Source organism: Xiphias gladius, chromosome 19, assembly GCF_016859285.1.
Source record: "Xiphias gladius isolate SHS-SW01 ecotype Sanya breed wild chromosome 19, ASM1685928v1, whole genome shotgun sequence".
In the NCBI taxonomy this organism is placed as follows: domain Eukaryota; kingdom Metazoa; phylum Chordata; class Actinopteri; order Istiophoriformes; family Xiphiidae; genus Xiphias; species Xiphias gladius.
In genome coordinates, this window is record NC_053418.1 from 5,120,522 (window position 1) to 5,225,821 (window position 105,300).

The following is a 105,300-nucleotide window of genomic DNA, read 5'->3' on the forward strand; positions in this document are numbered from 1 at the left end:
GCTATTAGAACACAAATATGTAAGAAAAAACAGGTTAGTCGAATCTTATGACTATTTTTTCTTTTGATGCTTTACAAATGTGAGGCTGAAATAATCATGTATTTTTATTCTTTAATGAATAAAATCCCAGACGTCCTATATAGTTCCTAGTGACGCTGAAGATTTTCGAAAAGTTAAAAAAAAAAAAAAACCTGAACCGGAAAACTACACCGTCGCCTGTAAATGACGACAGACGGACGCGTAATTGTATAATCGGTCAACATGGCCGCGTCTATGAGACCGCTGGTCCGGAGGGTGATCCGTCTCTCCCACGGAAACATGAACGTTGCCGCTGCTGGAGCTTCGGGTCGGTCGCGTTGCTGCCGGGGGACGTCGCCTTGTCGTTGTTTTAGCGACGACAGAAGTACGCACTTCGGCTTCGAAACGGTGCCGGAGGCCGAGAAGGCGAAGAGAGGTGAGTGACAGCGGAGCAACCCTCGGACGCGCTCTGCTTATGCCGCGGGCACAGAACAGCAGAACGAACTCCATTCGGAAATCCTGCTATTTCGGACTGCGTCGCCTCTCGGTAAATCTACACGCACCGAGAGACGGGATTTTGGGTGGTTTTTGGGATCGTGAGGATCTGTTTGACTATTCGGCATACAGTTGATCCATGAAGTGACACCTCTGTTCAATAACACCTCGAAACGTTTTAGAGGTGATTCCCTCCGCTTCCTAATATTTAAGTGAGAATTTTCCCAAAATGAGTTGTGTTTGGTGCTTTCTATTAATGCCGAATTGAAAAGTGTTAGGCAGTTATTAGCATAACGTTTTGAGCCATATTGTACCATCCAGTTTGTTTTCCCGGATTATCAGGGCACAGTAATTTGCCATTTTTTTTAATGGAGTCTGTGAGAACTGAAAACGGGGCGTGTTCTTATCAGACTGATGCTTTCTGGGATTTTAAATCACGTGTTGTTTACTTTACGTGTGATGGTTACCATTCACTGAATGTGTAGCGTTTTGTTATGGTCGTGAACATGCAGACACATTCCTTAGTGGAGTGGTTTTTACTTTCAAAGTGGTGCAAGTCAGAACAGGAAGGTAATCGTATATTTCCTATACTTACCTCTATAAACCATGCACCAGTGAAAATTTATACTTAGTTTATGTTCATCAAAAGCATGAACATAAACTTGAACCAAGGTGGTGAATTTTTTTTTTTTTTTTGGTCAGGTAGGGATACAGATCCTGTTGAGGGAAAAGAGTGAGCGGTGTTGTGCTTGACCCCAATTAGGACGCTGCAAAGTCCAGTGAGGGATGCAGTTATTGTGTCTGAACACATTTTATTGACATAAGTTCAAGTTTATTTCTCAGCTCTTGTAAAAAAAATAAATAAATAAAACTGCATAAAATATATAGTCCATATAACAGAGTAAAAAGAGAGAGACGCTGTAAACAGCTTCCAGTGAGACGGATGCTTTCCTTCTCTCTGCTTTTTCAGTGTATAAGGTGTTCGAGAATGTGGCCCAGAAGTATGACGTTATGAATGACGCCATGAGTCTCGGGATTCATCGACTGTGGAAGGACGCGCTGCTGCACGTCATGCACCCACAGCCCGGTGCACGACTCCTGGATGTGGCGGGCGGAACGGGTAAAGCAGTTCGTGTGCACCTCCTGCAAAACCTCGAACCCCGAACCCTCCCGGGCGTCACACTTCTGGTTTGTTTTTGTTTTTTTGACTGTCCGCCCTCGCAGGTGACATTGCCTTCCGTTTCCTGGAGTACGTTCGATCTCAGCGGGAGCGGCAAAGGCGGCGGGCGGCGCGGTCCGCGCAGACGCCGTCGTGGCAGGACATTTCCAACAGCTACTCCGCAGAGGACGACGACAGGCCCCACGAGTCCAGGGCCGTGGTCTGCGACATAAACAAGGAGATGCTGAAAGTGGGCAAGCAGAAAGCCGACAGCATGGGCATCGGTGCTGGTACGTTTTTGGCTGTAAAACGGCTTCAGGAGTCCTTGAGCAAGACGTCCAATCCCAGGTTTTTTTTTTAATCTCCTCAACTAGTAGGTTTTAGTGAGAATGTTTACATGTGCACAGACCAGGGTTTTTCTTCCACTCATTTCACGGTTCTGCGCATGTAAAGATCGTAATGCTCACAGCAGCCTTGATAAGTGATTATCTGGGCTTGGAGGTGGTCTGGAAGAAAGCTAGCAAGTAAACGCCACATCCAGGTTTCTGATCATTGTATGCAGGGCTTGTTTAGTTACTCTTTGATCAGATACATTCAGATTGAAATCATAGTTTTGACCGTTTTTAGTTTATTGTTTGGGCAAAGTTCTTGTGTGACTGTGTTTGTGACAGTGTAACACTGATGCTGATCTCAGAAGTTTGGCTTATTTTGTGTATACTTTTTTAAAGTAAGGTTTGAATCTTGAAAATATTGAAAAGCATAATTGTCAATGACCTAGAAAGGATTATTTGACTCGGTTGATGAGGTCAGTTAGTCAGAAAAAACAAACTCTGGGATTGTAAACATGAATCATTTTGGTAAGCGTGACGACCGGGCACCAGTCCGGATGGAGGAGATGTCGCTGCTCTGGTCTTCACCCACTGGCGCTAAGCTGGGGGAGGCTGAGCCCGCAACATTTCCTGCAACAGTGCACGACCGGAACCGAGTACATAGAACCTACTACAGGATTACGAATCCGAGCTGTTGGTATAAAGACTGTCGCAAGTCTGAAAGGCTGGCGTTGCAGCGACACGTGCATCGAAACCGAGATTGAGCACAGAGCCAAGGTGGCCTCTGACGTGAAGGTACCAGCAGACGGCTTTGACTCGAGTGTCTGTGCTTCTGTGTGTGTGTTCATGTGTATCAGGTCTGTCGTGGGTGGTGGGGGACGCAGAGGAGCTGCCCTTTGATGACGATCAGTTTGATATTTACACCATCGCCTTTGGCATTCGCAACGTCACTCATATAGATCAGGTAACGGACTACGCACCAATGACCCCGAAAAGGACAGGGCGATACTGGCAGCTCTGCGCTTAGCGACATCGGCCTGAAAGTACAGCAAGCCGGAATATTCTTAACATCCGGTTGTTCATCTCAGAAGCAGAAGCGTCATTAAGCCTCGCAGTTACACTTGCTTCTGTCATTTCATCGCTTCATTATGTTGACAGCTTACAACCTATCGATCAATCTGCCAGTATCTCTTCAGTTTATCTTTCAGTGCACGTAAAGCTCAGAAATTGGTCAAAAGTTTTGCGAGCCTAAGCTGATCTCTACAAATTGTCCAAATTGCTTAATAGATAACTGGAGTGATTATTAGAACTGTTGTTGATGCTTGGTTTTACATTGCTGGACTAATCTGTTGATTGACGAATCGCTGAAGCACCAATTCCTTTTTCAGGCACTTCAAGAGGCTCTGCGGGTCTTGAAGCCCGGTGGCAGGTTCATGTGTTTGGAGTTCAGCAAAGTGACGAATCCCGTACTGGCAAGGTGAGGAGGAGTGTGGACTCACGATGGATGTCCCGGCGTAAAATATCGGTCCACGCGGCAACTCACAGGCAGTCTCTGTGGATTTATGGCTGCCGTCACCTGAATCCAGAACCACATTACATAACGGCTGCAATGCGTTTTTTGCTCCCGGGAGGGGGGGTTGTTGTTTTCGCTTGGAGGCGAGCTGTTGTAGGAGCTGTGGGAAACCTGTGGGGAAAATCATACAGGAGCAAATTTGAGTTTTTCAGTCTCGACCATGTTCAGCGAGCACTAGTTATTACTGAGTCTTGATACCTTTGTTTGATGTGGTACACGTTGATCTAAGTGTGACTCATCCTGAAAAGATGTTTCTTAATCTTCCTACAGTATCGAGACGTTTCCCATGAATCCTCAGTTTCCTCCGAGGCCTTAATGAACTCACATTTGAGGATATTTACACTCAGTTGCCCCTTTTTATTAGGTACACCTACTGTAGCCAAAACTAATTGCAGTCTAATACAACAGCCCTGCAGGGATGCAGTCCTCCCCTGGTGAAGGTTGTAATGTTCAGCCTTTTGTTGAGAGAGTTTGAGCGAGGTGTCGACTCAACCATCATTGGTTGCAGTCATTCTGGAGGCTGCACCCGGTGGGGCTGTTGAGTTGTACTGCGTTATCGTGACGGGTGTTTCTGTCGCTTTGTCCGCCCCGTGTTCTATCAGTGAGGCCCGGCTAACTCACAGAAACACCTCTGAAGGGAGGATTTATTGCAGGGCGATTGCCTTCGAGGTGTCCCTGATAAACTGGCAGCTGATTATGTTTTTTGTATACAGTGTTGTTGTTTTTGTTGGACTGGCTTCGTGTCATTCCACAGTCTGCAAATGTGAAGAAACTTAACAAGCGTTTGGTTTTTTTTTTTTTTTTTTTTTTTTTGTGGTTTGGATGAGCACTGCCCTCTTCTGGTTTTGCTCCATATAGTTATTCGGTAGACTGCCTGTTCAATGTGAGCTGACTGCACAGCGCTATAGAGAAGGGGTGGCCAACCGTGTGCCCCCCCCCCCCAGGCCAAAGACTCCACCCACCGGTTATCTCTCCGTCAAGTGAAGGTTGAGATGAACGGTGTGAGTCAAAACCGTCAGACTGCTGGCACACGGTCAAACACCTCTCCTGTGTAAGATTGATGAGGCTGCCTTTTAGGTGATTATTAAAAAATTCTACTTAAGTCTAGAAAACAGCATGTTAAGGATTTACATGTGAAAAAATGCCACATGTAGTGGCTTCAAAGACCCAAGCAGTAATTCCTAACTAAATAAACTAAAGTTGTATTTCCATATGCAATTTAAGAGTCGATTTGGGGGGGGCATTAGATTGGTCCATGAACTGTGTGTAAGATGTGGGATATTTTGAAGATTGGCAGCAGGTTCCAGCTCCGGGAAAAGCAGCTCTTGGCTCTGCTGGTAACTTGCGTCTCGTTCCATTTTTCAGGCTTTATGATGCGTACAGTTTCCAGATGATCCCGGTTTTGGGAGAGGTGATTGCTGGAGACTGGAAGTCCTACCAGTATCTGGTGGAGAGTATCCGTAACTTCCCTGACCAGGTGAGAAACAATTCTGTCTCTGCGCACACTTTGGATACGGTTTTATTTCTGCATGATGATTATTTTACTTTATTTTTATTCGCCTTTTTATTCCTCTTATAAACGTAAAGATCTTCTTTTATGTCGCTTAAGTTTGTTGTTTTGCTGGTCATATGGTTTTTTTCCCCGCACTTTCATTTACAGATATTTAATGCTTTATTTTGCCACCAGGATTGCAACTAATGACTTTTTTCATTATTGATTAATCATTTGTTTAGTCTATAAAATTTGAAGAAATTTTCATTATCAATTGATTTATGATTTTTTTTATGTTTATAAAAAGTTTAACTTGATAAATACTTTATTGCTTATCAAGACTTTTGCTGATTTTCAATGACGATTAATCGACAAATAGGTTGATTGTTGTAATTGTATATACTTAAGCTAAGTTTACTTTTCTTCAAGCTAATTAGATTTTCATCAGTTTTAATTATTTGATGCCAAATACCAAGCTATGTGCAGCCGTGTCACTCAGTAGATTCAGTGTTGGAGAGACAGTTCATATGCCGTTTTCCTTCTGCAGGAGGAGTTCAAACGTATGATTGAGGACACGGGCTTCTACAGCGTGCAGTACTACAACTTCACCGGCGGAGTCGTGGCTCTTCACTCCGGTTTCAAGCTGTGAGATGCACTCCAAACGCCTCCTAGAAAAGGCAAATGCGTAAAGAGACCTGCTCTGTGTTTCAGGCTTTTCTGCCCGTGGGACGGACTATCCCGCTGAGTTCTCAGACATAAAGCGCGGAGCGTGAAGCCCCAGAGATCCTCTCTGCAGGTGCCTCTGCACAGCGACAGAAAAATCAGAGGTCAGGTGACATATTTATTATATAGTATTTTTTTCCGTTTCCGAAAACTGTACTTAATATCGCTATTAGTACAAGAACTGGCAGAGTAAAAACCAGGTTTTCGCTGTATCTGGGGTATCGGCGTCGAGACGACTGGCGAGTGAGTTAAACCCATTTGAGTACAGCTAGCTTTGAATGTTTGTTTTGTAACATCTATGTTTGGGCAATGGATAATAAAACCTGCAAAAACTGATCTCAGTATTTGAATACATTTTTCCCAAAGCTGCGAAAGGCAAACTAATTATTCCTACTACTGATAAAACTACTAACTTTTTGAAAGAAATGAGCGAACACCTCAATGTGGAGGTGGAATAATGGAAAGGAGAACACCACAACATGAGTTACTTGAATAAAACTGTATATTTTACAGATCTTTGTACACTTTAATTACAAAACTGTATGGTACTAAAGTTTTAAAATCAGTTTTTTGGTCAGAGAAGATTTAATCGTCTTTTGTGCAATTACCATGTATATACAAAGTCTCATGTTAGTGATTTTTCTCAATAAAAAGCAACCAAATAACTCCAACGTTCATACACTCTGAACATAAGACATGGCTTAAAGATAAATATATTAGTAAATAAATATTCAGAGAACATATTTCCATTTATGAAATGTGTTTGCTATACAGGTACAGAAATATACACAGATTGATTTCTAGCCTTTAAACATTTGTAATGGTAATGACAGAAAATAATTATATTCTTAAAAAATTAAAAAATATTAATTTTTGTACACATTTTAATCTTCTTAAGTGCTAGAAACAGTAACAAAAAAAATTAAATAGTGACTCAAGTACCCCAAAAATGTTATATTTGCAGTAGGTACATATCTCTATGCAAAAGGCAAGATTAGATTCTCACTTGATTACAGCACTGGGTTAACTTATAAATAGGGTTATTTCAGAAGGTTTTCCTCTGTGTAGAGAATGTGTATATTTCATAGAAACAGTATAAAAACAGTCTGCAGGACAAACAGAAAGGCATGAATGACAAGCATTGATATCACGAGTATGTATTATGCACGGCACGATATGATTCAAACGGATACACTGTGGTATGTATAACTGCATTGTTTAAAAAAAAAAAAAAAAAAAAAAAAGTCACAGTACAATAAGGAACCCTTATGAAATCTGAGTCTCTTCCAGCTACTTTCCTTTGGCCTTTGAATACATGCTGGAACCTTTTTTTCTTTTTTTTTCTGTTTTTCTTTAATAGACATTTATTAGCCTCATTGAGGAAATCGGGTAAGTGACAGCAAATAATACACTTTTAAGGGCTTCCAAACGAGAGGCAGAGTGCTACACTCTGCCTCCGAAGAAATCCGTTTACCCCGAGACACTGTCCCCCTTTTGGTCTGGAGTTCAGCCAAAAGCGGTGCAGTGGCCGCAGATATTGCTACAAATAGCTTGCCAGCGTAAGGCTTTCATGTTGCTCTGGCACATCTCGTACAGGTAGGCCACGACTGGACAGAAATGCAATGCATAAAACAAATTCTGTATCATACTGAAATAGAGACCAGTGTCAGCCTTGCATTCACATTTCTATGCATTTTCTGTAATGTGTGTGTGTGTGTCTATATATATATAGAGCTTCTTCTCCTCAGAGAAATATGTGGGTCACAGACACCCATTTCCCTGCTCTTGAAAAAAAGTTTAAAAAACAAAAAACAACAACAATCATGACTTTCTGTTTTGGTATAGCTATGTCCATACAACCTATTTGAGTTGGTGGTTGAAGCTTTATAGGCAGTCAGTGTTCATGTGCGCACATATACAAGATGTATACATGTAGATGCAGATGTTTGTGAATTAAGAATGTACTTTTTTTTTCTTTTTTCTTTTTTTTATGTAGAGAAAAATCTCAGATTCATAGATCTTGCACAAAAGATGGAGTCGACATATCTTGTCCCTTGACAAAATCTGAAGAAATCTCACAAGAAATGGGCCCGCATTACTTAGCGCTGAGGGGGCCTAACCCCCTGACGGCTGCAGACAGTCTCCAAATAGATGCCAATACCAACCTACCTCGAGTTTCAGTTAACGACCTCCAGCCTTACTTGTATTATCACTCTGTCTCAGTGCTATGGCAGCAGAGTTTGGTGCTGAGACGTTTGTGGCCACAGGAATGAACGTGATGCACTGTCAGTCTAGAAGTGACAGGCCATTTCAGTAGAAATCCACACAATCTAAGATGATAACATTCAGTGCTCAGAGAGCAAGGTTAGAACAAGGCAACTGAGGGTTTCAATGATTGACTGACTGTTATGGTACCAAATACATACGTTCGATTGAGTCCCTTCTCTCCGGGGCTCAAGTTCATATACCCAGACCTCCCTCATTTGTCGAAGTACTGCTTCTCCCCGCGGTGGGGCTCGCAGAGAGCTGAGGGTGAAACAGAGCCCTGGTCTCCTCCTCCTGAGGGTATGGCTGACCTCTAAACTGTCCTGAGGTGAAGTACCCCTCCCTGGGTTCGTGTCGCTCCCCTGTCCGCACCTCTGCCTCCACTGTGACACTGGTGGGCAGTAAACTGCTCTGGGTCTCCGCCCCCGTGCCCAATTCACAATCTGTGTCCTCGGGGATTATGGGTATTCTCTGGTTGAGTTCACAGCAGCCCTGTCCAGCGCAGGCCTCCGAGTCTGCATGCGCATACTGCACATTAACAGCGTAGTCCTCTGTGAAGCGCCCTGCTGTGGCCCTGTGGACCTTCATCTCTTTGTAGAAACAGCAGGGCAGCCCTTCATAGCCCACCTGCTCTGAGGAAGGGCACATGTGCTCAGGGGCAAAGTAGTTCTTGGAGGGGGCGCTCTGAAATTCCACCCCCTTGTGACATCGTCCCGAGGCCCGAGGCCCAGCCTGGTCCGAGTCCTGCCCTTTGCACTCCACATTCGGAGGAAGCACCTCAAAGCAGCAGCTACAGGCCGCAGCCCCAAGCTCCCCTGACTCCTCTTGCGCCCCTTTTCCCCTGTCTGCCCCGGTGGCCTCGGGAGCCCCGGCTGAGGTAGTGCTAGTGTTGCTGTTCTCCCTGGGTTCCAGTGATGAGCGACTGCTGAAGTTGGGCTCCAAGCTGTAGTTGGAGAGGTGGTCCCCCGAGTTATATCCTGAAGCCCCAGGAGGGAGCTGGAGGCAGTCGTGTCCCAAGGGAGCGGGGGATGCTGAGTCCTCGGCCGGAACTGCGGTGCAAGCCGCAGCCCCCGCTTCCCCTGCGGAGCCCCTACACGGGCTCTTGCTCCGGTACACGTACGGATCGTAGTCACTGCTCAGCGAGCTGCGGAAGGTGGAGCAGCTACCGTACACCCCCTGGTTGCTGACCTCCGTGCAGTCCAGCATGGAGTCGCTGGAGGAACAGTGGCACTGGCCCGAGCTGCTGCTGCTGCTGTCACTGCCGGGGCAGTCAGCGAGGTAACCACTGCACACTGAGCGGTGGCCATGGTAACAGCTCAGACCAGAAGTGCTGCCGGTGTCACCTATCCGTGAAGAGGAGGCAGGTGCCATGTGTACCACTGTGGGGTATAACAGCCCCTGCTGAAAGGCCCTGCTGTGGTGGCCCTTGTGGGCCCCTCCTCCGCCAAGCTGCCCTGCCACCACAGGCCCTTGGCCCCCCTCAGGCTGCTGAGGGAAAGTCAACCCCTGAAAATAATAGTGCTGGTACATAGTCTCGTACTGCGAGAAGCAGGCCGCGCGGGAAAAGTTGCGGCCGTGGAACTTGGGTCGTTTGAAAGCAGCATGATGGGTCTGTGCCGGGTAGGCAGGGGGTCCGCGGTGCTCTAATCCACAGTGGTGGGGGTTGAGCGAGTGGTCCAGATGGAGGGCCGGGTGGTAGCTCCGGAGAAAGGCGGACGTTGATTGGGGTGGATACAGACCTTGAGGATCTGGGTGCTGGTCCACGGTGAGCACGGTGATGGGGTTGCCGTGGGGGTCCATGCTGGTTCGGGTCGGGTAGGCAGTCACCTGACCAGCTCGGTGCACCCGGCCAGGGTAATGGACCGGCAGCACCACCCGCTGCCGGCTGTGAACTGGGTTACCGGGGTCCATGCAGGCCGCTCCTGGATTTCCCTTCTTTTGCTCTGTGAAAAGAAATAAAAAAACTAGCATGAGGAGTGTCTCCTTCACAACCGGGGAACGTGTTTGTCCTCCACCGAAACCAGCGTCTCATCTAAACACCCGAGCAACGTACTCAGGCGGCTGTCGGACCAACTCACCGATGATGTTGTGCCTACAGTGGGGACAGGTGTGGTGCTGGAGCAGCCAGGGGTCGACACACTTCTTATGAAATCTGTGAGCACAGGGGATAACCCGCAGCTCCTGGAGGGGAAAACGCAACAGAGTTCACGAGTCAGATTTCACACACTGCTATCTATAAAGTAGAACTAGCAGAAATGCAGTAGCGACAAATAGAAACGGGATGATTGGGCTTCACGTCAAATTATTGTGCCTTGTTTTTTTTAATTACATTGATTATCATATTAGAACTTTTAACTGTCAAATGTTAAAGTATTTCCAGTCAATATTTGTAATTTGCATGCTAAGTAACCTCCTCCCCCAAAAATTAAAACGTGAAAAAAAGGTTCACAATGTCTCTTAACAGCAGGTGGACAGAAACAAAAAACTTTCAATATGCAAACAAAAGTTTCCTTGTAGCATTTTTCTTATTAAATTAAATTAATGGCAGCAGTCCAGAATACTCACACACACTAAGGTGTGAGTTAAATGTCCAAGAGAAATCTTATTTATTTAGGAATTAAATTAAATTCTTTAAATAGAGAAAAAAAATTGATTACCTCATTCATTTGTTAATTTGAGGACTTTTAAAGTTTGAATATAAAGGTAATGATTAGAGCGTCTCTGGAAATTTCGTGAAACCATTTGGTTATTTTTCCAGGAGCTGCAGCAACAATTCAGGCACCCAGCTACTGTAAATAACAATTAAGAGGCAGCTGCACATTACGTAGGTGAATTAGTGGAGTAGGTCAACTTAAATAAGCGGTCTAAAGTCGTTTTTATGAATACTCCTTCAAGGTATCAAAAGACAACTCTCAAAGTTTCCACTTAAATCATGCAGATGACAAACTGCTACGGGGTTTAATTTCTCAGAGGGTGAATACAATGTGCGGTAGAGAGCGACTGGATGTCCAGAAGGTGGCAGCAAAGCAGGAGAGAACCGTCCCACGTGGTCGTGAGTCTAATCAGGGTTTTAACTGTGAGGAGCCAACTTCACATCATGCCACAAAGAAAAAATCTTCGCTAGATGCCGCTCCACAGTGAAAAAAAACACAACGCTGGCGCTCAGTGCCGCCGCTTTCCGGAACAAAACAAAAACAACGGGCCTACACTTGAGGGGTTGCTATGAAAAGCGCGCAACACTTTGCATTCGGATGGAGAGCTGGCATGGAGGAATTCCAAAACACAAAAGCAGGAGCATTACGAATAGGAATAATAATATTCTTTTCCAGTGAGAACTCTATCACTGCCATAAACCCTTTACTCTGTGGCTTAATGTGACTCATCTTTGGGCTGTTTTCCACCCAAGCTTTTGTTGCTTGGTTCACTGCTCAAAAACCGCTTTGATGCCATTCAGCCTTTTATATCGCCACTTCCTCTGTGCAATCCTGGCGCCATGCTTTGTTGTCTTTTCTTCTCCTCCTTACCGAAGAGACACATAACCGCAAAAAAACAACAAAAAAAAAAAGAAAAAAGAAAACCCCCACAGACACACCAGCTATGTCCCGCTGGGCACCCGGATTTGTCCCTCCACTGTCCATGAATGAGGATGAGCAAAGCTGTTACAGTAAATCCTCAAAGTCCAAGATTAGGATGCATATTTTGACAATGACTCCTTTAAAAAAAAAAAAAAAAAAATTACAGAAGGCCACACTGGGAAAACAGGAAGCATAATCACAACCCAGTGCACTCTGGGTACCGTTATCTCTCCAGGTGCTCTGAAAGACTGAACTAAACATCTAAAAAGGCGCCGGAAAGAGCGTTGCAGAACCGCAGTCCCCGAGCACATCGGGGGAACTTCCATTCTATTGTCCGCGTAACTGCATTATGTTTCATGTCCGCAGAATATGGAATGAAAAAAAAAAAAAAAACACAAGCTCAGTGGGTAGATGACTAGACTAGCACTGCCGGGGGTACGAGGGTTGGCTCCCGCGTGGTCCTCTTGTGTGTGTAGGACACTGTGTGGTGGAGGCTTCTGGATAAAAGCAGATGGTTTACGTGACTCCTGTGCAGATTGTTACTCCACTCGTCCTGCCTTACTATCATTTTTACAAGGATCAGGTTTGTTTTTGGTTTTTTTTCCTCAAAACTTTCACGAAAATTAAAATTCAATTTTAAAACAAATTTTCATCAGATTTTATATCCTCACACATCAAAAAAAAAAAAAGTGCTTCCTGCGGAAAGAAGACACTTTTTAAAACTCATTCTAGTTTACAATGAATGAGTCTCTTGTGGCTTATGTCAACTGCTGATTATGCCAATAAATATTAAACATAATAATAATAATATGAATAATTTAAAAACAAAGTAATTGGTATGCAGATGGTATTTTTTTTAACTTTCATCTCAATTTTTGCATTATTGATTTTTTTTTTTTTTAAATCATTACCTGGCTAAATGCCGATACATTACTTTGTACTTATAAAATCGCAATGAGCCCGATGAGCAATGATACTCGGAACTGTATTTTTGACGCTGTGTTTGTCACCAAGTCAAGGTGTCAAGAACTGCAGGGGGGAAAAAAAAAACAAAAAAACAAACTGTTTTGTTTATACATATTGACTTACTTCAAGGTTGATTTTAAAATGGTATACAGAATAAAAACGTGTATAAAAAGGCAATATAACAAATTTCCAACCTTGCATTTGAATAAAAACTTAATATAGAAGTTATCTTCTTCTAAATGTTTGAGTGATAAAGCAAAGCCGATAAAGTGGTAAGTTCAAGAAGAGGTAGGTGCCTTTTCTTACCTCCCCATCTATGTACTTCTCCAGGCAGATGGCGCAGTCGGAGGTGGAGCTGCTGCTCAGTGAATCAGAGGCTCCACAGCTGCTCTCGCGCTGGCCCTTTCCTTTGGCCTTGAACTTTCGCGTCTCCATCTTTTCCAGGGCCTGGATGGCCATTCTGTTCATCGAGCTCTGCGGGGAGGGGCGGAGGAAGGTGGGAGAGGGTCAGCGGGAACCGCTCTGCGACATTTAACTTTTAAAAAGACCCTTGTAAAAGCTCTGTAGAATCGGACCTGAACGCCCACCGACCCCGGACCCAGAGTAAGACATGAAAATGAGCAGAAGTGTCAGGATGCTTGCTTTAAGTCAGCTCAGTGACGTTATTCTTAAGCAAACATCCCATTAAGTGTCTGCACCTCATTGCCGGCAAGTGTTTACTTTTGAACTTTGTTCCTCTTTGCTGATGTTAACGTGACAGGGCTGATGTTGTCATGGTTTGAGACTTTTCCCTTTGATATAGTACATCATTTTGCAATATTTGACTCATGCATTGTGCAGCTCTCTCTGGCTCTAATTCTCTGGCCTCTTTTCATCTCTAATTTACTTTGTGCGGCCGTAAAGATTTTACTTGTTAAAAAAATGGCAACCCGTGCGTTGACACATACAGGACCGCTTACTGGGATTAATCGTGACGACGTGTGGCGGCGCTTGTGATTTGAAGCAGCCCCCCCCCCCGCCTGAACTGCTATAGTGCATCACTGGCGTACAAGGCAGGGTTATTTATACTCAGGCTTAACTACACGAGGCTTTCCGGAGGGTGTTTCTTCCTTTTCTGCTGCCACACAACGAGGTAATTGTTACTACGCTTTAAGGACATGTGGATATCCTGGTCAGCGAGAGAGCGATGAACTTCGGCATTAAGGTCATTCCCATCACGGGGTTGACAAACATGAAACGAGGACTTTAAAACCAGTGTTTTCAGCCTGTCACTAACTGTGGTCTTGTGCGAGCGGACCCTTGAGGAATCCTTCCATAAACCCAAAAGTAATATAATCAACTTCTCTGAGATGACGTTTGGAACTTTTGTTCACTGTTTACGGCTAAATTGGATAAAGAATGTTAAAACTGTGTAAACACACAAGCAGTTAATTAATTTTTCACACTCCGGGAAAAAGGTTGCTCTGTGTGACAAATGTGCCCCTGGTGTGAGCTGTTCCATTAATTAACCACCAAAGTAAGTCACGACCAAGTCATCCGCTGCCGTGACACACACACACACCCATTATAGGCCCACACACCCTGGGCAAAATGTGTACAGTCAACACACACACACACACAGACACACACACACATTTTCTGGCAGGATTACACCTGTCTTAAAGGATTGCCGCTACAGGTTTTCTGCTCCGTCATGACACCTCGGTGCTTTTAGCTCTGGCAGCCGCCGTCTCATCAGCGTTAATTAAATGCTAATCCTGACTCAGGCGCCCGACGAAAGCCTCCGCCGACGGGCTTTTTGCCAACACACGAGGGGAATCAAATCGGCGGCAGAGCTACTGTCGTCTGACTCAGCGCCTGCGACCCACGGTGGAGTCGTGCCGGACCGGAAAAACGGGGCACGGCGTTGTGCGTTTGGCCGCGTTTTGTGCACGAGGGGGGCACGCACAAGTTCGGCCCTGTGTGCGTGACTCAGACTGGGGCGATGAGTCACGTTTCTCAAGTTGTCGCTTGTCCACACTTCTGTCAACCACGCGACAAACGGCGAGCGTGCATTGAGACACTGACCTGGCTTCTCCTTTGTTTGAGTTTAATCTTGATGAGCAGGATGAGGCAAACCAGCGATACAACCACAAAGAAAGCCAGGAAGATGCCCATGTCGAAATATTCCGTGGGCTGCTGTGGAAAGGGAGGGCAAGAGAAACACAAATTTGTCAAATAATCTTCACATGCAGCTGGTTAAAAGGGTCATTGAAAGGGGTCGTTTTGCCTGAAAACAGTTGCATTTTTCATTTCCATTCATGGAGCAGGATATTTGATTATAAATTTTGCTCTGCAGACCTTAGCCTTCGGTGGTGGTATTCATTTCCTCCCCATTATGCAAATAAAAGGGAAAATGTGACTGTCACACGTAATTTGGTGGTGCTCTCTAGAACAGACACACGGCTGATTGCTCGTGCGAGTCAACTCGTTTCCATCCCAGAGTCATTTTTCTTCTCGCTGTCTCGATTTATGACTTTCAGTAGTTTACTCGGGTGAGCGCTGAGTGTCTTACACAATTGAGACCTTCTCTGAGTAGGGCGGAGACGACCAGTCAAATAATCAATCATTCAATAAGGAATTAATTGCCGATTATTTTGATTGTTTGAGTCATTTTTCAGGCACACATGCTGAACATTGTGTGGTTGCGGTTTTCTCAAATGTGAGGATTTAGTGTTTTCCCCCAGTTTTTATGACATTGTAAATTCAGTATCCTTGGTTTCTGGGAAATTGTGGTGAGCCTCTTTTTCAATACTTTTTGACATTTCACACACTAAATGATTCATTGATAAAGAGAATGATCATTAGTTGCAGCCTCGCTGCACAGTTCAAGGCAAGATTTTGACACCCTCTCTCTTTATCTTGAGCAGCGAGACGCAGAGTGAGAACTCTCTGTCAGAAACTTTTATCCGAGCAGTCCTTTCTGTCAGGCTTTCATTATGTCAAATAATTCGACCTCAAAGTGTGTTGGTCTCTTATCAAATATTCCAAGCAAACAAACAGCTCTTTGAGTGGCTGATATTAATCTCCCACAGTGCTGCGAAAACGTCCTCAGCCTCGGGGCAGCGGAGAGGAGAGAAGAAAGGAAAGGGGTCAGATTTCACAGCGGGAATTTTTCGCTTGTCTTCACATTCGAAAACTTGTTTGGTGCGTGGGCCTCACAAACACGCTCCTCACATGTGCTCAAGAGCTGTCCCGGGCGCGCACGCCATCTGTTGCGAGCGGTCTCGGGTTTTCGGCGTGAGCTCTTACCCTCGGTGGTCTGTGCTGTATCCGAGCGCGAGCCACCTTCTGCTTGTTGACGATGTTCATCAGCTTCACGGCGTCGTTGCCCTTCACGTACACCACCGGCCGCTTCAGAGGATCCTCGGCAACCTGGTTGAGCTGAGGAGAGACGGGAGGGGAACGCGTCAAACACAGATGTTCCAATGCATAACAAAATTAAACTCATTCATCTGGTCAATGAAAACATATTAAGTTCAATTTACTACTTGTCATGAGGAGTCAGCCTATAAAAACTGTTCTATTATGTCCTCCGTGGCACTGTGGGAAATGTAGGATCTATTGTTTTTGGAGCTTGACCCTTACTAGAGATGCACAGCGACAATATCTGTGCCTCTGCTGCTTTGATTCTTGAGCGTTCTTTTTGGGGGGGAGAAAAAAAAAAAAAAAAAGAATCTCTTGAGTCCCCCAACCTTATGGAAGTACAATACCAAATCACTGGAGTGTCCCTTTTAAATTTAGATGCGGCCATGTTTGTTAAACATGCTGTAGAGTTCTGATTATACTCAAAACATAAAAATGACCTAAACCTGCAAAGACCATTTATTTTTTTATTACATTTTTATAAATGTTTCACAATTCTTCATTTAATGCGGTGATGAACTGCAGGGTTTTTACGTTTGAACAGGGGTGTGTGTGTGTGTGTGTGTGTGTGTGTGTGTGCGTGTGCGTGTGATTCTGACTTTAGAAAAAAAAAATCTCTGTCAATAATCAATTTAAATTTTTTTTCAGGTTTTTTCCATTTCCAATTAAATAAATTCTGGAGAAAAAACACACTGTATGTTTGTTTTCCCCCAAAAGCCAGTTGCCCGTGACAACGTATACAGCTAAACTGTGGGTGTCAGGATCAGCTTTCCGAAAAACATTTATACCAGTTGAATCCTTACATGTTATAGTCAAAATCACACCCTCGTGCAGTGGTGCCCAACCTCACAAGATAAACTTGAGATGACTGGAAGGATAAGAAACACGGACAAACATATTTCTGCTACTCTAAAGTATGTTGGTTTTCCTGATTTCTGTATTTTGCTGTTTTTTCTTGTAAAATAGTTTTACCTCTTAAGGCCTCTTAGATTATTCATATGTACCATAAATAGGAAAAAAATCGGGGAAAAAAAAGCTGGAGTGAATATTTGTTTTATAAACAGTTTATACGTTTGTTTTTTTTTCGGTCATGCTCAATGAACAAATCTTCAAATATTTGTAGTCAAAGGTCACTACAAATGCAAACTAGAAAGAAAAACCCAAAGCACTTTTACATCTGTGTATAATAAAATAAAAAAAAATAATGATATTGCATAGCTGACACAAACATGTTCCCAGTAAAAGCCTTCATCGGGGCGTCAAAGACTGACGAAGGCCCTCAGCCGAAATACGTTTGTGTCATCCATAAACTTTTAAAGACTGTAAAAATCTGAAAATCACTCTTTGTTGGAGCGGCTCCCAGCTGACTGACATATGTCCCGTGTAGCGGGGTATCACAAGTGGACACTGCTGAATTTTTAGGGGCCATAAGGCAGAAAGTGTAGGAACCACTGACCCAATGGGTGTGAATCTAAAAAAAGGCCACGGGCATAAACTCTTCTTTTACAAACTGGGGCAGAGGACCTATAGGCTCAAGACATGGAAACTGTGGTCACAGTTTGTCGGAGGAAGCAGGAGGAAATAGTCAATGAATAGTATGTTCTGGCGTTCGAGTCAGTTGACACACTCCTTTACTCCTCCTCTCCCTCCCCGCTCTGCCCTCGCGTCTGCTGGTTGGAATCTGTAATTTGAAAAGCCCAAGGGATATACCGGGGATATTCGCATTTCTATTTCTTCTGCTGTCGTCATGTTCCCCAGTGAAATACTGTATGTTCTGGTTTAAAAAGTATAGACGCTGAGACCTCTGATCTCCCGCTCGATTCTGGCGTGCTCCCACTTTGATAAATGACTCAGATGAGACTTTAGCCCGGCCTTTGATAAACAACACACAGTTAAAATGTATACCTATAAATGCATAAACATGTGTACCGCTGTTTGAAGAAAATCACAAACTTAACTTTTCCCTTAACAAAACCCCAAACTGTCTGAGCCAGTAGCTGCACTTGGCCTCACATTAAAAAGGAGGTCAAGTACATTAACTCTCTCCTAATTTTGGCCCCGGGACCTTAATTCTCGCTAAGCTCCTCCTCCCTGCCCCTCGGCCTTGTGGGTCCTGCCTCTGCTGATCGGGCCGCTCTGACTGGAAAAGCCTCTCGGGGGAATTTAACACAGCCGCCCAGCGCTGCCTTTCATGTGGTCTCCGCGCAATCCCTTTTATCTCTCAGCTACGCGCTTTACGACCCAGCGGCAGAGAAGAAGAGGCGAGGCGGGAGGGGAAAAAAAAAAAGAAAGAAAGAAAGAAAGAGAGAAAGAAAAAAAACCTGCAAGTCCAGGCCTGGCATGGCGAGGATGAATACCACAGGAGAATTCTTGCGACAAAGGCGCTCAGAGGAGCAACTCGTGTATTATACCTCTTAACAGCAAAGACACAGGAGTCAGAAAGACTGGAAGGAGGAGGAATGTGAGTATCTGGGTGTGTGTGTGTGTGTGTGTGTGTGTCAAGGAATACACTTTGTTCTTACTGTAGCCCGTGTGTGCTTCCCCAAATGTGCACTCAAAGACAGATCCACAGTCTCGGGGGGGATGAGGTAATGTGCGCTACCTGTGCAATTATGAGCTCAACAGAGTTTGGTCATGGTCTAGTGAAAGCCGAACCTGGATATTCGTTTTCAGTCCTCTCAGAGCGCGGCGCGCTCTTCCAATCACAAGTTAGAACTCAAAAGGCCCAGAATGGTTGAATGAGCAAGGCTGATCCACATGCTTTTGAACAGAACTAAAGATAGAAAGATCATTGTCTGCACAAACAGCGCGCGCGCACACACACACACACACACACAGCCAGTCAGAAGGGCAGGGCATGCTGCTGAGCTTTATTCAGAAGTGAAAAGCAGAGCGTCTCTCACAGACAGACCGAGACAGATTAGAGCGTTTCAGTGTTGTTGAGAGCAAGAATGCCCGGGTAATCTCAGGTGAGCACGAACCTGGTCGATGGCATCTGGATTCTCGGACACGTCGAAGATGACGGCTGTGGCTCCCCGCTGCACCGCCCTCTTTGCCTGCAAACACAGAACAAAGTGATCATTAGACATGCCCCGACGGCGGCGAAAAGGAAGAGCCGCAGAGCGGACGGTCACGTTTGTCAACCGCGCTCTCGGCCTCCCCCGAGGAGCGCTCCCATTCAAATCCAGGCCACTAGAGGGAGTGCTCTGCCTGAGTGTGACCCTCACGCCGCTCATCTGGAACGTGCAAATAAGAAAGGAAGGAGACAGAAAACCAACAGGCGAGAAGTGAGGGAGCCACTGATAACATTCGCTAGGACGCATGTGGTCTATCTTTCCGTGTCTTTTAGGTCTCCGTGATGTCATTCTAAGTAAGACGGCGCCACGTTAAGCTAATACAGTCTGACAGGCACTAAAACAGTTGCATTCCTGTATCGAGCACGAAAGCATGCGCAGCTTCATGTGATGCAACCCTGCATGACACAGTACTGAGTCTGAATTGATTTCTGCCGCGCACACCCGGCCGGGGAAAGTTGAACAAAGCTACCGCGGATTTTCCCAACTGCTAAAGAGATGTGAGCCCTCTTTCATCCGAGAGCCCGAAAAGTCGCAGCGCAGAGGTCTTTTTAAGACGTCTGCTAATGGCAAAAGATAAAGGAAATGCTTGGATCTGCAGAACCCAAAGTATCTCTTCGCAGAATCCAAATTGGCTTCCCCTTGCAATAAAAAAAAAAACAGTTCCTTTATCTTAACTCCTGCCTTCCTCTACAACCCGCTCTCACCCCACTCGATTCACGGTGCCCTATTTAGACAACGTTTTGATGTCTGCACTACATGATCTAAAAGAGCGCGGCCGGGATCATATCCTGGTATTATCAAGTGCCCTTGGGTTCCTGCCAGCGCTCTTCATTACTGGAGGGAGGGGGGGGGGGGAGTGAAGATCAAAGTGACAGAGTACAGTGCTGTGACTCTGCTGCCGAGTGGCTGGAGAGTGTCACTGCCCCTAGTCTGCAGGCACTCGCAGAGGACGGAGAGAGGAGATGGGAGGGGGGGGGGTGGTACGTGCGGGGGAGGCGCCGTTGCTCTTTTCTCAACACATCGTGATGATTTCTGAAGTAACAACACTCGACAATAGGATGTTGAGCAAGTTTTTTTTTTTTTAATCATCTTTCGTTCAAAGATGAAGGAATGTGGAACCACAACGAGCTTCGAGGACAGCTTCAGCGGCTCCTTCTGACCCCACCGGGGGGGTGGACGCCGTTCTTCCAGAAGATATTCCTTCAGAGGAGTGAGCGGTGCTGTAGAGTGACATCTGACATATTTAAAAAACAAACAAAAACAAAAAAAACGCCGCAGAGGTTCAGATGGGCTGAAATCCTTATCACACTCTTCAAAACCCCCCAGTGACTACCCGTGCCCTGCATGAGAGAATCCGCACTCCCTGCGTTTCCCTACATCTTCTTCAGGCTTTGTCACCCGTCCGGGCGTCTGACGCAACCTCAAGCTAACGTGGCGAGAGATGGCCGACGCCAGTGCTGCCAGGCCCAAAGCGAGGTCTTCGAAGTTGCTCATTTTGACTGACCACAAGTCCGAAACACAAAACCAGTCGATTTATTTTTCATTTCAAGTTCTGTTTATTTTCATATAAAGCAGCAATATTTGCTTTTAGAAAAAGGGACCTTAATTGCTGTCAGTTGCCTCTGTGTCAGTTTACTAATCATTCCAGTACTACCTGAAGTATTAAATACGTTTTATTTCGAAGGTTCTTAAAGATGATTTCAAAAGATGGTTTTGCCACCCGGCAGCTCTGTTAGTTTATTTCCTGCTACTTTAAACCTCAGGTCAAAACGCAGATTTCCCAAACTCTCGCGTAGCTGGTGGATGCTAAGTGGCGTCATCAGCTACAGTTTTGAAACCGTAATTGTGACATTATCTGAGATTTCCTTTCCCACAGGGTGCTTGCATTATTTCCCCTACTTCCTGTTTGTATTATGACTCTCAGAAAGAGGTTAATGATTAAATATAGCTTTCCAGGAACCAGCATGTGTAGCTAAAGCAAGTTTGGATTCAAGTAGAGCACCGTTTCTTCTCGACAGCCTTCGTTTGGTCAAAGCAGTCTACTTCTGTCCCTTCCAGAGCACGAAAGAGAACCAGAGGTATCCGCATGCTCCAGAGTCAACAACTGTCAATAACAGAGTCAATAATGAAGCTAAATATAGAATCTATTTGATTTCGTAGAACAAGCAACACACAAGCGTTGGCCAGCCTGGCTCTTCTTCACTGCGGGTGCCTTTGGCGGGGGCGACTGCTGCACGGACAAGTTACAGCAGGAGGGAAATCGAACCAAGGGCCCTTTGATATTAGGGGGTGGCACATGTTCCACGTTCAGCTTTCGAGTGTAAATCGGCTTCGGGAAAATGTAGCGCGGGCTATATCTCAGTTAGATTTCCCCTTTGGCTTAATCTACAGACGAGATGTTTATGAGCCTGGCTTTCATAGCTCATTAAAGGCTAATTAACCCTGCAAACTAATCGATCCTTCCCAGCAGTCAATAAAAGCCTTATCAAAACACCGAAACTTTAAAACAGCGACGCGCCACGGACTATACAAGCTTTTCCAACTTTCTCTTTCGTCCTGCCTCCGTTACATAAACTAACATCGCTCTTTTCTTTTCTCTTTTCACCCCCCTTTTTTTTAAACTTGGAAAGTTCAAAAGCGAGCGAGAGCCAAATCGCGCTCGGCTTTTCCCTCTCACCCAGTTTTTCTCTCAGCTCCACTCCGCCAGGCTCCAGCCCCCATTTAATTCAGCGCAAGTCTGCTCCTTTGATGTTAGCTCTCCCAGTTAATAATTAATAGCTCTCGGTAAGACGCTTTGAGAAGAAAGAGATCTTCCTCCTAAAGAATCTCCACTCGGGCAGGCCTGCGCTGCAGTGCAGGGACTTGCCTGACGACGGCAAAAAATGCACCCACAGGCAAAGTGGATCTCTTCAAAAACATGACACATCTCCTTCCCGACGCTATATAAAAAGAAACACCACAACCTCGGACACCAAAGGATGGATATCATGACATGTTTTTTTTTTTTTTTTTCCCCCTCAGGACTTTGTCATGTTGATAAAAACTAAACACCTCGGTGGGGAAATACTTCACTGAGTCAAACTGGCTATAGAATTTCAAGTGGCAGAGACCCTGTGTAAGGAGATACCGCGAAAGCAACCTGAGACCACTGCAAGCTCTTCAAAAAGACGAGAAACGCCGGAAACGTAAGCTTTCATTCGTACATGTTTCACTGAGACTGAACAGGGATTTCAAGGTCCGTTCATTAAGCTCAGCTTGGGGGGGGGGGGAGTCGATGCAAGATCACGTTTTGATGCTCTCTCTACAGACGAGATCAAGACACGCAGACTTCATCTAGTAAGAAGCCAATGATTCATGGAGAAAAACGCTTTCACCGAGCTTCACTGAATTCAAACGTTGTTCCCTTTTTCCAGCCGTCAGAGTGCAAGGACGAGTTTGGCAGGTAGCAGTTTGTAAGATTATGAGCTTTACACAATACACCAGTACCTACCAATACAGGTACAGTCTTTAAGGCAAAGTGGAGGCAAACAGTGGTTGAAAGTAACTAAGTACTGGACTTTTCCTTTACTTGATTATTGCCGTTTGGTGCTCTTAATACTCCACTACATTCAGAAGAAGATGTTTTTCTTTTCACTCCACTACATTTATGCAGCTACAGTTACTAGTTACTTGTTAAAAATCAAACCAGGGATCCCCGACCTCTTTGGCCTGTGACCCCTTCCAAAAAAAAACAGCGTCAGTGTCAAGGGTCTGACGTCATGTTTCAGACCAGCAGTTCCACCAAGGAGGCATTTCCCCGAGAAACTTTTCAGATGGTTTCATTCAAGTCACATTCTTGGACCCCAAAAGTTAACGTGATCACACAGTTCACTAGCAAGCAAAGACTCACAGGTACAGGTACTTCACAACACTGCTGGCTCAACAAACCTCCCGCTGGCTCAGAGGCATGAGAATTAGGGTACAATCTTCCCTGAGTGAACAAAAACCGCAGCAGAAAGCACTGCGAACCCAGTCTAGACACAGAGGAAAATGAAAGCTATGTTTAGCATCCCTAAGTAAGCCTGCCAGCTTGTAAGATCTGAGGGAGAGAAATTTTCACTCGTCTGGAGAGAGACTTTTCTCGGCGGAGCGCTCGCCGCCGCCATTCACTTATACGGAGGATTCTCGAATCAACACACATTTACAAAACAACGCATGGGGGAAATATGTGCAGATATTTATGAATACACGTGTACAACAGAACGCTATGTGCTCACATGCAAACAAGACACACACACACACACACACCTGCAACATCTGGCTCATGCACTGGTTCCTCAATCACATCCTTCCCTCTCTCTCTCTCTCCCCTACTTTCTCCTCCTCCACTTCCCTCCTTTCTCTTTCCTCCTCCTCGTCCTCGTGCTTTTCTTTCCCTCTCTCTTTCTGTCGCTCTCTCTTTCCGCACCGCTATAATTAAGGCAATTAAGTCTTCAGAAGACTCTCCACTGCTATTATGCTGTAATTTCATGTTGCCTCCTGGCTTTACGGTTTATTAAAAGATAAAGGCATAGTTTTCTCCTATTGATTTCCTTATATGTGGTTGCCCCCTTTTTTTTTTCTCCCTCTCCCTCCTCTTTCTCTCTCAGAGGAGGCATGTGTTCCAAAACATTATTTACATTCACCAAAATAAAATCAAACTTTTCAACGTGGCTATGTGTCATCTGATTAGAAGCCTGTGCAGCCTGGAGAGAGAAATGAAAACTATTTTTGAAGCACCTCTTCCCCATTTGTTCTCCTGTACATAATGTACTTTTTGCACATGAAGTCATCTGTATTATCCTGACATTTTAATTCTAACAGGATTTAATCATTTCCTCAGCTCATCAAGCACATTACTCAACGTCTTCCTGAGCTCCTACTGTTTGATGTTAACACTTCACTGACACACTGTTAACCTGTCACGACATGTTATTCTGTTTACAGACACCTGACATATTCATATTGGCCGTGTGACATGTAATCAACTGGTCGGAAATTCTCGCCATGCTGGGTTTTTCTATCTGGTGTGTCACGAAAAACGGCCAAATAAGAGCTTTCCTGTTCCCACAGGCACAAATATACGATCCTGAAACCATTTACAAGGGCACAATGTGTACTCAAATAACCTCGTTGAGCTTAATCCTGCCAACAACATCTTTTCATGAAACCCCTTACACTCATATTTAAGGTTTTGACTCACAGCCATGAAATTTCACTCCCACATTACAGATTAAAAAGAGCTAAAGAATGAGTAAAACATTCTCTGGTGACTGTGGAGTTTTAAACAAGTCATTGCCATCTTCCCAAACTTTTGACCTCTCCCCTATTCCTGTTTAATATTCATTCGAATGGGCGTTTAGCCCCTGGCTGGATCACTTTACAGGACTCCCGGGACGTCTGAGGCACCATTTCTCGAGCTGCATTAAAAAAAAAAAAAATGTTTACGAAGCACATAAAAATCCACTTGTGTGTCACGCTGGAGGGGAGGAAAGGGGCCGGCAAACCTCCTCGAGCACCTCTCCATTTTACCGCCTTCATATAAACGGGCAGTTTACTCAACGTAAACACACAGGGGGAAGAATCACTTGAAGCACTCAGTGAGCTCAGCAACCGCCATTAATATCAAACTGCAGATAAGAGGTTAGGTCAGGAAGTGAAGGCGGACCTGTTTATCGTGTCTCTCCAACTCGGAGGGGGCTGATCTCAGATCGGTTTAACAGATTAAATGTGTCGTATCGGATGGCCATCTTAAGCTTAAAGCTGCGTGAATAAACTTCTGGCCACATGAGGGCAGAAAAAGATCCAAACAAGCTAATGTCTAGTCAGCCCTTACGTGATGCCAGGTATGTGTACAGTGGGTTTATCAGATTTTTTTTTTTTTTGGCTGGAAACAGCCTATGAAAGGCTGATACAGTAGAGACTGAAACATACAGTAAATGTGTGGGCTGATGTCTTTATTCTTTTCTGATAACAACCGCTGGATCCACAATGCAGGCGACAGAAATATGGTTCTTTTCTCCAATTCAGTTTTACTGCTGCTCCTGTCAAAACTAATCTTTCTACATAAATATCCTAATACTCTGCTATTACACTGGCCATCATGCATTTCAATTCACTTTATTTTCCCTCTTTTTCTTTTTTTATCTGTTTGCAAAAGTTAGTTTTGGTATCAGGGCTAAATCTCAGGTATCGTCGTGGTCACTGTGTCGAAAAAGTGCAGCGGTGCGTTCACATATAGGCCCTTAGGTTAGGTTCGGGCACAGTGTCTCAATATGGAGACTGCAGACCGGTACGAGAGAGAGAGAGATGTGGAGTGGATGTAATGGCCTCACACTCAGACAAAGACAAGGTACGCCCCAGGTACCGTGACCCCTGACCCCGCCACTGGGCTGTACATCACGTACATGACCAGCCAGCACGCACATGCACACACAAACGCACACTGATACAGTCTGCAATGAGCATCTGTCCCGCTGTGTCACCTTCCCCGAGGGGAAAAAAATCAGTTCCCATGGGTAGGGTCCCTTCTTTCCACTGGTTTAAATCCCCGAGTGGGAGACAAGAGATGTGGAACAAACCTGAGACAAAAAACAAGAAGCTTCTATGTTGAGACCCTCTGAATCTATTTCCTTTAGCTAGGAGATGTGCTTCGCCATAGGCCATCTTCTGGATTCGTGTGAAAAGCCTCTTCTAAGGTGGTAAAGTCAGCTGCGTCGAAAAAAATCGGAGCTCTGGGGGACAAAAACGACCTCAGAGCAGAGGCCTGGGGTTTTCCACGATGATGCTTCGACCATTATCTAGTTAAGTTCTCTTTAAAGCTAAAATTCAAGCCATGGAATCTCTTCAAGTGTTTCTGACAAATCTGCCTTCTTCATTTCCCTCCCTGATTGTTCTCTTCCTCCTCTTCACCTCATCTTTCCCAACAAGTAACCCCCCCATCCCCCCACCCACACATTTCTGTCTCTGCCTCAGTGCACATAATGGGGTGCCCATTCACTCACCATTGCATAACCGGAATTATACAAGTGAATTGTGCTATCAAAATGTGTGTGTGGGTGGGTGTGAGGGGGTACCTCTGAGGAGGCCTGCCAGTGGAACTTGGCATTGCGCCGGCCCCATTAAAGAGTCGCGAGAAACGGAGAGCGAGCGCTCGCTCTCCCTCATTGTGAGACCCATACATAGTGTCTCCCATTAGCACACACACACACACACTTTTACCTACTTCCTGTACTGTACTAATTCCTGACCCTGATATTTACTTAAGTACATATCATCTACTTTTCTTAAACTGCAAACTCACGGCACACACAGTCTATCATCCAACAATGACAACCAAATGTCTTTAGGACCATGTCCTTAAGCACTGAGTATCAAAAACTGTCGCGTACCGAAACTCGGCGGTCAACCTCTTGCTCTTCTTGACCTGTTACCTGACCGACGGTGCCCAGTAGCAGCCGGAAAAATGGAGCTGTTCTGATACTTTTTGACCGGTAGTTTAGCATCAGGGAAAAGGCACCGCACGCTGAACTGGTGCTCTCAAAGGAGATTTTTACTGAGTACAGCTAAGGTGTTTGGACGTCGGCGCTTCATCGGGTAGTACCCGGCATGCCATCAAGAGCCCTGCTGCCAATTCAAATCGACACGAACACATCAAGTCACTTAGGATGTTTACAACACAAAAGACTTTAAGACGTCAGTTAATATAGGATGCTGGAGGCACAATAACTTAAATTTAGTGATATGATAAATAATAGGAACATCAGTTTGGTGTGCAGGTGCCTTCTTCCTGTTCCTGTCTTCCTGCCAGTGAACCTGGTACAATATTGGGCTGTGCATACACTACTACCACTTTTTTTTAAATTTTTTTATTAATTTTTTTTTAACACAGCAAAACATTTTTTGGCATCAGTACTGAAAATAAAAAACTATTCAAACAATACCGACACAATTTTGGATGTTGTTTGAGTGGAAAGATTGAGATGTGGAAGGAAAACAGTAAAAGGATTTAGAAACGCATTCGGCTACCTGCGATTTCTAAATTTTGTTTAACCAACAGTCTGTGTTTAAAATACCTTATTATCTTACACTTATCTCTAATTATGCTAAAAAAAAAAAACAAAAACAAATGTTTTGGCAGAAAGCCTTCATCAGGGTAACATAACAAAGAGATAATTGTTCTGAAAATTTAAGTGCTTATCATCACATGGCCACGAAGAAGGACTTCTAAGGAAACACTCCGACACACTTCATGAACTAAGACTGTTTTAAAACTTTTAGCAAACTCTTGAGTTGAATTTGTTGATCTTCTTTCCCTTTTTCCGGTGCATGTATTGTGGTGGGAAAGCAAAGCAGCACGACGTTAGTTTTTCTTGTGTGTGTTACGAAGACCTGGCAACTAATAAATGACAGATGAGGCTCATGCGCTGGACTCCAAATTCTTGTGAAATACTGAGCATTTTGACTCTGTTCTCTCGTAACATACGTGTTTGTCTTACTTGTTTTGCACCACGGGCAGCATTTCCCGTCTCTCTCCGCGGTTTGATGTCCTGTGACGTCAGGCGCACACACTTAACACAAACATGAACACAGATGCAGACGCATTGAGTCAGACCGCCTCTAATCAAGGAGCCTTTTAGTCTTCTCTCCTCCTCCTGCCTAGCGCTCTGCCCTGCCGAGACCAAACGCTGGGGCCAGAGGAATGGACAACTGCTAATTAAATTTCCTCCACTTTTCCTCTCTGTCCCTCCCATGTTGTTTTCTTACCGGTTTCGGGCTCCGGCCCTTTGTAATTCACAGGAAAATAAACAAGCTTTCCGGCGAGGGGCAAGAATACTACTTTTTAAGTGCTTCTTCTCCATCTAGTTTCTGAACAGGATTTGTTTGGATGAAAGTGATGGAAAGTCTTGGTTAGGGAAAAGATTTATAATTAACACACCTGTGTTTTTATCCATGGCAAACTTTGAAGGAGCAAAATACTAATAGTAATTACTTAATTAACAATTTGATTATTTGTAATGTTTAGACCTACTGTCAGTCAAAAAGACCTCGATGTTTTCTCTGTGAATATTCAACTTTTAAATCAAAGCGCTCAGTCAAGAAATACCAATGCATGCTTGTCTTATTGCTTTTGATATATGAGGTAGGAAATAACCTGGGATTAAAAAAACAAACTCTGAAATGTTGTTATTAGTTTTTTTTGCTTCGAGGCTCTCCAAGGAACACCTCGATGTGGAAGAAACTTTTGCCGATATTGAAAACTTTGAATTTCCATATTTTTCTCGAGATGAGAGCTGTCTGACAAAGGGAGGGCAGGCAATAAAGCTGGGAGCAAGTTAAGACAAGCGAAACACCAGATTTGTGCTTGCCTGCTGCAAGTCTCATCTCATGGCACATAATAGATCAAATGAGTGTTTTTTTTTTTTTTTCTTTCTTCGACTTCTGAGCAGTCTAGGATATGAAAACAGGACGTACGACGGATCACCGCACACACAATCACCGGAGTTGTGCTCGTGAAATGGAAGAGAGTAGACCTGACGCTTTCAAAATATGCTTCGGGTAGCGGTTCCGCGTGTACAGCGTGAATGAAGTGCGAGCCGCTCAGACAGCCGTATGGATTAAAACCGGAGTGTAGGTGAGAAACGCAGCGCAAGTGCCTCCCGTGTAGAAAAGCCGTCAACAGTCTCTTTTCGGCCCAAAAACACCTGCGCCAGCCCTTGACAGTCGACACCACTGACAGACTGAATCAATCCCCGGCTGCAGACGCGCTGATTAACATTCAGTAGCTCACAGCCAACACCACCCAGCGTCTGGCTCAGGGCATGTGCGGTGAGACGTGCAGTGAACGCGGCAGAATGAACTTTCTGCAACAGTAAAGTAAGAGTTTAACCCTAATTAAGGTTTCTGAATTGAGTGCTACAAAACAAAACAAAACAGCAGTATTTGTGGTTCCCTTAACCCCAGGTCTTATAGTGTGAGCAGGCGCTATAATCCAAATATAGTGATCTGAGTGGAGCTGAGGTGTCTCACTGAACGGCCACCTCTCTCCTTCCCTTAATTCGTCTGCGGTCACACAGTTTTTCCTCTAATCTCTGTCTGCCTTGAAGCTCCTATAGCAGACCGTGTCCCTGCTTGCATGAAAGAGAAGTTGCTGTTCTCTCTTTCTTGTACTATTCTATCCTGCTAGCGGTGGAGGGGTGTTGCTGCTGCCTTCCGTCTTCTTTCCCTGGGCAAACACGGCAGAGCAGGTCAGGACTCGGCCCCGTAACCCCCATAATGCCTCCCTTCTCACCGTACATCTTGTCTCCCGCTGCGCGGCCTTCCTAGCAGCGGGCCGGCAGAGGAGACGGACTTAACCTTTTGGTTGTTTTCTTTGACATGTTTGTCTGCTGAAATGAAGTAAAGTGCTGGAAAAGATGATGACTGGGTCCAGCATTTCTTGAGGAGGAGGAGGGACTTTTTTTTCAGACTCCCTGTCACTTTTTTGATGATATCCAATAAGGTCAAAGTTGAAAGACAGACAGCGAATGCTTTGCCTTTTGATCAGAGAATGAAAGTGGATTCGTGATGGATAGAAGGATCAAAAATTTATGCAGCAGAACAACCTTTGTTATTCCGCTTTTCTTCTTCCTTGTCAAAACCTGGCGCCTAACATTACCCACAATGCAGCTCGGCCACTGACAGAGGTGAGGAGTGGGCTACAGAGGTCTGGGAAGCTCGCTTCTTTCCAACCCCAAGATTTTTTTTTTTCCATTTTCAAACCCCAATCGATGTTGCCTCAAGGGACCTTACTTGAGGTCATTGATGAGACTTCACACACCTTCCCTCACACACACACACCAAGCTTCGTGGCCCCAACTTTTTCTACATATGCAGTAGGTAAAGGACGATGCTTCCAAACCTCAACACACGAGTCTGAGGAGGTCACGAGATGGTTGACAGGACAGGAAAGCAGAAAAAAAAAAAAAAACCCAATATACTGTATTTTTTCTTCACAAAATCAGTTTTCTCTCCCAGACTTTCTTCTAATCTTTGCTCTTTTCTCGTGACCTTTGCAGGCCTCTAAAAAGTGTTCAAATTGAACAGTCGGTGAAGGAATAATCACATATTTTATTTAGGTTGAATTTGACACGTCACAAAAAAAAAAAAAAGCAAAGCAAAGCTGGCCTATAAAAGGCAGGAAAACCACAGCTTTACGAAACGGTGAGCTGCCGGCTGAGTCCATCTCTTCAAGCACAACACGCACCTTTTCCTTTTGTTGTGTCCCAATAAAGATAACATCAAGCAGGAAATGTCTGTGGCTGTAAATAGGATCCAAACAAAGCATGGCAGCAAGATGGTGCAATATCCAGGTATGTTTAGTCATTTCAGCCTCAAGTCCAATATAGCAACTCACTGTTGTCTTATCTCAGCAAGTCATCCATGTCAGCAAGTCATCTATCTGACCATACAGGGGTAATAAAGTAATATCCTTAAGTACAGTTTTGAAGACCTTTAATACATCTGAGAGGGAAATATTGCACTTTACACTCCCCTGCATTTATCTGACCGTATCCAAAGAATTAAAAAAACTTCTTTTAAGTACCATTTAAGCATGACGACTGCCATCCAGGTGTCTCATCTAAATTTTATTGTTAATTTGGTCTCCATAAACAATGCCAAAGTCTCCCCCGGTTTCTGCCAGGTGCATTCCCATTCTTCACCCCCGTCTTATCTCCGTGTTTCTCTTTCTCTTCTTCCATTACCTCACTGTCTCAGAGCATGGGCAGCTCCAGTATCGCCTTCATACACACAACCGCCCACACACACACACACACACACACACACACACACACACACACACACACACACTTCTCCATCTACTTGTGCTGGGGCTCCCTGGCAGAGCATAAAAGAGAGTTTAAACCGAAAGAGCAGGATGCCATTTTCACCCCCACTAACCCTCCAGCAGAGGAATCGTCTGTAACAGGGAGAGGCATCAGATTAGTTGTGCGGGGACCAGGGGGCTTCAGTTTCCAGCTTCCGTGCCAGGCCATGGGCCTGAGCCTTAAAGACAACATGGTGCTGACATACACAGCGGGGCGCAGGACACAAGGATTTCTCACGCACACAAGCACATTCCCCTACAAAGCAACTGGCTTAGACGGAGATGAAGAGAGAAAAGACAGGGCTTTGGTTGACGGGAGTGGATGTCTGGTCCTATCTTTTCTAAGATTTACTCTTTCCACAGCTCATCTTTTGATCCAGCGCCGCCGCCGTCTTAACTGGATGCTGTTTGACAGACAGGAGAGCTTTAGCTGAGGTTGGTGTCTGACTTTCAAATAACAACTGTGATTAAGAACAAAAATTAATGTACGGGTGGGGAAAAATAAAAAGAAGCAACTCCTCAGTGGTGCTAACTGCACTTTCTTCTCATTCCTCTCATTTCTCCTCCTTTCTTCCTCTCCCTCTGCTCTCTCCCCTCGTCTTCTCTCTCTCCCTCCATCTCTCTCTCTCATCTTAAGTCCCCGGGGCTCCTTTCTTCTCTCTTTAAATAGGGGCCTGAGCTGTGAAGTCTAATAATGGTCATTTGGCCTCCCATTGAAAGCTGGGTAATTCGGCCCAGGGACGGCTCACTTTGAGCCACATGACACAAGGAGCTTCCCAGTGACCATGGAAACGAGCGCAGTAGGATCCCAGGCGCCTCCCAGCGCCGTGAAACTTGGTGAAGCGGTGATTTAGGAGACGGACTATTTTCTTGGAGGGGGGTGGCAGGAGAAGTAGAAAGGTGGGTGAGGGTTCCAACACAGTCTCAGTGAAGGGGGTGAGAGAGGGAGAGACACATACAGAAACAGAGAGGCCCCTGCCTGGTCACAGTGGAAACCTCTCCCGACACCCCGCCAGGAAGAGCGGCCAAGATAATATCAGCAAGTTGAGGCGTATACAAACATGAAAGGAGAGCCCAAAAGGCAGGCCCCCGAGTGCCCCGCACTTCACAAGCTTTTCTCTCCCTTTTTTTCTTCTCTCCTTGCTGCTCCTCCTCCTCTCTTTTTCAATTTCTCTTTCCATCCCTCCCTCCATGCTGAGGTGTTTGAAAGTGTTTTATGCAGTGTGTTTGGGGCAAGGCGCAGGTGGAGAGGACCCTAAAGCTTGAGCGTTTTACCCCGGCACACTGTGGGGGCGAAGCTAGACAGCTCTTCGGCTAAGTTTGTTTTTAGTCCTGTAGCTTTTTTTCCTTTTTTGACTGCTTGATTTAATCCAAGGGCTAATATGGCACCAAAAAAAGTTGTGAATGCGACGGATGTTTGTTTGTGCGTTAAAAATGTTCAGGATATATTTCATTTTGAAAGCCCCTTGAAATGTAGTATTTTCTAGAACCACATCTTTTAATGGCAGAAAAGCACATCCCTAGAGGAGGGAACTCGAAAAATACCTCGCTGTATCTGAGAAAAGCAGAGACCTTTATGAAGTTACAACGAGATTAGCCTCCATCATGCTTCTGCTACAGCGGCCAGTGTTAGCTTTCTTGATTTTAACAACCATAAACTGACTTTCAATTTGCCACACTCAACTGAAAAGGATGTAAGCCCTATCATTTTTAGTACAACTTGTACGACTTGTCTTATCAATATCCTGCATCTTTATGGCTCCGCTATGAAAAGATTTCTTTTAGAAACTTTGAGGGAAGAAAAAAAAAAAAAAGGAAGCTTCATCTGTATCGAACAAAAGCCACTGTTGTAAATCATTCACTATTGTGGCTTCACTGCAATTTAACAAAACAGTCTGGAGACTGCCGAGTGTAAAACTACAGCAATTTTCTTTCTCTCTGTTATCAAGGCTCTCGGCTTCAATAAGGTCTCTGCAGAAAGAGAAGGGAAAAGCAGGAAAAAAAAAGGAAAAGTGTGAGAGGAGAGTGATGAGAGCGACGCAGTGAGTCATTCAGCTGTCTGCATAGAAACACAAGCTCATCTGCCAGCCTTCTACTTCTTCTTAAATCACACCGATAAACAGTGGATGGGCTAATCAATGCACAAATGCGCGCACCAACAAACAGACCCACTAAGTATCCGTGAAGGCCGGCGTGCTCTATTAGAAGTGGTCTGAAAATGCAGCAACTTCAATCCAGCGTTGGAGCTTCTTTACAACAAGCCCTGCCGCATGACACCTTACTGGCATTGCCGTGGCCCCGGGACGAACTCTAGCACACACCTGAGTGTGCAGGACAGCTAACCTGGCCGCAGGCGAGGAGCCAGTCGCCCGCAATATCACACTCGTCTGTCTGTTGCCATTTCTTTCTCTTTAAAGCTGATCTTTCGCTTCTTCAGACGCACACACACGCGTGCACAGGCACACACACTGTCCTCGTAGCCCTCGTGTACTTCATATATCCCTATCATTCCTCTCTCTCTCCCTCTCTCTCCCTCCCTCTCACACACACACACACACACACACACACACACACACACACACAAACACTACACCCTCTCTGCAGCTCTGGCTGGGATGCCAGACACAGTTAGAGTCCAAAAGCCACTTAGCACTAAGACGCAGCAGCTGTTTGCTCTGGCCTGCTGTCCTATAGTGCCAACTTGAGGGCCACGGTAGAGAAAGACACAGAGACACACTACTGTGCCCGCTCACATTGTTCCATGGCAACTGTGGTTTTAGGACTGTGTTTGTATGTGTGTCAAAGACAGAGCTTCCCACACAGGATACACTTTTTATGGTTGTGTGCCTCTGGCAAAAACTTTAAAGTAGCTAGCTTTAATTCTGGGAGGATATGTCAATAAAGATCTTGAAAATTTTCTTGTTGCTTTAGTTATTTTTAAGTGCTTTGTAGCAGCCGGTCTCGGGCCAGTTACACTCCACTGCGATGAAATGTTGTCTTTGGCTGGTGTTTAAGGTGGAACTGATCGTGGTTCAGAGACGAGCTGGTCAAGGGCAGCGCCAGGCCACACACAACAAGCGCATACCAGGGAGTTTTACATGCTATGCCAGCCAAGAGACTTGCTTTACACAAGCTGCAGGGCTGAGTGGGAGGATGGGTGGCATTTTTTCTGCTTATGTGCATACAAAAAAAAAAAAAAAAAGTTGTACCAAGCAAGAAACAAATCCCAGCCACCCACTTACCGAACCAGACACATTCGCCTTCATCATCTCCTCGAAAAGCCAAGCCCCCAACCCATTTCTCCCTCTAACTGCCACTCCTCTTGCTATCCGCCGCCACTCCGCTCCTCTGCCGCTCCTCCCCTGGTTGCCCGGGTTAGAGGCTGATGTCATAAGACCCCGGGTAGGATGAAAAGGGGTAAAGTTGGCGTGCCAAGGCCCCGTGCTGCCATTAGGACTGACACTCTGGTACTTGAAAGAAGAGATATCTCGCTGGCCTCAGCGACAAAGACCCCGACCAGCCTGAAAGCCAGTGCCATGATTTCATGTTCCAGAGAAGCTGCCAAAGATCGCAGTGTATGTATGTGGAAGACAGTGTGGAGGAGAAGGGAGGGAGGCCAGTTCTGAGAAAGTCAAGCGGCAGGGAGGAAATGACAACCGGCAACGTTACTGACTGCAATAAATAGTTCGACTCGAGAACGGATAAATGTGCGCAGAGGTGTGAGCATGATTTACAGCATTTACAAACACCTCGGAGAAAGCAGAGACTTGATAAACCGTAACTTAAGAGAGGCGACTACTTGCAACTGTGTTCCGCTAGCACCAGGGTGCCTCGCAGAGTCATCCTTATATGACACCATAACTCAGACAACCAAACCACTTCAAAGCATGTCTCAAGCACAGTTGGCTACAGTAGGAACCAATTTGCTCTTGGTTTTCCTGCTGTTGGGGGAGGGGCCACTGCTGTGGCACACAAAGGTCAGAGGTTTAACAGCCCTGCAGCTCTCACAGGAACCAGAGAGGAAGTGCAGGAAAAAACTGTGTACATATATATGACATGCCAGCACTTTGGTGAGGTTTGCACGTGGACTTCAGAGGCCGGCACGGCCGACCTCCTTTCCTCCTCTTCCTCTACTGCCAATATTTGCTGATGTCAGAGCATCTCTCTGCGTCAGTGAGAGCAGCCTGATATCCTTGAGTCACTCAGCTGAATAATTTAGCACAAATTAAAATAACACGTAGCACAAAAACAGTATACAGGGACAACGTCCTGTGTAGAATTTCTTCAAATATCAAACCAAAAAGCTCCAAGTCAAGTAAGGAAATATTTCAAAACGACAAATATCAATACCAAAAAAGAAACTACACAGCACCAAGAGTCTGTATTAGCAGCTGGGAGCTCAGCATAGCTCTAGCATGATCAATATGGTCAGCAGCTGTGAAATTATGGTAAGAGTTGCAGAAACCTGGATAAAGAATCTGCACCATCCTCCCACTGCTGAGAGTCTAGCTCCTGGGAGGTGACAGCTCATCTTTTTTCGGGTAGAGATGCTTTCTCAATCATTTTTGCTTTAAAAAAAACTGCACGACCATATGCGCCGGCCAATTCGGACTGGACACTTAAAATAAAGGCAAGCCTCTTCCTAGTATTCAGCCAACTCTAAATAGAGGAAGGAATGCCCATTGCTACGTGTTGACCAGCTCATAAGTACAGCTGGGGTCCTTGTGTTCCCAGACACTTTATATTTAGATGTGGATTAGAGTAAACAGCATTTTTTTTCTCTTACAACTCTGTTCTTTGCATTCACTGGGATTCTGTAATTGAATGGAATCTAAATTGACCAGACAAGACCCTAACACTGTTGGTGGCAAAGTGGCAGCAAAGTGGAGTAGGCTCTTGGGTTCAGTCAGGGGCCAGTCGGGTAAGGCGGGGGGGGGGGGGGGCTGCCGAGCATGAGGCCAGACCAGGCGGGGTGAGTGTGTAAGAGTGGGCATAGTATCCGGACTAGGGCTGGGCATGGTGACCTGGCTGCCTGAGCAGAGTAAGCAGACTGGCAGGGGGTAAACACTGCACTGTCTGGCCTGGCAGAAGCGGCAGTGCCAACACAAAGCACCCAGCTGCGTTCGGGCCACGGGCGAGGGTCTGTCAAGATGCAACAATGGGCTTTCCCTTCTCTAATTATAGTTCTGGCTGAATAAACACAGGGGAAACAGAGTGGTCTAGGGTTTAGGGAGGCTGGCTGGAGGCCAAAAGGTCACAGGCCAAGGTTCCTGCCATCCTCACTACAGTGTCCCTTAGCAAAGCATCAAACCCAGAGTGTATAAAAAATGGCCAGCTCATCAGCGCTCTGCTTGGACTGGTTCCACTGACGGAAGGTGTGGGTCTCTGGTAATCGGGGTGTCCTCGTGGCTCAGTTGGCTAAGGCACATGCCATGGAGCCACAACATTCTGGATCTGAATGTGGCCCGATCACATATCACCCGTCCATTCCATCTCTCCCATCTTTCCTGCGTCGGTAATCTCATAACAATAACAACAACTGAGCTGAACTGGTACTCTGCTGTCCTGACTTGACATCCTATCAAAGGCATGTGCTGACATTAACTGCCCGACGGGTTCATGGGTCATACTGGTATTCTTGCTTGAAGAGTACTCCACCGATTTAGCATTGCACTCCTGTAACTTTGTCAAACTCATGATGGACAGTTTAAAAAAAAAAAAAAAAAGGATCAAAATGAAGATAGTCTAGGTTTTTTATTCCAGACATTCTTTGTTGTCAAAACCTGGCGCCCACATTACCCACAATGCAATCGCCACCAACCCACCAACAGTTCAGTCTGAGATTCGGTTGAGCAACGCTAGGAGCGGACTTGTAGTCCTTTAGCCCTTTAGGGCCATCACGTGTGGGAATTACATCCGGCTCCCTCTAGAGCCACAACAGGCTTTACACAACTTTTTTCACATTCGCAGCCATACTCTGCTAGAGTGGTAATCCAACTTTGATGTGTAAAATCAGTGGAGTCCCCCTTTAAACATTCAGCGTCTACCATTAAAAATCATGTACTACATGTTCGCTTACAGACTGAAATCATGTCGGCCTTACTGTCCTACCGGTATACTGTTCCCCTGACAACAGTGGTAAGCGGTAAACAACAAGTTAAACCTTTTATAGTTTCCTTGGGTTCCCTCTGGATCTGTTAGCTCCTCCTCAAACAGGGACGCGTCACCTCAGTGAAGACCATTTACTAATGAGGGAAGCCACCCATTGTTTTCAGGTCTCGGCGTAAGTATGCGTCAGCCAGGCAGCAGCAACCATCCCCGAAGAAAGTGCACCATTAGCATGTCTATACAGTACGAGGGCTCCTTAAATTATGAATGGCTGCTCTCTTTCTGTCGCCAGGCGTGCACAGGATAAATGAGACTATAGCCAGCCCCCCCCCCAATCCTCCGGGGAATGTTGGTACATTCCATTAAGAGGAACACTTAATTAAAGCATGATAAAATACCACTCAGAGACTCCAGAGGGGTCTGGGCACTGGAGGAAGGAGGGAGGATGGAGACATGGGAGTGGTGAGAGACAATGGGAAATGAGGAACAAAATAAAACAAAATCATCCTTCCGTGAATTGTCTCTGTCACTACAAGAGATCAAAGACAAATTCTTAATGGGGATTTAATTAAGTAAAACGGAAAGAATTTTCCCTAACTTGTGTGTAGTAAAGGGGACTGTCTATATAGACAACACCGCGCTGTCTGCACATTTCTCTATCACAATATCACGCCCAAACATTCAATCGACCTAATAACGTTGTTTGACCTGTACCCTTAAGATTTTAAAAGATTGTGTTTACGGGCAAACAATAATCTAATTATTATTCTTGTGGTGTATTCATGTCCCAAGAAATGAAAAAACAAACAAACAAAAAAAAAACCCTGGGTGTTGTGGGTCTTGAAAACCATTACTTTCTCTAGCCTGAATTTGCCCAGAAAATAGGCATACGCAATGAATGAAGCAGTAATCTACACCAGAGTTTAAATACCACAAACATGGTCTCAACTTTAACAATTCATGACTTTAAGATGTCGAAATTACTCACGTCCTAACTGGTTTTGCATTTCAGTGCATGACTCAACTCACCTACAGTGGCACCCCAACGCATGCCATGCTGCACGCACATGGAGTAGTTTTTTATGTGACTGCAAAGTAATAAGTGTAGTCTAGAGCGTGGTGCTTTTTCGGTCGCTCGCCTCTTGCGAAAGGTGTAAGCTGCTGTTTAATCTGTACAGAGCCCCAGTGTGTTTGTTTTCCGATGATTAACCAATGTGCATCAGCGGTGAATAAAATGACCTGTGCGAGTCATGTGGGAAAATGTAGTTATTGATCAACTGGCACTACACAGTAACTTGAAAGAGTAAACAGCCAGTTCTTTACCTTTCCCAGCACGGTGAGACAACTGGGGTCCAGCTCTGGTTGCTCCAGCTTCACCACTCCAACCCAGCCATACTCATATAGGTCCTCCTCATCATTATTATTACATAGTCCCAAAGGATGCATCTGGAAAGAAGACAAGTGATATGTATTAATATCAAAAGGTGACCATGGGAAAGCTTGTCATGTACCCCTTTCAGTGTAAAACTCCAACCCAAAGCATGGGCAGTCTTTCAAGAAAATATGAAAAGCTACCCCACGCGATGCACCAAGTGTGTGGGTCCTGGCATCGCCGGCTTACGGAGTTGCTCCAGGCATTGTGTAAACCACTGGCTTAAAAAACTGAACTAATCTCTCCTGGATACCACCACCACCACCACCCGCCCACCTCTGAGGGAGTATGACAATTTATAATCCATTTGTCACCTCTTTTCCGTAATCAAACATAGGAGCGTAAATGCATTAGACGTCTCTGAAGTATTTGCTGAGTGCGGCAAAAAATCCCGCCGGATCTAAACATACAGTACAGCATCCCACCTGACTTCTCAAAGAAAAGCAGCAGATTAGCAGAACTGGAACTTGTGTACTTTCATGGATCCGCCAGCAAGGCAGATTTTCACTGAATTTCTACCCAAACAAAGGTGCACTAAGTCTACTTCCGTTCCTACTGCTGAGAATGATTAATGTTGCTGTCATTTCTATTGTGTTTGAGCATACATACACGATGACTGGATTCATTTTATCTTCAGTTCTTAAATTTAAAAAGCGGATGCTGACGTTTCACCAGTGCACACACACACACGTCTGATTAGAGTCTATCAGACTATCTCGAGTTGTCCTCTCATTACACTTAAGACCACTAAATTCGCCCAGTTCTCTGTGCCAAAAAAAATCGCTGCAGACCCAGCGGCTAGACAATGTCTTTAAAGAAGATTAAAGCTAAAGGACTGCAGACATCACAAACAGTGACTCACTCAATGGGGCCCAAAAAAGAAAGTCTCTGCATTTACTTCTTAAGGCAGTCTCCTTACTTGCAAACTAACAAAAACATTTATCTTGAAGCATTTATCTCAAAATCACTTCCGTTACTTAGCTTCAGTTGTCTTCACTGTGGCAGGGTGGCGAAGAAGTCTAGAAAATAGCTAACTGTAAGACAGGTTGTCACAGAGAATTTAAAAAAAACCCATATTTTTGCATTCCGCATTTTGACATCAAGAAACTGTTATCTAATAATTAGTGTTGCATATGTGCTAGAATGCGCTCCAAAGCGGGGTCTGTATCATGAGGGAAGTTAACAGATAACCCTCACAATCACAGCACGCAATCACTTGAGCTGAATGGTGCAATAAAAGACGTGCACCATACAAACACAAACTGAGAAACAAAATGAAAGCAAAAGGTAAAGGACAACTGCAGCTGTCAGCAGTTCACTCAGATTAAATAACGATCTGCTCAAACAAGGCTGGGTTAACCAGAAGTAACCAAGTGGACTTCCAAAATCCTGGATCCAGTCCCCACCCTGGCAACAGTGCAAAGACGAGCTCCAGTATTAGCATAAGAACTGGGCCACACTGACCTGCGGGCCACTTATCCTATTAACCCAATGACCACAACACCCCAATCGGCCAGAACTGTGGCGCCGAGCCCTTGGCCACTCTGGCCCCTGGGCCACTGCTGATGACCCAAGATACCCTTCTCCCTCCGGTGACCCCTGACCTTTGAACCCCACTTCATCACGTTGGGAGCAGGTTAGTCGTGCAGCAAGCCAATTGAACAGATATTCAGAAGGCGCCTAGTCACTTCAGTGCCACAAGGCCGAGGGGTCAAGCCCCTGACCTGAAGGGTTTTTTTGGGGAGGACTTTGCTGGGACTGAAGGGGTCAAATGCAAATCAGGCGGACTATGGAAGAATCATAGGGAAGGAATGTGGACAACGTGTGCCATTCTGCAACTTTTCTTTCTGCCTTAGGGATGAAATCTGACGACGAGACCGGCAATAGTGTTAATAGTGGAGAGGCAGGCATGAGCATTGGATGCTGAAGTGGAGAAATCAGACGCCTTTAAGGGATCTAAGATGGAAGAACATTTAAGCGCAATGACGCACACACATACGCACACTCGCAGACATACACTTTTGAAATATATTTTCTCTTAGATTCTGAATTGCACCTTTACAGAAAAGGAGGCTCATCCTTGAATCCTCCTCCTCCTCCTCAGGCCTCCCACACACAGACAAAAGTGAGTATGATGAAACGATTTTCCGATTTTCAATCACTAGGTCCTTCAAAAGAAAATGGATCGCTCTCACAACAGCCTGAGGAAAACCCATGAGGAGGTCAAAAATGAAGCAAGACTATTCTGACTCAAAACACCTGTTCCAAAAAAAACACAGGTTGCAGTCACCTTGTCTCCCTGCATTTCACAGATTCACTGCGCATTTTCTCATAGCTGCTTTTTCTCTCGTAAACATAGGTGAGCAGAGAGTCACGGTGCTCTGGATGACTGTTTGGAAGATAGATATTAGCCTAGGGCTGACAGGAACAGGGAGGGCAACACAGGTATACATTACATACACATTTGGTATGATAATTTCAGAGCGCATGCTCCCTCTCAGCCTTTGGAGGTCGCCAAAATTGAAGGGAGAGACAAAGATGAAAGAGCGTAGCCTAGTCGGGTTTCTATTCAACCTGCATATCCCGACCTGCCCCTCCCACATATCATCATTCTATAAACCATAACAACTCTCCAGTGCATACCAGCAAATCCCAGTCAACTAAGGTAACATTTTGTGTTTCGTGTCAGATACCCTGCGAGCATGCTGTCGGGGAGATAGCAAAGAAAGAGTGTAGGAGTATCTAAAGAGAGGCTGACTCTGTCCCCGTGTCTCAGTCGATCTAAAGGAGGACCAGGAAGTGGAGTGCCGCTTGCTGTGTTGATTGTGACCTCTCTCTCCGGCTTGTCTAACAGCTTGGATGGCAGCGGGGAGCCCCTCCTGCGCCCCGGGTTCTGAACACTGGGCCATTGTGCAGGGGCTCTTGCACTCCAAATGGGGCAGTGTTGTTGTTGTGGACCATGTTGTTATTTTAGAGGCTGGCAATTGCACCATTATCTCCACCACAGGGAATTTTCTTTTTTGTCAGATGTTGACGTAGGCGTTGATGGATGTGGGGATGGGGAGCGAAAAGGAAAAGGAGCTTGGTATGGGAGAGAGACGGTGATCTAGTGAAGTGGGTCACAGCCACTCGCTGCACACACAAAATAGTAATGAGCACATATGCAAACGTGCCTTCACACACACACACACACACACACACACACACACACACACACACACACACACACACACACACACACACAAAGTCACACACACACACACACACACACACACACACACACACACACACACACACACACACACAAAACTACAGAGAATGTCCCCTCTTGCGTTCCAACTGTAGGTTTCCCTGCCATGCCCCAAATGACACAAGCTCAGCCCACTGGAAACACTCGGTTGCTCCCCTTTGCTCCCCTTTGCTCCACTTAGCTCTGCTCCTCCATACCCAGGGATTTGGGTGAAGGGCATCTGGTGCCCCCGAAGTGCCACAAGGGGGCGGCTTTTGTTCTGCCCTGCCCGTCTTGCCCCTGGGGGAGGCAGCCTTTCACATGAATATCCCATTACACAGGCCACACTCTCAATGAAATCCTGGCAGGGATTCGAACTCCACCTGTCACTCAAGCTGGACACACCCCCTGGCAACCACCAACCCTCTCTGCAAAACCACATGTAGAGGAAGTATTTGCTCACATTGGATGCTTTTTAATTTGATACCATCTTCCTAGCACTATGACATCCATTACAATATGAAGACAGATTCCTACTTTGGTTTTTTATTTTTGTTATTAGCCTTAAAATAGTGACGTCTTCTGTTTCATCGTAATTCTGAAGTTGAGTTCATGATATTTTTCTCTCCGCTATTGCTATGACTATCAGGTTAGCATGACACTTTATTTCATATTTTTGTCAAAAATGTTTATACGCCTTCCTATGTACAAAATGCGGACGGTAAAGCAAACCCAAACTTTGTAAAAACTTGACAGACAAAACACACCGAAATTAAGTTTCTGTCACTTCCATTCCTTGACAGTTGTCTCCCTCACAAACAAGTGACCTGATAACAGTTGGTAATGGGATCAAGACAGGGGCCCTACTAATAAAAACTCCCATCACCCCCCCCACACACACACACACACACCCCTCCCCCACCCCCAACCCATTCCACCCCGGCTCTCAAAGGAAATCAAAATGCAAGTCACACCATCCAACGCCATTCTTCTCCGTCTGTCTGTGACACAATTCGCTGAGCCTTTGATCATACAACAACCACTTCTTCTGCCCCTCCTCCGCTCGCCGCACCCCCTTTTTTCCTCTCTCCCTCTAAATTATTGGTGGCCCTGGTTACAGCCCCGATTGCCCCTCATCCCTCCAAAAACAGTCACCCTCCCCTGCCCTCACCGTGCTATATCGCCCTCGCATGAAAGAGCCTCCCTTTTTCCCCCGCACAACCGCTTATGTGTGTGCGTTTTACAAATTCTATCCTCACTTGCACTTCCACTTCAACATTATAAGTAGTAATAGTCGCCATAAAAAGTAATAATCAGCAGGTTTGCTTTCTCGCTTTACATAACTTTTTAAAAATTCTTCCGAACACCTTTGAAATCTCTATAACTACTCCAAACGTCTGTATTTGCACATGAAACAGCCCCGAGGTTCTTTGTGATGAAGCAGAAGATTTCAAAAAGACTATGCTCCTCTCTTGCTTTTAGCACCACCGGCCAGGGAAGCCTTGTGAACTCGATGGCGCTCATAGGGTACCGGAGATCTAAAATTCTAAAAGAAGTTGCTGAATTGCATGTCTAATTAAAAGTTATGCACTTGCCGAAACGGGGCACTTAATGTTCTGTGCATTACGACAAGACATCGTTGCTACAACGCACCAGGAGCTGGAAACATCAAAGGCGAGTAGGCGGACTGGAAAGGAGAATAATCCCTGAGCTAAACTGACCTATACGGGATGCAGACAGAATTGCATACACAGTATATCTTTGAACAATCCACTCTAAAAAAAAAAAAAAAAATCTTTTTAGAAATCTCAAGCACCGGTACTTTACCCAGAACCGAGGTCCAACACGCCTTGTGTGATGGCATTTGGGTCACGCCGAGGACCACTCTCTGTCACAACAATCAAAGCTGCCTTGTTGTCTGAAGCAAGTGCCAGCCAAAGACAGTTTTTACAAGCCGTTCTTTGTGAAGCTGGCTAAATGATTAACCGGACAGATCTGTTGTTCATTGGTTGCTTTCATGAATTTTGGAGGAAGAGCTGGCACCTATTTCACATGCACACAAAATCTAGAAGAAGGAAAAACCTGGGCATGGCGCCAGTCCTCACACCCATCTGCTTCCCCAGCACCATGCGTGTGTTTACGTATCTCGCTATTTGAGCACAGGCGTGTGTAGAGGGTAGTCTGTAGTCTGAAACACATCATGGGTGACCAAGGGGTAACCCAGTGGCATCTCTCACATCGCTCACCGTGAACCCATTCACCCCGGCGAAGAAGCATCGCGCCCACCTACCCGGGCCTTTAATTCGGCCGACCCCTCCGACCTCCTCCGGCGCCCCTCCCCACCGCCACCTCCACCAACACTTTCCCCTCCCCAGCACTGTGCTTCAACCTCCCTCGCTGTGGGGGGAGCATTGTCAACTTCCTGGAATAACACACCAGTTTTGCCAACAGAGGTGGCGGGTGGCTGTGTTCAGGGGTTGTGGGGATGGGATGGCTAGGTGGGTATGTCTGATCACAGCCCACAGACCGAGTCGCCCCAGGGACCTGTGGGGTGTCTCTCAGAGTCTCATAACACAATCACAACTCTCAGAGCTGTTTTCTTCAGGCCAGGACAGAGCACAGTATGTAACAGGATGTTCAGGAGTAGACATTAACATGTACACACACACACACACACACACACACACACACACACACACACACACACACACACACACACACACACACACACGCACGCGCACACGACACCCACAGCTCCACAAACTTGAACAACCTTGAGCCTCATAGTCCACCTGCAGATATTCACACCATCTGCCAGTGCATATATTAAAAAATACACATACACACACACACACATATATATACACACACACATACATATATACACACACACACACACACACACACACACACACACACACAGCAGTATAGTCCACTAAAGAAATGTTGGTATATTATAACTAGTAGTGACACACGCAGTTAACAGTCTATTGTGAGTGCTGTGAGATAACTTAATCTGTTCCCCTTTCAATCAATACTAATTTAATATGGCCAATAACATGACTGCAACTGTCGCAAGTACAGTTTAAGTATTAATCTGGCATTTTCATATAGGTAGCAGAACATTTTGCAGCTCTCTGTCACTGCTTGAAGTTGTACAATAGTGTCCATCACAAGCTCCCGGAGCACTTCTTCTTTCCAAAAAACCTTCAATTTAAAGCGATAAAAACACAAAAAGAAGCAGAAAACATTGGTGATTGTTTAATACATGACTGAAACAATGCATCTATTATCAAATTGTTGTTTCAGAACTACAGTAAATTTGTTAGTGGTGGCCGGTAGATCTTTCCAGGAAAACAAGCGATGCCCAAAACCACATCAGCAAATATCATTAGCACCAAAATTTCACCAAAAACAATAAAACCACAAGACTATCAAGTCGAAAATACTGCATGTATTCACTGTAAAGCATTGTATGCAAAGCAGCACATAACATGGATGCTACATTATGTAACATCCAGCAAACAAGCATGAAACTGTTGGCCAAAACACACAAGCTAGCAAAATGTCAACAACATGTTAGCACTAGCTCCTCCACCCCCGCCACCCTGCTGCTTCCTCCCTGACAACAAACTGTGGCGCGGTCAGGACACAGTCAACTTCACCCAACCTGTGCCCTGCAGCGCAGACATGGGAGCCTGCTTCGACCAACTGCAACCCTGCCGGTGCTTAACCCCCAAGCCCCTCTCCTGCCAATGTGCGCGCACGCACAAACACGCCAGTTCTCAGTGATAAGGACACAAGTGACCTCCCTCCACTGGTGCACTCTCTCACATATGGAAGGTCAGACAAATGAGGCGAGGGTGTTTGCTGGACGATTATATGAGCTGCAGTTCTCGTGGGCGAAAGTGGGCATCCTAATTTAAAGTATGTGAGAAAAGCACTCTCTCTCTCTCTCACACACACACACACACACACACACTAATGAATGCCTGGCTGTCTAGTCTACAAGAGAGTCTCACCAGCTGCCACATACATACAGTGATATCTCATCTAAAGATCTGGTAACTTGCTCCAAGTAATAAAATGGCTGCACACGGAAACTGATCAGATTTACACACTACAAAAACAAGAAACTAAAACACACTAACAGTCTCCACGAGGAGTGATTTTCATTCATAACTGCAAGTTTGCTATTGTGATAAGTACATATTTTTGCGAGAAGTATGTGCAAGTTACAATTGATTGACAGTCACAAGTCAAAGGTCGAATTTTCCCAAAGTCTTGTCACCATCTGTTCATGCGGAATGCCTCTTCTAGCTTTCATCCCTCCACATCTCCTCTGTTTCATTATCGCACCTTCCCCACTGGCCCACAGGCAAACTGTCTGAACCCTGGAGAGCTCAGACATGATGTTGGAAGGCCAGAGGAAAGAAATCAAGTTCTGACACTCAGCCTCAATCCGAAAGCTGACCCCCCCCCAAAAAAAAAAAAAAAAACCCTCACCGAACCAGGCAAGGACGGGGAGTCATTTTAGTATAGTTGAGGCTCTGTGAGGTTAAGCTTTCGGGTGCAGATTGGGATTTGTGCTTTTAACACACACACACACACACACACACACACACACACACACACACACACACACACACACACACACACACACACACACACACACACACACACAGAGTAAACCAGGCGGATTCACGCTGAGTGCCCTCAGCTTAAAACAGGTTAGGGTTACTGCCAGTCTTAAGAAGGACAAGTCGGTCAGGCTTTTATTTTGTTTTTGACTTAAAACTTTTCTTGAAAAAACTTTAAAGTGTCCTCAGAAAAAAAAAAACTGTTGCCCAATACTGAACTTTCACTTACATCCAACTCAAAAAATACACCTAGTTTACAGAATTCAACTTTTTTGGAGGCAAGAAATGTGGGAAATATGAAATATTCTCTTATTTCTACAGAGAAATCTGTGAGAAAGAAAATGATTTACACATCAAAACTCTTACTTTGGAAATGCAGCCATCCAACAGATTTATCGGATGGCTGCATCTTCACATTTCACTGTCCTCTGTTCTATTTTCCAACTGAAAAACTGTCAATCAAGGTACTGTGTGGGTGGTTTTTTTTTAAGCCAATGAAATGTCTTCAGGGCTTATTAAGAGGTTGATTCACTTACATGTCAAGCAATTTCTTAACAAAACTATGAATTGTCTTGGAGTTTTCTTATCCACGTATAGAGGTTCAGGGTCAGACTGCATTGGGGGGGGGGCAAGCACAAGAAATGAGCAAGTTTTGAATTGCACTCTTCTATGTATAGCATGCACAAACTTAAATGCATGCACTAACACATTACACACACACACACACTAATGAATGCCTGGCTGTCTAGTCTACAAGAGAGTCTCACCAGCTGCCACATACATACAGTGATATCTCATCTAAAGATCTGGTAACTTGCTCCAAGTAATAAAATGGCTGCACACGGAAACTGATCAGATTTACACACTACAAAAACAAGAAACTAAAAACACACTAACAGTCTCCACGAGGAGTGATTTTCATTCATAACTGCAAGTTTGCTATTGTGATAAGTACATATTTTTGCGAGAAGTATGTGCAAGTTACAATTGATTGACAGTCACAAGTCAAAGGTCGAATTTTCCCAAAGTCTTGTCACCATCTGTTCATGCGGAATGCCTCTTCTAGCTTTCATCCCTCCACATCTCCTCTGTTTCATTATCGCACCTTCCCCACTGGCCCACAGGCAAACTGTCTGAACCCTGGAGAGCTCAGACATGATGTTGGAAGGCCAGAGGAAAGAAATCAAGTTCTGACACTCAGCCTCAATCCGAAAGCTGACCCCCCCCCAAAAAAAAAAAAAAAAACCCTCACCGAACCAGGCAAGGACGGGGAGTCATTTTAGTATAGTTGAGGCTCTGTGAGGTTAAGCTTTCGGGTGCAGATTGGGATTTGTGCTTTTAACACACACACACACACACACACACACACACACACACACACACACACACACACACACACACACACACACACACACACACACACACACACAGAGTAAACCAGGCGGATTCACGCTGAGTGCCCTCAGCTTAAAACAGGTTAGGGTTACTGCCAGTCTTAAGAAGGACAAGTCGGTCAGGCTTTTATTTTGTCTTATTTAGTTTCTTGACAAAACTTTGACCAAGTAAGCTTTAAAGTGTCCTCAGAAAAAAAAAACTGTTGCCCAATACTGAACTTTCACTTACATCCAACTCAAAAAATACACCTAGATTACAGAATTCAACTTTTTTGGAGGCAAGAAATGTGGGAAATATGAAATATTCTCTTATTTCTACAGAGAAATCTGTGAGAAAGAAAATGATTTACACATCAAAACTCTTACTTTGGAAATGCAGCCATCCAACAGATTTATCGGATGGCTGCATCTTCACATTTCACTGTCCTCTGTTCCATTTTCCAACTGAAAAACTGTCAATCAAGGTACTGTGTGGGTGGTTTTTTGTTTTTTTTAAGCCAATGAAATGTCTTCAGGGCTTATTAAGAGGTTGATTCACTTACATGTCAAGCAATTTCTAAACAAAACTATGAATTGTCTTGGAGTTTTCTTATCCACGTATAGAGGTTCAGGGTCAGACTGCATTGGGGGGGGGGGCAAGCACAAGAAATGAGCAAGTTTTGAATTGCACTCTTCTATGTATAGCATGCACAAACTTAAATGCATGCACTAACACATTACACACACACACACCTCCCCTCTCAGTCTCTCAGTCACTCTTTGCCCCTCTCGGTCACTCTCTGCCCCTCTTTCCCAGCACTAGAAATAACTTCAAAGAGGGCTGGTAGCCTTGAGGAGAGAGGGAGCGGGATCCAGTTACAGTGGAGCAGCTGGGAGGGCCCTACAGGTGGGGCCGACACTCCTCCTCCTGTAACATTATCACCGTAAAGGGATCCCTCTGCTTCTCCTTTCAAATAATGAAGACTTCCTCCCCTTTGTCTCCTCCACTGGGACTAAAGGAACATTTAGCCAAGCTAGCCCAGCTTCCATCTTTTATTTTAGCGGTCTAAACCAATGTAAAGGAGGAGTGTAATTTAAAATAAGGATCTGTCAATGCTTGAACTTCAATTGCATTTTTGTGATGTGAACAATCTAACTTCACTCCGCACCTGTGGCAAGTGAACTAATGAAGTGTATCATGTAATTGCAGAAAAGCTCAAGAAGTCAATTTTAGTCTTAACATTGCTAAGGCAACTAAGTCAAGGGCGTGCCCCAAGCAAGCCTGCTTTGTGATTCATCTGATCATCTGTCTGTTGGCCCCGCTCCAATACTCACTGTCCCCTCCTTAATGTCCCCTGGAAAAAAAAAAAAAAAAAAAATCACCTCCACGCCATCTTCATAGCAACGGGCAAAGCAAACAAGTGTCATGGTTTCAGTGTGAGCAGGGGACGCTGGCAGAAGACATCTAATATCATGTAAATGTCCTGATATGTAGCACAAGGCTCTGGGGTTGACAGCTTTAACACTGAGCAGGACGCCGAGCTTGTGACTCTATTAACCCTCTGCAAGTGCATCCCGAAACTGTCAATGGCGTGTGTGTGTGTGTGTGTGTGTGTGTGTAAGCACACTCAAAAGTCTCCCTGGTGTCACTTTCGGCTCTTCAGTCTTTAAAACCCAGAGTGACACGAACAAAGGACAGGCCGACAAAGTTCAGGGGTCAACATTGGGCTGGATGCCACCATTTTGGAAAGAGAAGGGGGGAGTGGAAACAACTGCCCCCGCTCCCCCTGAAAAGATCACAGCATCTATGCGGAAAGATAAAGTAGCAACAGCAAACAAACATATTGTCTACGTGTGCAAGAGGACGCTGTCCTTCTGAGGACAATTACGAAAGTAGGTGAAAACGCGCATAAATTATTTGTCATCAAGGTGCCACTGTGAATTAATTAGTATGACTAACAATGTAACAAGCAAAGGGAGATGGGGCTCATTTATAAACAATTGTACACAGAACAGAACTGCCGAGTAGTAAGTACGTGCGTTCTTTCAACCTGTTAAAGACACAACTCAACTTCACGCTCTACGAAAAAACAATTATGAGGTGTTCTCTCAACTATTAGCGAAGTAATTGTTTACTTGATAAAATGTCAGAAAAAATAACCAAAATAAGTTTCCAGAGCCCATGGTGACAGCTTCAAAATGCTTGCTTTATCTGGTGCACAGTAATAAAAACTCTAAGATACTGAATTTTTAAATGCATAAAACAGAGAAAAGTAGCCAATCTTCACATTTCAGAAGGGGACAGTTGCAAATGTTCTGTATTTTTACTTGAAATTACTTAAAATAATTTCTCATTGATCACAATTGTTTTGCTGTCCACTGACTAACTGATTAATAGACTAAGAATTTCAGCACTATACAATTCATCAAACAACGATTTTTTTTCTGCCGCTTTTCAACACCACATTCAGTGTTTATGCATCTAGATTATGTCCAGTGCCAGCACCACCCCAAATATCAGTGGCATCCTCGCTCTGCCTCGCCCCGCTCCTCTTCAACACTCACCATAAAACAAAAGTCAATGTCACTACTTAATGAGCTATGATTAATGCTGCTGCAGGACGGCTGGTGAGCCCGGGGAGGAAGGAGGGGGGGGGCCGGAGGGCGCACATACCTGGCGCAGTCAGCCCGCTCTGCATGTGTGCGTGTTAGAGGGCTGAGGGGTTGAGGTTGCTAAAAGTGGACCGAGGGGGGGATTGCAGTCATCAACACCTAGGCTCTGAGTGGCCTTTGATGTTGCGCGGTGTCTTTGATGGCCCTGGCCATGGAGGAATGCTGCTCACCCTCCCTCCCCACCTAAAAAGCCCCCGGAGTTGTGGAATGCAGCGCAAGCTGCTGCTGCTGCCGCCGCTGCCGCTGCCGCTGCTCGGCCCGCTGGAATGGGATTAGAGCACAGGACCATATTGCCCTTCCTACCCTCCCACACCTCGCTCCCACCCTGCCCTCTGGAGTGGACAATATGGTGACAATTTAGTCCAGATCCCAAAGATTTGGGGTGATGGTGTGTAGAAGAGGTGGATTATTCCTAAAGTGTGTTTTCCTTTACCCTCCCCTATACCCAAGTCTGCTTCATATGAACCCTGAAGAGACTGTCATTCGGCTAGATACTACAGTAGCTTCATTCAGTCATTTCCACGACGGGAAGATATTTTCTTTACTAAGAATGTTCGGGGTCCAATTAATGATTTAACAATTAATTGTCTATAAAATGTCCATCATGCCTGACCAGCTGACCAAAACCCAAAGATATTTGGATTACCATCACATAAGACAGAAAAGCAGCTAATTTTCACAAGTGAGAAGCTTCAACAACTCATTTTTTTGGCATTCTTGCCTGAGAAAGTGACAATCAATCGATCAGGAGGATTAATTTTCTGTCAATTAATCCACTGTTTCAACTCTTAATAATTCGATACATCACTTACTTCTACACAACAAAACAGTATTTCAGCTATGGCTGGGTGAAATTAGTGCCACAAATCAATGTCAGTATATATATTTGGATAAATACTATATTGATGAAATGTATGCAAAAATAAAGCGTTCAGTACACCAGACAAAAGTCTTGTGATCTTATGATATGATCATATCACCACAATATGATTTTGCTAAAAGACAACAGATGACAATTCTGAATAACTGTCAAGCTCTTTCTTTAGCAGAGTGACTCTTCACCTGGAAGAAGAAGTAATTTCAGTAAGGCTGGTCTCCATGTGAAATTTTAGAATTCGGATTTACAGTATGTGGGAAGGTGGCCTGTGGAGATCGACCATGTCCAAGGCGAGCAGCTGGCCTGTAATCAAAAGCTGAACCATCCAAACCCTGATGCTCTGAGTATTAGATTAAAGGGAATGGCAAACACTTCAGATGACCAAAGCCACTTGCCAGATACGCACAGTAGCTCTGGCATATCAAAGCGGCAAGCCGCTATATGAGAGTGACTGTTGACTCTCCTGCTGTGTACTCTCACACAGATATACATGTACGTGTGTGACGGTTCCAGTGGGAGATGAGTGTCGTAATCCAGCCGCTCCTTAGAGCGGAGACGGACGGGGCTTTCTGCAAAGGTCAGGTTCATTTTGTCCTGACACACACACACACACACACGCACACACTTAACACGGTGAATGACCTTCCACACAACAACTGCACAAACAAGCCACTTTGGCTGTGCATGCTGGTGTCTCTCAGGTCTTGGCTAGACTAGACTAGGCTAACCAGAGCATTGGCTTACGCTGCACAGTATGTTTGCCGAGGATTGTAGCTCCTCGCCAGTGAGAGCTGAGAGGAATGTGAATAGGACTTACAGTACATGCACATGTCCGCGCACTTAAATGAATGTGTGCGCAGACGTTGGGCTTCGTACTGTAAGAGCTACTCCCACCGCCCTCCTTACCTCCGCTTTCCCCCCTGGCCACAGGGGTTTAGGGTGGGAGGGAGGTAAGGTGGAGAGGCAGCCAGCATTAGCGCTGGTTTCAGATTTCGGCCGCCTCTGACTTGTTTTCTTAAGGAAACACTTACTGGGGCTCCAGCTACACCAGGGGAAGTGCTCACCTACATCACTTCCGGGTCGGAAGGTTAAGGTCACGCCGCACTCGGGGGAAGGAGATGAAGAGTGGGGGAGCCATTAAACCACATGTGGAATGCGTTTAGTGTCACCAGCAATTAACCTCATGATTTTGTCTCAAATGTACCGACCTTTAAAGAAAACACAAATAGGTGGTGAGGGGGGATTTCAGAGATTGATTTTCCTTGTGAAAACCCGCGCATGTAGATCCTGCCTCTGACACTTTCCCAAGTCTTTTCTTGGCTCGCTTGTGATGCTTTTTTCCCTGCCCCTCTCTTTCTTTCACTCGCTCTCTTGTTTCTGTGAATGGCTGAACGATCACCTTTCATGACAACCTGGAAGGGGGGGGGGGGGACAGGAGGAAAGCTCGATTCAGGAGCTCAAGGCCCTCCGAGGAGCTAATGATATTCCAGGGGAAATGAGAACGTGTATAAACAAAGCCAGGGCCATTTCCAGGAATAATGCAATGGAGAAACGTGGATTGGAATGGAATTAGAGGAGGTTAGATGAAGACAGAGGAATCATGGTTTGACTTCCTACTATATAAGACCTCGGATGGCAAGAACAGGGGCACGGGAAGCTATCTGGATGCTCCCCAAACCGCCAGTTGCTTTCCCTCTGATATATCTTCAAGAATAAGACACATACAAAGTGTTTCACACTGACACAGTGCATATACAGCATGTGCTTGCAGAGGCTTATCAGAGTCCACCTGATATATTGGTATGGCCAACACTATCAGCCAGTCTTTGTATGGTAGACATACCTGTACATTTGACTGCCAATATGTAACAAGAAACTGCATTACAGAAAAGCCAAAGCTATTATCGCGGTAAGTAAAGTACGTTCGCTCAGTACATATCTCGGTTACAGTTCTTCATTAACTACATTCAAGGGATCCTTATCAAAAATATTTCTTTGTTACGTGTGCATGTTATAAATTGAGTATCAGCAAATATAATGTTGTCAGATTTAGATTTTTTTGAACTCTCAAATATCAAGTCAGGCTCTACTATAGATATACACTGTTTATGAAACGATAAATTGATTGGCGGATCACCAGCAATTCTGACAAATGATTATCATTTAAGCACTTTACCAAGCAAAAACACCAGTCTAGCATTCTGTTCCACCTTCTCAAATGTGAGGAATTGCCTTTTCTGTTATTTATCATTGTCAATTGATCATCTTTGAGTTTTGGACTGTAAGAGTGAAATGAAGCACTTTGAAGACATCACACTTGGCTTCTGGAAACAACTAAATGATTAATTTAGAGATAGATTAGATTAGATTGGATAATTAAGATCATTAGTTGGTGCCCTAATACTGGGGCATTGCTGAATAGTTGTCAAAAAAAGCGTAGAGCAACCTTTCAAAGCTTAATGTTGACCGCAAAGTCAATTAAACTTTGGGGTCAACACAAGCTTTAAATAAAAACTTGACCATCATCAACAAAATGTGCTATATTTTATTCGATGAGACAGTGCTCATGTGAAGCCTCCATTAAAGCAACTTTTTTAAAAATTCTTAAAATTACTGGTAGGTAGGGGACACGAGCTACGCTAAAGGCATCAAGACGGACCAGTGAGCAGGTTTATCCCACCACTGAACTTGAAAGCAGCAGTCATCTCTGCGTGTGTTTTCGGAGCCTCTCCCTGTGCTTTTTTTTCTGACCAGTGATCAGGTTAGACAAGTCCCTCTATTCAGAGCTACACAGTAATACCGATATCCCCAAAGAGAGGAAGGAGGTGGAGAAGAAGAAGAAGGGGGGGAAAAAAAAAAATCCTATCTGAGAGATTAACTCGCAGCACCCAACCGAGCCAGTGCTGGGTTCACTGGCTCACTCAGTCCTATCTTACCCACTAGTCTCTTGTTCCAAAGCAAAGCATGTCTTTGATACTCGACTAGAAGGAATCTGGAGGCGTTACAGGTTTCTTTTGTGCTTTGCAGTGCACAGAGAGTCTGTGTGTGTGTGTGCCAAGGCTGGGATTTCTTTTCTTTCACCCCCCCTTCCTCCCTCTCTTTTTCTCCCTCGTCCCTTTGCCTTCATCTCCTCCTTCCCCTCCCCCCACCCCAAACACTAAATCAGTGAATCATAAACCTTTTCTCCCTTTTTTTTTTTTTTTTTTTAGTTACCATCACAAACCGTTATCTGAAAGCTCTTCCTGCAGTTTCGAAGTTTTAAACCTGCTGTAGTTGGGGTTCAAAGTGACCATATTTGGGTGGTAACCACTTTAGAGGAGTTTGAAGGGTGGACAAGGGGTGGGATTTTGTACAGAGAGGGAGGAGAGGGAGGTAGCTGGGGGTGTGTGGATGAGGTTTGACTCCCCTTGGAGATTTTCTTAAACCCATTACATCAGCTTTTTTCTGCTTCATGGGCTCCAAGTCCGGGCTTTTGTGGGGGTAGAAAATGACCTAAATTGACATTCAGAGTGGTTGTGGTTGGTTAATTGTGGCCAGGCATTTTTGGCATAAATAAAACAAGATTCCAGAGGCCTTCTTCTTTAAGACTTTTGCATATTCTGCTTCTCTGTAAGCATGTACTCCAATGAATGTAAAGTACCCATACCCAAAGCCACGTGAGCTTTCGCAAATATGTTCAAATCCTGCATATCAAAAAGGGAGGGGAGCATGCGATCACAATGATTCTGAGAAGTGATAAGAAAAGTGAGTAATTGCTCAACACCCACACCATGATTCTGCTTTGAGGAAAATTTTACAGTTCTCACCAACTGTGCAGTACTTGCCTCTCTGCTTTGCGAGTTGCCAAAATATTGAACTACCTCAGATTTGATCACCACAAAGAGGCTGTCAAAGTGGCACATCCGTTTTGGTGCACCATAGGAAGCTGGCCACCAGCAGCACTACCAAGCAGCAAGCACAAAACACCAGGCTGTCTCCAAAGCTTTCTTCCAATCCCACAGCGAGGGGGAAAAGAAGACGAGTGGGCCGAGGAGGAAAGAGTGGCTGGGCAAACAGTAAGGGGTAAGGGCTCAAAGGGGCCTGGTTGCCCGGGTGAGGGGGACCCGCTGCTCCAACAATGTCCACATCAAGCGTCCGGATACTGGCCAGGCCCCGCAGAGGTGCGCTCCCAGTGCACTCTGAGGGTCAGTGGCATGGACAAAAGGGAATGGAACTGCCTTACTCTGGCAGAGCAGCTGGGCTCAGGGTATAGAAGCTTAGGACTCGAGAAGAGCTGTGTGTATGTTGTGTATGTGTTTTAGAAGCTGGATGAAGGCGTAACTGAGAGAAAGCAAGCACACGAAGAAGTGCACTTTCAAATCTATCAACACATCCAAAACCTCTGTTCTCTGAATCATTATAGAGTTGAAAAAAATGGGAGGTGCCGCTAGCTCCAGAAGTATTTTTTCCACTGTAAATTCCCATTTCAAGGTTTTCTTTTAATTAAATTCTCAATGTTCCACAACAAAGAAACACTGGAGTCTCCTGGATGTTTTAAAGATACTAGTGGTTTATGTTATGGGCATCAGTTTTTGATTACTGCAACCCTACAATACTGAAAAATCAGTTGGTGAATTCATCCAAAATTGATCCATGAGCCTAAGTGTTTTGTTTTGAACTGTTGAATATTTTATCAGGTTTCTTCAAAGTATTCTTCAGCATCTTATTCTGTGATTCTTAACATTGTATTCTTTGCAACTTTAAGCTCACTGATGGGAGTTATAGTTGACTTTTTTTTTTTTTTATACACGAAGCTTGTAGCTTTGCCTGTTTAACTGAAGGCCCAGATATTTTGCAACACAGTTACTCATCTTTTATACTGATGATTCAACTGGAAGAGTTTGATTTTTCATCAAAGGCTTGGGAATACTGCAAGTCATCTATCACTGTCTATGCAGACTTTTACTTCCACAATCTTGCTGCAAAATCTTGATGCTCCAAGATAACTCCTCCCAGTCTGCAACTGTAAAGCAGATATCCAGCTAAGAAACCCTTTTTTTTTTTTTTTTTTTGCAATTTAAGTTACCATAAAAATCCAGCCACACCTCCTTCTGGCTGTTTGAAAGCGTGCACAAACACAACCAAACCTACACACTCACTCACTCACTCACTCACTCACTGTCCCTCCACACACACACACCAATAAAAGGGGGGTGGGGCTGCAGTGGTGATCGGACAAACGCTGTTTTTGGAACTCTGCCGAGCAAGGCTATTGTGCAGGCGCGCGGTAAAGAGACAGACAGAAAGGTTAGGGAGGGGTAGGGGTGGTGTTGAGGTTGCTTCAATGGCTGGCTCCATCAGTGGGTGGAGATAAAAGGCAGAAAGGTGCTGGGCCAAGTTGAGGCCTGGACAATGTGGTGGAAAATGATGGGACTGGCAGTGGCAGGTGTTAGCAGGTGAGGCGGGGTCAGAGAAAAGATGTGTGTGTGTTCTGCGTAAGTTTGGGTCCAGATAATACTAATCCAGTTTGGATCAGTTTCCAAGCTGATAAAACACCCAGATTTGTTCAAATCAAAGACTAAAAAAAACCTCATAAATCTTTTATCTTCTCCTTGACTTTTACTATCAAAAGGAGTAATGTATGAAAAATTCAGGTAGCTATTTTGCTAAATAGCAAATATGTAATATATCTTTGGGAACTTTAGAATCGGAAAGTATTGAGTATCTGAATGTCAATCTTTGAGTTATCGTCAACAAATATTTACTTAATGATTTTTGTTGTTTAGCTTCGACAACTAAACCTGGATCGATCTGATAAGGGATTTCAACAGATTCGGGTATAAGCAAGTTTGATACTGGATACAGATTTGACAAAAATGCTATTGATCCCCGAAGCCTGGGGGAATAGGGTACAACGTAGCAAAAGGGCTTTAAATGATCAAAGCTACTTTCTACCGAAGAGAGAGTCCCCTATAGAACAGCTAACAGCTTCGTATGCAGATTGTACAGAGTAATAGGGAAACTGTTTATGGAAAGACAACTTCACATGGAGTTTCATTATTTGGGAGAACCAACTCTTTAACTTTGAACTCCTCTATAACTTTTTTTAAAAAAAGAAAAAAGAAAAAGAAAAAAAGGGGACCATAATGCCCAGCGTTATCTTGCATGTGCGTATCCTTCTACCTGTCACCTCAGGGCCACATGGACCAAAGGTCTGGGTGTGGATCCATGTCACCTAGCTATTCAATCCCTCTCATCTCCAACCCCATCAACCCACAACAGCGCCCGAGGACAGGGTCTGTGGATTTCATACATTCCACTGTGGGTTTAGATTTGCCCACTTAAGTGGTTTTGATTTTCAGGATTTCGTAAGATTTTGCAAAGTTGCCTCTGAGAAAAGTGAATTAAAAAAAACATGTAAAAAAACATACCCCAACCACTATGAAAACAGGTTATTTATGACAAGGGGACGTATGAACCCCTCTGTAAATATTACCTCAGCATCAGTGGCAATTACAGAGAGAGAAATTGGCATAAACTAGACTGTCATGCCTTCATCACTCCACCCCTTGCAAAGCCTGCACCTCCCCAAAAATACATGTGTCCTGGGCAACAGAACATTTTTCTTTCTGCCAAAGGAGCAAAATAAACAGTCTACATGAGGGCAAGGGATGAGAAAAGTAAACTTGAATTGGTATGGAAATAATTCCACTACCATATAGCTCCCTATAAAGGGTGATTTGTTCTTTTGATCACCCCAGAGAGAGTTTATGAAGTCACTGTGAGATCAGCCTGGGCCCAGGGGCAAGGCCAGCCATCAGAATTCCTCAGAACATTTGTTTATCAGCAGGCCGAGTGCAGAGCGGTGCACAAACGCAGTATTGTTCCTCCTGTTCTCGCTGGTCACGCTGCCAGAGGTAGGATCTGACGGGGCCAGAAAGAGAAAGGGAAGGGAGTTGTGCGGTTGAAGGCTGAGGGTTGGGAATAAGCAGGCCCTGGGGATAACTGCCCCCGAAGGAGTTAAACATCAAACCTGCTTTACACACAAGCACTTCCTGCCATCAGCGTTACCGGGGCTGCTTTTGAAAAGGTAATGGCCAACTTCTAAAGATCAGGTCATTTCACAGTTGAGAGGGCTGTTCCATCGCTGAGTGGTCAGAGCTTTTCCCCCTCCCCTCCTCTACTCTCCTCAGCACATTGTGGCTTATAAATTATACAATCAAAGCCAACAAGTTCCTCCCACGTCCATGCCTTTGTATGGGATATTTGGAAAAGATTTATCTGCCTAAGAGTTCATGACTCTAGTGTTATAAACCCCTAGGGATCCATGTTATTTGATTTGTTTTTTATTAGAAACAAGGAACCACTTAGCTGGCTGTAACCTCTGGGGCATTTGGCTCCACATCTAAGAGGATTGCAGGTTGCAAACCCTTCTCTGAGAAGGGACAGCCATGGTAAATACTGCCTCTGGAGAGCAAAAAAAGAAGCTGGGAAAACGATGCAAAGTTACTGTAATTGAGACAGGATGTCACAAAAATGCCAACTACAGCTTATTCTGGAAGCGAAAATGTTGGATGCACAGGGAACTTGCAGATTTGGCAAATTGTATGACAATAAAAATATGAGTCATGCAATGTAGCAGAATTCACTATCTCTGAGAGTCTGATTTTTTTTTTTTTTTTTTTTTAAATGTGGCTTTGAGCTGATCTATGCTGCAATTTGATTATGTGATTTATTTTTAAAACCGAGTCTGGAGGGGCTATTCCTTTGGGCCTCCATCACCAAGTCGGTATTGAACAGCGAGGCATTTGTGAGGCTAGACTTTGTCTCTTTGATAGGCAACACAGACCCTTTTGAAACTCATAATCAGCATGATGAAAATATTAAAAGGACAGAGGAAGACGAAGGGTCAGGGAAGGTCTGTCTGTCGCCGCTTCAGCCAAAATTAACATATGGCTCACCAAGACACCTTGAAGATGAATACCTAATTCTGAGGATCCAAGAATGATGAATGCTAAAAGAGGACGAGTGCATATTCAAATAGCTTGGCAAGTCTGGCCTATTTTTGCATATGAAATTCCATTGCAACTAAGGGTCGGGACCTCTGCGTCCTTAAGGAAAGAATGTGTAACTTGAAAAGGGGGAACCAAAAGGGCTGCTCGCATCCCCTGGCCTCCCAGCTGGAAGGAAAGCAAACGGATCAAAGAGGCTCTTTGAATCTTCAAGAGGGGTGATCGGAATAAACTTGGAGGGCATGTGAAGGGTCTGGAAGAGCTCCTGCTCATCATGCATCGCGTGTGGAAGCCCCATCTTGTCCTTGGACCGTTTATTGCTTCTCCTTGTTTCATTAATAATTCAAAAAACCATGAAAAAGACCACAGCTAGCCTCTGCCATTAGAGTCCCCAGGGCATGCTGCTAGCATGCTAGAGCGTGAGTCACACAGTCCAGTGAGTAGTGTGTTCACCTCACATTTGTCTTGGCCAGCTGTGTGGTGCTGTATTAGAGCAGAATGAAGAATGATGAAAACCTCTTGGGTCAGCCATGGCAGCCCCTTCTCTTCTGAAACGCCCTCCTGTACTTCACTAGGTGATCGTGACACATGAAGGCAGAATGTGCACGCCACACCTCAGCTCCAAACCAGTGAATAGTGGCCTACAGTCTGTAATCAGTGCTTTTTCTTGTAATCTTTTCTTTCATCAATTTCTAACATCTGTGCTAAAATAAAAGCTTAAAATTCTCAGACGAATGGGAAATAAAGCCTCAGAAAGTTGCTAAGTTAGATGCACTCATACTAAGTGTATTTAATGTGTGTCTATGAAGGCACTGATCGGTGAACACTTGCTATCCTCAAGTGCTGCCCTCAGGATGTGACTGGAATTTAGGTGGGACCCTTGGCTCCCACCTCAACCTGTGTGTATAAGTGTACCTGGCATGTCACAATAACAAGAGCTGATCACAGAGGCAGAGAACAGAGTGTCTTTTGTAGGCCGAACCAGGATGACCAGCATCCCCTGTCAGGCTTCTGCCCCTATGAGAGAGCTGACGTCTCCCGACCTCCAGCACCTAATCTGCAAGCCAGCCAGGGCCCAGCCCGGAGAAGCCTGTCATCACTACCACAGAGGCCTCTATTCATCCCTGCAAAGACAAAGCCAAAAGTGTACAGCAGCCATCCAAGGCATTCCAAGCATCCAGATATCCACCAGCGATATCATTTTAGGCTGTTGTGAGCCCGTGTTTGGTTTACCCACCGTTCTCTCCCCACCATCCCTGCTCTTCATTCCCTTCATGTCAAGGGTTTGTCTGTCTTTTGGGCGCAAGGTCCTCACATGACACTGCACAGCCTTGGCGATAGGTACCACACATTGGAATTTGTTGCTAATTAGTGACATCATTTCAAAGAAAATTCATGAAAGGTTTTAAATTGGCTTGACACCTGGTGCAGCAGCAGCAACAGCTGTTTCTTTGGATTAACTGGAACAACAACTGGGGTTTGTTCAATGTGAAATCACGCACTGGTTTTGCATTTTTCAACGATACATTTCCTCTCAACTTTGGGAAAATGTTTTTCTTCGAGAAATCTTGGCTCCTATTGGTTGGGTGTGTCTGGGGTGAAGACCAATATACCCATAGTGAAAATCCAACAGAGTGCTGACATTCATAGAACAAAGTGTTCAAACAGCCATTAACACATCAGGGAGCTCATTTTGCACCACTAGACACAAATAAGATTACTCAAAACAGGACACAGAGAGCTGCATAGTATCAAAACACTGAAACAGAGCTTTCAGTGAAACATTTTTCTGTGGAATATGGCTCATGACGAACAGCATGATCAGTGTTACTTCATCAACAACAAATTCACAGAAAATTGCAATTGTTGGCAATATTTGACACGAAAACGCTCTGAAGTGTAGTGCAGACTTACGTCACTTTTGCGTTATGACTTGGGAGAAAAACTAAAAAGGCAGGTGTTTCGATGACAGTGGGGTTCACATTGTTCAGAGTTCACATTGCACGCTCCAATGTCAAACCCTTCCGGTCTGGCCCTCCTCTGGCCACACTGGGCCCCTGAACTTGGTGGTGAAATCTCCACCTGCTGATAGCATCAGCTGCCCCCCATCCCCCCTCTTCTCTGGGGCGTGTGTGGCGGCCACTGATAAAAGAACTGTAGATAAGATGAAACACAAGCTGTGATGAGGAACACATTGCCAACCAGGATTACAGAACAGAACATCAGCCCAGTGGAAAGGAACGAGAAGGAGAGAGATAGAGGGAGAGGCGAGGGAGAAGGAGGGGGGAGGAAAAGGCAAGGAGACAGGAGAGCAAGGGTTGAGAGAAGAGAATGAGAAGGAGGCAGAGACAGAATCTGAAAGTGATTAAAGAAAGAACACTGGTTAGAAGAAAAAAAGAAAAGAAATGAAAGCTGCTGTGTATCCCCAGGCTAAAAAAGGAGAAAAGAGGTCTGTCAAACAAAAGTGAACAATAATAAATATAAATAGCCAGAGAGTTTACGGATGAGTTATTCCCAGAGAGAAATACCCTCAAAACAGCATTAAGTTTATAATTTACATTTCTGAACCAAACAAGCTCCATGTGAGATCTGGGATATATGTAGTTTTGTTGAAAAAACGAACAAAAAGTAACAGAAATCCAATTCAAGAAGACGAGCACTCATGGTACATGGTCCTGTGTCCAAACAGGAATATTACTGCACAGAACGTTTGTCGTCTTTAGCAAATACTACTGTTGTATTTCTTCTGCAAGAGCTTGAGTGAGATTGAAAGACTTTCCAGCTGCTGCTTCCGGCTCCAGAAACTCTGCTCCAATAAGGTAAACATACATATTGAAAGGCAGTGGAGCGTAATAACATTATTTTCTGAAATAACGAAAATAGTCACAATTTTTTGCAGTAGACCTGACACATACACCACCAGCCTAACAAAAGCAGAAATTCCAGAAAAAAAGACATCAATCCTCTGCTGTTTCCACTTCAGTTCTCTGGAAAACAAGAGTGAATGTAAATAAATCTGAGCTGTTGACGCGAACCGAGAGTGGAAGGGACAGGTGCCACAATGACTCCAGCGACCTCCAGGGGATGTATGCATCCCATAGCGGTGTCCCCTTTCAAGATGGACACCGGAGGGGACAAACCAGTTGGTCCACCCAGGGGTGTGAGCACAGCAGAGGGTCACTCTGCTACAGACGGGGGAAACACCCGCGGCTTAGGCAACACTTAGCATGAATTGTTTGGGGATCTTTCGGCATATAATCGCATTTCTGTCCTTCCCATGCTAGAGATAATATTTCAGTGTTATGATGAAGCATAAAAATCACTGCCAGCTCTGTGTAAAGGTCGCATTTTTCTTACTTCATTTTCCTTTTTGCATATTATTTTTGGAAGAACTAGTCTGTTTTGGAAAAAATAAATAAATAAATTTAGAAAAAAAAAAACATCAAGCTTTCTACTCTGCTGTGCTTACTTCAAGTCATGCTGGACACAAGCAGCACTGGATTACTTAAAATGTAATCTAATATATATAGCTCAAAAGAATCTATTAGCCTGCATTTGACCAAGTACGCCCTGTTCCTGGCCAGGCTTCCTCCTATTGGCTCACGGTCAACGCAAAGTGTCCTGCTAATCCAACAGTTGTCTGTCTACGCTGAAAGTCACCTCTGAGTCCAGCTCTAGCACTCATGTCAGGAATCCACAGGCTCTTTGCATACCGACCAGCCGGATATCCTCTAGTTAAAGAGGGCCCTCAAAGCCAGGGCCATGTGTTGGGTCGACTTTGGAGGGTGACAAGGGGTAGGGGTGTTTTTTTCGGGGTGGCAGCGGGGACGTACAGGCGGTGCTTAAAAAGGCCTTTAGAGTGACATCAGCATCTCTCTGAGCTGAGACAACACGGCAAAGTGAGAGCAGACAGGTTCCATAGAAACCAATCCATTTTACTGCGGATCCTCGGAGCTGCGCACTGTGTCGGCTAAAAGTGCAGTTGCTCCTGCTCTGAGCCCTAGGATCTGTGCATCTGTGAATGGCTTTTGTGTTGCAGCCGGGGCAGAACAAAGTGAGTTCAGGTTACTGCACTCCTCCCGTTATTGGCCCACATTGTCTCTAATTATTCCGGCAAACATTGACACAGCATGTGTGGTCTCACATTTATACCACCCCCCCCCCACCAATCCCCCCCCCCCCCCCCTGCTAAACAGAGTGAGAGAAGACAGAGAGAGAGAAGGAGGGCCGAAAACAGCGAGACAGAACTTATGAAAGGGAGGGACGGAATGACGAGAGAAAGAAATGTACTTGCATTCACTGTTTTGTGCTTCACTGCGATGCATTTATAAGGGAATTTGCTTTAAGATGTACTGAAATGCTTTCTGCTTTTCATGACTGCGAAGAGAACACAGTGTATACTCAGGGTATTTTCCCCTCACCTTTTCTCCCATGCCGCCTCAACTCAGGAGAAAACAGATGCACCATGCCAACTCAAGCTTTTTTCATACATGCACAACCAAGACCAACCAATAGGGGGTGGACTGCAAAACGATTGATTTTACTGGGATGCAATAACACAAAACAGCCGTTCTCCACAACTTTAAAGCACGATCCTACACTCTAATTTGAATTCTGAAGCTTTCCCATTGCCTGGGCAATTGTAACTCCAGGTTTTGCAAAACAATAATTATGACGAATGTATGCATCAGTAGCTCACCAAATCCCCTGTCCATGAGTTTAGCTTGGGGCGATGCTGCAGAAAAGCTGACCAAAATAAGTGACATGTGGCTGCCAATAGGAAGTGGGTCAAAAGTTAGGCAAAAAGGATGGGCTAGTGTAAAATCAAATCACAAAAATTTAGAAATGGTCACAACAGGCGAGATTAGTTACGGTAAAATTGGCACTGGCCTCCCGTCAGCATTTTGGTAGCAGTGCTATAGAAAACCTCAGCGGAGTGCTAAGCCATTAATGGAAAACCCAAATAAAAGCCTTTCTGGGCAGCTCTACTGCAGATTTTTACTGGAAGCCTTTTACAGCAAATGGACAGACTCATCTGTTAGGAAGTACAACATTTTCAGGTTCCTCAGATGGGTTTTGATTACTGATAGCGGATCCAGATCGTTAAAATTTTACACCTCTCCTCTGATACTTGATAAGATCGTCACGTTTTGTCAGGTCGGATTTGAAATATTGTTGTACTGAAGCTGCCATCAAGATTAGCAGACTATTGTACCCTAACGGAAAAGCGTGGTGCCTGCAGCCATTTTAGCTCCGTGCGCTCAATGGTGTGTCAACACTACAGAACTGCAGTATGTCATTTCACTGGAAAACGATTTACTGGAACTCATACCTGCGTCATGTGCGGTTGGGATTGCGGAGCCCTTCCATGCAATGTCTGTGGAGGAAGCTTCTGTACAGTATTTATCTGCTCAGCCATGGTTACTATGGATGCTTCGGCTAACAGCCACTTCAGCTGGTTCCAAACCGACTGATGTTGCTAGAGTTGCAAAATGCAAAACACATCATATCCACTGTACCAAAGATTTTTTTTTGGAGGAAATACATACCAAACTGTTGGTTTATCAAATATAAAAAGCTTACATGAGCCAATTAAACATCAATCAGGCATTTTTTTATATGAACCTGTGGTGCTCAGCATTTATGCTAAGCTAACCAACTGATGGCTGTAGCTTCATATTTAATGAGCAGATATGAGAGTGGTATTGATCTTCTCATCTAACTTCCCATCCAACTCTGGGCACGAGAGTCAATAGGCTCATTTCAAAAAATGTCGACCTATTCCTTTAACAATGCTTAGTTCGAGAATGTATTTGAGCTTTATATTTTGGATAAATAAATCTACAAAATACGAGTTACAGATCCTCCTGCATCCGTTCTATGAGAGGGAACGTTGCCTCCAACCGACTGGTGAGGTCACTATCCAGATCTCAGAGCCACATTCCCCGGGATGTGTTTACTTCGAAATGCCTGCGGGATGCATTTCACCCCAGGGGTGACAATTTGACTTTGTCACATGCCTGTGGGATGCAGACGGAATAGCAAAAGGCTGTATTGGCCCCTCTTTTCCCGTCATTCCCATCTTCTCCCGCTGGATCGCTCATTTCTCTCAAAACAGCATTCTGAGGAACTAGACTCTTTGACATGTCCAAGGACAAGTTATCATTAGCGCGCAAATTGTGTATGCACAAACTGCCCCGACACTGCCAAGCAAAGAATAGCCAAGATCTCACTGGCGCCTTTTTTAAAAACTGCCAGAAGTTTCAAGGGCAGCTTTTACATTGACATACGACAGTAGGAAAAATCTGGATAAACAGAGCGTGGGGGGGCTGGAGAAAACGCATTGACCCAAATAATGATGTTCAGAGTTTCACACAAAAAAAATGGATTGTTCCTTCCCATTTTTCTCATATATTAGTGACCTGTAATCTAAGTCTGAAAAAAAAAAAAAAAAAAAATACCATGACATTTTTTTCTGACAGCAACACGCAGGGGCAATGAGAGGTGAACAGATGGATTGCAAGGGGACATAAACGGACACAGCTGGCCAGGAGTAATTGTCCTGACCTTTTCATATACACTCAGGTTCATATTGAGCCAGGGGGGTTTGGAGAAAGGGAGTGGGTGGGGTAGCAGGGCTCCAAGAGTGGTTATACAATTTGCATGACGGAAAATTTCATTTCCATTTGCCTAACTGACCACAGTCTTTATAGACATTGTGTAGATATCTCTAATCCATTTGCACTTTGTTTAAATAAAAATGCCCTGGTGTGTTCTTTCCACGGAATAAGTTTTTTTTCTACCCCCAGTCCAGGGTCTGAGTCATTTATATAGTGAGTCCCAATCCAGTGTCTGTATTTTCCTATATTACAGCTGCACAGTGACAAAAATAAGGTAAAGAAGGTCTAATTCAACATTAGTCAAGAAAATCCCATTTAGATTCTGTAAATAGTTCCACATTAGGACAACACAGCCTGCATCACGGCTTTCCTATGTTTCGTACAGTCTCCCCCAGTGTGTATTTGTGGCTACAAGGTTTGGAAAGCACAGCATCAACAGCATGTCATCCGGTTGCAGTTTTTCACCTAAGAACGGCACCTCAGAGCTGCGGTGCACCTGCAAACTGAATGAAGCAGAGTCCACAGGAGTCGGCCTGCCTGCTTCTTTCACTAACCACACTAAATAATTGTAAATGCATTCATATCAAAACTGCCGGCTAAGATTTCTTTTGTTCATGATGCTTTGCAGTGCATCCAGTGATAAGACTCTGCTTCAGAAACAGCTTCCAGTGTTTTGATGCAGCCTAATTAAATGTTTTTAAAGGGCTGGCTTACTTGTAGTATATAGGCTAGAACAAAAAAACGGGACTAAAAATGAAACCAACTTTACCAGCTGACTTCAAATCAAGCAATAAATATTAACTGAAGCAATTAAAAGTAATTGCCAACAGAAGAGTCTGTAGAATGTTTCTTGCAGAGTCACAGACATAGTGCTAAAATGATTAGAGGGTTATTCAATGAGTTGGACGGTAAAGTTATGTAAGAACTACTGATAAACGCTTAATTGTTAAGTCATTCATCAAGCTGGATGGTCCTGTGATAGTCATGAATTGCTACAGTCTGCAAGCTGGAAACAAGGAGTCCTCTTCTTTACAGGCAGCAACAAAGGCTTTGCGCTGCAGTCCTGACTTCCAGGTCTGACCCAGGATGCAGGAGTTAAAAGACCGACCTCCGTATGAACTCCAAATAAATACAAGTGCAGCTGTTTTAATGTCTAATTTAACATCAAAGGGAAACACAATCGAAAACACAAGGGGCTAGGAAAAGAGAACTTCAATCAGAGGCATGCAAATAACCTTTGGCAAACTGAATCAACAACAGTGAGTTATTGCTGTGCGCTCTCAACAACAGAGATACTTGTCCTGTAGTCGCTGCATCTCAGCTGTCATGGGAGCTGTCAATGAGTTATCAGACTGATGATCATGAGGGCATTTTGAAAGGATCTGTGGTCATGCTTGGTTTAACACACATTACAAGGTAAGTACATGTACACACTCCGTGCTTAACACACACACACACACACACGCACGCACGCACGCAGGCCCTGTATAAACTTTACAAAGAACAGAGTCAACTCTGTTCCACCTGTTGTGTACTTTAGAAACGCCCAGTGGATTAAAATATCTGCTGAAATCAGATAAAAACTGTTTCCTGTTCCAAGTCCTCCATCAAAAGTGTAAATAAAACTTTTTTTTCACCAGGATCCTTACATTAGCATATCAGCAGGAGGTGACCTAACACCTTCGCCTGCAAGGTGTTCTAAACTCTCTGGCTTCAACCAAACACTCAAAGTATTTTTCTCACCGTGCTTGTGCAAGGGAAAACCTCCACCTTTATTTGTATGGGAGCGGATTTAGCTCGAAGGTCTACAATTACATCATCATTGGGTTCTGCAGCACCGCATATCAGGGCCGGCATTAGTCAGAGAGGCCTTTGAAGAGTTTGGCCCAGCCCTCACTCACTCTCTTCCCTCCTCCCCTCTACCACCCCCTTCGGCACTGCCTTTGATGTTAGCGCGTGGAGCTGCGCCGAGCGTCGCGGCCTCCCAGGCCTCCCCGCCTCGCCTGATCCTATCTGCTCAGGCGGCACATTCATGTGGTTTACACCCGCAGCACGACTCCCGGCAGCTATTCACCCAGCCCCGCAGGCCCCTCCCTGTTCAGGGTCCAGGGCCCTGGAGAGGGAGGCAGCATGGCCTGAGCCGCCGACGGGGGTCCAGGGGAAGGACAGGAGGAATTGTGGAGGCTTTATCAAAGCCCTAGACCGTTCTATAGAGCTTTTACTGGCATGGTATGTCCGTGAATGTACGATACTTGCTGATTCATAAAAGCAAAAGTTATACCTGACCCTTTGGGATTTGAGGAGTTGTCTTAAGAGCTGAATCAGTACGTTTTTTTCGAAGAGTTTACTCTTACCACTACAAAAAAAGTGACTCAGCTGCTCCTTGGTTGCAACTATACTGCAAAAAATTAGCTATCCTTCAAAATATATTCAACTTTGTGAGAATAGCAAACAGAAAACAGAAAACCATGTGTCCCCAATATCTTCGGTATACCCATGATGCTGGGACAACATAAAAAGAAAGCCAATTTTTCATTTCAAAAATCTAGGGCGGATCTTTAGCAACAGGAAGAGCAGGAGGTGGGAACACGCAGTCATATATCTTCACTGTGGAGCCAGAAGACATGCAGCACTGCCAGAAAAAAGAATCCAGAGATAACCCAGCTTGTTCTCATCTGACCAAGCAAGCCCAATCCATCATACCTCTGGTCCCATTGTGTTGCAGCCTGGATTTTTTCCTCATTATTGGAACAACTACCTGCGTGCGCGCGCGCAAACACAGACACACACACACAGACACACACAAGGAGCCTCTAGAAACTGGTTTAGGATGGGAGGGTAAGGGCGTATATGAACATGATGGGTTTGGAGCTTCCACCTGAAACGGATTTGTCCCCATCTGGCATCCCTGTAAATGACCTTTGCCACGGTTGTGTAGGAATCCATTAGAGAAAGCTAAAGGGGGAGGAAAAAAAAAAAAATGAAGAAAAATGGCAGGGTTTCTGACAGAAGGCCTTGTCAGGAAAACCGTCACAACAATAAAATGATGCATTAGGTCGAGGGGTGATCATGTGCACAAAACCAGTAATGGCTTCCTTGAACAATGACCAGAAACACTGAAACTAGGGCTAAAACATATTAGCATGAATCAAAATGACAAGAGGGCAGGATCCCCATTAACAGCGACATTATGGTTTTCTAGACATATGAGCCTGATAATTATGTAATGATGTCCACAAAAGAAAGAACTTTGAACCCTGTGTTCTTGAACTTGGGTGAGTGGGACAGATCTGTGATAAGCACTCTCCTTTTATGAAAACAAATGCGAGTAGTAAGAGGACTGAGGGCACACGGATATAAGCATATTGAGAGGTAGGAGGATAAGGAGGCAGATGCAGTGTAGTGCTCAGAGGGAAATGGACTCCCTGCGCAGCTACCTTCCTAGTCTATTGGCAAAAAAAGTACAAAAGGGGAGGCTGGCGTTGTGGCTTTCCACGGTTAGTCAGCACATTCCTGGCAAACAACAAAGCATGCCTCTGCCTGGATGAGCCACTGCGAGCATTGTCATTTCATAACCCTCGACCCCTTAGCCTTTGTATTGCAGACCCTCTGTGTCAGTGGATAAAAATGTGGGCTGACGAGATGGACTGGGTCTTTCAGCGCTGTTTCATCAAAACACAGACAGATACACCCGGGGCTATTCAGAACGTGAAAATACCCACTCCAGGCCCTTCTTCATCTTTGCCTTACATACGTACATGCTTCAAAAATAACCTGGGTGAAGAGAGCCGATGTAAAAAGAAAACAAATCAAATTTTAAAAAATTTAATTAAAAAAAATAATAATAAAAATAAATCACTTTTTCACCTGTCAAGGTGTGACGTTCTGCTATGGTGCATTTCCCAGCACTTATCATAGAAAAGTCTCAAGGCAAAGCTGAATTAACATTTCCTCATCGCTGGAGTGCAAAGCAGGAAAGCAGACAAGCGACATTCATACAAATGAGGTCGGACACATAATCAATAGCAGATCAGGAGGAGAGAGACAATATGGAAGAATATGGTTCCCCTGGGAGAGGATTGGATACTGGAGAGCGAGCAGCAGTGAGCACCAGCGCTGCCTGCTAATCTCTCTTGGAGTGGAACATCAAAGATCGGCTCAGCCACTCAGCCCAGTGGAAACTAACATAGCTACTGGGGCCACCAGTACCAACATGCACTTGTTACAGGTGGAGCTGTGCAGTGAGCGGGAATGAGAGGCTCACTCCCGAGAAAGACACGGGAGAAGACAGAGTAAAAGAGCCAGGGGCAGGAGAGGAAACGGGGGCTTCTGGTGTTGGCAAATTAAGTCTGGACAAGTACTACGAGATCCAAAAGGAAGCTATTTTCTTGGTTGACATCACTTTTTTAATTACTGTCTGGATAATATTTTTAAAAAAAAGGGGAAAAGGTTTCCAGGGAACAACGATACGACTGAAGTGATAATTCAACTCTGCATGCCAGTTAAGAAATAGTTGTAATCATCATCTGAAGTCATTCTCATGCAAAATAGAGCGCGTGACAAATTTTGGCCGCATCAAAAAGAGCAGGCTGGTGGTGGGGGGTGAGAACATTTGTGTGGGAGGGGGGTGTTAAGCAAGAGAAAGAGAAAAACAGTTTAGTCTGTTCTATTCCGAAAAGGGGAGAAACGCAGCCTCAAATTACTTTGGCTGGGACATGAAAGTGAAACAGGGTGGCGGTTAAGAGACGATAGCACTTAAAATACAGCTGCAACCGCCAAGCCAATAAATGGAAAAAAGTAGGGAGCAGCACTTTTAACCTTTTAAACCAGCGTTTGTGTACTGCTACTGTTGCTTTGGCGCTGGGAGTGGCCCAATCCCTGGCACCTCCCGTCTGGGACCGGCCCATTATGGCCTCTTGGGGTTTCCAGCCTGTGGTGAGAAAGCGCGCTGGATGCCCTAAACCACTAAAGCTCTCATTATAGTCTAAATGCAGAGCGACACAACTCCTGCCAGCTCCAAGGTAGGAACTCCAGTATTTAAGCTCATCGTTGTCTTAGCTCGAAACCACCACTTTCCCCCTGCACATCCAGTCAGAAAAAAAAAAAAATGCCAATTTCAAAGAACCGCATTGTGAAGTCTCCCTGCTATAGTTACTCGCGCTTCATGCACACGATGAAGTTCAAAGGTGAAACAGCTCGTGGGTGTTGGGGAAACTATAGCCTCTTCTTCCTGACGCTGGATTCAGGGGGATGCTCTGCGTCCATTTCAGAGAGGAAGTAGGCAAAAGCCACACTGTTCCCTCTGGTTCTGGCGGACGACGCTATGAGTTCCATCTGGTCTTCAAGGTGCCCCTGCCACGTCCCTGCCTCAGCTCCTCACTCACACGCGGACAGCATGGGCCCGCTGGAAATCAGAGGCAGATGTGCGCTCGTGCAGTGCGTCGCAGCTCATCTCACTGCGGGAAAGACGATTTGGTGTCTGAGAGATAATAGAGATTGATGAACAGCAGATGGCGTCTCCCTTCACATCAGACGCGTTCTAATCAGGAGAGCTGGGTGAGCGCTGTCGACAACGATGTTAATGTGGAAAACACAATGACGAACAGTCCGACCGAACTGACTGCGCAGTGAGGCTTTTCCTGAAATTGGATTATCTATTCATCTTGAGGCAGAGCGCTTTCAGGCCGTTAAGTCTCAGCCGGCTTTGTCAACCCAAGCCGCTGGGCGGTGTCCGCGTTCACACCTGGGTGACTCAATCAGGGGATGATTTGGCCACGCCATCACGGCTCTGCTTAACAGAATTAACTCGAGTCAAACCTGCTGCCAATATGTGAAAAGGTATCGCAAGAGTATCATCATCACCTTTAGCTGTGTAAAATATGAAATGAAAAGCATCGTGTTGTTCACCACCTAAATAACTTCTTTGGGCCCAAAGCACTGCTGCCTTTTAATTTTACCAGGAAATTTTCATTATCATAGTCTAATCAAGAAATATTTAAATCTGAGACGAGAGGTGAAAACAATTCCCCATCTGGCACAATGGACAACCTGCGGTCCCCTGGCTGCCAAGAATCAGAGTTAACAGCTGCTGAAAGTACACTCTTAAAGTCGTCCTAGGGAAATGTCTGTTGATATACACACTCAGTCTTATTTCTTGACAGAATGATTTAAGGACACATTGATTATTTCACTGTTACGGAGTCAAACTGGAGCAATCAGAGAACTGGCTTGGGAAGCCTGGGGTTTGGCACTGTGGCCAGGTCTGCGTTGCCATGCCCCCCCCCCCCTATTACAGCAGAGCAAGAAGCAAATTAACTTAATTTATTATTTTTGGCCCCGGCAGCGTGTGCCACTTTTCGCACTCTTCAGGCAGAGCTGAGCGGGTGTTAGCTTTAGGGAATTAGCAAAGGCGAGTTGGGAGTGTATGAGGAGAGATCGTGGTTGGGTCTTTGCTCAGGAACATTGCCAAGCCCCCCCTTTCCCCTTTATTTGAACCCGTACCTGCTGAGGTCTGGTCACTAATGTACACACAAGGTAACGCAAACCCCTCGGGGCTCTGTCCAAACAGTGGAAGAGAGAATTAGAAGGCCCCATAAACCTCAGGCAGACCAAATGAAGCACCCTATTCACTGAACATGAGAAGGCTCCAACCTTTAAAGCAAAAAGTAGAGAAGCGTAATGGTCGCAGAGGTCAATGCGGACAATTGAATGCACGGGAACCTAAATATTCACCTTCAACCCAGCTCCACAGTAAAACTATAACCATTACAATACCACAGCAATTTCCCGACACGTTACTGCGACGTTATCTCACAAGTATAGAATTTGCAAGTGGGGAATTCGATACCATTTTAAAATTACACTTTTCAGCTTGTACGGTTGTCGTTCACTGTCAGTTTCAGCTTTTCATAAATCTCTCGTGGAGCGTATGCTGTGAGAAATTCAAGACAGTACACTGTGCTGGACAAACTGCCCCTCATTACAGCCTGACAAAATATAAGCTGCCTCTAAGTGGTCAAAAGCTATGTTAGCAAAGAAAGCAAACCTAAATAGATGTGGTTTTCGATGTAAAGCTGAGGTCCGACATTTCTGTGTGGTTACCAAGTGGCGCCAAATGGCCATCACTGTGTATAAACAGGGGCCATTTTTGTGCTGAGTATCCCCTAATTTGATCCCCGCATATCATCTTTCTTTCAAAGTGAGAGATTTTAGGAAAACACAAATGCGGTCGAGAGCTGAAAAGATGCTGCCGTGTGGCTGATACAGCCATTGTCGCAGGGTGGCAAGGGATGGATGGGGATGGGGGTAGGGGGGGATGCTGCTACCTGCGTAAATTCGGTACCGGCACATATTAATGAGGAAAACAAATGAATCACTGTCTCAACCCACTGGATATGGTAGAGCGCGGCTAAAATACGACGACACAGTTGTGGTTTCTTGTGATGCCGCTCACCAGTACACACTTGATGCAACGATGAACTTGATTGAACACAAAAATGTGTATTAGCAGCATATAAACCCCCCCCCCCTCAGCCCCAAACCCATCCCTCAACTCTCTCTTCACCGACTCCACCATCATCTTTGCGCGGGGGCTCGTGAGCATTTGCTCGCGCAGTGACACCTAAACTTTCACCTCCTGGCGACCACAAGCGTCATCCCAGTTGACTGTTATGGATACAGTTTAAATTTGTTCAAAAAATGCCTGCAATAAAGCCCAGTGAAAAGGATGCCTACTCAAAAGGGTGGATCCAGGCCATACAAAAAGTACTCTACGTTCAAGTGGCTTCCAGTCGTCTCTCCATCACAAAATTTCAATCACCGAGAACATGTCAGAGGTCAGGAAATAAAAAATTAAACATTAAATCTCTGGCACATGACTAGATCGCAAACTATTCGCCGCCTTACAAACAGCGGCCAAGTAGATTAAGCAAGAATTATAAAACTTCAAATAAACACTTGGCACTGAAGAAAAGTTTCATATTTTAGTGACTTCTACTCAATTATAGTTGGATGGTTTATCCAAGCAAAACCAGCTCCGGCCAAGTGCACTTGTCATATTTGGGGCCAGGAAATAAAAAAAGATGGGGGGATGCTTCCATGATGGCTAATTACTCAATTCTTCTTCGTGTTTATTTTGCAAAGCCTTAAAATAGTTGCAAGTAAGCCTGAACCAAAGCCGTGCAACTTCAAAGGCAGTGTCGATGACGGCCTCGCAGTAACAGGCTACGGGCGGCGGGACGTGTTGTGTGTGGGGGGGGGGGGGTTACTTTACACGCTCGTCCGGTCCATAAAAAAAACAAACACATAAGCTTTTCGGAATTAAGAGTAGGGGTCCTGACCAAAGCTCGTCGCTGAACCGGACAAACGGTCAAAACTCAGCCCCAGAGAGTCGCCTCGCAGCCTTGTCGCGCCTGTAAAACCCTCAAGGGCTGCTCGCTAAAAAGTTTGCCGACTCTTTGGAAGCGGCGGCCGATTTAGGAACTCTTTTTCTTTTTTAATTTATTTAATTTTTTTTTGTTTTTGTTTTTTTTTTTTTGTTAGGAAACCGTTCCCACGAGCGTGCTTTCCGGGACCGGGGGCCACGGACGGCGAGGAGCGCTCGAAGCGAGCTCCAGACATCAACAAAATAACCTGCAAGAGCATGTTTTCCCTGTGAATGAATTCCACAAGATAGGAGCCATCTTGTGACCGCATATGCTCGCAAGCTTAGTACCATCCTCGCACTGCCTGCATATACATACGTACGTACGTACGTGTACACACACACACACACACACACACACACACGCACACACACAAACCATATACAACTCTTGTCAACCCCCCCAGCCCCCCCCCTCGGAAAAAGTTTTAGGAAGGGCGGCTTGGTAAAAAAAATTACACCCCGGGTCCCGGTAGTGCTACTCGGGACTGCCGCTTGTCATTCCCCCGTAAGGAAAAAAAAAAAAAAAAAAAAAAGACACTTTACACGTACTTGAACGATCTCCCCCTCCGCGCTGATAGTGGCTCCTGCTTTGGAGAACCGTCCTTGCAAGCCAGTCGTGTAAGTAGTATAATCTCCATTGGGACTGGACTCGAACAGAACCACTTCCACAAAGGCAGTGTCCTTGGCGAAAACGGCACCGAGAGAAGCGGCGACCACCACGATCACCAGGACCACCGAGTCGCGTACGCGATCTGAGCCTCCCCTCGGTAAAATCATCATCTTGCCGGCTGGATCTGCGCCGATCGGGACATAATTTCACACGGATTAATTAATCGGGTCAAGGTAATTGAAGTCAGGTCGGTGCGCGCTACGGGCGACGCGTGAAGAGAGTCGGAATTGTGCAATAAAAGCTGAGCCTGGGCTGAAGCGTGTTTATTTCACCACTGCAAAGCCTTGTCAATTACATTGCCTGCAAACGCTCCCCTTCTCTCTCTCTCTCTCTCTCTCCCTCTTTCTTTCTCACCCCCCTCCTCCTCCTCCTCTACAAAGCGGATCTCCTTTGATCTCCAAACACGTGATTTTTTTTTTTTTTAGTTTCTCTCTCTCCCTCCCTCCCTCCCTCTCTCTCTCTCTCTCTCTCAAAAGGGTTATATCCCCACCCACCAATCTTTCTGACCCCTCTCCCTCTCGCACTCCCCATTCTGAAGTGCCAGCACTCAGTTAAGGAGGCACTGCGGACTTCGCTGAGCGGCGAGAGGAGGAGGAGGAGGGGGAGGACGAGGAGGGGGAGGAGGAGGAGGAGGAGGAGGAGGAGGAGGGGTAGGAGGAAGGGGCGGCGGGGGGGGGGGCTTGTTGTTTGAAAAGTCACGCGTTTAAGGTTGAGTTAATTCAGTTTTATTTTGTCGAAAATGAAACAGGGGACCACATTTTCAGCCACTTTTAAAAACCCCGGCTGCCCGATGGCGTGTTTTTTTTTTTTTTTTTTTCTTTCCTGAGTTTGACACGTTTTTTTTTTTTTTTTCGCTGTCGTACCACCTTAAAACAAACACTACCCTCCTCGGGACGCTTCATGATTTAACCGGGCTAATTTTTCAATCACATTCCCATTTGCGCACCTACAGTTGACAGTGTACTCAACGTCTCGGTCTGAAAGACCCTTGTAAAGTTGTTGTTTTTTTTGTTTTTTGTTTTTTTTACATGAAAGAAATTAGACTCAAGTTTCCCGATAAGAAAATCAACTTAGACAATATCGCTGCGCAATCTATCTCACCTATCTACATGTCTTCGCGTCTGTGTTTAGAAATTGAAGGGAAAACCCCTTTAAATCTCTTTCAAAACCTAACGTCTCCGCAACGCTGCCGTCGGACCGGAGCCGGTTGGTCCTGCGCGTGGATTCGAGGCGCCTAAACTCCGCATCAGGTCCCCAGACGGGACGGATCTCCAATTAAACCGTCGCCCGTGATCTCCAGAGTAGCTGTCGTCATCAAGACAGGCCCGGCGACGCTAATCATAGATCACTTCAGGCGTTTTACGAACCGCAAGATGTTTAAATGTGATTCGGCCTCATTTCTATCCACGGAAAGTGAAATTAGTGGCCGGATTGAAAACGTTATTACAGCGAGCGAACTCGCGATTCATCGCGTCGCTTCGCTCGGCTCCCTCCAAAAAATGCAGGCGCGTATCACCATGTCGTCGCGACGCGACGCGACCGACCCGTGTTATTTTCCAGAAGAAGAAGAAGAGGAGGAGGACGACGACGACGGTTATTTCTCAACCATCCTCAACCGTTGCTGTTATTTCCTGCAGAAGAAGAAGAAGAAGAAGAAGAAGAGGAGGACGACGGTTATTTCTCAACCATCCTCTGTTCAGAATAAAAAGTCTTATTGTGAAACATCCGATGCCGACCAGTTCCTGGAGAACATCTCCTGCCTCCTCCTGAAGCGTGTGAGACCGTTCATTATGCGTCTGCAAATAAGCACACTGTGTCCTGAAACGACGCCGAAAGGACAGATAAACACACACTATCCTTCGTATTCCTTCCAAAAAAAAAAAAAGAAGAAGAAGAAGACGATGTGAATCTTTGTGCAACTGAGCAGTTCGTGGAAAGGGCTCAGAGCAACTGTGCCATGAGTTGTACTGTCTTTAATTTAGGCTACAGGACTAAGGTGACAGTACAATGTTGAGCAGAACTTCTCAGTTCAAAGAAAGAAAGTGGACATTTTTCAAAATGTTACAGCATAACAATGTGTGAAGTTGAAGGACAGCCCATTGAAAAAAGCCCGTTTGCAATAATTCTATACCTAATTGGCCCCTTGCGAAGAAAAACGCTCAGGTGTTTTGTTTTTGTTTGTTTTTTAGCTCCCAAAATGAAGGGCGAGCTCTGCGCAGTGATAGATGTCGGGGAAAAAAAAAGAAAAGAAGAAGAAGAAGAAGAAGAAAAAAAGCCCAGAAAACAAGGTCTCATCTTGCTGTCAGCTGTGTGGCAGTGTGAGTATGAAAACCAACTGTGAAGACTTTTTAGGTCAAGAATGCAGCCGCCTCTGGAAGAAAGCGTGATGGTCAACATGTGTTTAGGAAAAAAAAAAAAAAAAAAAAAAAAGCAGGGTGGAAAACAATTCAATGCCGAAAAAATTGAGAAGCGCTTCAGCGCCTTCAGCATGACAATAATTTACAGATCACATTGGACGTCACTCTGTTTTATGAATCCTGATCCACACCACATGTCCCATATCTGTCTTGTGACACCTAACACTCTGTTTCTGTTTCTCTCGCTGTCTCACACACACACACACACACACACACACACACACACGCACACACACGTGAAATACAGATACATCATGCGGGAACAAATCCAAAAAAGGTGGGACTTTAAAGGCACAATGCCTGTAAACTTAATGATGAAATTAACTTACATTTACTCCATCAGTTTACTAATGGACCACAAAATGCATTAGGGCAGCAAGTTACAACCAGCCAATTACCCACAGAAGGTCTTGTTCCTCTTCTATTGCAAGTCTGCCCTCTGCTGGTTACTGCAGGTTTTCAATCCATGACAGATTTTTAAAGCTGCAACTCCACCTTTGTAGTTTGATTAACTTAGATTAAATGTTAAAAAATCTAACTTTTCAGATTATTTGAAGTGAGTACGGTTACTTTTTGGTTACCACTTGGCCCCTGTAAAAATGTTTTACGTCCTCGCTTTCTTTCCAGACAAGTTGTTGACCCCCCCCCCCCCGTATGTGGCTTTCAGTCGACAGCAGCTGTGGATCCTCTCCTGACGCTCCTGTCGCCCTCCACACCAGTGTTTAAACTCGGGCCACCCTGAGAAGAATCAGCTGTCGGCTTGTTTAGGCTGAGGGAGTGCTGAAGATGAGAATGACTTGGTGTGATGATGGCCGGCCCCTGGCTCTGTGCATCACTGTGCCCTCTCTTCCAACGGGCTGTTCAGCGGGGGGATTTCAGTGGGTGTTTCTATTGCTAGTGGAACTCGAGTGGGATTCACTGGCTAATTTAAGACGTTCCATGTGATATTACAAAGCTCAACAGCTCTTTCCTCTCTTCTTTTCTCTTCTAGTCCGACGCTCTCTTCTGACTCTGGAGTGTAAACCTAGCTAGAACGGAACAATAGGCAATTGAGCAAGTACTTAATCAGCAGAATAATAACCTCTCTGCACTATTTTAACAATCAATCTAATGTTTTAAATCAAGATACAAAACATTACGTAGTCCTAGCTTTTTAAGGAGTTGCTGCTTTTTCAGTGATTTATGTGATTGTCTGGACTGCAGAGCAAACAATTTTAAGACGTCGCTTTGGCTTTAGCAAGTTCTAATGGTCATTTTCATTATTTTCATCATCTTTGGAGAAAATAATCCTCAAATTAACGAGGAGAATGGAAAATAACGGTTAGCTGGCAGCCCTGAACCTAGCAAACTCAAGTTTTTTGTAATATACTCCTGATTTCCAACCAATTTGACCCAACATGGATGTTTATTTTTTTAGGAGGGGACTTCATCTTAAACGTGACAGTGTACTTGTACGAAAATAAAACTGTCTTTTATTTATGTTGGTGGATGTTTTCCTCATTTTCAACCGGAGATCAAAATGTACTATTTGCTTCAGCCAACTTATCTGTCGCGTCGTTTACCGTGTCCAAGTCCTCATGTGTCTGTGCAGCTTATCCCTGAGCTACCTCACTCTTTTACAGCTTCATATACATCATTATCATATAACCGGGGTCACACTTATCGTTTCGGTAAACCCCAGTTCCAGCCTGTCACTGTCAATAAGGATTTGTCCTTAATTGACTCGCCAGGATAAATAAATAAATACGAAATAAACACCGGATCAGGGGTTACTAATAATACCCAAAGGGAACATTTGAACGTGTTTGATCAGTCCTTCAGCGCAGCACTATGTGTATGAACCGGGCTCCCAGCCTCTGTGAATTGTCCCTTTGTTGGCATGGTGCTGACGCTATGTTTTAATGAAGGAAGGAGATGATGAGGAGGGGGGGGCATTTACATTCATGGCTCTCAGAGGAACGCATCACTGCAGCATATTATTACATAAAGCAATTAGGGGGCCCCGCAACCCCCAGATTGTGGGAGATGCTTTCCCCATGACTATTGACTCCGGCCGGCTCAGAGTATGTTGCATGTTTGCAATGATGTCACTGCACAAACCCCAGTGGGAAAACTCTCATGAAATGTTCTGCAATGAATTTCAAGTTGAGAGGACGGAGGGGAAAATACCAGCACTTAGGGTGGGATGATGAGTGTTCTCTTATTATAATAATACCATTGAAAATATCATATACAATAAAATATGATGTAAATTATATATATATATATATATATATATATATATACATGGTGTGTCTTCCTAAACAAATGAGCTCTCCTGATAATGTGAAGTTCAAGTGGCTATAAATGGCTATAATCGATATATTTATAATGTATGAGATGACAGCGTGAAAACCCCATGATAATGCGAAAGGAGTTGATCGTAGAGAACTATTATCATCAATCTGCAACTCCCCGCGGCTTTACAGAGCTTCATATCAAATTTCGGCTCATCGTAGTTGTACGGCTCGCAACTTTACTGTTTTACACGACTCCAAATGGAAGCTAATTTTGCTCCACAACCGCCGGATGTGTAAGTAAGCAAGTGCCTGCTAACACGTCCACCACATGAGCTTAAAAGGTGATGATACACCCAGTTTGCAGTTTATTAGGTACACCTAGCTAAAAACTAATGCAGTCTAATACAATAGTCCTGCACTAAATCCTCCCTTCATTATGACGTTCAGTTTTTACTGAAATTGTTATTGAGTCAATTCACTGACAACATACTCTTCTCCTCTCATGCTAGCATAACATAGCACAAAACATTATCTCATTTTTGTCACTCATGGCCACAGTGGTCGTTGTACAGTAGAAGTTACATAGGCTTGCTTTGAATGAGAACATTTAATAGAAATCAAAGACTACAAATTAAAGAGGAGACTGACAAAATAACCTCGGGGATAAAACAAATGGGTAAAAAGTAACATTATATTTGGGCTATCCTTGTACAAATTAAAGAGGAGACTAACAAAATAACCTCGGGGATAAAACAAATGGGTAAAAAGTAACATTATATTTGGGCTATCCTTGGTTAGAGAAGTCGCTTATGACGCAAAAGATCCTCTCTCTAAGTTGAAAAGCAGAACCAGGTTATGTTAACAATTCTGTGCTGATGAAGACCATAGGATCCAGTTGAATTTTCTGAAAAAGCCAATAAGTGGACCTTGAGTAATTTTATTTGGGTCAAAGTTTTACTATGCATTATTGATAATATTTCTCTTAAACCAAAACTATAAAATCTACCCTTTTAATGATGACGTTTACAGATTTGTGCCAACAATTGTATCACTTCCATGAAAAAAATATACTATTTCGCCTCACGTATGACGATGAAGCCAAACAATCTGAACATATCATACAGAAATAACACAAACATGTGGCTTCCTCTGCTCCATATCCTAAAAGGTCATTAAGCAGTGCTTTATAAAAGTCATTTTATCTGACTGAAGTTCTGGTCAGGCCATTTTTAATTCCAGTATCAACTTTACAGTGGACAAACGATAGCATCAATCAACCACTTTTTGAAAAGTGTTCTCCAATTTTCAAACAGCTCATAACTAAATGTTACAGACTTTGAAGACCTAACTATTCAGGGGCTGGGCCCTTTCCTGGTCGGACCCCCACCCCCCCCCCACCCCAAATCTGGCTCGAGGGTGAAAGTCGACTTTGAAGTGCAGACCAAACCAGGGGGAGGTATTTCAATAGGCCCCTAGTTCAGTCAAGGGGTAAAATTGCAAGCGTGAGGGGGAGGGAGAAAATGAGAGAGGGAGAGGAGTGAGGGAGAGAAAAGAGACTAGGGCTAGAGTCTTTTGAAATGAGGCACCTGTACGTTTGAGACTTGCAAGAACAGGTATGTTCCCAGAGGTTAGGGGGCTTTGGAGAATTCAAAGTCATTTCAGTCAGCTCCAACACTCATAATCTGTTCTGAGAAGTGAGGAGGATAGGGGAGATATGATGTTGATATACTCACACAGGCGTGAACATGTTCTCAAAAGACTGGATGGATGGATGGATGGAATCCGTATTCACACACACACACACACACACACACACACACACACACACACACACACACACACACGCGCGCACACACACAAAGCAACAAGGCAAAAAAGAAAACAGAGTGGTGATTTGGACAAACGTGGCAGCTCGCTTTGCTTCCATTAGTGAAAAAATAAATCTCAGGTGCTGAAATCTTCTATTCTAGTGACAGGGCTGTGGGCAGTGTAGAAACAATATTTGGGTCGGCTCTATTCTGAAAAAAACTGGGAAACACAATCTATCAAAAGAAGGAGAGAGAGAAAGAGAAGGAGAGAGAGAGAGAGAAAGGTTAGTGGCTGATGTCCCCATCGGTGATCAAAGAGTAAAAAGAGCGAGTGGGGTTTGCCCGGTGGCGACATGGCGGGAAAGTGGATGAGGAAACAAGACTGGAAACAGGAGATACAGTAGACGGCGACCCCTAAGGACAGTGTCTGTGTGTGTGTGTGTGTGTGTGTCTGTGTGTTTCTGTGTTTGTCTTATCTAAATATCCACTTGTATCACGAACGTAAATTACAGGGGGAATGTTTCTATTGTAACTGGCAGGAAACGCAGATGCACCAGAGGTTTAACTTAACTACTGGGTCACGCAGTTTTAAGGGGAAAGTTTTATACTGCATTCTTAAGTTGAGGGAGTATTTCGGGAAATGCGCTCAGTCGTTCTCTCGCCGAGAGTTAGATGAGAAGATCAATGCCACTCTCAGATCTGAAAGTGTGTATTAATAAGCGTTCATTCAAAAAACATTAAAATTCCTCCAACTTAAGAGCACAATATTAAACTTTCCCCTTAAAGTCTCATGTCCCAGTATTTCTTCACATTAGTAATCCACAGAGAACTGTCACCTGACTCAGTTCCCCCTCAGCTAAAGTTAGTGCCAGCTAACGTATTGGAGCCTTTAGCAGCTCAGGAAACAGATGTTTGAAATGAATGTTAATCTTGATCTGGGTCTGCACCTGTTTGCTAAGACATTGGCCATGGCGACTTTTCAAGGTGATAATATGTTAGTGCGTGAGTCAGAACTAGTTGGCTAGCTCTTTTTCTTTTATCATCATTTTCCAGAGGGAAAAAAGTACCTGAGGATATACCATATATTCCTGTTTCATAATTAAAGTTGATTCTCTACTCCGTTTGATTAAAAATTACTTGAAAAAAAGGAAAAGCTTTGGAATTTGTTGGATTCGTATAAATCATTTTATGGGCCTCTGTTGCATGATAAACAACAGAGATCTTAATTAATTTAAGATGAGACTACACTTGTGAATTTTCCCTCGGGGATTAATAAAATCTTATCTTATCTTACCTTGTCTTATTACATTTTTCACTTGCTACTTACTCATATTATTATTACTTTTGATTTTACATGGTAATACATTTATACGTATTTGTCTTCTTACTTGTGCTGTGAAAATCCACTCTGGGGCTTTAGACTTTAAAGTCTAAATTACATCGAACTTGTATGTCGGTGAAATTGTGTCTGGTTCTTGTTTTTAAATCAGTAAATGCATAATTCCCCTCGATAGCAAGTGGGCAGGACTGACCACAAATTGCTGAAATTGCCAAGCAGAAAGTTTGGCTCCAAGAAGTTCACCATTTACTGACGTCACCTTGTAGTTCAATTTACAGGCTTTTATTTTTATTTTTATTTTTTATCTCTCACCAACACTTGAAAATGACCAACATCCAGTCACCCTCTCTCATTATCTTTCATCTCCTCTGTCACCTCCTCTCCATCTCTCCCAACTCTTCTCCCTCACTAACTCCCCATCGCTCTCTCTGATTCCCGAACCTCCCATTTGATTGCTCCCTTACTGCTTCCCACTGCAGGCACGGATCGTCACTCTGAGCAGGAAAAACAATGCGTCACAGCACCGATTCCCAAACATCCAGATCCCCAAATGAAAAGCCGGTCTCCACGGCACTCACGCTGGTCTCAAAGAGGGGATGTTTGGTTTGCGTGAGAGGACATGCTGACACAGTGCAACATTTTGCCACATGTGCCACCCAGTGGTTGGGTGGCAGTAGAGATACAAGGAATGGGGGTTGGAGTAAGGGATGATTGGAGAACTGTACGGGGAGAGAAGTGTGGTTTTACCATGACTGAAAACGGATCATATTCCCTCCTGGGTCTCTTTGATGTGTGTGAGACTTATTTTGTTTTCTGCTGATTTCGTGGTGGTGGGTGCGCACGCACACATGCTCATGGACCCGCACACATACGCACACAGCGGCGTAGGATCTGGTTGAGGGAGACATCAAAGGGACTTCAGTTCAAACTAGTAGCCGGTAGACATAAATTCAGTTTCCCTGGAGAATCAGAGCTTTGTATGAAGCAGCGGCTCATCGAATGATTACTTTACTGTATTGAAATAGTTAGAACTCAACTAGATTTTCAACTCAGACGTGGGCCAAACCACTGAAGTACTTTGTGAAAAGCCTCTTTTTTCTTTGTATGTCCTTTAAAAGCAGTAGTCATGATTTAAAGTTCATCCTTGACCTTGGTAACAGCAGTTGACAAAATAATCTCACCACAAGATCCGCTCAATACCTGTTGTGGAGCTTTCGACCATATTACATGATCCTCCTCAGCAGATGAAGTTGGGTGCGCGAACTCCTTATGGTTGGATTATTTTGTCAACAGAAATAGTTATAATGCTTTATCATTAAGAAAAGTTTCAAGCAGCATCAAAAATACGTGACTTTTACAGCCAAATTACCAAAAAGCTTCACCAGTTAAGACAGTTTTGTCCGGTACTTTAGGGTAATTTAAAGGCCCTGAAAAAAAAATTTGAGTGGTGAGTGATGGGGTCCACACAATTTCTGCCACAATCAAAGCAGTTTTGGTTATTTCAGTTGACGTGGACGGGGTCAGGTGGAAAAAGGTGCTGTTACCTTGCACCAGTCTGGATTTAGCAACATTTGAATGCGAATCTGACAGTTGCTTAGATAACTAGCTTAGATAAGAATTATTTTTCATGATGTATTTTACACTAAGAGTGTATCAAATGACAATGTGACGGGGGCCACTTGTAGTGATGATCCCAAAGAGAATTATCATTCAAATTTGCACCTCCACTCGGCTTTACTGAGCTTTGTAGTGAGTTTCAGCTCAGCGTTTAGCAATCCAGTTTGTAAATTTAATGTTCTGGTTCACTGTCATGGCTTTCATAACACGTCATTTTCAGCTACAGAAGGAAACTGTTTTCAGCACAAAAAAAAAAAAAAAGCTGCAAAGAAACCTACTGTCCACTACCTGCTCAGCACCAAATGGCAAACAGAGACACTTAGAGACCAGCTGGTAAACACAGCGGAGCGTTTAGAAGCTAAAGAGCCAGATGTTTCCCTCAAGAGTTGGTGGAGACCAAAACAGAGCTAAAAAAGAGTGAATGCATACATTTGCCAGGTGGTTAGAAACAACACTCCAAAATGAAAGCCAATATTTCCATAATCAACTGTTTGCTAACAAGCTCATTATATCACTTTAAAAGGTATATGTCAATGTCGTGTTCACAACTTGTTTTCTGCTGCCCTCAAGTGGCCAAAAAACCTCAGTTATTGCAGGTTTAACTCCGATAATAACTTACGGTAGTTTGTAGTGTGCATATTTGCCAAAACCAAGTTGTAAAAATAAGAAGGACTGAATTAAAGTGAAACCTTGCTGGCATTTCTAGTAAAAAAAAAAAAAAAAAGGATTTTGTACCAACCTGCTAGCTCACTGGACCAGTTGGTCATCCCTTTTTTCTTACTCAGTTCATGGGCACATCTTCTCAAAGAACACACAGAGATGAACATAGGCACTACACTTTCCCCCTCATCTTTTCAGAAACAGAAACTAACGTGTGGGCATTTATGAAATATCGCCATTAAATACAGTCCAAAGTCACAGCTGCGGGTGGAAGTCAGTGTTTATACTCTTTGTTGATACACGGCAGTCTCTGAACAGCTATTGTGGGCTGTTTCAAGAGATAAGTTTCAGCTGCACTTTAATCTGAAATTTATATTTATTATTTCTGAATTGTTCTGTATATTTCAGGCCTTAAGAGTCAGTTGCATCATAAGGCTCTTGTTGTTGTATAATGTATCGTCTTAGCTACTGAGGGTGTGTGTTACGACAGCCCGGTCGGCTGTACTTTCTGGAGTTTTGGTGAATTTACTGCAAAAGTGAATCTCTTAACTGTTTTAGTCCTGGAAGTACAAATAGACCCAGCTCAGGTAAAATATCTGTGAGAGGCGGTGCACCATCTTTCTTTTAGGAGATACTGATCCCAGTTTTAACGGCTCAAGGGGAAAGTCACATTCGGTCGTGTGAATTTTAGTGAATAAACGCCCTGTTTCTACGTCAAACTGTAATAACGCATGCAGATCTGGGATAAAAGCAGCTTAACTTGCTGGATGTGGACAAGATATTCTTCAGCTCTCCACCATGAGGCAGAAAGGAGCTTTTGGTCATGCAAGGATTTCATGACTTTCACCAGCTTGAATGAGACACACCAACCATTATATGTTTCTGTCATGCAGTTTTCTAGCATTTGTAGTAGAAATTGTGCTTTCGTGACTATGAACATCTCTTTACCCATATGAACCATTGGACAGTCAAGATTTTAAGCTGCACCATTGTGTGCATTGTGTTATGAAAACCCCTTGACAAACAAAGAGTGTAGATTACAGCGGAGGGACATTACTGTTCTCAGTGGAAACCTTTTTTCAATCCCTTAAAAAAAACTGCTCAACTCAAGGAGGGTTTTTGTTTTTTTGTTTTTTATGTGTACTGGGCTGTTACAAACACCAGAGGGCAGTAAGACACACGACTTCTGCGTGGGCAGTTCATGCCAGATTTGCAGGAGGCAAAATCATGGCCCGAGCGTAGGGTAATATCATACCTCACAGCAGTCTTGTTGTGGGATGTTTGCACCACACATGTCTGAGCTTGACACAGACTAAAGGAAGAGGAAGTGACAGTCATGACGAAAGATGCAGTTTGTGATGAACAGAAGATTAACAGGAATTACACCACATCTTCCACCTTGCCTCTGTCTTGCATCAGATCAGAGTTGCATCATAGTGGAGCCACGATGCACACGTATAATCATTTCCTGTGTTTTTGCTGATATGCAATCTATTTCCTGTCATCCTCCTCATCATATATTTTATATATATAATCGCTTTGCTATGCCTCTTCTTTGCAAGTGAGACGACTTACGGAAGTTGGCACATAAAGTCAGAGTGATTTGAGATTTTTCGTCTTGTATTAACTAGTAGATTTAGAATCTGATTCAGATGTGCTTTCTTAAAGTAATGTGGATGTCAGTCAGTCCTATTGGTGTATATGTGTTTAGACTGGGCCCATTCATCCCTTGCTCTGTCTTGTTCGGGCAAATTTCAAATACACATACGCTCTGCAGATAAAATGTCAGACAAACTATGTAGCAACTGCAATAACACACGTCATCTACATATATTAAGACCCTACAGTCAAAAGAAGACAACAGCATCAACAGGTTGTTACGAGGCTCCTGCATCCTCTTGCCCCTCTGTATCTGAACATTACAGTGTCGTTGCTGCTGGCAACTAGTGTTGTTGTTGTTGTTAGTCTGCCAGTACAGTGAGAGCAGAGTAAATGTGGCCCATCAAACAAAAAGAGCGCCATGTCAGCTCTCTGTACTAACAAAGCACGGCTTATCTGGGCGGACAAAGTGCTTGTGGAGACCCTAAGACAATTATGGAGAGGACAGACAACAAGCACTGTTCCACTGGTTGGATTTAGGTCAATTTATACTGGAAGATGTATTTGTCTTGATTGTTTTTGTTTCCTATGATGTCTCTTAATTAATGGTAGATGAGTCATTTGCCGCAGAAACTGTATAATGAATGGATTAATTAAAAATTTGTGAAGCATCAAAGACAAAGAGAATTTCTTTAATCCAAGAGCAGGGACATCTCTGTGCTATCGAGAACCGTTGGTGTCTCTCTAATCTTTTCCACTGCCCGCTAACACAAATTAATGTATATGGAAATGACGTATAGCATATCTAGATTGGCTTGCACACACGTACACGCACTCGCACACACTCAGATAAAGAGCCAACTGGTCGTCGACTAACTGGTGCAGAGAATTCAGAATGAAGTTACTGTTAAGATGGAATGACACTGAAGCAACTCGACAGTGCTGCTTTTGCGGGGCTGCAAAAGGCTCTTACTCCTACACAGTACTGAGAGGCAAAGTGGAAATGACAAAGTACAAATGACAACTTGACATTTTTCTAACATTTATGATAGTGCTGAAAAAAGGAGGACTAAAGAAAAAATACAGAAATTAGTTAGATATAGATATAGCAATGGAGAAATGGCAAAAAAAGAAAAAAAATGCACTGAGAGAAAAATAAGAGACAGAGTAGGAGACAGAGATGAGGGTATGGGAAGGATCAAGGCCGAACAAACACCCCAGTGGATCGTGGGTAGGGAGCGAGACGTGCGACGGGGGGGAGGTATAGGCAAACACATCGACCCACCGCCCCCTGCAGCTGGCTGTCATCCCAGGGTGTGACCCCACTCACCGCCATTGTCCGGCCCGACTTTGCTCTACAACACCACCGTTTACACCCGTGCCCGCCCTGGGGAGCACACACGGGTGTTACTGTTTACCCTGCATGCCGTGCCTGCACTGTAGAAACCAGGGCCTCTCCAAGAAAAAACAACAACGTAAGCCACGGTAGGTTGACAGCAGCCCTCTAATTAAACGTGCACTGCTATATGGTTCATAATTAAATCGTGAGTGCTGGAGCTGAGAAGTGCGGTAATCTTATTATATTGTTTTTAATAAAGGTTATAATTAAGGGAGAGTGCTATGGAGTGCAGTGTAGGATGTGACTGATGATATTTACACCAGGCAAGGCTGCCAATAGCCAATATTCATGCCAATATGCAAATGTGTTTCATTAGACTGCTTTCAAGCCATCAGACACTGACTGTCAGGACTCCATCCACATGAGTCCCGAAACTGAATCTTCACAGATAAAGATCGAATCCGGATAAAATTGTTTTATGGGTAAATAATCTGTCTGCCGCTGAAAAGGTGCGGTGGCTCACCCTCGCTTATTCTTCTACGGAAAAACATAAAATACATGAAACGCGCCAATCAAATAACATTTAGTTGCAGGTTTTTACAAGCTGCTTTTATGAAGCTGTTAGCAGTGAAATATTGGGAAAATGTTTAAGACCAGCCAGTCATGTCATTCAGAGTTGAAGAGATTGATCGACTATATCAAGTGTCCTTATTGGAGGGTTGTTTCGACACGTGAGCATGATACTCACAGTAAGCTGTTCATTAAGCTTTTATCGCGTTGTGCACCTTACCCCAAAACACACTGAAGTATCATTATTTGTTGCAGGCAGAATGGAAATTACTGGCATAGCTTGAAACTGAAATGTATTAATTCAATAGTATTAATTTAAACCAGGCTTGTCCCATTAAGATTGCTGTTTCAAAGGAGACTTTGCCAAGAAAAGGGCAATGAGACAAACATAAAAGTTGCAGACAGACGACATACCACAATGTACTTAGACAGAAGAGTAAGTACGCCCTCATTCAGCACAGCAGTCTGAATACCACAGGGTGCAGTTGGAAGGCCTGGTTAAATCTTAAATCACAGCTATGTCACCATCTGGAAGAAATAAATGCGATTTACACGCCCTGAGATGTTTTTTGATGTTCTTTGGGATTCGTCCATTTTGAATTGTGGTTTCGAGGATCCACCCACCTTAATCACAGGCTCCAACTTACTTAGAGCTCGAGGGAGCTCTAAGTAAGGGAGGGGCATTAGTGAATGTATCTGTATTTGCCTCTGTGTGTGTGTGTGTGTGTGTGTGTGTGTGTGTGTGTGTGTGTGTGTGTGTGTGTGTGTGTGTGAGTGTGCATGTGCGTGTGCACGTGGGTCTAAGTACTGGTTGAGCCCAGTCTAGCAGCTGGGGCAGACCATACATAGATTTAGCTTTGCACACGGTCCTTCTCAGAGCCTCCAAGGAAGATTATCTGAATCCAGGATGTGTGACCAATGATTAAGGATGACACTGTAAATACAGTATGTTAGTCAGTCTTGTGTTAACGCTTGTAAATGTAAACACATCTGCCACTGGTTTCTACTTCTTGTTTGTTTCTACTTATTTCTACATCTTGCCAATACAGGAATTTTTCTGAGAAATGTCTTAAAGAATGGGGGAGACCGCTGATATGAATATCAAGAAATTCACATACATAATCAAAGTGAGACAATAAATGTGTTTCCGTCCACCAGTGTTTATGCACGTTTCCAAATTGCACATAAAAAAAGCTGAGTGGAAACGGTGGAAATTTAGTTAAAGAAAAGATAAAAAGTAGAAGAAAAAAAACGTGAATCGTGCGATTTAAACGTCCATTGAAGCTTCAACCCCGCTGGAGAGAAGACCACCAGATGAAGACTGTAATGTTCCTCAGATTAAGACATGAACCAAACAAAAAAATTTCCATCAGGTTTTCCGTCATTTAAAGTTTGACCGACACTCTTAATTATACCGTGTCGCAACCTCCTCTCCTGCAGTGTTTAAGTGACACCGAACCGCTATCAACAGTTTATCTCGACTCCTAGTGTCGGCGTAACAGCAGGGGGATGGAAACGAGCGTTAATTAACATTTTCTGTTCTGCTGATTTTCAGGAAATGCTCCCAAATTCTGTGCTACATTTGGATGGAAACTTGACGTACGTAACTCTTGCTATACAGTGGCCATTTTGCAATAGCAGTAAATGCCGAAACACAGTGCGATAATAGTAGCAGTATAGATGAGTCTTATAACTGGTGAACTGACACAGTAATAACTGTTACTTGGCAATATCCAGTTAAAGGTTGTATATCTAACATTAGCTAACACTAGCCACCGTAGGATACTGTTCATACAAGAACCCCCGAATATACCGAACTGAGGAAGGGCGCAGTCCATTGCTTCTGAACTCCACTCTTCATTTGTGAGATGAAGACTATGTTATTTCTTCTTTCGAAAGTTACATAGTCTCGCTTTAATGGTGCCTTCCCGCTTATGCTAATATGATACAATATGCATGATCCGTCTTTAGATCCTGCCTTGGTCTGCTGACTCCAGGGATGGTGGGTTGAGGCCTTAAAATAGCAGTTATTCTACCTTTCCCTCCACCGACGATAATAGACCAGCTTGAGGTCGCTCTGAAGCCAGATGCAAATGCTCAACTTTGTTATTCATACCAGCGGGGCTTTCATTAAGCCGATTAGCTGTGCTGAAACTTTTACGACCCTCAAAGTCACATAGATAGAACTGTGTTTGCCTAAAACTTGTTGAATCAATCTCAAACTACTGATATTAGAACCTGTAAGGGAGAAGGAATAAGGGTTCAGGCAACACTTTGCTTCTAAAACACATATTCCAGCGTTTTGACCCTTGGATTTCATCTGAAAATACAACAATTCAATCAAATTTAAAGATCTAGCACATACTTAAAGCAACAGTTTGGCATTCTGGGAAACTTTTGCTTCCCGGTGGTAAGTTAGATGAGAAGATCCATACCACTTTCGTACGCGTGAAATATGAGGCTGCAGCTAGCAGCCGGTTAGCTTAGCTTAGCATAAAGACTGGAAACAGGGGGAATCAGCTAGCCTGATGCTGTTGTTTAAGCCATTCAGTTACCGAATGTGAAAACAACAAATTTGCCATTTTATGGGGGTTACGTGCCAGTCCACTTCTTGGCTCTGGATTAAACAAACAAGATATAACATCTTTAATAGCGACCTTTAGAGGTTCTGGTCGGCAGATCTTGTTACCATTGGTAAGAGCTACCTTTGTACTAAGCTACGCTAACCGGCTGCTGGCTGTAGCTTATTTAAGGGACAAATGACAAAAAAAGAGTGATTCTACTGGGTTTCTGTGTGTGTGTAGTCATAGGCTGGAGCTGTTTCTTCTCTGGAACAGTTGTTTTTAATGAATAAGAAGTTTCAAGAAGCTCCAGGGCTCTCTTCAAGGCAAAACCTTTTCACTGCGCAGTTCAAGGCCTAGCTCAAGTATTCTCCAAATGCACTCTAGAGTTTTTTAAACCAGTCAGGCAGCAGAGACCTTAAAAAAGTTTGAGTGAGTGTGTCTTGAATCTCCTTGTCTCACGCTGTATTCAAAGAACGTTAATTGTCTGTTCTTACGCTGTGTTGTTACACCTGTGTAAGCACATAATGTGATAAGGAATTTCAATTAAGCACTTACAGAGCATTAGTTTGCGGTCACAACACTCTGTTCTTCAGGTTAATAGCTCTGTAAGAGTCTAGTGGGACATTTTACAATGGACTGAGCACATGATTTGCATTTTAAATGTACAGCATTTGACTTTTAATTGCACATTTCCACATTGATGCCTGACACCCGCTGGCCAGGTACACAGGACAGGGAGTAGTAAGTCTGAGGTATGACTCAAAAGGAAAAATCCCTCTGGCTGTTCTGCAGAAAGTTTTGAATTCTCTAGAGTTGTTAAACCTTTGTCCCACTCTGGGTTTAACATGACTCGAGGCCTACGCGAATACAAGAGGTCACTTCACCGATGGCAAATGTCACACTTGTCTCATCATGACGGGGCATCCCCAAGCGACTTTCCGAGTCAAAAATAACTGTGTTTCATCTGATGTCCAAAGGGTAGTGTATAATATTAATTATCTTTACCTGTTTGCTCTCTCGAGTGACATAAAGAAACTTGAAAATAGGAAATTACCATGGGGAAGTTCAAAGGCAGACCTATTTCCCAATTTACTTTAAGGCTTTTGGCAAGTTAGGGTCAACTCTCATTCAAGTGGCCACAGGGATTTGACCCATTTGGTATATTGCTGAAAATAAAGGACATCCTGTATTGAGATCCTGTTTTCCTTCTTCAGTACTATACTACCCCTGCTCTTACTTTCACAGATGTTGACTCTGCAGTGCTGGTAAAGCTCCGCAAACAGGCCGGTGTGTGTTCTAGCAGCAGTAGTTACTCCTCCTGAGGTGACAGACTAAAGGGCTACAAGCTGTAAACTATAACGGTGACCAGATACCGCAAAAATGCGAATTCCTGTTTGAGCACAAATAGGAGCTTTAGGCAGAGAGCGTACTTGTGAAGTTGCTCGATGCGTTTCTTCTTAACACTTTCTGGCTGAGTCCTGTTTACTTTTTTTTGGGGGGGGGGGCACACACACCTTTATCTGAAACAATGGATGACTGTTTGCTGACAAAATGTTCAAAGCAATCTGATAGGATTTTTTTTTTTTGTGATGGCATTAAGATCTACACACAGTCTTGTAGTAAAGAAAGCAATTGTCATGATTGTGAACTATATATCTATTATATCGATTCTTATCTTCCACTACGAGGTTTCCCATTCAACAGATGTGGTAAACTGAACAAATCCTCCCTTGTTTTGTTCAAAGTTGAAAAAAATTGTGGTTTGCTGATATATTTCTTGTTGCTGTGACCACATCCGTTTGTTTTTTCTCGTATGAAGTACTTTTGTTTTGTGTTATGTATTTCTCTTTAGGGATCACACACATTTTCTATAGTTTCATTTCACAGACCTTTTAAGGACAACTTCACATCTAGTTCAATGTTATTCAAATCTGAACTGTAATGTAAATTTTACAGCAATTCTTATTTTGTTGTATGAAAAATATAGCAAATTGTACTTTTACTTTCATCATAATTTGTCATTTAATCACAATGCGACAAGTCAAAATGTGAATTTTTGATCATATGTGCATAAATGAATCACCCATGATGCTGTAACCTGTAGCTTTAATTTAAAGTTCAGTTGGTTTTCAAATTCTGCAAACCAATGCACAATGCATATAATACTAATAATGCTACTGAAATTGATTTCGAAAAGGCGTCAAAACCTCCTTTAATGAGGAAGAAAAATGAATGGAATCATTTGACAGACAAAACACTGTGAAACACTCCATCAACACTCCTTTAAAGGAAATAGTAAATGAGCATTTCAGAGAAAAGCCATCAGAGTGGTAAAGCTTGTTTTATGTGTTTGATTAGACTTCCTCAAAGGTAAGAATGAGGAAACTATACTGCAAAAGATAGAGAGCAGGGAGCATAAAATACCCCAAACATGTCAGCTAACAGTAACTTTGATCAAGGAAACTGACATAAAAAAAATAAAATAAAATCAAGAATTTTGTCCTGTCCTGAAAAAACCCGACGTGTAGTGGCATTAATGTCCTTTAGTCCAGTTGATATAAAATCTAAATCCTCAGTGTGACCTTTGGCCTTTAAAACTAACATAAAGTAATCTGTGCTGTTTGTTTTTGCTGGATAGAGAAGTTTTAAATATCGTACATAGATGGAAACTAATTATAAATGAAGGAACTCTTTCTGTTTGTCTTTCGGTCTGTCTGTCCTTCTATTTTCTCGACAACCACTCCCCCTATCGACCTCAAATTTCGAGCTGGTATTGCTGAGGACGCAGGGGTGTGCGGTGTCGGCTGTGAAGGTTTTTGGATGAGCGGTTCTCGAGAAGCATAAAAAGGGGAATGTTAAGCGACAGTCTGTTAGGGCTGGGGCGACTCAGCCACGCAGCCGACGTCCTCGATGAGACAACAGTGCGACGCAAAGCTGGCTACGCCCGGTCAAAGCATGGATTCCCGGGGACAAACAAGCTGCAGCTACAAAAGCCTCAACCAGGATCTTCTGAGGTGTGGGAGTATTTTAGACAGAGACCCAAGCTCTGCAGAGTGGAAATGGCTTATCACAGCAGTACAACTGCTATGCACGGTCACTTGAAGAGGAAGCATCCGTGGGCGTTTTGTTTTAAGGCACAGCAACAGCCAAACAGCATTGTTTACTTGTTGTTCCCCACCCAAGCAGGATATATTAGGATTATTAACAGGCGGAAAAAGTGATTTACGCACCACCTTTACACCAAAGTGTCATCCCCCGTTGTTTCCTTTAACGGCCACGTATGGTAGAGAAAACGGCTTAAACTGACATCAAATCATTTTCAGATATTTTCCTTACTGATTCAAAAATACATTTGCCAGTGATTGTCTTAAATGCATATTGCTCCGACGATGAAATAAATCCGTGTCATACCCACTTTAAGTTCTAAGTCAAGTTCTTCGCTTCAAATGAACTTCAAATTCTCCCGGTCAGGGAAGGGGGTTACTATGACACACAGTGATTAAATCAATCTTCACACGCCAATTTAATAGGCACACCTGGATAACGCTGATGCAGTATAACATAAAAAGTCCTCCCCTCATGAGGATAACATTGTTCAGTTTTTATGGCATCTGTTTAAAAGGATGGTGATTTGTTGTAATGGTAATTTTAGAGGATGTAATTTGTGGTGCTGTTGAAACTGTACTGGGTGACGCTGAGGGGTGTTCCTAATATTTTGTCAAGCTCAATTGGATGGACAAAATATTAGGAACGCCTCTCAGCGTCACCCAGTGCAGTTTCAACAGCAACACAAATTACAGCCTCTAAAATGGCCATTATAATAAATCATTTCCTCTTAAACAGATGCAATAAAAACCGAACATTATAATCCTCATGAAGGGAGGATTTATTGCAGGCCTGTTGTATTATACTGCATCAGTTTTATCTAAGTGTACCTAAAAAAACTGGCAAGTGAGTGTGTGTGTGTGTGTGTGTGTGTGTGTTTCCCAGCAATCCTTTTGAATTTTTTGGTCCAGTATTTTCTCATCAGACAAATAGGGTCCGGTATCATCATTAATATCAGAACGCGACGGTTGCGTGTGAGTTAGATAAATATCGAACTATAACGCGATAACAAGCATGTTTTGAACCGGCAAACGCTGGATCCGGGAAACTCCAAATCTGCGTCTCGGCTTGGCCTCGCTAGCAGCGCAGTGGAAGCGCCGCAGGTCCACGGTGTGCTGATGTGTGACCTGCGGACCGAGCGCGTCCTGCGTGGGTAAAGTCTGACGCAACCCCTGGAAAACAGGTTTTGCGGGTGTACGCTGAAATCCCTGTTTACTTCTAACAAGCTGTCAAGTCAGGCTTAAGGGGCCCCCGTGTCGAAGGGGGGAGCAGAGAAGGGGAGAAACGAGAAGAAAAGAGGAGAACAAGGTGGCTAGAAGGGCAGATTATTGACCTGGAACAGAAAGTCAACTACCGGAAAATGACATTTACAAGGAACCAGGGGTGATTTTTCTTTGCAAACGGTGAAACCTAAAATGCAAAGTGAGTCGGCAGGGCGGCCAATCGCAGGCCGCGGATCTATTGCGTCAGGGCCGTCGGGAGCCTATCGGGTGTCACCACGATAGTAGAAAAAGATCGCAGACGCAACCCATCTTGTTCAACAGTTGAGAATTGCCGGGGATCGGACGAAAAGGGGGAACCTCGGGGTTTCTACTGAGTTTAATAAGGAAAGCCGGTCATTTCTGATTTTTCCGACAGCGCCGGTACGATATCACAAAATGGTGGTGGTAGCAGCTGGGACCGGAGGAGCCCACAAAGTGCTCCTGATATCGGGGAAGCAGACCGGCTCCTCGAGCGGCTCGCAGACGGGCTTCAGCCGGCCCATATCCGTCGTTCTACCGTCAGCGGCCAGCCAGGTGTCGTCGGATTCAGACTCCAACACCTCCGCGGGGCCGCCGGTACGGAAAAGACAGAGGCTCACGCACTTGAGTCCGGAGGAGAAAGCACTTCGCAGGTTAGTTTTACAAAAAAAAAACCCAAAGAAAATAATATATATATATTCCTTATCCCCATTATGTCCTGCTTTAAACCCGGCCATTGTTTTAGGAATTACCGTACGGACACGCCCAAAGATATTGATCCCTTAGCAGAACAAAACTAATCCAATTGAACACTTAAAAGAAAGCACAAAGCAATTGTCCCACTGTTGCATCACCTAGTATCATAAGTATGTTATCTGAGATGTCTAACGTTGGACCGTGAGACAGTTAAAATACTTAAAAGTTGTTTGGACTTTGACCCAGCCTGTCAAACCGCTATCCGGGCGGCTTGACTGGCAGGACCCGCCTGGCTGGACCCGCCTGGCTCTGCTGTTACTGAGCAGGACACTGATATCCTGGAATGCCTGCGTGGCAGGAACATGGCCGGCGATTGCGCAGTACTGTAAACCCGAGTCACGTCAGGGGGCTCAGTCAGCATCATGGAAGCAATGTGTTAAATTCCTGTTTTGTTTTTTTTTCTTTTTCTTTTTCTTCTGTTTTTTAACCTATTCATGTTTTTTTTTTTTCTTTTTTTTTTTTCTACCAGGAAACTCAAGAACAGAGTCGCAGCTCAAACAGCCAGAGACAGGAAAAAGGCCAAAATGGGGGAACTGGAACAGCAAGTATTGGAGCTGGAGCTGGAGGTAAACTTTTTTTTTTTTTTTTTTTTTTCCTTTCCTTTTTTTCCTTTTACAGACAGGAGTGTAGTTGGAAATGCAAGCCCCCCCCCAAAAAAAAAAAAAAAATACATGAAGGGACAATGTTCCTCCTCTCCTTCCCGTGTCCCCACGTCACCAGTCCGTCTTCTCACGTTGTAACATACATTGTAAATACAGAACAATTCCTGTTAAGTCTTGCAGGAAGCACTTTTTATTCCCTGCTTGGTGCAGTTTCATTGCTAGTTCTCGTTTGTTTTCACCCAAGACACTTCATGCATCACCGGATAAACAGTTGCAAGTTTCAAGTGCAAACATCTGTTTCTTTCTTCCTGCAGAACCAGAAACTTCACATAGAAAACAGGGTGCTCCGGGAAAAGACAAGCGGCCTACTGACAGAAAATGAGGAACTGAGACAGAGACTTGGGTTGGACACCCTTGACTCAAAAGAGAAGGTGAGATTGATTTGAAAGGGGAGAAGGCTGGATTGGCTCGCAGGGATTTGGCAGTCTTTTTTTTTTTTTTTGAGTGGAGTGCCCTTAATTCACTCTTTCCATTCTTTCTCTCAAAAGGTTCAGGTGCTGTTTTCCACTGGGAATGAAGCAGGTTTGGGGATCGGGTCTTCTGAGTCCGCAGCACTCAGGCTACGTGTGCCTCCGCAGCAGGTGCAGGCCCAGCAGTCCCTAAATCTGAAGACTTCTCAATGGATACAGATGGTCCTGACACTACAGACAATGAGGTGAGTCGCTGACAAAGATTTGTGGCTTGAGATTTAAAACCTGTCCCCAAGAAAGCTCCATAATAGCACCAGAGCCAGGTCATGGGTTATTAGGCTAATCTCCTGTTTTCCCTTTTCTTTAGTCTGATTTGCTACTGGGCATTCTGGACATCCTTGACCCAGAGCTGTTCCTCAAGTCTTGTGAACAGGAGTGCCAGGAGCCGCAGGTGCTGCTCGTTGGAGGGGGGGACCCAGTACCTACCACCACACCTGCGCCTCTGGGGGCCCCATCAGTTAAGCTGGAAGCCCTTAATGAACTGATCCACTTTGACCACATCTACACGAAGCCCGTGGAGGAGTTGAGCAGTGGGCAGTGCAACGACTCGGAGAGCGACACAGAGGAGAAGATAGACGAGGCCACCTTCCCCATTACCGAGGTGGTGGTTGAGGAGGAGACGGTCTGCATCAAAGATGAGCCAGAGGAAGTGGTCATCCCCAGCTGTAATGGTCACAGTCAGGTGGATGACTTTTTCTCTGCAGACTCCTCCCCTGCCCTCAGTGGCCTGGATAAGGAAGCCTGCCTGGCGGACACCTACAGCGACTCCGGATACGAAGGGTCCCCTTCCCCTTTCAGCGACATGTCCTCTCCCCTGTGCTCTGAGAGCTCCTGGGACGACATGTTTGCTAACGAACTCTTCCCCCAGCTTATCAGTGTCTGAATCCAACCCCCTCAGCCCAATAAGTTATGATATATCTAGCTAATGTGTAGTGTTCAATAACTACAGTCAAGCCAAAAATGCTTCAGAGTAACATAGAACACCATTGAACCCGCTCGTATAAAGGCTAAAGTTAAGCACATAATCTCCTTTTTTATTATTACAGCAGGTCTGTACCACTGGCGATGCTGCATTGACTTGTGGGAGACGGAGTTCATAACAGCTTAGTTTAGCTTCCCTTAATTACTGCAGAGGATCTAAGATTGACTACAAATCTTTCACTCGCCGTTCAAGATGAGATGTGGGTGGAATCCAGTATTCTGTAAATTTACAAGGGGGATGGGGACCGATCATTTAAATATGATATTTTATTTATTTGTGTACTCAGCTTCGGAGTCATTGTATGTTCGCATGTAAAAACGCTATCTTCTAATTTGTTTGCCGCTCTCTATGTAGTCTTATTACTGCATTAAAAAAATTTTTTGCATTGCACCTTGTCTCCTTGTTTCAGTCTTTGCATGATGCTTACACCGGGAGAAATGGTCACTTTTGACAATGCTTACTGTGCACTCTTTGAAAATATCCCCTTTCTGTTTTCTTGCTATACTGTTCAGATACAGTGTCAGACGGGATCATCTCCAGCTTTTCAAATGTGGTAAATTGAATATCTTTGGATTTTGGATTGTTTGACAATGTCCTGTTGACCACTAGAAAATTGCCATGGGTATTTTTCACTAGTTTAGACACTTTATAGAGCAAACCAAGTCCTGACTTTCCCAGAGCTCCTCAGATACGTCTGAGGCGTCAGAAGAGGGAAAAATTTTATTTTTGAACACAAAATGGTATTTATCTTGCCTGAAATTCCCTTTTAATAGTTGCAGTTCCCTGTGTTATAGGTTCAACTGTTCAGGGATTTCTTCTAAAAATATTAGAAGGGGGGGAAATCCCTCAAATGTTAAACAACTCCCCGCTAAGGCCATAACCGTAGATAAGGGGTTTGCCTGTCAAAGTTGCTTAATTTAAGGCGGTCTTGCGTCAAAAAAGGTTGGAAGTGACTGGACAAAGTGGTGATTTAGAAAGGTAATTGACGGATTAATCAAAACTGAAAATAACTGTTGGTTGTGGCCCTCATGGAAACAGGTTCAAACCACTGAGGCATTTCTTGCCCACCCAGATGTTTCATTAAAAAAAAAAAAAAATTGAAAAACATTGTTTGGTGAAACGCCTCCTTAGAATTGTTGGAGTATTTACCATCTGTCAAATCAGCGAGTATCATCTTACACTTAAAATCAAGTCACAAGTGGAATCTGTTTCTCCCCCTGATGTGATAGAGGTATCAGGAGTTTTAATTATGCAAGTGATGGTTAATTAGACTGTTGTATGTTTACTGTGCTCTTAGTTCAGTATGAGAGGGCGAAGGTTAGGGAATTAGAAATACTGTCTCGAGTTAGTTTCACAAATGCTAGTGTGTCTTATCTATCTTAAACTGTCTACTATGAGATAAGTAAACATGCATTACTCTATCATACTCTTGAATCTCATTGCTCAAATTCTGTCACAGTTTCATCACGATAAAGCGCGTTTTGTTTTTTTTAAACACACATCTGGCCAACTTCCCCATGTCTCCTGTGCCAGCACAACTTTGCTTTTCTGAGAAGGGTGCCTGACCGTGTTACATAACACTTGTAATGTAACTGGGAGTTAACTGGGAGTTTTCTGGGAGTCTGACCGGGGACTGTTACACTCTTTACTTCCCAAAAAGAAATAGGTCAGTTTAAGTATCTTTGGTGTTTTGGTCTGGTGTGAAGAGAATAGGCAGAGGAGTGGGAGTACACCTCTCCCCCGAGGCCTTCATTCTCATCACAATGAGGTGCCATTCTGCCTGTTAGAGGAGACAGTTGCCCCCGTATAGTTCCCAAGGCTGTGATTGGTATGACCCACCCATTGAACAAAAGCCCCCGGAGTCCATGTCGTTTTATAAGCTGATTAGATCAGGTTTTCAGATGCAACACTGATGTAATTGATCTTAACTCTGCAGGGCCTGCCTGTCTGTCTCTGTGAACTTTAGCCCCTGGTCCCTGATTACAAAGCTTTGCATTAGCGAAATCCTCCGTTATGTTTCACTGCAGCTACTTCAGTTTTGGGGTAGGTGTACATGACAACAAATTACCTAGAAGAGGCTCGAGGGGAACAACGAGGCATATAGTTGTAATTTGACCTCCATTTTGTGCTCCTGTGGTGGGTTGAAGGAAACCGCACCAGCCTTTGACGTAGCTTCACCTCAGCTACTGCTGGTGAAAAATTCTCAGTTTCCTGTCTTGTCGCTACAAACCACAGCAAAGGCTAAATCAGCCTTACAGCTGTTGAGCTGAAACTGAAAAAAATCTGCTGGCGCAGGTCTCTAGATTCTGGTTTTGTTTAGGGACAACTGATAGACTTCTGTTTCAATTCAATGGATGTGTGCACTGGTCACAGGTTTTGCTTTTGTCACCTGTTGGTTAGGTGAAATAAGTGAGCAGATGTTTAGGTTAAAAATGAACGATCAGTTTGCCTAATTTCACAAAAGATATCTGCACCTTTAGGTTTTTCTCCATTCGGAGAATATTCCCCTTAGCTGCCATTGCCCTTGTACTTCCTTCACTTTTTTCTTTCCACTAAATTGATTGATGCTAATCCAAGATTCCTGCCAAAAATCTGGTCCAATGCTGAGATGGAGCACAGGAGATTTTAAGGATGCACTCCCGTTAAAGCACCGGTAAGATTTCCTCTCAGCAGTTTCGAAACTCAATGTAGTACATTTTGGGATTTGAAGGCGCTGTTGGGTGGCGTAACAAATTCACGGCGTGTACCTTTAATATGTATATTCATCCACGGAGTTATTTAAGCAGAAATGTCACATACTGTTCAGCCTTGCACCAACTAGACGTCATCTGAGGACATCACGCGCCGAATAGTGTGACGTGCATCCTGCCGTTTGCCACATTTGGCATGTTAATAACTGGGAAATCCCAGGTCAGGGGTACAGGAGGAAAATAAACTGGAGCTTGCCAGTGCTCTCACGGCAGAGGTATGAGGAGGTCCCGTATGACCCCGCTGATGTGTGGATCTTTCTTACAATGGAAGGATGCCACTCCTAGTGCTCAGGCATGGTATTTGTGCAGTAATTAAGCCGTCTGTATCATGTTTGATCAATAATCACAAAAAACCCTAAATGTACGACAATTTCAAAATGTCGTTGTTTCAGGGTTGTTGTTTTTTTTTTTTCACAATAGTTAAATGGTACAAAACTAATTTGGAAGAATCCTGATTAATTGTATGTCACTAAGTCAGTAAGTTATGACGGAAGACCGACCTTGGACCTGCCATCACATATCTATTGACATCTTGTGACAGAGCCCCCGTCGACGACTGCAACCGCGTATAAACTCCTCGTGACTATGTTTCACAATTCCGTGTGGCACGAAAAACATATCCGTAACCCTGTTTGTTTACATGCTGGGATGCATGCATAGCGTGTCCTGTAGCCTGACGAATAAACAACGGCTTGTACTCACAACCCATTGCAGTCAGCTTGGGGCATGGATGTATCGTGAACTGCGGGATATACGTTGCTTACTCGGTTGCGGATATACCACAGTCTGGATTTAAATACATGATGGTTTGCCCCGACATACAATGATTCTTTGTGTAATTATTTGAGGATTGGCACCTGGAAATGCTCACTGCTGTCTTCAGTGTGCCTTGTTTTTAATCTTTCAACAGGGCCTAAATCGTCCGACCCAGTTACGGGCCCTTATCCTGCTATTGTTAAAACTGTCGAGAGATGTTCTCTGACCTAAATATTGATTTTTTTGTTTTTTATTAATTGTTGTTGCCTAGGACTTGATAAAGACAGGCTCCAAATCAGTGTGTTACTCTAAACTGGTATGAAAATCAACCTGGTTCTGGATGTCAAAGTTCGTTCTTAAATTAGAGCCAGATTTGTCATGCTAATATGACACTGTCGTCACCTATGCATGGATTTGGATAAACCTTCCTGTAGGTCTCAAGTTACTACACTCAGCAGTATTATATAGAGGATTGCTAAACCTACACTGGCAGCTGCCACTTCAGTGTAAATCCAGGCTTTACGGTTTGAACTTGAAAGCTCTTCAGACTAATTTCTAACAGTGCGCTGAAAACGTACATTTAAACTAAGAGCAAAAGGGTAAATCTACCCTGAAACAATAGTGGAGCCCCCTTAAGTGTTGAACTAGCTTAACTTGGCTTTACGACTGGGATTCTGAAAAAAAAAAAAAGAAATTTACCAGCTGATCAAGCTGGATTTAAAGAAGAAGGGAGTCAGATGTAAAGCAAACAAGAGTTCAAGTCAGCGAGGAGCGCGTAACATGGCTCATGTGAAAGTTTTCTCATGTGACGGTTAATGGTAATGGTGTTGCTGGGTGGGAGTGAGCTGGGGGTCACACCCTCTGCAGTCGCAGTGGCCCGAGGGCTGAGCGAGTTCAGTCACCTGACCCAAGCGAGGAATGAAAAAAATTGCTCAAACGACGCCCTTCGGACTTCTTTATTAAAAGGCTGATCACAACCTGGAGGAGGAGGGGGGGGGGGGGTTTAGCCCTGGTATTTAGGGCACTTTATGAATGATTCAGCTGGGGGAAAGTGAGTCATCATCCCTTCAATAGCCAGCAAACAACATCTGTCCATCTCTTTTCGTGGACACGGAGGAACACTTTTCACCAGCGTGATTAACAGACGAACTGCTGCTCTCACTCACCTGTACATATTCCAAGAAATAGGCTTGTTAATCTTGTCTCCCCACTTCGAAAGGTGTGTCTCTGCTCTCATTATTTCTTTATGTCTGGCTTGTTTATCTGGATTTTAGTCAGGTCCAACACTCTGAACGATCAATTAACGCGCCCATAAAGCATTGTGCAGGAAAAAAAAAAAAAGCGATCAATCATCAGCGTCATCCCGTTCAAGCTGTTCCTCTCACTTGCGGGAAAGGACAACCAAAAAGGTAAAAATACTAATACAACAATCCCAAACCGCCAATCGTGTCAGGATCAAGTCAACCATTTCTTAGTTGCTTCACAACTGAAATGTGCACACAAACAAGAAGCTGCAGACACACGGTATGTGATTAATGATGCACGCATACCGCCCCGTGCTCAAACACAGACGCACGCCTCACAGTCAAGGTGGCTTTCCTCTCGAGCTGCGAGAGAGATCATTATCCTCAGTTACCGATGGCAACACAGGACACACAGTGTGTTGATGCGTGGCTGATCCACGGCACCGAGCCAAAGCCCCACTGAGGGAACAGTGAGGCTACTTATGGGAGGTCAGACGTGTTCCTGAAAGTCAAGAACATGCAGTCCAAAAGTTGTGTGTTTAAAGATGCCTCCGGATGTGTTTAAAGACATAAAAATACTATGAATAATAATGTGTGTCTGATGTGTCTTTGTCACAAAACATGACCTTTCAAAAGTCTCAATATTACTTCTACTCTCTTCCTCGTTGAAAAGACCAGAATCTATAAATATGCAAATGTTTTGTACTTTAAAAGTTCAACAACTGGACAAAAGACGTCTCCTACTTCAATGTAAAGTCCACTCATATTGTGCGCTGGGGGCTTCGAGTTTCCACATCACTTTTGGTTTTTTTTGCACCCAAAAATTACATGTCTTATCTCAAAATTGGGTTAATTGATGAAATGATGACTACACACACTGATTGAAATCAATTAAGGAATAAACTCTCATCTTAAAGAGTGACCACGAACATCAACAACAACATAATCCTTGGAACAAAGACCGAGGTCAGCAGCGGGGAAGAAATGAGACGCTGAGACATTTTGTACAATGAATGACGGCAGGCTAGCCGAGGCTTCCCGGAGTGATATTTAATAGGCACAAGCTAATGCAAGCTGCGGGAGAACTGGCGTCACACATTACACAAGGCTCCATTGCCATGGTTTCACTTCCTGTACATGTGGCAGGTCTGCGAGAGGCAGCCCGTCTGCTGGAAGAAAACATTAATCACTCGGATTCCTCCTACACAGCGTGGCAGATTCTCCCTTTGAAGCTCCCTCAAAAGGCAGCAAACCCACGTAACAAAGATTCAGAGCGGCTCAAGGGGATTTAAACTGCACATCATGAATATCTTTCGATATCATCCAAATGACTTCAGCTGCCATAACCCTGACACAGTTATTGCATTTTACTCAGTCTGCAATCTAATTCAGATTCTGAGGTCCTAACTTTCTGAAGTGGTTTCTCTCAGACAACTGCGAGAGTAGCGCGCGTCAGTACAAACCAGAACCTTTGGCATTTCACTGCCTGTTCCAACCAGGCCCCCGAGGTAAAAGGCTCATGCGTCAGCCTGCGTTTGCCCGCAGTTGCTAAGTCCGCCTGAGCAGACAGACGGGCGTGCACACGCATACGCAAGCTAAGTACAGTAATTCCTCTGTGGAAATTCAAATCTCATGTGTTTTCATCAGGACCACCTACTGCTGCCTGAGACAACAAACATCCCTTGGCTGTCACAGCTTGTACTGGGTCTGTTGTAATGTCCAACACTGCAGCAGTGACCAGGTGGAAGAGTCATAGATCAATAGTGTTGCTGTCGACCAGGCGAGGACTTTGTACCCTATGTCAGCTTTTTGGAAACTTACGAGAAACAGCCGCTCATGATATGTAATGATATGCATTTTTAAAAGAAGACCAAGAGTCTGCAGCCATACCCGGTGCTTTGAGCTTAAAGCTAAAGTTGAATGCCTAACATGCTCAAAATGAAAATGCTAACATGCAGATATTTAGCAGGTATAATGTTTGCCATGGTCACTATATTGGTTTAGCATGTTAGCAATTCTAAAATTTGCTAATTAGCAATAGGGTACAGCTGAAGCTGACGAGGGCGTCATTAGTTTGGCAGGTGTTTGGTTGTAAGCCAAAACGCCCAATGTCTTCTTCCCCTCTCTTTAACATTTGCTCGAG

The 105,300-nt window shown here is 44.3% G+C and overlaps 3 protein-coding genes and 1 long non-coding RNA gene across 7 annotated transcripts; 3 read left to right on the top strand and 1 right to left on the bottom strand.

Moving 5' to 3' along the window:
- Nucleotides 1-242: 242 nt before the first annotated feature.
- Nucleotides 243-6,125, top strand: coq5 (coenzyme Q5, methyltransferase). Its single transcript, XM_040155731.1, has 7 exons — nucleotides 243-454; nucleotides 1,484-1,633; nucleotides 1,738-1,962; nucleotides 2,859-2,965; nucleotides 3,390-3,478; nucleotides 4,940-5,051; nucleotides 5,614-6,125. The coding sequence occupies exons 1-7, from the start codon at nucleotides 262-264 to the stop codon at nucleotides 5,713-5,715; spliced, it is 978 nt and encodes a 325-aa protein (XP_040011665.1). The 5' UTR covers nucleotides 243-261; the 3' UTR covers nucleotides 5,716-6,125.
- An 888-nt stretch (nucleotides 6,126-7,013) lies between these two features.
- znrf3 (zinc and ring finger 3) lies at nucleotides 7,014-75,308 on the bottom strand. 4 transcript variants are annotated; one of them, XM_040155727.1, is made up of 8 exons: nucleotides 74,879-75,308; nucleotides 38,393-38,515; nucleotides 18,982-19,056; nucleotides 15,887-16,018; nucleotides 14,663-14,770; nucleotides 12,902-13,069; nucleotides 10,133-10,235; nucleotides 7,014-9,997 (listed from the first exon to the last, which is right to left on the bottom strand). In XM_040155727.1, exons 1-8 carry the CDS (start codon nucleotides 75,107-75,109, stop codon nucleotides 8,250-8,252), a joined length of 2,688 nt encoding a protein of 895 aa, XP_040011661.1. In that variant the 5' UTR covers nucleotides 75,110-75,308; the 3' UTR covers nucleotides 7,014-8,249. The 4 variants fall into 4 exon arrangements, with proteins under 4 accessions (XP_040011661.1, XP_040011660.1, XP_040011664.1 ...); XM_040155726.1 differs by having other exon boundaries at nucleotides 14,663-14,773; XM_040155730.1 differs by lacking the exon at nucleotides 74,879-75,308 and adding an exon at nucleotides 43,558-43,611 and having other exon boundaries at nucleotides 14,663-14,773.
- Nucleotides 75,309-76,632: 1,324 nt separating this feature from the next.
- LOC120805558 lies at nucleotides 76,633-78,847 on the top strand. Its single transcript, XR_005709569.1, has 3 exons — nucleotides 76,633-76,995; nucleotides 77,189-77,317; nucleotides 78,044-78,847. It is a non-coding gene; the product is annotated as an uncharacterized LOC120805558 (long non-coding RNA).
- Nucleotides 78,848-95,475: 16,628 nt separating this feature from the next.
- On the top strand, nucleotides 95,476-98,797 carry xbp1 (X-box binding protein 1). The gene is given in 6 exon segments (XM_040156432.1): nucleotides 95,476-96,190; nucleotides 96,763-96,859; nucleotides 97,210-97,326; nucleotides 97,444-97,500; nucleotides 97,503-97,610; nucleotides 97,733-98,797. Coding segments are annotated over 6 exon segments (1,191 nt in total). The 5' UTR covers nucleotides 95,476-95,954; the 3' UTR covers nucleotides 98,309-98,797.
- Nucleotides 98,798-105,300: the final 6,503 nt, after the last annotated feature.

Excerpts from the sequence above, each read along its gene's own strand:
- coq5 (XM_040155731.1), top strand. The coding sequence starts at position 262 with ATGGCCGCGTCTATGAGACCGCTGGTCCGGAGGGTGATCCGTCTCTCC. Across the intron at positions 3,479-4,939 it reads ACGAATCCCGTACTGGCAAG|GCTTTATGATGCGTACAGTT; the intron begins GTGAGGAGGAGT and ends TCCATTTTTCAG. Across the intron at positions 5,052-5,613 it reads TCCGTAACTTCCCTGACCAG|GAGGAGTTCAAACGTATGAT; the intron begins GTGAGAAACAAT and ends TTCCTTCTGCAG.
- znrf3 (XM_040155726.1), bottom strand. The coding sequence starts at position 75,109 with ATGATGATTTTACCGAGGGGAGGCTCAGATCGCGTACGCGACTCGGTG. Across the intron at positions 19,057-38,392 it reads GTCTCACCGTGCTGGGAAAG|GCAAAGAGGGCGGTGCAGCG; the intron begins GTAAAGAACTGG and ends CTGTGTTTGCAG. Across the intron at positions 9,998-10,132 it reads CTGTAGGCACAACATCATCG|AGCAAAAGAAGGGAAATCCA; the intron begins GTGAGTTGGTCC and ends TTCTTTTCACAG.